Here is a 144,179-nt window from a genome sequence, read left to right as displayed (position 1 = left end):
GGTGTCCTTCCCCAAAAGGCTCGTACTTCAGTAGAATTTTGAAAAATGGAGGTCAAACCCCAAGGGGGACCATTACATGGAAGGCCGAAACGGTTGAAACTCCTTTTAGTCGCCTCTTACGACTGGCAGGAATACCTCGGGCCTATTCTTACCCTGGACCCGCAGGGGGGTATCTAAGGTCAAGAAAAGTGTCCGGGTCGGTACGAGGTCATTGTTGACCTTTTTCATGACCCTATGGACAGCCGTCATGCCCTGCTCAGTGAGGAAAGATTGAATCTCCTCGTCAGTCAATCTGTCAAGGGATCTAGTAAAGACCACACCACGAGACGAATTCAAAGTTCGGTGAGCCTCCACCCGGACAGGGAACATGTACAGGAGTGTGGCCCGAAGCAGTTTTTGTGCCTGAAAGGCAGTTTCTAGTAATAAGGTACCGTTACGCAATCTAGTACAAGATTTGACAGATCCGGCTATGGCATCTACGCCCTTCTGGATAACGAAAGGGTTGACAGAGGAAAAATCCTTTCTGTCCTCAGATCGTGAAACAACGAGGAACTGTGGGGCAGGCGGTAGTACTTTTGTCTCTGGTGACTGGTCAAGTTTCCGTTTTTTTGGGCAGAAGTCGAGAGAGATGGAGTGAAATCCATTGCGGAGGAATCCCCCATGATTGCCAGCATCTCCGCTGGCGCGCTCGTTCCTTGTGGGGACCCTCTCAGAGGGCACTCCCGCCTTAGGTGAATATTTACACCTCAGGTCACACCTTCCGAGAAACAGACAGAGAGACCAATCGGCATGGTCAGAAGGTATCAGCTCAGGCAATCACCCCTCCCTGGGCCTGGCCTTTACCAGGGGGTACGTGCGTGCCTTACATGTGTACCCAGGGCGGGGAATTACGCGTTACCCCGTCACCAGCTACGCGTGCGAATGCGTGGGTCGGCCTTCAGGCGCGCACAGGGAGGAAGGAAGAAGAGGAAAAAGAGAGAGAGGGAGAGAGAGGACAGACTGTCTCAAACGCCGAGGCGGAGACCAGAGAAGGCAAGGAGGAGAAGGCAATGAGAAGGCAAGGAGAAGAAGGCAAGAGAAAGAGTAAAGACAGTGAGTTGGAGAAGAGCAAAGAAAGGAACCAACCAAAGGAAGGAAGAAACGAGAAGTGAAAAAGCAAAATGACCGCAAATAGAGGTCGTGGAACCGTCCTTCTTCGGACGCAGGCGCTAACTACCCCCTTGAGGGGGAGGGACTCCTTTTAGTCGCCTATTACGACAGGCAGAAATACCTCGGGCCTATTCTAATCCCCGGACCCGCAGGGGGGACTGACGTATTGGAGCTTACTGGAACGAACAAAAGTTACTCTTTTGCGACAAAACCAGTCGAGCTGCAACATCTTTTGAGCGACGTTTAACCTTCTACATCAACTACAGCTCCGTCAGAGCATGAAACAGAAGAGTTATTCGATCTTCTGAGTGAAGACGATGAATAGCTCACATACTGGTATGTATATATTTTGTAACCTAATTTGATCTCTTGCTTTCTTTTGTCACAAACATAGCTGTATATTTCTAGTATATTTGACTACTGTGATTGAAACAATTTATATGTTGCGTCAATTATGATAACGTATTTTATATGTATGTTGTTGCAAGCGATACGTCATTTAATTAAGACAATATAGCAATTACGTTTGAGACAATTTTTATTAATATTTTTTTAACGGTTTCCAACAATCTGCAACCACACCTGTTGTGAGGCTTGCACTCTTATTAATATTTTTTTTCTTTCCACTCATTCAGTTCTCACAGTCATTTATATAATTTATGTAACAAATATTTCAAGTGAGTAAATAGGTTAGACTTAAGTCTATTACCACATTATTTTGAATGTGCTTATTCCATTAGCAGTTTTCATGAGAATTCTTAAATGAAATATGACTAACAGCAAACAATAGAGAGCACCTAAACCACTGGATCGATTTGAACCAAGTTTGGTACACACAACCCTTACTGTCGCGTTAAGGTGGCATTTCGAACGCAGCGACAGCAACGGTCGAGAGTCGAGAGGCAGGCGACGGACCAGGAGCCTATTCTTTATCTTTCGGACGCTTCGCGAATCGGATCGGTAGAAGAGTCGCACCGAGCGGCCTTGTTTTCGAAGGAGAGCACCCACGTTATTCTATGAATATTTCGGAAGCGATACCGCACGATTCTAGTGAACCGAGGTGCTGCTATTACTTCTTCAAGCGCCAACCAGTCAAAAGCAAGTATCCAAGGAGCCGTACATGCGCGCACAGCGCCACAAACGATAAGCCGCTAGCAGCTGACAGAGGCACACTATTCTTCGCGTTACCGAAAAGTATAATTAGTTTACGTAGTACGTCTCAAATTTATCTGACATGTTTCCTTACAGGCATCGTAACGATAGGGCATCAATCTGGAAATTATAAATGCCATATTACGTCATTTTATTATCATTCACGACGTCTTTTGGATTTTACGTTTCGGAAAATGAGTTAGAAACGGTGTGTAGTGCCACATTGTACAAATATATCCAAAAAATTGTTTAAGAGAGTGTCAAATAACAACATGCACAGAATGTTGTTGCAACTCGCCCCTAGAAATCCATATGATTAAGTAGCCTACTTGCCTTCATGATGCATCAACGATTTCTGTCTTTAAATTTAGAAAACGCCTTTTCGGGAGTGTTTATAGTACAGCTATTTAAGTTCGTCGTAGTTTATAACATGCATCTGATGAATCAATGTTTTATATATGATGGTATAGTTTAAAAATATTATGGCGGGGATCTTTCATGTGTGTACTGTTACGGATTCCATCGCAGATAAACACTTGTGATAACCAACATAATAAACATGATGGCTGCGAGTTTCATTTGCAGTAATTAAGTTTTGCTCTTAGGTTCCTGCCTAAACACGCGAACACGCGCGCGCACATGATGGCTGCGAGTTTCATTTGCAGTAATTAAGTTTTGCTCTTAGGTTCCTGCCTAAACACGCGAACACGCGCGCGCACATGATGGCTGCGAGTTTCATTTGCAGTAATTAAGTTTTGCTCTTAGGTTCCTGCCTAAACACGCGAACACGCGCGCGCACATGATGGCTGCGAGTTTCATTTGCAGTAATTAAGTTTTGCTCTTAGGTTCCTGCCTAAACACGCGAACACGCGCGCGCACATGATGGCTGCGAGTTTCATTTGCAGTAATTAAGTTTTGCTCTTAGGTTCCTGCCTAAACACGCGAACACGCGCGCGCACATGATGGCTGCGAGTTTCATTTGCAGTAATTAAGTTTTGCTCTTAGGTTCCTGCCTAAACACGCGAACACGCGCGCGCACATGATGGCTGCGAGTTTCATTTGCAGTAATTAAGTTTTGCTCTTAGGTTCCTGCCTAAACACGCGAACACGCGCGCGCACATGATGGCTGCGAGTTTCATTTGCAGTAATTAAGTTTTGCTCTTAGGTTCCTGCCTAAACACGCGAACACGCGCGCGCACATGATGGCTGCGAGTTTCATTTGCAGTAATTAAGTTTTGCTCTTAGGTTCCTGCCTAAACACGCGAACACGCGCGCGCACATGATGGCTGCGAGTTTCATTTGCAGTAATTAAGTTTTGCTCTTAGGTTCCTGCCTAAACACGCGAACACGCGCGCGCACATGATGGCTGCGAGTTTCATTTGCAGCACAAACGCACAAACGCACAAACGCACAAACGCACAAACGCACAAACGCACAAACGCACAAACGCACAAACGCACAAACGCACAAACGCACAAACGCACAAACGCACAAACGCACAAACGCACAAACGCACAAACGCACAAACGCACAAACGCACAAACGCACAAACGCACAAACGCACAAACGCACAAACGCACAAACGCACAAACGCACAAACGCACAAACGCACAAACGCACAAACGCACAAACGCACAAACGCACAAACGCACAAACGCACAAACGCACAAACGCACAAACGCACAAACGCACAAACGCACAAACGCACAAACGCACAAACGCACAAACGCACAAACGCACAAACGCACAAACGCACAAACGCACAAACGCACAAACGCACAAACGCACAAACGCACAAACGCACAAACGCACAAACGCACAAACGCACAAACGCACAAACGCATCTACGTATTCTGAAAAATTGGTAATTAGTTGTTACAAAAAAGTATGTCACTGTCAGTTGTTTCACGCACAGCAATTAAATCTGTAGCACTTTCATCTTTCTTGTCTTAAAGATACTGGAGTCACGAAATTGAAGATACTCATTACTGAGGAAGCGCGCTCTTTATCAACGAATATTGCAGAAAAAATACTTAAATTTCACGAATAACAAAGTCTCAAAATGTGTTACAAACAACGACGAAAATTTATTGGTACCCAGTGGGATATGAACCGACTACCTCCAGCACTTCAGTTTCCTGCCGTAATCACTATTTTGTTGCTACGACGACTCGCACGCAGCTAGCGCTTTATCCCGCTGTTTATATACAGAGGGACACAGGCTGCAGCAAGTTATTACGAGATGACGTTCGTTGCAGTAAGGCACGCAGCCGTTTGGCTCGGTGGCTGAGGGATGGCTACGTTTTTCGCTTTGCTCTCAGCGCAGCTGACGCTGCCTGCAGTGAGAACTGCATAGCGTAACAGTCAGTCGATAAGAAGATCGAAACCCTCTACGAATCTAAATAACCCATGTCAGTTATCCGATTTTGTTCAAATTTGGTACACTTCCTTTTGTTATTAACGGAATTATGCTGTCAAAATTTCAGTTTTTGATGTATTATAGTTCCGGAGATAAGAGAAGTACCTAAAAGTCATATACCGACGCTTGTTTTTTTTAAAACAGTCAGGAATAAATACAGATTGACTCATTATGATTTGAAGCCATTATAAATTTATCAGTGCGGAAGTCAATTAGAATTTTCTTTTCAAAACTGTAGTCACTGTGCATTACGTAATACAAAAATCAATCACATTATTATTTGATTAGATTTTGTTGTGCGAGTGCGTGAGAGAGTATGTGGGACATACGTTAAAACTTAAGTCATTTTTCATAAAACCTTGTATAAACAGACCGTGGGAAAGTTATGGTGCAACCATGATTCAGATGACGTATGTCGGTGTGAGCTTACTTTTGTATAAAACCAGCCAGAATGAAAGAGGCGGAATAAGTTAATTTGGAGTATAATTCGTACTTCGCTTATTTTGATAAAACAATATACTAGAAATTAAAGTTTTAATGACAATTACTATCGTATTATTGATTGAATAAGGCAAGTTTTGCCTCGAGAATGATTTAGAAGGAACATTCTTACTGGTCGTTTAGATCAACAGCTAATCAGAATTAAGCTGTTCCCGCGCGAATATAGCAGAGTGTTTGGTGTTCCTAAACTAATTAGTTGAGAGTTATGTGCGTGTGAAGTTTCTGGTCGTAGTAAGAATTCCGCGTGGCATGTTTCGTGTTCTGTACGAAATACTTTGGCGAGCACTTCTTTCGAAGAAGACCACTGAAACGACCGAATTTTTAACTCGCGAACAATTGTGGGTCGGTACCTGGTAGAACGTGAAAATTCATTAGGTCGGACTTGCAAAAATACTGGCTGCTTTTCGAGTGCAACTGTTGTACAGACAGTGAACTTCGAATGATAGAGCATTACCCTATTAAATACGGACTTGATAGCCATTTCTTCCGTTTCCATATGAATAAAAAGATTCAATCTAATTTTAAATGCTTTCTGCAAGTAGACTCCATCCGATTTTAAAAAATGAACTTTCAGGAACTGACTTTCAAATCGGCTGCTTTACACTGCTTAGCACGTATCTGCTACGACGGAGTGAAGGGACGTCGGCAAGAAGCCTATCAAGGTAGGTGGACTTTCGATAAGTGAAAGAGAGAATGCAGACGACCGAACCCGCCCCGCCATTGTTCTTAGACGTGTTAAACCAGTTTCGATGATAAACCATTTGCGGGGAAAAAGTAGGCAACGTTACGAGTAATTTCAGCTAACACCATGTAATGTACGTAAGCAGAGCCGACGTCTTTAATGACTTAAATTCTTAATTTCATATAAATATTTTGTGATAAGACTGACCTAAAAGTTTTTCTGTTATAATCATTGACAGTACCAACGATACAAACCATATTACTAACAAAGGAAAATAGTCTATTTTGAACTCACTTTCCCCTCAGATGGGTCCTGGTGATTTCTCACTAAAACAATCACAGAATCCGAAACAAATCACTCAGTAATTCTAAAGTAAATTCTAGCTGTAAACAAATCATACCAAACTGATCGAGTGGTCATACCAAAACCTAACCACCTCTCTGTGTAGTTGTCGGAAAATCGGCGGGAAGACCGATCGGTAACAGGTCTCAGAAGGTTACAGAGTAGCAACTTCGGATAAAGAACCGAAAATGACGTCACTACGGAGGCTAACATACTGCACTGATCGGTGTGAGCGATACTAAATAGTAATGTGCTAACAGCATGTTGCTGTAACCAGCGACAGTCTCTACAGCCTGTCATTCGAATTCTTAGTCTTGTCTGCGAAAAAATGTTGACCACTGAAATTGTGTTTACTTTTGGAAGAGGAGGAAGATTTAAAGAGAAGACTCCCATTTAACTCAATTTGCAACTAACGATGAAAGGAAGGTTTCTACACGTTAGAAAAACATTTGAGTGATGAAAAATTTAGATCTCATTGCAGATGAAACAATTTTGTTGAGACATTAATTTGTGAAGACTCTGAGCACTATGGGACTTAACATCTGTGGTAATCAGTCCCCTAGAACTTAGAACTACATAAACCTAACTAACCTAAGGACATCACACACATCGATGCCCGCGGCAGGATTCGAACCTGCTACCGTAGCGGTCACGCGGCTCCAGACTGAACCGCCTATAACCGCAAATTTGTGAAGAATTACAACAAAGAAACATCACAGACGAAAAATTCAACATTAAGGTATTGAACTTATTCTTTGTCGTATTTTAAATTTCTTTAACACATTAAGCTGTCCTTTAACAGGTTGTAGCGTCAAAGCAGTAGGCTCTTGAGGCAAGTATGCATACATAGTAACGGAATTGAAAATAGAAGGCTTCGAAATGATACGATTAGGAGTGGTCGCAGTGTGACCTTTGGAATTTGAATGGAATGAGCTAAATTACACTTTAGTACTGAACTGCTGAATAGAAGATACAGGAGTCTCAGCTAACATTGATAATCAGAACGTGTAATTTCTTGCTTCGCTTCAAGTTCGTAAATTTGTGGCAGCGAGCCCAAAACATCTCTGGAGTTATTGCAAAATGAATGTATTTTATTATCATGCTTTTGGGCTGTACTATTCAACAGTGTCTGTCGGCTGTCATCTCTCTTAAGTAATCGGCGATATCTTTTTTGTTTGGCGGCGTCATTTAGGACCCTCAGTACTTTTCGGTAGAAGGTCTGTAGGACTTCCATTCGAAACTTCTTCCTCATTCACCTCTGCCAGTAATACTCTCATCCCGCGATTGCTCAGCAGTATCCTCCACCTTCTCGCGTTATTAGTAAAACTGACTGCTATTACTGGTAATCAAGAGATCTCTGACATATACATTTATTTATAATTAGTTGTCACAATTAGCAAATATTAAAATATATATTACGACTGTGGGTATCTTTCGCCACGTTAGTGCCGCCGGCTGTGCTGACAAACGGTTTCAAGAGAGCTTAACTGTTTATATATTGTTTATTTAGAGTTTGGTGCAGCAGATCCTGTTCCTGATTTATTGTTGCGCTTTAATATAATTGAGTGTTGCGTCTCCACCTTTTTTACATGTGACATTTACGAGGGCTGTTCAATAAATAATTATAATTTTTTATGGTCAATTTCTCGCTCTAAAATTTAATCTTATGATATTCTGTTAGCTTAATGTGCAACAAACACAGCGTTAGTTTCGTTGTTGGACTCCTGGTTTCCGCCTGTGAGGCAGTATCGCCTACCGCGAGGAAAGATACGCGGCTTTGAAATTCTGATTTCATCTCAACAAATCTCCAGCTGAGGCCTATACAATGTTACAGGAGGCCTATGGAGAGAGTTCTTCCCTACAGCACAGATCGAAGGTGGTTTCAAATGTTTAAAGAGGGGAGACAATCTGAAACGAAGGTGGACCCGGTGCTCCAGTTACTGCTCTCACGGAAGGAAACACTGCTGCTGTCATTGTGAGAGGATCGACGAATTACCTTAAGATCACTTTCTGAAAACAACATTTCAATGGTGACAAAAATTACACATAATACGTGTTTGTGTGTGATGTGTTCCAAGACAAGACAAAGACATTCGCGTGCTGGTCTGTATGCAGTTGAAGTTGGTGTTAGGGAAAGATTCGGAGTTTCATTGAAATGTAATCACTGCTGATGAAACTTTGCTACATCCTTTTGAAACTGAGAGCAAACCACATAGCTCAGTGTGGAAATCGCCACCAACCCCTCAAAAAGCAAAAGTGGTTGCTTCTGCTGGGATAGTTATGGTCGTCTCATCTTTGATATTCATGGAACGGTTTATCAGCATGTTGTACCTGCACACAGATCAGTAACTGGACAATACTACAGGGAGATCCTGGAAACATTGCAAGTGCATATCAGACGCAAAAGACCACATTTCCGTGAAGCAGGCTGGATGCTGCAGCACTATAATGCGCGGCCACATATTGCTGCTGAATATCTTACAAAAAAATCAACGTGAATTGCATCCTTCACCCTCCCTATAGTCCGGATGTAGCCTCGTGTGACTTTCTATTCCCTAAAATGCAGAAACGCCATCGTGCAATGCATTATCAATCAGAAGCAGTGGTGAAGGCTGCGAAGGTGATTTTGAAGGACCTGTCAAAAATGGTTTCAGCATGTATTTGAAGAATGGCAGAAACGCTGGGACAGGTGCATGGGAGACTACTTTGAAAATAACCATCAGAATTATGAGGACGAGTGAAGGTATATTGTCAAAAATTAATGATCATGCTTTATTGAACAGCCCTCTTACATGTACAAAACATTGTCTATGTAAATGATAAACTTTTCTTTCCTTTTTTCAGATTCATGGCTATAGTAGAAAAATCTGTCACACTCTTATTGCGTATCAGACTGCTATAACTCACGGATCGTTAGGAAAAATCTGATGCCAGTAGCCTTACCCTTGCCAAATGAAAATACTTTTAAGCACATTGAACAAGATTTCTGGCAGAAATGGAACATACCAAACTGTGTGGTTAGTACTGATGGAATAACATCTGCGCATAAAACACCAAAAACAGCAACACTTTTTCAATTACAAAAGTTATTTTCCATTGTTGTACTTGCATTAGTGGACGCCAATTACAAATTCATTGTTGTAGATGTTGGTTCTTACGGCAAAGAAGGTGACAGCCATGTTTTTAAAATCCAGTTTGGGGGAAATGATTGCCACGAACAATTTTAATATCCCTGCATCTAAATGTCTTCCAAAGACACATTAATGCCGCATTTCATGATCGGCGTTTAATTATTTGAACTTAATAATTGGCTGATGAAGCCATACTCTAAGAGAATCGTCGAGCAGTAGAAACTGCCTTTGCGTTATTGTCTGAAGTGTTTAGAGTTACACAAACTGCAATTTTACCAGCATCTGATTAGGTGCTTCTAACAGCTTGTTGTCAACATAATACTCTATGAGGTCCTTAATTACCCATGTAAAGACAGACCCCAGAACTATGAACGAATTGGCACATAATGGAGATTTTTCAAACAGCGTCGGATTTGAGACGAGAGACAAGCTTAAAACATTTCAGTGTAGGGCGTAGTGTAATGGAAGATACTTCCATAAATCTTAATTGAATTTATATAGTTAATTTGAGTAACTTCTTCACGTAAACAACGTTATGTATATATTTTCATAATTACGAAAATACTTTTATATCTCATGCTTCTACATACTTAAATGAATGCGCGTAAACAACAGATAAAGTTGGTAGATAAATACGGTTTTTTATAGAGCTCTTATCTTTCCATATAAATTGACCAATTTTTGGTTTTCTTTGCGAGTAAAATCCATATTTACGCTCGGCGACATGCGACTCTACTGGTTGGAATAGCGGTGTCTACTGTTGTGCGCGACAGGTACGAACTTGGTTTGCGGCGTGACGCCTTTCGCGCCCTGTGTACGTGCTCCCATACGAAATAATATAAACCATTAGTGCCGCTGTAGACTGTCGCTCCGTTCGGAATGCTACCTTTAAGAACCACAGGAGATGCGACGTCGAACACTGAGGTGCGTAAGAAACTTCCGCATTGTGGATGATATTTGAATTTATTACTTCATTGCTACTAACTATAAGCAAAAAAAAAAAAAAGAAATTTGCAGACATACACATGCGCCGCTGAATGTACCTACACAAATATATCATTGTACGACACACAGTTCAATAGATTTCACGTCAGAATCTGAGGCGCATCATGCATGAAGCTTTAATATATTTATTCTTACTGTTAAGACTAAGTCTAGTCAACTTAATGAAATCTCAGACACCTAGCAGCGCTCTTTATAGCTTAACTGCGAAGCGAGAACTGCTATAGACGAAAACGATAGCCGTCTATAGAGCTGTCAATAGGCGTTGCCATGCCAATTATAAAATCTAATTATAGATGCGATGCAGCTGCGCCCAACTTACGGAAACTGTCCGGGATATTACACTCCAACTAGATCAATTTTTCGTTTTCGTTTCTAACAAAACTGGCAAAATGAATACCGGGGCGATGCCGGGTTTGTCAGCTTGTACCTAGAGTGTCATATCGTTATGAAGACTGGCACCCTAACTTCGTATTAACAGTGACTCTAAACGACGTCATTGACATCGAGGTCTAGGCTGTCAATTGTCAGTTTCAGATTTCGATTATGTTCTTGTGAGAGTCAGCACTTTCACACTAATTTTGTAGCCATAATTTTTGTGAACAAGATGACAAACTTCATTATTTTATTAAGCCTATGAACACTACCACAATGTGAAATTTTTCGAATATGGCAATCATACAATGTATTAGCAATGTGAATGCATAAGATAGTTCTGTGAATATTTGTTGTTTCTTAACCTATAGCATATTTTATAATTCACAATGCTGTCTTAGCATACAGTCTATTCAGAATAGAAAAATTGAACCTGGTCTTTTTTCAAATGATTTTGTAGTTTCCGAAGTCAAATATCTTGGCTCCGGTCTTTAAGTATTTTACCCGACGCATAATTCTATCTTGGCGCAGACATAGCAACGATAACAAGGGACGGTAACATCTATGTCGAACTACGCCGTAAGAAGTGTGCAGTCTGTAAGCACACACCACCACCTACAGTTACGTTGAGTGCGCTCTAGCACTTCGTTGAAAAAAGTACACGTGAATGTCTGCCGCTAGCGTTCATATATGTAAGATGTAGCAAAGTCTGCTACCGGCAAGTAACAACGTTGATATTTATCTAGCACATTCCCGGACAAATTGACGAATGTTTAATATTTCCGCCTAATACTCGAGAGGAAAGTTCTTACTCTGACAACAGACAAGTAATTCGTCTATTAAACTTACGCGCTGGGTATTTTAGTCATGTTGACGGTACACTACAAAACTTTTATTGTCACTGTGCCAAGTTTTCAGTGTCCACTGACTGTCAGACTTATCAGTATGAGTATTTTCTAGGTAAAAATTTAAAATAACTTCATTTAAATTGCGTTTCGTGCAGGTGATCCAGCTATCTAGCACTTCAAAAATTCTGCAATTCGAGTACTCACCGAGTTTCGACTTATCTGGCCTAACTTAATTGAGTCACACTGGCTGACTTTGAAGGGGTGTGTGTGGGGGGGGGGGGTGGAAGAGTGGGAGGACTACGGCAGAGCGTTGCCTAAATTTCACAATGTTACATTTGTTAATCATACACAGATTTTAAAAATATCTGTACAGTCTTAGGCTGCAAGTGCATTCATGGTGAATCCCTGCCGTCTACAACGGTATTTTGATAATCTTAAAAATCACCGTTTATTTTCTAGCTCACGAATGTCTAAAGCAAAATTCAGGGTTCGAGTCCCAGACCAGCACACAGTTTTAATCTTCCAGGAAGTTTCGTAACAGTGCTCATACAGATGCTGAGTGAAATACTAATTTCATTTACAATTTTCAAACTGTCAGTTGTAGTGTCCACCCCTCTCGCCCGGACCACAAAGTATGACTCAATTGCATTATGTGATGCCTGTGGAAATTAATCTTTCAATAGAGCCATAACAGATTCTTTTAGACGTGTTCCTTTCTGAAACACTAGAATATGCTATCTTAAGAAGCATATGTACAACGAAGTTTAATTTTCCGGAAATTTTGTAACACTGCATCTATACTGCAAGATGGCTAGGGCTGTAAAAAAACTTGAGTAATTGAGTGACATGTCTGAGATACCTGATGGCTTTCCCGATATATCCATAAAAAGTAAAATTTAAGATCGCTAGAATTCCTTGTGATAATTTTAATTACATTTTTAGTGAGTCCGGTTTCCCGTGTTGACAGCCCAACTGACTTACGTACTATTAAGGCAACTGAGTCAGCACTGGGAGAGCCATGGTCTTAGGCGGACTCGCGGTCAGGATTTAAGAAACCAATTACAGTTTTAGCGTTAACTAATCATTTCAGATACTGAATAAAATTTTCGAAAATTCGCTCTTACTCTAAAAACTGCTTTATTGAAATACTACAGTCTAATCCAGAAGCAAGAAGTATAAAAGGAAATACAATTAGTCACATAGCAAGGCAAAACACACACTATTAAATTTACACTCAAATATTTAACTGAGCAACCTAGTAAATTAAAAAAAAGAAAAAGCAATTTGAAACAACTTTCCTGGTATGAAATACATCTTTGAAAATACATTCAAAGATTAAATAACTAATAAAATTGATCACCGCAACCACAGTACCTAAAATGTAAGTAAAAGTACACATTACGTCATCTATTATAACTAATGATATCGATGAGTAAAATACATTGCAGAAGTTCAAACCACTCACATCCACGTCTCTGCATATTAATTCCATTAACTACAGGTTGTATGAACATATCGGATAAAGCTACACAAAACTGCAAGTTTTGCTTTGCAGAAAAACGAAAAAACATCTTCAGTAACAAAGTACAGTAACTTTGAGTTATGAGAAACTGAAGCCCTTCAAATGTTCTCTTAGTTGTATGCTGGTACACATTTTAACAGTGATTCTAAAAGATTACGAAACATTCGTAAATTTCGTCATTTTAAAGCTGTACTCTGGCTTGAGTTTAGAGTATCTACAGCCCAAAAAAACGGGAAACATACACGTAGGAAGTAGTTTTAAGGAGTGCGCACGCACACACGCAGTAAGACACTGTAATATAGACGTGGCTGACAAAGCAATTGTTTGACACCTCGTCGAATTCCGCAAATGTATTCAACACATCACCAAAATTGCACATTACACGATTGTTCCTTAGGCAGTGCCATTAGTCAATATTCTGGGAAGTGATTTGCTATCCATTTGCCTACTATAGTTAGATGGAAGTCGCTTAGATGCATTAGAATGGATTTCCACAGTATCACTCTTTAATCAGTCTTAATAGTATGGTCCGTAAAAGTAGATCAGGACGGACTGGACGAAATATGAAATTATTAAGAGAATCAGTACGTAACACACCGTTATCCAGAATATTGCGATAACTTCCAGCAGAGATGGGTCGTTAGGGCGCGCAGTAACGGCCAGCTCCGTCATGGCTCTGGCGCTGCTGGCGTTGCCCATGATGTTTACTTGCTGAGTACACGTCGGCTGTAGACGCTGACTGTCCCTGGCCCCGCCCCGACCTGTTTCGAACTCTCGCAAGTCTGAGAGGGCGCTGCACACCCGTGGTACTCCTCTCCACTGGCCAAAGATCTTGGCGGAGCAAAACAGAGTGCCCACATCACTTGAAGAGTCACCTCATTTACAGTAAAGCACCTACATAAGGCAAGCTTGTTCCCTCTAAATCCATGAGCTGCGTGTACTAAGCCTCGCGTTTAGCATTCGTTTACATTTCCCCACAAGGACTCTTTTTCCAACTCATCAAATTCCCAACTCTCCTCACTCACATTGGACACTTCCGTACAATCTGCACAATCGCAAACTCGACTCCAACAGTCCTACTGTCTCTCCTCTAATTTTAAATCCTGGTACGTCACCACGCCTGTACCGACAAATCCAACCAACCACAACCCACACACTCCCCCACATCGTCTCCTTTCAGCCGTCTCCCTTTCCCACGCAGTGAAATCTGCCTTGATATTTATCCTCCAAATGTGTCACCTCATCAGGTCCATCTTTTCCTTTTCCTTTCCATCTTTACCTGTCCATTTCACCGTTCATATTATGACTGTACCAACACCCCAAACTACTACTCTCTTCGTGTCTTCCTAATATCCATTCCAGCACCTTCTCAAAAGATACTACCCAACGGAACTTCGTACTTGCACCCACACCCTACTAAACACCCAACTATCCCGCCCCCATCCCCCGAACCACCCCCAGCGCCCCCTCCCCCTTTACCCCGCAAAAAATTCCAGTTCAAATTCTTTAAAGTCATCGTGCAGTGCTCCTTTTTTAAGATCACCACTTCCAAAACTTGTATTGAGTACATTGTGAATCATGTTCACTTATGTAAAAACATTCATATTAGTCACCATTCCACAAATATTAAATTCATTTGCAAAAATTTCATCTTTCAACTTATGGTTTTCGTCTTATGTTTGTATAAACCCCGTGGATGAGGGGTGGCTTGGATGTAACACTGACAGCCTTTGCCTCCATCCCGACCGCGTGGAGCGAGTGGGATGAAAGAACAACAAAAGAAAAAAATATAAGCTTGTCAGTCTCCTACCAGATCGGCGCAACAGACAAAGTATTGAAAGTACGAACCGGTCTAACATGGGGACTGCATCGTTCCACCATACTATACACCTAAAAGCCTTAATCCAACCAGTCCTGTCTTTAACATCGCCACCTAGATTTTCTCTCCACCAAACTTTCAGAACTCCAAATCCTCGAACGCCATATTCTCCGCCTTAAATTCGGTATAACCTACCGTTCCCCCAGTACGATGCTGTATTAATTTATTAATATCGTCTCCCTCCTTTCCAGCATTGCACACCTTCGGATATCCTACACTTCCCGTAAACTCGACACCAGCCAGCCTATCGTTTTATCCCTGATTATTAACCCTACTGCTCTGCCAGCCTTGTATCAACACGTTCCTCCAGTCTTATACCTACTCACTCTCCACTATATCCTGTCCCTTCGAAACGTTCACCGCCTCGTCGTCCTACCGTGCCATGAAAACCGTCAAGAGATCTACCGATCCATCCAGATTTAGTAGAATACTCTTCTCCCTCTCCACGTCAGTGTTTCCACACCCCCCCCCCCTCCGCCCCCGCATTACTCACCATCCCTTTCCAAACGCTTGGTTTGCGGTTATCCTCTTCAACTCTTCTATTCCATATTCTTTCCAAAACACTATTCCTCCAACAATTTTCATCGACTACTATTCCTCAGCCTTTAGTAAAGGAAAGTGCTTCATTTTTAAAAATACTATCATGAAATGGTAAACCGAATGTTTTGACGATTTTAAAAACTCAGACATATTTCATGTTTTCATATTTTTTACGAAGTATCTTTGTATTCTTATTTACTGCTCTTATTTAGAGAGCGGCAGAAAGAGTGGAATAACAATAAATAAAAAAATTAGTCTGTGAAGCACACAGTACAAGCATGCTCAGACCACCATTAGTTTGTGCTCCAACTACGTGCCGCTCGGAACAACGACGACTTGCTCCTTTGGCCGGCTTTGCCATTACGATGAATGGGGAAAAAGGAAAAAAAACGAATGAGGTAATGTATTGTTTGATGTAAAGACTAATGAATGAAACTAAAAATGTAGGACTGTCCTGTTTTTAGTTCTGTGTCGCGTTGTCTCGCGAAATATTCAACGAGACAACAAATGTTCCGTTTTTTTCGTAACCAGCAGTAACCTTATCTCTTTTTGTGCTTCATTTTGTATTTTTATTTATTTTTAAGTCTATTTAATGTCATAGACATAGGTTTTAACATTTTCTTGAGCCTTGCTTTGTCTTGAAGGCAAAGATGAAATAAGGAAGCATTATTTTGGTGACGGGATGAGGAAAGGTGTGAACAGAAGATTTCCTGTCATTATGCTGTGCCAGTGACTCACGCGTGTGCTTTGCGATTCTTATCGATTATTTGCTGCTGCAGAAATGACGGACGCATGCAACAAGTTTTCGTTAAGAACGTGACAAGGCTATCAATGTTCAATTCTATTTGTAGCTACGAATTAGCTGTCCGCTGTTAGATGACATAAATTTGCAGTAGATGCAGCCAAAACGATGTCTTCGGAGTGTCACGGACAAGTACGAGAAGTAGGCGACAGTGTCGACACTGGGTTTAGCAAGTTTGCTTTAGTGCTCCCATTGTCGGAGTGTGAAATTAACTTGTGCCCGTTGATATGGGGAAAAGAACGTGTCCTTTCTCGAAACTATGAAAGAAGAGGTTCCAAGAGTGCGATGGTACAAAAATGGCTCTGAGCACTATGGGACTTAACTTCTAAGGTCATCAGTCCCCTAGAACTTAGAACTACTTAAACCTAACTAACCTAAGGACATCACACACATCCATGCCCGAGGCAGGATTCGAACCTGCGACCGTAGTGGTCGCGCGGTTCCAGACTGTAGTGCCTAGAACCGCTCGGCCACCTCGGCCGGCTGCGATGGTACAGGGTGACAACTATTGAACTATCTGAAAAAATGTAAACTAGTTTCAATCTACGGCGTGCACACACTTTATTCAACATGTGAACATTACTACAGATATTCGGATTTACGTTAAGACATGTTCGATAAGCCTCCCATCATTGGCGATGATGTGGCGCAAACGAATGGCGCTGAAGTCTCGGAACATCGATGCTGTCGATGACCTACTGAATGTGTGTTCTCAGCTCAGCAATGGTTTTGGGGTTATTGCTGTACACCTTCTCTTTAATATAGCCCCACAAAAAGGAGCCGCATGTGTTCAATCCGCAGAATGGTGGCCAATCGAGATCCAAGCCAGTGGCCTCTGGGTACCATAGAGTCAGAATGTGGTCTCCAAAGTGCTCCTCCAGGACATCAAACACTCTCCTGCGTCGATGAGCTACGTCCTGCATGAACCACAGCTTTCTGAAATCAGGGTCACTTTGCCTAATAGTGATGAAATCATCTGCCAAAACGTGCACGTACCGTTCGGTAGTAATCATACCCAAGAAATACCGCAACGATTATTCTGTGACTGGACATTGCACACCACCGAGTCACCCGTTGTGGATGAAGAGACTTCTCGATCGCGGCATGCGGATTCTCAGTCCCCCAAATGCGTCAATTTTCCTTATTGACAAATGGATCCAAATGAAAGTGGGCTTCGTCGCTAAACCAAACCATACAGCGCATACTAATTCCCATCATGCCCCGCGGCCAACCGTTCAGAAGTTAGGAGATTTTATTTCATATAGTTCAATAATTGTCACCCTGTAAGAATGTACGTTGTGTCGTTCACTTTTTTCCATCAAACATGGAGAACGTGCCCATATAATGCAGACGTAAAGAAAAAGAAGCACCTGTCGGAAGTATCTGCGAGAACTTCTAGCAGCATAACTTCCTTTATAAGTACGAATAAACTACAAAGAGAGGGAGATTATGTTATCGCTGCGGAAGAAGGGCCGTTTGCGTTCCGTACCGCAAAACGCAAATCATTTTTTTCCGTTCAATGGACTGCACAGCACTTCTCATCAGAGACCTATTTGAGAAGAAATTCACATCTTCGAGGACAAAATGCGAGTCGACTTTAGAGAACGTTTTATCGCCATACGCAATGCATGAAGTTCAGTCAGAAATCAAAAGATGCTAAGAACGTCCCTGTGATGGTTGATGCATTAAATCACAAAAGCTTAAAGCTAGTACCGATTTAGCTAGGTGTTTCACTCCTACCAAAGGTGTCCAGTGCAAAGTGATCTGTCTTCAGAATACTGGTGGAGAAACGACAGAATTATTAACAATCTATATTCTGGATATTTTAAAAGAGCAAAAAAAAAGTTGACAAGATTGTCGCAGTTTCTGCAGATAACTGTAATGTCAAGTTTGGTAGGTACAAAACAACAATGTTTATCCCAAACTGAACAGTGTTCTCAAGATGAACATTAAGGCATCGGTCGTGCAGCTCGTGTGGTACACACTGAAGTTCAAACAAGTGCAAACATGCTTCACATTGACACAGAAACAATAGTAAAAAACTTTTTCAATATTTTCACAGTAACGCTGCGTGTGTGAGGAAACTGAAATTCTGTGATTTTGTTAATACTGAATGCAAGCGAGTTCTAAGTAGTAATAGTACCATTGTTGTCAGGAGTTATTGGTATGTATAAACCTTTGAAATCTTATTTTCTGTCTCAGGATAGGTGTCCTAAATTGCTGAAACAGTGTTTTGAGGACCCACAGTCACTTTTTTGGCTTCATATCAATTAAAGCCAGTTGAAAATGTTTTCAAATTCTATTCAAAAGTCGGAAAGAACCACGGCTTAGTTACAGAATGGGCTAAGAAATTAGAGCTGCTTAAAAAAAGATAAGTAACAGGAAATTTAGTAAATTTCAAATTTCATTTATTTCTTCGATTTTAATTAACTTGTAAAAGGACGGTATTTTCACTCAGTCAAAATACGAGACGATTACCAATTTATTTTATGACACTTTCGTGACTTATTTGAAAAGCAATCTTCTCCATTTCAACCTCTGAAATCATTTCATTGGATAACACTGAAAATTTTGTTTCTTGCGCTGAACGTTTAAATCGGCTGAAAATTCTTAAGACAGTAGGTTCAGGTGCAACATTTCAGATAGATGAAGATGTATTGTTTGCTGAGACAGGTTGCGTAAACAACATTGTACCCAAGAAACTTGAGGAATGGGGAAAAGCTAATTTGGAAACAGCTAAGAGATAGTGTGATGTATTTTACTCACTTAAAAGTACGAGTACTTCATGTAAAAATATAGTAACGCTTACGAGTTTTACTCGTGCTGTACCAGGCACAAATGCTGTTTTGGAAGGATATTTTCAGTTGTGAAATCCCTTTGGAAACTATTGAAGCATTGTAACAGTTAAGACTTATTATCAAGACCTTACCTACAAGGAGTTCCACAATCTGCTATTAACCAGCTCAAAGCTTTTGAAAGACATTAGGTCTTCTGATAAATACAAAGTTAGCAGCAGTGTTCCTGATTCAGTAGCTAAACGATCCATGGATTTTTTAAATGTCTACATTAATATTCATTTGTTAGAAATCATTTTATCAATTTCTCAATATTTTGAATTGTAATCAGTTCATGGAAATGCAATGAATTATCATATGACGCAGTACCATTACAAATATGTTTTGAAGTGTCTTGTTAAAATATATGCCTTTTTATATATATATACACTTTAATTTTTATTTATTTTAGTAAAGCGAGGCAGTCATACATGAAGAAAATTTTCTTGTTGTCTAGTGTACCGTTTTGTTCCGTTCTTTTACGCCAATTTTTCAAAAATGTTCCGCTTTTCACGTGGGAAATGTGGTCACTCTATCCTATATCCGCATACCCGAACGCTCTCCCAACGAAATTTCAACCATATCCTTCTCAAAGAATGAAATCTGCCGCAGTATTTACACACCTTACCAACCTAACCCACCTCATCAGGACTCCGCCCTATCTGCTGCCCTTCCCACCTTTCCTTACCTCTTTCCGCCTAGCCAATCCATGTTTTCCTAGCCTTCTAGTCCACATATTAAGTTCCCACCCACGGCACAATCCACTCCTCCTTTCTTATTTTCTCAACATTCACTCAGTAGTTTCTATACAGATACTATCCATTGAATCTCTATACTTATACTCCCACTGTTCTACCTTCCTAAAGGCTGAACGACCGACACTTTTACCAGCGCAGGTCCTTAAACTTTTAGTGAAAATGCAGTGCACCTTTTTTTAAATCATCGTTTTACAGCGTTTTTTAAGTGTGTTCTTATGGTTTGTATCCCACTTTAGATTTTTACGGTTTTAATTTTTATAAAACGGAAAAATGAAGTTGCTTTTATATGAAAATCTTCATAAATATCATTTGTAAATATTTCCTTCTTCAATTTATTTATTTATTTATGTATTTGTGTTATTTGTGTATAAACCCTTCGTCTGAAGAGCGAGTTGACTGGACCGCTGGCAGCCCTTCCCGCGCCCGTGTGGAACAAGGGGGATGATGCAACAAAGACTGTAAGCAATAGTGTGATTTCTAGCGAGCTGAGGTGGCTGTGACAGCCTCAAATATGCATCTGTAATCCCCTCATGAACCATGGACCTTGCCGTTGGTGTGGAGGCTTGCGTGCCCCAGCGATACAGATAGCAATATCTGTTGAGAGGCCAGACAAACGTGTGGTTCCTGAAGAGGGACAGAAGCCTTTTCAACTGTTGCAGGGGCAACAGTCTGGATGATTGATTGAACTGGCCTTTTAACATAACCAAAACGGCCTTGCTGTGCTGGTACTGCAAGCGGCTGAAAGCAAGGGGAAACTACAGCCGTAATTTTTCCCTAGGGCGTGCAGCTTTACTGTAAGGTTAAATGATGATGGCGTCATCTTGGGTAAAATATTCCGGAGATAAAATAGTCCCCCATTCGGATCTCCGGGCGGGGACTACTCAAGAGGACGTCGTTATCAGGACAAAGAAAACTGGCGTTCTACGTATCGGAGCGTGGAATGTCAGATCCCATAATGAGACAGGCGGGTTAGAAAATTTAAAAAGGGAAATGGACAGGTTAAAGTTAGATATAGTGAGAATTAGTGAAGTTCGGTGGCAGGAGGAACACGACGTCTGGTCAGCCGAATACAGTGCTGTAAATACAAAATCAAATAGGGGTACTGCAGGAGTAGGTTTAATAATGAATAAAAAAAATGGAGCACGGGTAAGCTACTACAAACAGCATAGTGAACGCGTTATTGTAGCAAAGATAGACACGAAGCCTACGCCTACCACAGTAGTACAACTAGTTCCGCAGATGACGGAGAGATTGATGAAATGTATGATAAGATAAAAGAAATTATGCATATAGTGAAGGGAGACGAAAATTTAATAGTCATGGGTGACTGGAATTCGACAGTAGGGAAAGGAAGAGAAGGAAAAGTGGTAGGTGAATATGGAATGGGGGTAACGAATGAAAGAGGAAGCCACCTGGTAGAATTTTGCACAGAGCATAACTTAATCATAGCTAACACTTGGTTCAAGAATCATGAAAGAAGGTTGCACACATGGAAGAGGCCTGGAGACACTGGAAGGTTTCAGATAGATTATATAATGGTAAGACATATATTTAGGAACCAGGTTTGGAATTGTAAGACATTTCCAGGGGCAGATGTGGACTCTGATCACAATCTATTGGTTATGAATTGTAAATTAAAACTGAAGAAACTGCAAAACGGTGGGAATTTAAGGAGATGGGAACTGGATAAACTGAAAGAACCAGAGGTTGTAGAGAGTTTCAGAGAGAGCATTAGGTTCAAATGGTTCAAATGTCTCTGAGCACTAAGGGACTTAACTTCTGAGGTCATCAGTCACCTATAACTTAGAACTACTGAAACCTAACTAAGGACATCACACACATCCATGCCCGAGGCAGGATTCGAACCTGCGACCTTAGCGGTCACGCGGTTCCAGACTGTAGCAGCCTAGAACGGCTCGGCCACTCCGGCCGGCAGAGAATTAGGAAACGATTGACAAGACTGGGGGAAAGAAATATAATAGAAGAAGAATGGGTAGCTTTCAGAGATGAAATATTGAAGGCAGCGGAGGATCAAATAGGAAAAAAGACGAGGGCTAGTAGCAATCCTTGGGTAACAGAAGAAATATTGAATTTAATTGATGAGAGGAGAAAATATAAAAAGGCAGTAAATGAAGAAGCGAAAAAGGAATACAAACGTCTCAAAAATGAGATCAACAGGAAGTGCAAAATGGCTAAGCAGGAATAGCTAGAGGACAAATGTAAGGATGTAGAGGCATATATCACTAGGTGTAAGATAGATACTGCCTGCAGGAAAATTAAACAGACCTTTGGAGAAAAGAAACCACTTGTAAGAATATCAAGAGCCCAGATGGAAAACCAGTTATAACCAAAGAAGGGAAAACAGAAAGGTGGAAGGAGTATATAGAGGATCTATACAAGGGCGATGTACTTGAGGACAGTATTGTGGAAATGGAAGAGGATGTCGATGAAGATGAAATGGTAGATATGATACTGCGTGAAGAGTTTGACAGAGCACTGCAAGACCTGAGTCGAAACAAGGCCCAGGAGTAGAGAACATTCCAGTAGAACTACCGATAGCCTTGGGAGAGCCAGCCCTGACAAAACTGGTGAGCAAGATGTATCAGACAGGCAAAATACCCGCAGACTTCAAGAAGAATATGATAATTCCAATCCCAAAGAAAGCAGGTGTTGACAGATGTGAAAATTACCGAACTATCAGTTTAATAAGCCACGGCTGCAAAATACTAACACGAATTCTTTACAGACGAATGGAAAAACTGGTAGAAGCTGACCTCGGAGAAGATCAGTTTGGATTCCGTAGAAATGATGGAACACGTGAGGCAATACTGACCCTACGATTTATCTTAGAAAATAGATTAAGGAAAGGCAAACCTACGTTTCTATCATTTGTAGACTTAGAGAAAGCTTCTGACAATGTTGACTGGAATACTCTATTTCAAATTCTGAAGGTGGCAGGGATAAAATACAGGGAGCGAAAGGCTATTTACAATTGTACAGAATCCACATGGCAGTTTTAAGAGTCGAGGGGCATCAATGGGAAGCAGTGGTTGGGAAGGGAGTTAGACAGGGTTGTAGCCTATCCCAGATGTTATTCAATCTGTATACTGAGCAAGCAGTGAAGAAAACAAACAAAAATTCTGAGTAGGAATTAAAATCCATGGAGAAGAAATAAAAACGCTGAAGTTTGCCAATGATATTGTAATTCTGTCAGAGACAGCAACGGACCTGGAAGAGCAGTTGAACGGAATGCGCAGTGCCTTGAAAGGAGGATACAAGATGAACATCAAGAAAAGCAAGACGAGGATAATGGAATGTAGTCGAATTAAGTCGGGTGATGCTGAGGTAATTAAATTAGGTAATGAGACACTTAAAGTAGTAAATCACTTTTGCTGTTTGGGGAGCAAATTACTGATGATGGTCGAAGTAGAGAGGATATGAAATGTAGACTGGCAATTGCAAGGAAAGCGTTTCTAAGGAAGAGAAATTTGTTAACATCGAGTATAGATTTAAGTGTCAGGAATTCTTTTCTGACGGTATTTGTATGGAGTGTAGCCATGTATGGAAGTGAAACATGGACGATAAATAGTTCGGACAAGAGGAGAACAGAAGCTTTCGAAATGTCGTGCTACAGAAGAATGCTGAAGATTAGGTGGGTAGATCAAGTAACTAATTAGGAGGTACTGAATAGAAATGAACAGAAGAGAAATTTGTGGCACAACTTCACTAGAAGAAGGGATCAGTTGGTAGGACATGTTCTGAGGCATGAAGGGATCACCAATTTAGTACTGGAGGGCAGCGTGGAGGGTAAAAATCGTAGAGGGAGGCCAAGAGATGAATACACTAAGCAGATTCAGAAGGATGTACGTTGCAGTAGGTACTGGGAGATGAAGAAGCTTGCACAGGATAGAGTAGCGTGGAGAGCTGCATCAAACCAGTCTCTGGACTGAAGAGCACAACAACAACAGACTGGAATATGCGAATGTAGACATATATACCTTATTTCTTACTGCCTAGATTAATGCTATGCATTTTTTCCGTACCTTTGATGGTTCACCCCTGGTCTGTGCGTACCGTCTTTGACTGCTAATCAAAACGTCCTGGATCTTGGATTCGAAACAAGACACTGCTTAAACTTTGAATAAAATTCGTCCTCCATGGCGACCGAAGACTCCCGGCATAGGAAGTCACTCTCTTTCTGCCAACGGCCTTGTAGTAGAGGGCGAAGGAGCGGACAAAGGTTCAGGGCACTTTCTTGATCTTGGGGTAGAAAATGCGCCTAAAAGGCGGAAGAATCATCAATCATCAATGGCATGAGGATGCACAAGGAAAAGGAAACCACTGCATTAAAGACAAATAATGTCTAACCACATAATATGTGGCCTGTAATTAAGAAAGTCATGATGATCTCTCCATTGGCAAAAGATTCCGAATTAGTCCCCCGTTCGGATCTTTGGGAAGGTACTGCCAAGGGGAAGGTGACCACGGGAGAAAGATCGAATAACTAACGGAAAGCTAACATTCTACTAGTCAGAGCATGGAATATCAGAAGTTTGAATGTAGTAGGAAAGCTAGAAAATCGGGAAAGGGAAATGCAGAGGTTCAATCTAGCTGTAGTGTTGCTCACTGAAGTGAAATGAACAGAAGGAATTCTGGTGGGACGAGCATAGAGTAATATCAAAGGCAGCGAAAAATGGAATAAAAGAGGTAGGATTCGTAATTGTAATAGTCACTGGGGACTGGAACGCAATTGTAGGGGCAGGAATAGAAGGGTTACCGGAGCATATGAGATTAGCGGTAGGAATGAGAGAGGAGAAAGACTAACTGAGCTCTGCAATAAATTTCAAATGGTAATAGCGAATACGCTGTCAAGAATCAAGTGAGGAAGTGGTATACTAACAATAAGGAAAGACCGGGAGATACGGGAAGGTTCCCGCTGGATCACATCATGGTCAGACAGAGATTCCGTTATCAGATATTAGATTTTAAGGTGAACCCAGGCGCAAATACAGACTCCGATCACAGTTCAGTAATGATTAGACTGAAGTTTCAGTGACTCGTCAGAAAGAATCAATTTTGAAGGAAGTGGGATATTGAAATAATGAGGAATGATGAGGCGCGTTTGAAGGTCGCTAAGAATATGGATACTGCGATAAATAACACCAGAGTAGGCAGGTCAGTTGAAGATGGGTGGACATCTCTAACAAAAACAATCACGTGTGTTGGAAAGACAAACATAGGTACAAGGAAGACAACTTCAATGAGGCCTTGGATAACAGATAAAATACCTCAATCGATCGACGAAAGAAGGAAGCTCAAAACTGTCCAGGGATTGTAAGATAAATATAATACACAGAAATATAGCAATATAAATGGCTTGGAAATGAAATGAATAACAAATGCATGACAGCCAAAGAGAAATTATCCTCGGAAGGGCTGATTCAGTATATAGGAAAACGAAAAAAACCTTCGATGAAATTAAAAGCAAAGGTGGTAAAATTATGAGTGCAATAGGAATTCCATTGTTAAACATAGAAAAGAGACTGATAGGTAATAAGAGTCAATTGAAGGCCTTATGAGGGGGTGGACAAGGCTGATGATATGTTAGAAGAAGAATCTGGGGTCGATGGGACTGCTCTTGTTCTATATCAGTTGTTGGTATGACTATTTATTGCACAGAACTGACTGTAGCATTTTTATTTTTCAAAATCTATCGAGAGTCCATTTGCAGGGTACCACTTAATACTTCTTCCTGTTAGGGTTTACTCGCAGAGTCTGAAAGACTGTAAGGAGGCGTCGAGATAGACGAGCTAAAGCTTGCACTGTGCGTGACAGTTAATGTCAAGTATACAGTCACAGTGCAGACGACAGCGAGTGATTCCGCCAACTGCCAACGTCATCCAGCTAGCCCGATCTTTTCAAACAATTGTAAAAATGTGATCGCGGTTTCATTGTCGTCTACCGCATCTGTCTTTAACATGGACGTCGCGCAAAGTTCATTCCAGATGAAGGGGATCTTCTTCGTTCGAAGGAAAAGACAAATGTAGTTGTTTGTTACTTCGCCACCAATCTCCATGGGGTTCGCGCCCCACGGTATGAGAACCACTGATTTAGAACGTTCTTCTGTGTTTGCAGGAGGCTCAAATCTAATACAGAGTGGCTGTGCTGCTGTTGTTTCAAACATGTTCATAAATAAAACAAGAAACGGATAAGTGAATCGAATTTTGTGTCAGTTATTGTGGATGAAGTATCTGAATTGTGTAATTACTCTCAAGTCTTCTAAATACTTTGCTAAGACACAGCTGTTGGTCAAATCCCATGAAATGTTTTTAATATAAATGAACATTCTACGATTTACGATGACTGGTCGTTTGAATGGATTGTAATCAAGAGCTATAAACACATTTTCCACTGCAGCATTTGTTCACTATTTTGCTCATAAACTGAATTCACCGTCAAGGCAAGCAGTGTCAATAATTGTAGATTTTCTTCCTCACTTTGAGTTGCCTTGCTACTGTTTTTTCTAGTGAACCAAAATAACCTGTGCTCTAGATGAGGAACTAAAAAAACGACTAATGGAGTTCTACAACTCATTTGGAGAAAGCCTTACATCGAAGTGAGGTGTTATCACATTTCAGGAGGATAACATAACCAGTTGGTAAGTGAGACGAAGCAGGTTATACTGTTGCTTGTTCGTTTGAAAACACTATGTAAAATTTCAGTTCAGTTTTGCTCTACATGCTTTTGCCGGTATTTTGCCTCATACCGTCTTATTTCATTTGATGCAAGTCACAGCTTACGATATTGGCTACTGTTGAACAAAAATTAATGGATTCCAAGAAATGTTGAAAACCAGGTGTGGCTAATTTTTAAGAAGATGGGAATAGTCACTCTTGCCCAACATATGGATATGAACTAGTAGCTAAATGCCTTAGGCATAATGCTGTGGCCAATCTGGTAACAAAATTTTTAAAAAATCTACTATGAAATTTAGGATGAAGTGATGGGCCAGTTTCACTAGATAGATTCAGTAACTTGTACTCTCTATTACTTTTGTAACTGTTAAATGTACATAATAATTTGTTTCTATATGAACAGTGTTATTCTGAACTTGCATTATAATCGCTGAAAGAGTGCTCATAATCAATTTTTTGGTGTTCTTCCATTTTGAATCATAGCAAATGGTTGTCAAATATTGTTCGAGAAATGCGTTATTGAACTGGTAATTTGTTGCAGTTTATTGTCCAATGAGCGCCAGAATGCTTACTGAAAAATTCTTTGAACTTCTTTTGACTTTTTCTGCATTAAGTTCCTTAGCTGTGAGAAGTTTTCCAGCCCTAAAAGGAATATAAAAAGCTATGTGTGCAGTTCACGAACTGAGGAACGGCTTACAAATTGGACTTACTATCAACTGAAAAGGATCTTCTGCGGCACCAAAGATCTGAGTTTTACAATCCGTTGATCAATAAATTCAGCAAAAAGAAGGATCCAGCTTCATTTCACAAAAAGTAATTTAATATTTAAAAATGACTTTTATTCAATTGCAAATATATGATATTAATAATTATTAAATGACATGTTTGCAATCTATCCACACTGCGGAGCAGCAAATGTACAAGAGATTTTATTCTTTTGTAATTGCTTACCTTAATGAAAACTTCAGTACTTCCCACTGATGGCGTCATCTTAGGTAAAATATTCCACAGGTGAAATAGCCTCCGTGCGAATCTCTGGATGGGCAACTACATATGAGAAAGTTGTCATCAGCATGTTACATCTCTGAATCGGGACGCTAGGATCGAGGCAATGGCATAAAAAACGGATTTATAGCTAGGTGAGTTCAGCGTTATCAGCACAAAATGAAATATCCTTCAATTTCAAAAATTTTGGCACAGCGGATAGGAGGGGCTGTTCTGAACAACATACTAACATTCCTGACTGGTGGAGTGTGAGCGTTCGGGTGGGGGAGGGAGGGTTTAATAGTCATTTTTTAAAGTTTTTTCTCGAACAGCTCGAAAACCGCGACTTCTAGCGAAAATTTTACTACTACAAAATTAAACTACATCAAATTTTCTACAATAAGGGCCGTATTCATTTCTTGTTCTAGGATTAATAGTTTCCCCTTTGCAGGGGACGGAAAAATCGCTATTATTAAAAGTATTATAAAATACAGAAGTAAAAACTTCAACAATTCAGATCGCTAACTATTACTTTATTTTCTGTGTCCGGTTTCGGCAATCTGATTATCATCGTCACATCTTACGCAAATACATCTCAATGAATCTGAGTGATTTGTACATTATAATTATCATGTCACGTTGTAAGAAGTCATTCCAGGAACATGAAGAACGAGATACACCGGCATGTCCGTGGAATGAATTACTATGATGTGACACGATATATTGTACAGATGACGGAGATTCATAAAGGCGTATTTGCATAAGATCCGATGATAGCAACTTAGACTACCGAAACCAGTCATAAAAAATAGTTAGAGTAGAGTGGGGTAAGATTGCGCGGCGGGTAAGGCTGCGCAAGGCGTGTATCTCAGCTTTAGTAATGCAGCAGTTGGCTACTCTGCAGGGCACGAAATAGGCTCTGTGGCTGACACTTTATTGCCATAGTTTGATTGTTGTCCTGATGTTAACGGCTGCGCATGCGGTAAGAACTGTTTTACGTTATTTTCATATAACATTGCATGTTCCGGAAATAAGCTATAACTCAGGCAATAATGGGATTATCAATTGCATGTTCCGGAAATAAGCTATAACTCAGGCAATAATGGGATTATCAATTTTAACTTTATTCCATTATGTACTACGATGCATTGTCAGTCTTGTGGTATATTAACACATCTATTTCCTATAAAGCGTTTCCATGTGCAGTCAAAAGCTGCAGTGTCGTAGTGTGGGGCACGTTTACGCGTTGCAGATCAGGCAAAGCTGTGCATTGCGTAATCTTATATCATGCGTTATAATTATCATCTTTTTCATAGACCTAGAAATATTTATGAACATTGAGGTGGTTATTATACATCGACAGTAGTTCTCCAAGAATCCTTTTTTATATTTTAGCGTCTACAAAAGGAAAACCGAACGGAAATCATGCACTCCAGAAATGCTGGAAGCTGCAAAAGAAGGCTTGAAAAATGGCAAGTCTAAACGACAAATAGCGAGGGAGCTTGGAATAAGTGAAGCTGCCCTCAGAAATCGCCTTAAAGAGGTACGAGGCCCTTGCAAGTATACTTTTGTCTCTATATTTTTTTATTTTGGAAACTTTTACCTACGTAGGGATTAGCTTAAAATTAATACTCCCACGCCCACTTTTTTCAGGGTTTTGGGGTAAACAAACGTGCAAGATTCTGAAGAACTTTTAATGATGAACAGGAACTGGAACTCGCCGAAGACTCCAGATCTTTGGACAAATGTTATTATGGTATGACTCTGAAAGATTTCAGAAGATTAGTTCACGACTACTCTGAGAGGGAAAGTTCACGAACTTTTCAGTGTCCAGGCTGTACTGGAAAATACAATAATCCACCAACAGAAGACTGGAGTCAATGTCTCAAGTGCGAGGAGTGATGGCATGAATCCTGCTTTTGTTATGAGGGTTCTGGACACTTCATTTGTGATCTCTGTTAAGAAGATTTTCGTCCGACAGGAATATTTTTGCATGTTTTTGATGACAGGCCGAGATTTGTTCATTAGGTCAAATATTATATCAACAGTAACTGTTATATGCTGAGAAACAAGGTATATTACGTTTATGTACGCTATAAATTAAATAAAAGACGAAGAACTAAATGACACATATGTTTTTCTCATTTGGTAATAATGTGCAAATTTACCCCACTAGAAACGCACTCTTACCCCACGGTCGGGTGCAGATTTACCCCACTAGAAACGCACTCTTACCCTACGGTCGGGTAAGGCTACGCATTTGCATTACTTTTTTTACTAAGTGCGAATTAGAGTTTAAATTGTTTCTATGACTTTCGGACTCTATCATATAACAGGCAAAATTCAGATGAAATGCCTGTTAAAATATAATTGTAATTTGTGGCGTTTCCTTCAGTATGTCGCTATTTAAACCTTAAGTGCGGAATCTTGCCCCAGTTTACTCTATAGTTAACAATCTGGGCTGTTTAAATATTTATTTCTGTGTTTCATATTATTCTCGATCGCCCCCATATATGGTTTGTTAAGCATATACACAGGGGTCCAAAATTATAGTTCCAGTTTCAAAATACTTTAGAAAGGAAACCACTGCTCAGAATGGCGTCAAATTTTAACGGAATATTATTGAAGCAGGGGGAAACGTCATAGAACAAAAAATTTAATTAAGATTTGACTATAGATACAATAGTACAAGCGCCAGAATACGCACGCGAACAGACGCGAGGCACAGAGCTGTTCCTTAGTTTGCATCTGAAACACCCAACATGACTGTCTCCGTGAAGGACCGCGCTACAGGTAAAGCTCTCTTGGAAACGGTGACCGTGCGCCAGTAATAGCTCCGGACAATCAATGATATGAAACAAGGCACTGGTCCGATGTCTGCTGAGAGTCTGGGGAAAATGATTACAAAATTCGAAAAGTCAAGTTTTTTTAAAGTGCTATGTTGCAGAGGGAGGAAAGCAGCTGATCCGACGCCTGTCCTAGGTATGGCCACAGAATAGCAGGAGGAGTCGAGCGGTGGTGTGCAAACTCGCAGTGCGCGCGGAGCTGCCCGAACGCTGGACATGACTGCGAGCATAGTGCATAAAATTCTAGGAAAAATCCTGCAGTAGTACTCATACAAAATCACCCATGTTCAGGAGTTGCTTCCTGCTGACCTGCCTGCAATACAAACGTCCGCTATGGAATGTATTGCTCGATGGAATTGGACAATGAACGGCCATGGAACATTGTGTGGACAGACGGGCTATGGAATGTATTGCTCGATGGAATTGGACAATGAACGGACATGGAACATTGTGTGGACAGACGAAGCCCATTTCCATCTCCAAGGACACGTCAGTACGCAGAATTGCAGGATTTGGGCAACGGAAAGTCCGCACGTACGTCAACCGGTACCACTTCATTCTTCTCCTCCTAAAATAATGCAGCATAACTGGTCTGCGTCGATGCTGCTGCGCGTGCGACTGTTCGACGACTGACGCCGTCTTACCAGAAATATCACTTATACAGCTTCCAGTTATCAGAGCAACGCTGTCCTTATCAGCTTCCGGTCGGGGAGCAATAGTAAAACTAGTAGCGTCGCACTAGAACGCCCAGTGGGCAATGCAAAGTACCTAGAACGCCGCAGATAGTACACTAGCATATCGAAGATACACTCCTGGAAATTGAAATAAGAACACCGTGAATTCATTGTCCCAGGAAGGGGAAACTTTATTGACACATTCCTGGGGTCAGATACATCACATGATCACACTGAAAGAACCATAGGCACATAGACACAGGCAACAGAGCATCACAATGTCGGCACTAGTACAGTGTATATCCACCTTTCGCAGCAATGCAGGCTGCTATTCTCCCATGGAGACGATCGTAGAGATGCTGGATGTAGTCCTGTGGAACGGCTTGCCATGCCATTTCCACCTGGCGCCTCAGTTGGACCAGCGTTCGTGCTGGACGTGCAGACCGCGTGAGACGACGCTTCATCCAGTCCCAAACATGCTCAATGGGGGACAGATCCGGAGATCTTGCTGGCCAGGGTAGTTGACTTACACCTTCTAGAGCACGTTGGGTGGCACGGGATACATGCGGACGTGCATTGTCCTGTTGGAACAGCAAGTTCCCTTGCCGGTCTAGGAATGGTAGAACGATGGGTTCGATGACGGTTTGGATGTACCGTGCACGATTCAGTGTCCCCTCGACGATCATCAGTGGTGTACGGCCAGTGTAGGAGATCGCTCCCCACACCATGATGCCGGGTGTTGGCCCTGTGTGCCTCGGTCGTATGCAGTCCTGATTGTGGCGCTCACCTGCACGGCGCCAAACACGCATACGACCATCATTGGCACCAAGGCAGAAGCGACTCTCATCGCTGAAGACGACACGTCTCCATTCGTCCCTCCATTCACGCCTGTCGCGACACCACTGGAGGCGGGCTGCACGATGTTGGGGCGTGAGCGGAAGACGGCCTAACGGTGTGCGGGACCGTAGCCCAGCTTCATGGACACGGTTGCGAATGGTCCTCGCCGATACCCCAGGAGCAACAGTGTCCCTAATTTGCTGGGAAGTGGCGGTGCGGTCCCCTACGGCACTGCGTAGGATTTTACGGTCTTGGCGTGCATCCGTGCGTCGCTGCGGTCCGGTCCCAAGTCGACGGGCACGTGCACCTTCCGCCGACCACTGGCGACAACATCGATGTACTGTGGAGACCTCACGCCCCACGTGTTGAGCAATTCGGCGGTACGTCCACCCGGCCTCCCGCATGCCCACTATACGCCCTCGCTCAAAGTCCGTCAACTGCACATACGGTTCACGTCCACGCTGTCGCGGCATGCTACCAGTGTTAAAGACTGCGATGGAGCTCCGTATGCCACGGCAAACTGGCTGACACTGACGGCGGCGGTGCACAAATGCTGCGCAGCTAGCGCCATTCGACGGCCAACACCGCGGTTCCTGGTGTGTCCGCTGTGCCGTGCGTGTGATCATTGCTTGTACAGCCCTCTCGCAGTGTCCGGAGCAAGTATGGTGGGTCTGACACACCGGTATCAATGTGTTCTTTTTTCCATTTCCAGGAGTGTATATATCGTAGCAACTGGCAGCAACGAGTTCCTCCACACATTGCACAGCCAGTGAAGCGGGTGCTGCAGAGGCATTTCGGAAATGCTAGGATTATCAACCGACATTTCCCTACAGCCTGACCGTCCAGATCACCAGATGTTAATCCGTGTGACTTCTGGTTGTGGGGTTATTTGACAGATATTGTGTGCTCTAATTACGAACGTAGGTGAACTGAAGGCAAGCCTAGCGCAGCGCATTCGAAACGTGAGCCCCGAGACATTCCGATCAGTTGTGGAACATGCAGTTCCTCGATTTTAACTTGTGGCAGAAAAAGAAAAAATGGTTCGGATGGCTCTAAGCACTAAGGTGCTTAACATCTGGGGTCATCAGTCCCCTAGAACGTAGAACTACTTAAACCTAACTAACCTAAGGACACCACACACATCCATGCCCGAGACAGGATTCGAACCTGCGGCCGTAGCAGCAGCGCGGTTCCGGACTGAAGCGCCTAGAACCACGTTTTTTTGTGATCTCATTTTGTTCTGTATTATTCGTTGAGTTTGTCCGATGACACCCGTTCAGGTTGTTCGTTGAACCGTTCACACATTTTTTTGTTTTTATTACACAGGGTAGCTAAACCCTCTGACCGAACACGCTGAGCTACCGTGCCGGCTAAACCACTCGTCCACAGCGGCCGGCGGCAGAAAACGGTGGACAGCGTATTGAACATATCTTGCAATAGTGTCACGAATATTGGAAACCTATGCCATTTTGTTTTTTGTGGCATTTTGGTCCCAGTATAATTAAAAAGCGATGTCATGCGATTTTTTGCTTCAGGACAATTAAAAACCGATTTTTTTCCATTCGATGTGGTATGACTTTGCCGTCGTGGATGGGCTTACCCAACTAACAGTGAAAGAAATGTTGAGCGCCGGACTTGGGCAGCCATGCACATTGAACTGTTCAGATGATGTAATGGATGTAATGTGCAACTCAAACCTTAGCCGTCGTATTGCGATTCATCTCTCGTATGTGGCCGATCCTATTTACGTTAAGACGCTTACAGGGCCTTCTGTTGGAAAAATTTTCGTTAATTTATTTTTTCCCATGACGTTTACGCCTGCGTCGATAATATGTTGTTGAAATTTGAGATGACTCTGAGCATTGGTTCTTTTCCTACAGCATTTTGAAACTGGAACTTAAATGGACACCCTTTTTTATTAGTAATATTGTTTTAATGGTATAAAATTAATGTTGATCTTTAAATGAAGTGAGTCAAAAACAAATATTTAATGAGTTCCACATCTAAGTGCGTTACAGTATTGCCTTCTAGATACATACGCCTACGCACAGAATCCATATTGGAAAGTCACGTCACTAGCAGTGGACCCTTTTTTATACAAAGTTTCTGTTCGAGTGTGTTGTGTGGAAAGAGTGTGCCACTTGAAATGGTATATTTCGTGGAACAGACGCCTTTAGTTCTTGCTTAAAGCATGGGATACAATTGGTGTATTTCCTGCTGCCAAGAAAATTATAAATCCTTAGAAGAAATTAGAGCGCTGAGAAATGGCTGCTCGCTTCAATACCCAGAAAGGATTTTGCGCCTATACATCATGAAGTAAATGATGATAAATTTGTAAAACGTTATTTGTTTCCACTGCGCCACGTTTGTCGGCTGTTTTTTAAAAGCGACTCTGAGTAAAGTTCGAAGGACATTTGTTTTTTAGTTCAGCACCAAAGCTGACAAGATAAGTACTTTGCTGGCTGTAGAATTTTCGTCTTTAACGTAACTGTGTTGACAAATGATAGTAATATTGATGATTGTGCTGGAAAGTATTGTGTGGATAGCAAGCTACTGTTACGAGAAGACAGGATTCCTGTTTAACTATAACTCTCTAACGACCGAGGGTAAAAGGAGGATGAGTTCTATCGATATTTCCTACTTGTCATCGCAACTGGCTTTCAGAGAATCATCTGACGAAACGTGAATGCGTCTGTAAGCAGCACAACTTCAGCACGTAAAGAATCAAAGTGCGAAATAAGCGAGCAGTATGAAAGTGAAAATAAAATTTCAAGTATACCTCAGTTAGTAGGGGGCTTAGAATCAACTTTTCTTTGTTCTGGACCGTCATCAGCAAGACAGATAGTTATAGATATACCTGGTATTGTCAGTCTGTGGAGAACTGCAATGTACGATAACTGAAGAAACTTCACAGGCCATTTTCGCTAGAAAAAAAGCATTTTATTGGGTACAGGTTTCGAAAGAGCTATGTTGTCAGATAGAATCTTTAAAATTTTTACAACGTATTGGTCATCAGTGTCCCAAGTCGCTTGACATTGCATGTGCACTTCCCACTACCCTGAATATCTCTACACATCGGCATCTCAAATACAAAGTACTTTGTACAAACATCAGCACAGCTACATTGTGCTGAATACAATTGTTGATGTTCACCCCCAGCTGCCAGCAGTGGGAAATGCATATGCTATGTGGAGCGACTAGCAACACTAATGGACAATATGTTGTAAAATTTGTAAAGTATAGGATCCGATGATGGCAGCATAGCTCTGTCGAAACCAGTCATCCAATAAAATTCTTTTCTTGCAATCCTGGCTTGTCAAGTTGTAGCACCATATCTCTAATACTCTACTGATTTATTTTGCTTTTGTTTTATTTAATGTTACATCGTTGAGCTTCTGTAAATGTGTTTAATTGAATCGATAACACAAAATTGTATACTGCTTTCTTTGTAAAAACTTTGATGTCATGGTTTGATTCTATGCAATGTAGTATATCTGTCATTTAAATTCTTTGTCTCAATTGGAGGGAGACAAAACTTACTGTACGCATTTGAAATTTGTTTAAATAATTTTGTTTAGAACTACCTATATGTGTGCAAATGATATGTTTTGTTTAAAATGATTGTTTGCTGTTCTGTTAACTGCCGATCCTCACTTAGGGTTCTTAGTCATCCTGTATGTAAAAGGTGTTGTGGTTCCCCTCGGGAACGGAACTGTGTAGCGCGCGCAAATTGTGGTTGGCCTAGGTAGAAAAGGTGGAACAAGAGTCAGTCGGGGACGAGCTACCAAACTGTGAACTACCATGTAAAAGTTGCATATTGTGCTGGTTCCGAGAGAGGCTTGTTCTGCCACTTCCCAATGCCTCTGATGGATGGATAAATAGCTGGAACGATTATGGGATTGGTATTCATCATCGCCACCAAGAAGGGACAGAGTCCAGCAATTCTGCCTGCAAATCCACCTACCAACATGCAGTTGCCACCACATTGTGCAATCACTGTAACGGAATGCTATAATAATGTACAGTGAAGGATCAGCTTATTGGATGTGTTAGTGTGCTCAAATATAAGGTAACTTATAACTGAATTTATGTACCTACCTTGATTTTGTCCCTATCACAGCACCTTTCACGTTCCTCTCCATTTAAACTATGATTACCGAGTGTCCTAGTTTGTGAAAAAATGAAAGCCTCAGAACATTAATTAATGTTGTTCGATCCTTGGTAAGAAGGGAGTGTTCAGATATACTGTGGGTTTAGTGAAATTGTGAGAGGTAGTAAATGTAGTCTTGTGAAAGCTTCCCAGGGATGGAAACAGTCTAATTTAAAGTTTTGTGGAGTTTCAAAGTCTCCTATTTAATAATTTACTTGAAAGTAGAAGATTGTGGTAATAAAGACAATTTGCAGTTTCTTTTAAAGATTAAAAGCTCTTAAAACTGAGGCTTATAAAGTGTTGCTTAGTTAATGATCATAGTGCTGCCTGTAGTAAATTTTAAAAGGTGAGTCAGCTTCTTGTAAATTTGTCAACATTGTGTCTCACTGAAGTAAAAGTCGTGAGCTGCATTTATGGAAAGTTGTATACTCATGCTTGCTAAGAAGTTTCTTCAGTCATAAAGACAGGCAGCGTAATTTTTGTTAACATGGACACACCAGGATCTGTACCTCATTGTGTTATTCTGTATTTATTCGTTGAAAAATGGAAGTTCCAGTTTTTTTTTATAAGGGAACATTAGTAAATAACGTGTCGAACATATATAAATTTCCTATGAGAGCAAATTATTTTTACGATACTGAGAGTATAAGGAAGTTGTTTAAAACCACGCATCTCCAGATTTTGAAGGTAAACAACACTTATTGGAGATAATTCAAGTTATTTTAATCTGCTTATTGAAGACTCTAATGACAAAGCCTTTTTTCAGTTTGTAAAGCCTCAAATACATTTTGTGAGTAGCAGACACAGGCGAAGATATAAACAAGAGGACTTGCTGTTTTCTCTCTTGTGCTAATTATTTCTCCAGTTGCCTACAGGTTCATGATGGAATCTAGAAATTTGTTAATGCCCCATTCAAGCACAATTACTTTTCATCTGCCTCTTCCAGTAATGCTGCTACAGAACTCTCCGCTGTATAGTTTTTGAGCTCATTCAATGAAGCAATCATTACTTTCCTTTTGGCTTCTTCTACATTCATTCTAAAAATTCTTTTCGCATATAAATATTTCCTGCAAAACATTTTCTTTGAGCTGAGACTTGTTGGTGCTTTGAAGTGGTCATTTAATTGCCGTACAATAAATTTTAATCTTTTCAGTCACTCGTATAGCACATTTTTCTTCCACAAGTACTACCTCCGTCATGACATGCTTCAGGACATTTTCTTGGTCTTCTGTGGATAAATCTACTCAAATTTCGCGTTACTGGTCTGGAAGAACCCTTGAAATTTATCAGTTGCTGCCATTTTCTCTGATTCAGGTCGCCATTCTACTGCATATACCGTTGTTTGAAAAGCGCTTAATGTTCCCTTATGTATAACTCTTTTTGTGAACATATAATCAGAATGACAGGAGGCAGCTGGCTGATTATTACTCTTGTTGTGTAACTAGTTAGGGTTCATTGCGTCAACTGCAGTTGCTGCAGACCTTGCTGTGATGAGAAGAGATTGGGGAGCAATAGTTGGATTTCCTGATTGATTTTCTTGTATTTCTGTTTTTTTAAGTTATTACCTATGTGCTTTTACATTAACAGCCAGAAGGAGGCACTGTAGGCTATACACATGAAGTAAATTAATAATAAATCATTGCAGGAGAAAAGTAGTTGATCAACATCATCATCTGGAATAAAAAGCAGGTTAATATCAGAAAATAGTGTAAACTGGATGTTAGATACCTGAGTCCAAAGGTTCTGTTAAATATAAGAGTGAGTAGTAAAGTACCCCCAATGTTTCTTTTGAATATCTGGGGATTTTTGATTTTCTGCCTGACGTCCTCCAGTGACGTGCTATACTTTTTTAGTACACTAACAACTTTTTTTCTATTTTCACTTCAGTTACGTCTGGAATGATTTAAAGGACAAGTGGACCTATAGCATTGTAAGAAAACTTCTTTTTTTTGGAGAGACATTTAGTTGTCACCTCTTGTATGTCCTTCCATTGTTCATGTAGTAAATTCTCTCTGAACGATGTAGTACTTATGATTTTGAATAATTGTACTTGCTCTCTTCTTTAACAAAACATGGCTGATGATAATGATCTATTGCTGCCCAGTGGCCATCATAGTCAAATAAATGTACTTCACATATGTTTCACAAAAAACAATTTGCTTTCGTGCAACAATGATTGATAATGTATTCTATGTTCCTTTTTAGTTGGGAGTATTACTAAGGGGTAGAATCAAAGTTGAATAACCAGTATTTTTAGAACAGTTAGTATTCGTTGTTTGGTAACATGAAGTCCATGAATGGCTGCAAATGGTCTCCAAGCAACCATTCATAGCTATTTCCAGCCAATGATTGGTTCAGTTGGACCAAAGGACTCATTCCAAAGCACCATTGTGGAGTCGTCACTAGTTTGCACAGTGGCTTTTTGACAACTCGGGTCCACGGCTTCGTGAGGTCTGCCCATATTCAGATCCTACCACCACCTCTTATCAACCAAAATCAGGGCTCATCTGACCAGGCCACGGTTTTCCATTCGTCTAGGGTCAGTCCGATGTAGTCATGGACCCACAGTGACTTGAAAAGAAGTTATAAAAATAACACCAACAAAAGTAAGAGTAATGGGATGGAGTCGAATTAAGATACGTGATGCTGAGAAAATTAGATTAGGAAATGAGCCACTGAATTTAATAAAACGTATGTTCCTGTTTGGGTAGCAAAATAACTGACCATTGGGAAAGTAGAAGGGATTCAAAATACAGCTTCGTAATAGCAAGGAAACGGTTTCTGTAAATGAGAAATATTTTAACATGTAATGCAAATTTAAGCGCCGGAAGTCTTTTTTGGAATTATTTGTTTTGTGAGTAGACCTGTATGGAAGTGAAATGCAGACTATAAAAGGCACAGACAGGAAGAGAATAGATGCTTTTGGAATGGGGTGCAAGAGATGGATGCTGAAGATTAAATGGTGAATTGTCACCGTGTCTGAAACAATAAGTGTTGCGAGTATGGGAGCTGTTACTCTGAAATTCTGAACTGCTGCTTCTTGATTAAGCGTTCACACAAAACGTGTATTTCCATCTTAACGTCGAGTTCTTCGCCGTTTCAGATGTTTCTGTGCTGTATTATGGGAGCTTTCTTCTAAACAAGCTAGAAAGCACTTCTTCTGAAATGCAGTTATTTTGCTCCTCCAGTTGCAACATGGCAGCACTACGGAAAAACAGTAGCAGCACCAAGAAGGAGATGTGCGACAAAACGAAAGTTGGTAGGCGTGTTTTTACTCCCGGAAGATGATGCCTCTTCAAATTTCGAGCCACTCGAATAAGAGTCGTGAGATTGGGCGTGGTGAGTTGATGTTAAGTCAAGATCGCTTTAAGGCGACAAACACAGCTTATCAACAACTCACTGAGTTTGGAGAAGGTCGTATAATACGGCTACAAGAAACTGGATGTTAGTTCTGTGGTACTGCAGACAGACGTGGCAGGAATTTAGCCACTTTACATGACTGCTGGCAGCGGTGGACCGAGCTTCGAACAGCAACGTGGCGCTGCCGTGACGGAAAACCATCGTGTTCGGCGTATGACTCTGGCGCAATGTACAGCTTCTGAAGCAGCAGTTTTAGCAGAAGTTGGTACCCCAGAGGGACAACGAACTGTTACAAATCGGTTACTTCAAGGGCAGCTCCAAGCCAGGCGCCCCATAGCGTCCATTCTACGGACCTCAAACCACCGCCATTTCTGACTTCAGTGGTGACAAGCGAGGGGCCATTGGAGATCAGGGTGGACTTTTTTGTTTGGGTTTTCTGATGAATGTTGGTTTTCCTTGGTGCGAGTGATGGCCGTGAGTTGCTTAGGAGGAGGCAGTTGAGAGCCTTCAACCTACCTGTATGCTTGTTAGACGTACTGGACCTACACATAGGGTCTGGGGTGCCATTTCGTACGACAGCAGGTGCGCTCTCGTGGTTATTCCACGCATTATGACTGCAAATCTGTACGTCAGTTTGGTGACTCGACCTGCTGTGTTGGCATTCACGAACAGCAGTCCAGAGGGGTGTTTTCCAACAGGATAACGCTCGCCCACGTGCCGCTGTTGTAATCCAGCATGTTTTACGTAGTGCCGATATGTTACCATAGGCTGCTCAATCACCAGATCTGTCTCCACCGAGCACATATGGGGCACCGTCGGTCGACAAGTCCAACGCCATCGACAGCTAGTATTAACCGTCCTTGTATTGGCCGACCAAGTTAAACAGTCAAAGGAAGTCCATCTCACTAACTGACATCCAGCATCTGTACAACAAAATGCTTGCACGCTTGCATTCAACATTCTGGTGGTTACACCGGTTGTTAATGTACCAGCGTTTTACACTTACAATGGCTTATCTTGCGCCTACATTAACTTGTGATCTTGCAATGTTAATCACTTAAATATATTACCTAGACATATGTATTGCCGAAATTTCATTACTCTACATTATCTATTTTTGGTGCTGCGATTTTGTTTCCATCAATGTACATGCGCTATGGCATTACAAGCATTCTGGATGACGTTAATGACAGTTGTGATAGAGCTGACGTCTAACGAATCGTCGTATGTCCTCTGCGACGTCAGCACCATTTTCAGCTGACGTGCCCCACTTCTCCGAGCCGCGACGTCGTGTCACGGAATAACTGTCACGCCAGCACATACCGCAACTCGTAGCAAAACGCACTATCACCATCGACCCGTCTTGAAGACGCGCCATGTCCATTCGTACCAATGTTCAGTTCATGCACAATCAATAACAAATTTTCAAACCGTTCGCGATTCTGTACTACTTAGTAAAAATACTTTCACTGCGGCGATCGTCATTCATCGTCTAGATAGACGTTGGGTAAAACATCGCTTCTTTACCAAATAGTAATATGTAACGCCACGATGGGTAAGTCAGGTAACTAATGAAGAGGTGGTGAATCGAATCGACGGGAAAATAAATTTGTGTCACAACTTGAATTAAAGAAGGGATTGGTTGATAAGACTCATACTGGGGTATCAAGGAATCGTTAGTTTTGTAATGGTGAGAAGGTGCCACGAAGGGGCGGGGGGCCAAAAAGATTTGTAGAGAGAGACCAAGGCTTAACTGCACTGGAGTAAGCAGGCTCAAATGAATGCAGTACTTATGTAGAGATGAAAAGACGTGCCCACGGCAGACTACCAAGGAGAGCTGTAACAAATTATTGATCTTTGGACTGACAACCATTACAACATGTTACTCTAATTCACAGCAACAATTATTCATTTTAGATTATTAACACGTTTTTATTAGGTCGCTTTGTTGTGTGTCTGTCCGGTACAAATTTTGCAACTGATTTTAAACTTTACACCAATAAAAAATAGATTAGCATCAAAAACCTTAGTCTTAGTTTTACTCTTATTTTCAACAGAAGACCAGTCTTTAACTTCGCTCACAGACACAGACCGCACTGGTTTACTGTACGTAACGAATTTAAGAGCATTCTTTCCGGTATACTTTCTCCACGGTACAGTAGCAGGACCAAACCCTTGCAAATTAAATTTACATATCTTATTACTAACACACAATATAACTTTTCCTAATAGTCCCAGTTCCTCAAAGAATTTCTTAGAAGCCTGACTGTAATTAGTTGTACACTAACGTTAATCCTAAACACATACGTTGTAATTTTATTAATAATAACACTACTGTTTTCACTAACAAAAAGTTAGTTCGTCTTTAATATCGTAATAATTAAAAGTAGACAAAAAATTCACAATGAGATACACCCTTCAAACTTTCTGCATAGACTTGGATGATAATGCATTAGTAACTCGCTTTCATGTCAGATATGGGGTGAAGCGTGCTTCGTGTACCATTTCTATTTCCCCCCTTTCTGCTACAGTGATGGTAAGTGCGATTGATGGTAAGTCTCAATGTGAGCTTGATTCTGTCTGATTTTCACCTTTACGGCCTTTTCGCGAGATATTCATAGAAGGAAGCAGTATGTTGGCTGTCTCAGGTAAAGAGAAACTAAAAGAAACCTGAAATTTACCACGTGTCTCTGCTGTAGTCTTAAAAAATGTTTGAAACTGATAAAAACTTCAATAGCAGAAAATAGTTATTTAGCATGTTTTTAAAACGGACTAAAAGATACAAACTATTTTCCCATTGCCCCTCTATATATTCCTATCCCCTTATAGATAGTCCTGAACATCTGAGCTCCTGAATTTTTAACAGTTGTGGCGGTACTTGCAGAATTTAAATGGAAAATCGTGGGCACGCAGTAGACAATAGTAGTGAGTGTAGAGAGTAGCTGTCGTTGAGAAAAATTACACAACACGTCATGTCATTTATAGCGTAATAAAATTATTAGACATGCGTGAACTATTCATGCATTAATTATCTATTGCATGCGCACCACATTTTTCGTTTTAAATTTTACAGGTATTGTCATAGCTATTAAAAATTGACCAGTACAAATTTTCAGGACTGTGTGTATGGGATTAGGAATCTGTATGGGTCTAGCAGAAATTATTTTATGCTTCTCAGTCCGTTTTGAAAGCATGTTATATTAACAAGTTATTTATTTAAATAATTATTTTCAAATACTGAAGTTATTCTTACTTTATTGCTGCTATTACAAGACTTTATGACATGAACAAGTATTTTATTTTTAATAGCTGCGAGAAGAAGGTAGATCTTGTCTCCCTACCACAGGAGTTGCTGACTGCCTGGCACGCATTGTACTGTTACCAGATTTTCTCTTCCCCTGCCAACATTGCTGTATTTCTAGCCCAGTAGTGCTACATAAAAACGCAAGATGAAGAAAAGGTAGCTCTCATGTATTCAGCTAAAATGGCGGGAAACTATTGGTAAAAAAAATATTCATCTGTAGGAAATGGTGGAAAAATGAATCAGCATTTCACGATTGCTATTATTCTGAAGCTAGCCCACTTATTCTACTTAAAAATTCAATATGACGGAAGTATCTCACTTTTTTCAGTTAAAATGGCGGGAAATTGATGATGGTGAAACTCAGGATGTCAGAAGTTGTGGGCACTTGAATCAGTGTTTAATACTCTTGATTATGATGGAGCTAGCCAACTTGTGCTAATTGAAAATCCTATGCTTTTTCATAACATTATTACCTTAGTAAACGCATGATTTAGCTCTACTCTTGGCCACAGAAAAAATTAAAATTTAACTTACGTTTTCAGAATCATATTCGTGAACATATATGTTTGGTCTATGGAAGAGTGTTAACACTTTGTAGATAAAAATCCAGTGTGGTGCAAGTAGCCCACATGTGTTAAATAAATGGCTGAATTTATGCTATGAAAATTTCAGTATATTAGAACTTTCACTCACCTCATTTAAAAACTATATTGCAGCAGTACTGGTGGTTTCGCCAGCAAGGTTTGAAAAAGCCCTGTGCAAGTTTCAGATTGTTCATCAGTCCCATCACAACTCCTCTACATGCTTATATATTCCAAATGTGTGCTGGAATTGTCATTCCTTCTCTGAACAAGTTAATGAAGAGGTATGTGAATTATAGCTCAGTCAGTTAATTGACTCAACTACACAACGACAACAACACTGGGTCAGCCAGCAGAGATAGATGTTATGTCCTGTATCAGGCATGGAAACTGGCGTACACGCTATTAGTAATGGTATAAATGCACAACTCATCTGTTGTTAAGAACTTTCAATTAATAATTCATCCCCTTGTAACAATGACAGGTCACCATGAGGCTATAATTCACACACTCTTCACTATGACACTTTTTAAAAAAAATTAGAACAGGAACATATAGTAACCAACATTTGTTTATTTATTTAATAAGAGATATTAACATTTGCTTTACGCAGAGTTTGTATTAACATTTAGTCTAGGACATATTTCCCAAAATTAAATATAAAATAGTTCCTTCATCCCACTGGTCAGACGAAGGTTTTGAAAAGGTTTCCTTTGATTGTAAGACAAGTGTCAGAACTGGAAATTACCGATTAGGACTCGCTCTGCCTCAGTACCTACTCGCCTAGTATGTGACTGAAGAGAGCCTGTCTCTTCAGTGGGCCAGAACTCACAAAGCTGGTTCTATTTTTAGAGGCAGAAAGTGAAACATCACCAATGGAGCACTTGTGGATCTATACTACGTGGCACAGCTGGAAGCCCAAGAAGATTTTTTGCGGTCATATTGCCACAAAATCATACATTAAAATATCATTAATTTAAAATATTTGTAGTTATTGACATCAGGTAACTGTCAGAAATAATTCGTTATCAGTCAAGATCACAGTTCACTGCAAACCATATGAAGCTTTTGACAGATCAATCATTTATCTTCAGAAGTGTAGTTAATTATATACCCAAGCCTGACTGGAGTCACACTGTCATCTGGATTTATTCCTACAAGCTCATTAAAAGGACTTCGTACATTCTGTTACGAAGACATGAATACCCTGATACCACAATCTTTCGCCTTGTTTAAAAACAGCCTCTTACCACTGTAATCAAATATTATAGGGAATGTTGATGTAAAAATGTTTCCTTTTGCGAACAGACATAGTCACATTACCAAATACAGTTGAATTTTCTTATAACGACATCGGTTACAACGACAACTCAGCTATAACGTCGTGATTTCTGTGGTTCAGCCATACCTCCCATCCTTGCTTAATACGACACATGTCTATAGTCTACCTCGTACATAACGTTCTGGTGTACAGCTGGAGGTATAATTGTTGAAACTGACAAATCCACTAGTGGAACCTGTGTTTCTTTACCATTAAACTGAGCCAAACTAATGTCCGTCCCAATAGGCCTTGGAAGGCCCAACGGCACCGACCGGCCGCCGTGTCATCCTCAGCCACAGGTGTCACTGGATGCGGATATGGAGGGGCATGTGGTCAGCACACCGCTCTCCAGGCCGTATGTCGGTTTACGAGACCGGAGCCGCTACTTGTCAATCAAGGAACTCCTCAGTTTGCCTCACAAGGGCTGAGTGCACGCCGCTTGCCAACAACGCTCGGCAGACTGGATGGTCACCCATGCAAGTGCTAGCCCGGCCCGGCAGCGCTTAACTTCGGTGATCTGACGGGCATCGGTGTTACCTTTGCGGCAAGGCCGTTGGCTTTACCTTTAAAGCAGACCATAATTAAGTCACAGCTGCGCTGACTAATGGTCACAGCATCATGCGGAATTAATATTTTGACAGTCAGTTTATTAAATGGAGTAATCGGTCCGGATTTTCAACAGGACAAACATGATATCTGAAACTACTATAAGATTCTTCTATCCACTTCTAACTATGAAGAGTGTTTTACATAGCAGTAACATAATGTAGATAACAGCAGAAGGAAGACAGCAAAGTAAAATAATTTGAGAAATTAAAAGAAGAAAGGTCAGATAGGTGCAGATCTATTGCAGAGAATTACTGGAAAATTGAAAATAATAAGAGTACATCGAAGTCAGGAATCTAGAAATCTACGTTGAATTACTTTCATAAGCGTCCTGTTTTTCATTTCTATTTGACTAGACATGTTGGTCTTTATTACATTTATTGTAGGTGAACTTAACTGTACCATTTATTTTCTTGTAAGGAACTTATAATTTTCTTTGAGTGATATTTTCATTTTTCATTCATCATTTCTGTTGTAGTTACTGTATCAGTTGATGGCAGTAAGGTCTGCAGCGATCAGTAATGGATACAACCGGTAAAAATAAGAACTGACTATACAATCTCTAAGGTAAACAATAAGAAAATACATTATTATACACTATATCACACTAATTTCACTGACCAGTACTGCACAGATGAGCGAAATATGAACATGGTAGCAAGTTCGAGCAGTGGCACAGTCATCTGCCGAATATAATGCAGCTTGAAGACATATTTCTAGGTATCCAGATGGCTTAATGAGTTCTGAGTGAGGCAGGGATTTTTATCACATACTGTGAGCCACGGCCGTAGACAAGTTCACTTAATGGACTGCAACAAGGAATACACTACAGGCAGCAAGCCACAGAATCTGGAAATCAACTTTGTCAGTTGTTGATTTATTGTGCAATAACATACAGTCATCCAATCATCTTCCTAGGTGGACATCAGAATACATCTTCCATAAGTCAGGCTGAGATAACTTTAAAAGTAGAATATTTTCGTTTTGTTGAGATTCACGATGATTTCCCACATTTCCAACAACTTCCTTCTGGAAAATTCAAATAAACGACACCAAACATGTATCTTTCCTTGTATTTTAGTACACGTTTTATGCAACAACCAGAAGAAATATGCAACGATGTTCCGTCCTGTGGATCCATTAATCACGTACAGAGCAAGTGCCTTACCAAACACTGCCAGGAACTGTGAGAATGGCATGATGCACAGTTTCTCTCTGTAGCATTTGAGAGTCACCTCTGAACTGCTGCCTTGTTGTAGGTAGCACACCTTCTGAATACTCCTGTTCACGAGTCATGATCACCATACACAGGTCATCTGGTAACTGATGACAGGCTGTTACTGAAGTAGATTTACGCAGGTGTCAACCGCCATGCGGAATGATTAAGTGGGCAGCACGCGTCAGGACAGAGCACTCCACTGTGGCAGGTAGTCTGCTATGCGAGAGGAAGGGTTCCGGTGGCGTACGCCGTGCTGAGTCGTGTCATACAGGATTACCCTGCCTCCAGCCAACATGGCGGCTAGTGTTCCAAACGTACCGTAGTTAATGATGGTATGCTCACAAGACGCCAGCAGACATAGATCATCCACTGCATCTTTCGACGATCTTAGGAACACAGCACTCACCGGCGATCTGTCCTGGAACATGGTAAGACATGACTATTGTTAATGACTACGGTTACCGGTAATCAAACAATCATTGCATTATTTAATGGGGTGGTTAATTGTACTGCCTCTTGCACTAGGACAGTTTAGACTACACTTTTAGAATGTAAGTGGTAGTACTAATCTAGTGTTACAATCCAATTTTCCTTTATACCAATGACGCAAAACATTATGTCCACTGGAATTAAATTTTCACTCTGCAGCGATGTGTGTGCTGATATGAAACTTCCTGGCAGATTAAAACTGTGTGCCGGACCGAGAATCGAATTCGGGGCCTTTGCCTTTCGTGAGCAAGTGCTCTACCATCTGAGCTACCCAGGCACGACTCACGACCCATACTCACAGCTTTAATTCCGCCATTACCTAGTCTCCTACGTTCCAAACTTCACAAAAGCTCTCCTGCAAACATTGCAGAAATTGCACTCGTGGAAGAAAGGAATGCAAAGGTACCTAGTTCGAGCCACGGTCCGGCACACAGTTTTAATCTGCGAGGAGTTTCATTACGTCCACTGCTTACCGTGACACTGAATACCGCATGGTGGCATTGCAGGCTCGTGGCGCGTTGAGGAAAGTACGCAGGGTGAATCACCTAAAACTTCCAGCGCAAATATTTAAAAATGAAAGTTCTATTGACGTGCAGTTTTCACAGAATGTATTCGTAGTCAAGGCTCATACTGTTAGCCAATAAACGGACTGTAATAATATATACGTAGGAAGTATTTTTTGGGCAGATATGCGCAATTTTAAATGGAGCAATACCTATTGACATGAATAAAGTAAAGTAGGGTAAATTAGTATGTCAGTGGTGTTAACCGCAGGATTCCAGTACAAGCCATTTACGAGAATTCGTATTTTGAACTGTTTCCATATTGACACTAGTTTGTGTCATTCAACTTGTATAGCTGCTAGGTACGATGTTGTTATGTTTGCTTACAGTGTGCTTGTGTGTTCCTTGCATGCATTGCAACGTGTAGTAAGTTAATGTGTGTCAGTCCAAGGAGTAGGTCGTGAGTGGACGATGGGATTTACAATGCGGAAAAAGCTAACATGTTCACGGTGAAGGGAGAGTAGAGGAAGAACGCAGTTCATTCCTGTGCGGTGTATGTGGCAAGACATCCCAATAGACGTCAACCATCTCGACAATTATTTATGAATCTCTTCAATCAGTTACGTGGAAATGGTAGTGTAACACGTAGAGAACGTAACAGAAGGAAACAAGTTGCGACAGAAGACAGGAAAGTTAATGTTCCTGCTGCTATTGCAGGTGATCCGCACGTTAGCTCCTGCGCAATCGCACGAGGAAGTGGCATGAATAAGGCAAGGGTCCTATGCGTTCTTCATTGACATAGGTTCCTTCCGTATCACATCTCTCTCCATCAAGTACGACATGGAAATGATTATGAGAATGGTGTTAACTCCTGTACATGGACATTAAGGCAGGATACTCCAGATGTACCACGTATCTTGTTTAGTGACGAAGCCAGATTTATCAATTACGGCCACGTAATCTGCCGAAACATGACAATTAGTTTGTTGACAATCTCCGTTGGCTTCGTCAGGTGGAATGCCAGCGTCCATTGAGAATAAACGTGTGGGGTGGGACAGCGAAGCATCAGTTCATAAGCCTGTTTTTCATAGTCGAAACATTGAATGACCACAAGTATTGCAGCCTTCTATCAGACCATCTTCCGTGTATACTAGAACATGTTGCTCTGCAGACTAGGAGGAACCTAACGTATCAACATGATGGCTGTCCAGCCCATAGTGCACGAGGTACTACTGCATTTCTTCAAGAATTGTTTCCAAACCGTTGGATTGGATGCAGAGGACCTATGCCTTGGCTGGCCCATTCCTTGGTTTTGGCGCCTATAGACTTTTTTTCTGTGAGGAACGCTGAAAGACGCTGTCTACAACGGCTTACCAACTACACCCGTTGATATGCAAGTACTTACTACTGCAGCCTACGGGGACATCTCCGTTGAAATGCTAGCATGTGTGCAGCAGTCGATCCATACCACACCGGAAGCGAGCACTGCCACTGTCAGTGGTCATTCTGAACACAAGCTGTGCCGGTCAGTTGTCTCGTTACTGGTCAGAATCCACATAACTAGTGTCTGCATTTGTGTTGTTCTTTAGTGTCTGCTACCACAGGTATTGTACAAGTGTCATGTGGGAACTTTTCAAAGAACGATATCTCGTAAGTGACTCGCACTAGAAGTCTGCAACAAACACCACTGACTTTCTAATTTAACCTGGTTTTAGTTTGTTGATGTCAATAGGCATTGTTCCATTAAAAAAATGTATGTTTGCACAAAAAACACATTTTCTAAGTATTATTACGGTCTGTTGTTTGGCTAAAACTCAAACCCCTGACTACGGATTTGTCCGAAAGAACAGACACCTAATGTGATCCAGCGGCTACACAAATACTTATTCAAAGGATTCTAATGACATTAGCCGCATATGGGCATTGAAATAAAGCAATGGTATCACGTGAAAATTTGTGTCAAACCGGGACTCGAACCCAGATCTCTTGCTTAACACGAGTGATTTGCTTTAACTGCTTCGGCCACCCGATCACTCGCCACAGCCGATCCAAATTCCGAGCCTGTTACACACTACTAGCGTAGCGTCACCTACCAATGGTCCCCTTACTCGCCATTTCGGATTCCTGCAAGAGATCGGGTTTGGTGTGCATCTGCACTGAAAGAATGGATCTTTGGTCATCGCACTGTATTGATATATACATATATGTAGTGTCTGCCTTTCTGGACGTGTCCGAACCAACTAAACCCCACTGAAGCTTCCATCTCTGCAGTGGTTGGAATCTGACTTTTTTGTATCATGAAGTAAAAGACGTAAAAATGTGGGGGCTCTGCTGTATTCATCTGAACAAACAAACCCTACTGAACCCCCTTGGGATGAACTTGAATGTTGGTCGTGTGGAAGTTAAAATCTACCTAAAACTTGTCAATGACTATTGATGAAGAAAGAAGAATGGAAGCATATTTAATATGCAGCAATTCTGTGACCCAACAACAGAAATGTGTGTATGTAGTGGGTCTGTTTGCTTGTGATATGATTCCAATCACAGCTGTAGGCGCCGGGAGTTCGTGGGAAGGGAAGGTGTATTGTTTCGACAGAAAGAGGTCTCTCTGGAAACTTCTCGTTAGCTGTTTCTCAGCAGATGACATGGCATACCTGTCTAAGCTTTAGGCTGTCCACATGGACACAGGAAATGTTGATATCTGGAGAAGCACTGAGGTAGTGCGGAACAAGTACACCAAATACGCCTCTAGAAAACAGCAAGGCGAAGGGAACCCGGCCAATGGTGAATGAACTTTCCCATGTCCAGAAGTACATGACGGTCAAACTCGAAAATTCCGATCGCAACTCGTTTGTCGGGCAATTTGTTTGGTCGAATTAGAAAATTGTACCAAAATGACATTGTGAAATCTATGACTTTGTAATGAAAATCCCCAATGCCTGAAGAACGAAGAACCGATGAGTATTAGACACGGAGAAAGAAGGTCAACGGCAGGAGACGACTTTAACACTGAGATCTGTTAGGTTGGAGCCTTGGAGAAGATTGCTGTGCGCATAGAGAGCTGTTCTGTTAGACTGCTAGAGGAGTCAAGATATATCACTAGCTGCTGCTGCTCATATATGATAGTTTTCACAATGTCTGCCTCTACCACCTTGTCTGTTGACGACATCCTGATGCTCCAAAAGTTACCGCGCAGAAGGAGGCAGTACGCCGCAGCTGAACTGATTTCCCGAGATCTTCACCTTTCTCTGCAGTAATCTTCGGCATTTTCGCAAGCCTTGTCCTAGTATAGAATTTGTAACCTCTTATAACATGTGTCTCTGGTGTTAACTAGACAAAATGCGCAGGAATAATCTTGCTCACTGAGCTGTGGTCAATATTTTTCTTCCTTATTTAATCATCTATTGTAAAGGTTTTCTCATGGCGTTTATGCTTCATTCCATTGGCTCTGTACATGTACTTGGAAACTATAATATTCCACAGCCTGATATGCCATTTTTCTAAACTGCATTTCTATCACCTCTATTTCAAAATCCTGTTTTAATTGGCTCATAGTATACAGTTAGGTCAATGAATTAAGTGACCGTCTTAAGTATAAATAATTCCATACATATTAATTATCCTGTTAATTTAGCCATCGATGTACACTTTATCGAAATGGAATATGTTTTTCTCAAAGGAAGACATAAGATTTTGGCGCCGAGCATGGAGCAAAGATATCAAGTGAATGAGAACTAGGTGGAACTCCAGCCCTAAAGATAAAACACGGGAGGATGTAAAATACAGACTGATAATAGCAAATAAGGCAAAGACAAATATGTTGAAATATAATATAAATTTAAACGTTAGTATATTTTTTTCTGAAGGTACTTCTCTGGAGTGTAGCCTTGTACAGAAATCGAACGTGGCTGATAAACAGTTCACTCACAAAGGGAATAGAAGATTTCGAAATGTGGTGCTTCAGAGGAGTTCTTAAAATTAGATCAGTCGATCGTAAAACTAAGGAACAAATACTGAGTCTGAGAATGGACGTTTGGAGCACATCATTGTGTGGCAGTGAATCTTGGAAGTGGTAAAAGCAGAAAAGAATAGAGTAGAAACATTTGTGATGTGTTTATGTAGAAGAATGTTGACAATTACGTTGGTTGATAAGATAAAAAATCAGGAGGTTTCCTGCACAATCGGCAAGGAGAGGAATATGTTGAAAACACCCACAAGAAGATGAGACAGGATGGTAGGACTCATCTAAAGAGATGTGGTTCAAAATGACTCTGAGCACTATGGGACTTAACATCTGAGGTTATCAGTCCCCTTGAACTTAGAACTACTTAAACCTAACTAACCTAAGGACATCACACACATCCATGCCCGATGCAGGATTCTAACCTGCGACCGTAGCGGTCGCGCTTCCAGACTGAAGCGCGTAGAACCGCTCGGCCACAACGGTCGGCAAGAGATTGGGAATAACTTCCAAGGTACTTGGCGAACAACATCAAACCAGTCAGAAGCGTGATGACTAAACAAACTGGAAACAAAACTAAAAATAAAAGCAGATGCTAAATTAGGAGAAAGGAAATGTGGGGAACAACTTCAATAAAGAAAGGAATCAGTTGACAAGGAACGTCCACAAGAATCAAAGAATCGTCAGCTTCATAGTGAAGACAAGTCTGGAGGGTGGAAACTGTAGAGGGAGACCGGAGCTTGATTACAACAAGCAAGATCAAGTGCACTTAGGTTGTAGTAATTCTGCAGAAATGGATTGCACAGGACAGGCTAACTTGGAAGTCTTCATCTGAACAGGCTTCAGGCTGAAGGCCACACAACATCATCATCATCACCATCATCATCATCATCATCATCACCACCACCACCAACAACAACAACAACACAACAATAGTAGCAAATGCAAATCTTGACTTATGCACTATTTAGTACATGGTTGGACTCTTTGAAAAAATTCGCAATTTGTATGAGGAAACTACTGAAACTATTGGCCATATTGGTTCAAATGGCTGTGAGCACTATGGGACTTAACATCTATGGTCATCAGTCCCCTAGAACTTAGAACTAGTTAAACTTAACTAACCTAAGGACATCACAAACATCCATGCCCGAGGCAGGATTCGAACCTGCGACCATAGCGGTCTTGCGGTTCCAGACTGCAGCGCCTTTAACCGTACGGCCACTTCGGCCGGCATTGGCCATATTGTCTGCAGAATATGGACGCCAGTGACAGTACCACACTTGTTGCGACTCACTGGAAACATCTTTCTTGTGTGTCTGTAGGGTGATCTGTACTCGTATGTGTACCACAGCGAGGAAGCGTAAGTCGGACAAAATGTTCAAATGTGTGTGAATTCCTAAGAGACCAAACTGCTGAGGTCAGCGGTTCCTAGACTTACACACTACTTAAACTAATTTATACTAAGAACAGCACACACACCCTTGCCCGAGGGAGGACTCGAATCCGGCGGGAGGGGCCGCGCAATGCGTGACATAGCGCCTTAGACCGCGAGGCCATCCGCGCGGCTAAGTCGGACAAATGCGCGTATTAGGCTGTGGTCACAGTGGCTCCGATATAGCTGGACTCCGTCGACGGCCGACATCGGCCGGAGTTGGCCGACCATTTCAAAATAGAACGCCACTACGCGCGAGGCCACACTGTAATCGATCTTATCTCCCAAACATACAGGCTACGGACGACAATCGGCGAAATTCAAAACAGTTGGTTTACTGCGGTCAAATCGATCGGCGTTCTCCCTCTCGAAACATGGAGCGTGAGAAACAGGTAAGTTTAGTACAAGAAAGAGTGAGTTTTGGCATCCTAAGGGTGAAAATAAAATAATCGGGATATAGTTTGGAACCTGTGGACTGAAGTCGCAGGTTTATTCGAAATCTCAAATAAGCAAAATCTTTATCGGAAATTTTAGGCATAGATTATAACCTCAAAAATTAATTTGTTGAAGTGAAAAGGATGCCGTACCTCATATGATTATAGCTACTGTACTGGATCTTTTTTGTGGTAGGTTGTTATTTGTTGTCTACAAATTTTTATTACTGCTTATTGGCGTTTTATGCCAGGAGCGTAGTGATTCTGTCAATATGAAGTGGTTTTCGAATGTGATATACGGCATGTATTTCCACTTGTAAGTGCTTTAGGTTGTCAGAGTACCTATGCTACATTTTATACTTGTCTTTCACTCGTGTGCTAAATGACAGTCATTGAAGGTTAACTGACCAAATCTGCGCAACTTCAAACAAATACAACGAAACTTACTTTTCAAGGTCACCACGAATTATCTCGAGTATGTAATAGAACGTTTCTCCCATCATCTCATATACTCGTAAAACTTTTCTTGTTACTACGATAACTGTGGACAGAGTATATAGTACTCGCCACGTTCTTTGCGAGACAAGAAAGTTCATTCATATGCATTCGACGACTCTTTAATAGCAGAAGCCGCTACGCAGCGCTCGTATGCAAGCACAGCGGCGTCGTGGTATCCATCCCGCACTAAGAGGTCAAAATCTAACCTATTTCATATATAGAATAGATTCTAACCTAACCTCCTTGACCCTGCCAAAAACTAACTGTGGAGATCGGACGCACTATGACCACGCTGTCGGCCGATGTTATCGGGCGATCTCTGGCGACGGTGTCCGACGACCGTTGTCGGTGCCACTGTGAACGCAGCCTGAAGCCGTCGGCACACGGACCGTGCATCCGAACGTTGGGCGTTGAGCGTGCCGAGTTTCTGACGTCATAGCGTGGAATAGCACGCTCGGGAGTCTTTCGGAACGTGCAGAGCAATATCTGGCATGTCAGATATTCTGAGCGTGCGTCTGAGCGTTGACCAATGAGATGGCACAACGCCACCTACGTCACAAGCACGCCGTCTGCCTTCAGTATTGAGTTGTGAGGCGCCATATTGGCATTTCAAGCCTATATGTATATATTCCGTTTCTGAGCACCAGCAAATTGAGAGTCACTGGAAAACACGTTGTTAACCGTGTGATTCGTTCCAATAAAATAATGAAAAACACCATATTCGTGGCAAAAGAATTATTGTAACTTGCGTATTATGAGAGTAGGCTATTTGAAGGCAGCGACACACTGAAGATCCACCCAAAACGTATTGTTCTTGGAACAATTTGTTATAATTAAATTTCAATTAGTAACATATCTAAGGTTTTCAGCAAGGCGTATCACAACACAATTAGGCAGTTGGGTTGTGATGTTGGTTTAGTCGCCGGCACGGTAGCTCAGCGTGTTCAGTCAGAGGGTTAATTGCCCTCTATAATAAAAAAAAAACTGTGTTAATGGATCAATGACGAACTAAAAAAGGTGTCTTGCGACGTCCGCCCCGAGCAGATGAAACGAACGAAAACGAACAAAATGGTATTAAATAAAAAAAAGGCGTAATGTGTAGAGTCACTGAGCAGTGAAGAAATTTATGGTGGGGCAGCGGTTCGCGTCTTGACCCTTCCAAATTTTTTTTCCTAACATTCGCGTTTTTTATTAGGTTCTGATACTTTATTATTAGTTTAATGTAAGCATATAGTATAATATTTGATGTTATGTTAATGTAAGTTCAATTAAATTATGATTATTTATTTATTTATTTATTTATTATTTTTTTAGGGGTTACTTTGTTGGATTGGCTTAAGCTATAGGACAGCTTGCGCTACTTGTATAAAGATATTTTGCTTCTTTTTCTTTTACGCCTCGTAATCCACATGTTGCAAAGATTCTGCTTCTGCGTAGGAACAGTGATCAAGTGAGACTGACCTTGGGGTTTTACTAAAATGTGGGAATGATGAAATAATGTTTATCTTATGCAGAGAATATTCCAAATTTGTAATGCACTGTTTGTAATGGAACTTTTATAAGCCTGTGTCCTTATTGATTGAACATGTTACTTTCCTTTTCGTGGACGCTGGAGGAAATGTGCGTTTTAATAGAGCTAGCGTGGGAATTTTAAGCGCGCCCGTTGAGTCAACAATGTGATTACGAACTAGAAGCATCCCTCAACTACCGCTGGAGTGCGTTGCGATCGCGTATACCCTGTTGGGGGCCCACGTACCGTATGCACAAGTCACATCGTTTCTGAGCGTTCAGCAGCACGTTGAACTTGGCACGCTCAACGTTAACGTTCGACAGCACAGTCCGTGTGCCGACGGCTTTAGGAAAGCTGCGCCGCGACCACTCACGTGGGCGTCCGCCCTGAGTGCGGGCAGCAGACGGCGCCGGCACCACCTGGGGTCGTCGCTGGTGACCAGGAAGGCGACGCCGGCGCACCTGGCAGGCAGCGCCCTCAGCATCTCGGCCGCCGCAGCTCGGTAGTACTCGACGCCCGCCTCCTCCCATCTGGGGTACAGTTTTCGCATGTACGGTCCGTAGTCTGTCCTCCGCACGTGGACACCGACAGTGCACACCTGTGAACACGTCCTGAAATAAAGTCTGCGCTACTGTGCCAGGGAGATTACGTCGACTACATCCCATAATCCTCGAGGTGCCAGACTACACCGGGCACCACAGCACACGCCGAATTAAGTTTTGTAAACTCGAGTGCGGCAAGATGCCTGACTGACAAGGAAGGAGACAATGGGAATTATCTGTCCCGCTTGATATTTGGAATGCAGACTATTTTATTTGTTACAGAATTCCTGTGCATTTGTAGGCATAGTTACCAAAAACACCAACCAGGCGTGTGTGCAAGTGGTGTATAAATAATGATTGTAGGAAAGTTAACGTTTTACGATCGTGGCCTGTACCAGCTGCAATGTTACTTACACTTTCTGTCTAACCTGACCATATTGACATTTAATCGTGATTTTACCTAAGGATAAAACTGAATCAGTGCCACAGACAAGTATAAAGATCGAGAGCAGTAGTCAAGCAACAAATAAACCGGAGATAAACACATATCAAAAGAAGTTTTCATCACCTCGGTTCCGAGAGTTTCGAAACCTGTACAGGAAATTGAAATAGAGATCAACATAAACATCATTTCTGCCCTTTTGATTGCTCATGAAGATCACGCATTGCATGTTTTGCCACCATACAGCGAGACCTTCAGAGGTGGTGGTCCAGATTGCTATACACAACCGTACCTCTAATGCCCAGTAGCACGTCCTATTGCACTGATGTATGCCTGTATTCGTCCTAGCATACTAGACACAAGTTCATCAAGGCACTTTTGGTCCAGATTTTGTCCCACTCCTCTACGGCGATTCGGCGTAGATCCCTCAGAGTAGTTGGTGGATCACGTCGTTCACAAACAGCCCTTTTCAATCTATCCAAGGCATGATCGATAGGGTTCATGTCCGGAGGACATGCTGGCCGGTAGTCGAGCGATGTCGTTATCCTGAAGGAAGTCATTCACAAGATGTGCACGATGATGGCGCGAATTGTCGTCCATCAAGTCGAATGCCTCACCAATATGCTGCCGATATGGTTGCACTACCGGTCAGAGGATGGCATTCACGTATAGTACAGCCGTTACGGCTCCTTCCATGACGGCCAGCGGCGTACGTCGGGCCCCACATAATGCCACCCAAAAACAGCAGGGAACCCCCACGTTGCTGTACTCGCTGGATAGTGTGTCTAAGGCGTTCGGCCTGATCGGGTTGGCTCCAAACACGTCTCCAACGATTGTCTGGTTGAAGGCATATGCGACACTCATAGATGAAGAGAACGTGATGCCAATTCTGAGCGGTCCATTCGGCATGTTGTTGGGCCCATCTGTACCGCGCTGCATGGTGTCGTGGTTGCAAAGATGGACCTCGCCATGGACGTCGGGAGTGAAGTTGCGCATCATGCAGCCTATTGCGCACAGTTTGAGTCGTAACATGACGTCCTGTGGCTGCACGAAAAGCATTATTAAACTTGGTGGCGTTGCTGTCAGGGTTCCTCCGAGTCATAAAATACGTAGGTAGCTGTCATCCACTGCAGTAGTAGCCCTTGGGCGGCCTGAGCAAGGCATGTTATCGACAGTTCCTGTCTCTATCTCCTCCATGTTCGAACAACATCGCTTTGGTTCACTCCGAGACCCGTGGACACTTCCCTTGTTGAGAGCCGTTCTTGGCAAAACGCAACAATGCGGACGCGATCGAATCGTGGTATTGACCGTCTAGGCATAGTTGAACTACGGACAACTGGTGGAATGACTGGAACTGATCGGCTGTCGGACACCCTCCGTCGAATAGGCGCTGCTCATACATGGTTGTTTACATCTTTGGGAGGGTTCAGTGACATCTCTGAACAGTCAAAGGGACCGTGTCTGTGACACAATGTCCACAGTCAACGTCTATCTTCAGGAGTTTTGGGAACCGGGGTGATGCAAAACTTTTTTTTATGTATGTATTTTTACCCAATCTCTATGTAAATGACCAGCCGCCAGTCTAAATAAGAGACAGTTAATTCTTATAACTGTCCTTAAATTAAAATTATTATACTTTGCTGTTAGTAAAGAATATTACAAGCAGGTATACATGTAAATGCATGATATATGGAAATTAAGAATAACCAATGGTGATATTGCGTTATTGACACTAAAAAAGAAATTTTCAGAGACATAAAAGATTCGTTCGTCGATCTGGAATAAATGCATAAGTTTAGAAGTGCAATGCTATTATCAAACCATATGTCCTACTCAGTTCAATGACACTTCTTAGTAGCTTGTACCATTTGCCGATGAGTTGCATACACTTTTGAGCAATAACCATTTTTTCACTCAGTGCTAATGATGTCGAGAACGAACAACAGTGATACAACGCCATTGCAATCTAGACCAGAAAAACATGACACAAAGATTTTGTTAAGCCATCAATCTTTATGACTGATTTGATGCGGCCCACAAACTCCTTTCCTGTGCCAACCTTTTCATCTCACAATAGCAACTGTTGCATATGTCTTCAATTATTTGTTGGATTTCTTCCAATCTCTGTCTTCCTCTACAGTATTTGCCCTCTACAGATCCCTCTAGTACTGTAGAAGTTAATCCTTGACGTTTAATACACGTCATCTCATACTGTCCATTCTTTTTGTCCGTGTTTTCCATATATTCCTTTACTCGCTGATTCTGCGGCGAGCCTCCTTATTTCTTATTTTTAACCTTCATATCTCGAATGCTTCGATTCTCGTCTGTTCCGGTTTTCCCTTAGTCCATGTTTCACTAGTTACAGTACTGTGTTGCAGACGTACTCGTACATTCTCAGAAATTTCTCTCCCAAATTAAGGCATATATTTGCTACTAGCTGATTTATCTTAGCCAGGAATACCCTTGTTTTCAATGATAGTCTGCCCCGTCCATCTTAGGTTACTTTGCTGGCTAAGAAGCAGAATTCCTTAACTTCATGTGCTTCGTGATCCTCACTTGTTATTTTAAGCTTCTCGCTGTTCTCATTTCTGCTACTTCTCATTACATTCGTCTTTCTCCGATTTACTCTCAATCCATTGTCTATACTCATTAGACTGTTCATTTCATTCAGCAGATCATGCAATTCTTCACTTTCACTCAGGATAGCAATGTTATCAGCGAATCTTCCTTTCACCCTGAATTTTAATCCCACTCTTGAACCTTTTTTTTTTATTTCCGTCATTGTTTTCTTCAATGTACAGTTTGAATAGTACTGACAAAAAACTACATTCCTGCCTTACACCCTTTTTAATCCGAGCACTTCGTTCTTAGCATTCCACTCGTATTCTTCCTCCTTGATTCTTGTGCATATTGTTTATTTCACACCTTACCCTACAGTTTAAACCTATTGTTCTCAGAATTTCGAACATTTTGCGCCATTTGACATTGTCGAACGACTATTCCAGGTCGACAGATCCTATGAAAGTGTCTTGATTTTTCTTCGGCCTTGCTTTCATTATCAACGGCGACAGCTTCGGAATTGTTGCCTCTCTGGTGCTTTACCTTTCTTAAACCCACACTGATCGTCATCTAACAAACTCTCAGTTTTCTTTTCCATTCTCCTGTCTATTATTCCTGTCAGCAACTTGGATCCATGAGCTCTTAAGCTGATTGTGCGGTAATTCTCGCACTTGTCGGCTCTTGCTGTCTTCGGAATTGTGTGGAAGATGTTTTCCGAATATTGTCAGTCTCATGCATACTACACAGCAACGTGAAAAGTCGTCCGTTGACACTTCCCCTACAGATTTTAGAAATTCCGATGCAATGTTATGAATCCCTTCTGCCTTATTTGATCTTAAGTCACCCAAAGCTCTTTTAAACTCAGACTCTAATGCTGGATCCCCTATCTCTTCCATGTCGACTCCTATTTCTTCTTCTGTCACGTTATCAGACAAGTCCTCCCCCTCAATGAGGTCTTATTTCATTTCCAAGTGACTTGTATTTCTGTATTCTTGAATTCCCCTGAACATTTTTGTACTTCCTTCTTTCGTCAATCAGCTGAAGTTTTTCTTCTGTTACCCAAGGTTTCTTCACAGTTACCTTCTTTGTACCTATGTTTTTCTTTTCAACTTCTGTGATTGCCCTTTTTAGAGATGTCCATTCATTTTCAACTGAACTGCGAACTGAGCTATTCATTACCACAGTATCTATAACCTCAGAGAACTTTAGGCGTATCTCTTCATTCCTTAGTATTTCCATGTCCCACTTCTTTGCCGTTTGATTCTTCCTGACTAGTCTCTTAAATGTCAGCCTATTTTTCATCATTGTGATCAGAGTGATGTCTGCTCCTGGGTACGCCTTACAATCCAATAACTCATTTCGGAACCTCTGCCTGACCATGATGTAATCTCTCTGGAATCTTCTCGTATCTCCCTATCTTTTCCAAGTATACTTCCTTTGCTTGTAATTCTTGAACAGAGTATTCGCCATTACTAGCTGATATTTATTTCAGAAGTCAATTAGTCTTTCTCCTGTCTGGTTCCTGCTACCAAGCCTATATTCTCTTGTAAGGCTTTCTTCTACTCCCTCCGCTACAGCCCCATGCTCCCTTTACACATTAAATTACCCATTCAATATCGTCACATACATTCTCTACTTCTTCATCCTCTGGTTTGCAACGTTGGTTACCCTTTCATTGGATATTCAATCTTTTTCTCATGGTCACCGTTTCCTTGTCAGTCCCCTCCCGGAGATCCGAATGGGGGAGTAGTCCGGAATCCGTTGGCAGTTACAGGTCACATGTTCTGTGGCTTCTCATTAAGTGACTTTAAAACAGTAGTTTCCTTTGTCTTCACGCCGTTGATCACTGCTGATTCTTCCGCCTTTTAGGGGCAGTTTCCCAACCCAAGGACAAAAGAGTGCCCTGAATCTCTGTCCGCTTCTCCGCTCTCTTTGACAAGGCCGTTGGCAGATCGAGGGTGTCTTCTTATGCTGGGAATCTTAGACCGCCATTGCTGATTATTTTTATTCAAAATTTAAGTTGTGGTGGTGTTCAAGCCTGGGGCCGATGACATTTTGATTACTAGTCAAAGACGCTACCACTAGACCGTAGTTACCTCCCCCCCCCCCCCCCCAACCACATACACACACATTTTCATATAGTGAACTTACAACAGCAGAATCTATAAGTTTGAATTTGTTAGTGATTCATTATTTTATTTATCAGAAGACTGAATTACATCATAGGAACTGTTGCCATTACTAAATTGTTTGAAATATGTGTCCCTCATCGGAAACATTAATATAATACGTTCTCACTGCATTTGAAGACCACATAAAGTGCTTCATATAGCTAATACGATTCGGTTAAAAACTGGTTTGTGAAAGTAATTAGTATATTAACAAACCTCACGAAATTTTATTAATGCCCACAGGTAAATTTAAGCACAAAAATGACAACAGCACATTTAACAGGCAAAAAATAGCCAAGTACAGCTGAGGACAGAACAAGTACAGCAATGGTAAGCGTCAATAAGAGACACTTGTCACTGTTTAACCGGAATACATAATTTAGATGTTATATTCTAAATAAAAATTCACTACAGACGTCGCTCTGACATTCCTGTGTTTCAGATGACGTGCTGTGTTAATACAGACTTCTGACTGATTTCTGTTGGCAGCCACAGGAGATATTAATGTAAAAGAAAGGTATCTTAGATATATAATCTAAGCAACAACACAATCTAATGTCAACGTATTCCTAACGTACATAAAATTTGTGTCTATATACACTCCTGGAAATGGAAAAAAGAACACATTGACACCGGTGTGTCAGACCCACCATACTTGCTGCGGACACTGCGAGAGGGCTGCACAAGCAAAGATCACACGCACGGCACAGCGGACACACCAGGAACCGCGGTGTTGGCCGTCGAATGGCGCTAGCTGCGCAGCATTTGTGCACCGCCGCCGTCAGTGTCAGCCAGTTTGCCGTGGCATACGGAGCTCCATCGCAGCCTTTAACACTGGTAGCATGCCGCGACAGCGTGGACGTGAACCGTATGTGCAGTTGACGGACTTTGAGCGAGGGCGTATAGTGGGCATGCGGGAGGCCGGGTGGACGTACCGCCGAATTGCTCAACACGTGGGGCGTGAGGTCTCCACAGTACATCGATGTTGTCGCCAGTGGTCGGCGGAAGGTGCACGTGCCCGTCGATCTGGGACCGGACCGCAGCGACGCACGGATGCACGCCAAGACCGTAGGATCCTACGCAGTGCCGTAGGGGACCGCACCGCCACTTCCCAGCAAATTAGGGACACTGTTGCTCCTGGGGTATCGGCGAGGACCATTCGCAACCGTCTCCATGAAGCTGGGCTACGGTCCCGCACACCGTTAGGCCGTCTTCCGCTCACGCCCCAACATCGTGCAGCCCGCCTCCAGTGGTGTCGCGACAGGCGTGAATGGAGGGACGAATGGAGACGTGTCGTCTTCAGCGATGAGAGTCGCTTCTGCCTTGGTGCCAGTGATGATCGTATGCGTGTTTGGCGCCGTGCAGGTGAGCGCCACAATCAGGACTGCATACGACCGAGGCACACAGGGCCAACACCCGGCATCATGGTGTGGGGAGCGATCTCCTACACTGGCCGTACACCACTGGTGATCGTCGAGGGGACACTGAATAGTGCACGGTACATCCAAACCGTCATCGAACCCATCGTTCTACCATTCCTAGACCGGCAAGGGAACTTGCTGTTCCAACAGGACAATGCACGTCCGCATGTATCCCGTGCCACCCAACGTGCTCTAGAAGGTGTAAGTCAACTACCCTGGCCAGCAAGATCTCCGGATCTGTCCCCCATTGAGCATGTTTGGGACTGGATGAAGCCTCGTCTCACGCGGTCTGCACGTCCAGCACGAACGCTGGTCCAATTGAGGCGCCAGGTGGAAATGGCATGGCAAGCCGTTCCACAGGACTACATCCAGCATCTCTACGATCGTCTCCATGGGAGAATAGCAGCCTGCATTGCTGCGAAAGGTGGATATACACTGTACTAGTGCCGACATTGTGCATGCTCTGTTGCCTGTGTCTATGTGCCTGTGGTTCTGTCAGTGTGATCATGTGATGTATCTGACCCCAGGAATGTGTCAATAAAGTTTCCCCTTCCTGGGACAATGAATTCACGGTGTTCTTATTTCAATTTCCAGGAGTGTATTTCAGAAACAATAAAAGGAAAAAACACTGAAGATGCTATAACTGTGGTGAAACATGTTAGAGGATTAAATAAAACAAATACAAAATATCAAAAAAGTTGTAAAAATATTTTTAAACGTTCTGTATACGGCATCAAAATCCATTCTTTTTAAAAATTCACTTCCTGATTCTGCATTTGGAATAGTACTGTACTTATGTCCATCTGCAGTATTTCAGTTGTTCTGATGTTTCTCCATAAGAGACTTTGAATTTTCGTTATCAACTTAAGATTATTCATATATGAATACAATTTTCCTTTGTGAATATTTTCTATCTGTCTTTTGTAAATTACTGATGATTAGGTAGGATACTTGTAGCACTTAATCATATGACGTTTTTCAGTTAAAAGTGGTGAGACCAATATCCATACATAAAATTGACCATTAATTTATTCCAATGATATCTCCTCTAGCTACCTAGAAACATATTTCGCTTCACAAATATGTTAGATGATTCACAGAATACTTCATCGCTGAGATGGGAAACAAAGAGCCACGAGGGTGTCGATGCTAAATGAAAACGCAAGAGATGGGTAATTTACTGTGGCGAATCCGAAACGGACTGGGTAGGCAGATACAGCTGACATCTGCATAAACCAATCGCTGTACAACGCAATGAGTCTGAAGGCTAGCGTCCAAAACATGGAAATAAGCTGTGATACTAAGGAGCAATACATTGACTTCAGTGGAATATCACACAAAGAAAAAATTAGGAAGTGTGATAAATCTGTATTGCCAGGGTCGAATAGAATGAACGTCCGCTGTTAGGTTGTCACATTTACTTTGGCTACTTGTAGTGGTATCTAGTATAGTATTTGGCAGAACAAACTGTCCAGTATAACAGATAATTTTAAAACTAGGGCAGCCACAGCTAAAATAGTTACACATGATTGATTGACAATTCATGTAATACAATAGGTGTTTAAACACAGGTTTTAAAACTATTAAAATATAGAACTCAATGATAAGTCCAATAGTCCGCTGAAGCTGTATTTATTGAAGTCGATTAGAGACTCCCGCACAGCCGGTCTCTCAACTCTTCTGGTGTTGCGAAATCGGTTGTGTGGGTCTCTAATCTACTTAAATAAATACAGATACAGCGTACTATTGGACTTTTCATTGAGTTTTATGTTTTAATAGTTTTAAAACCTGTGTTTAAACACCTATTGTATTACATGAATTTTCAATCAGCCATGACCAGTATAACCTTGTCCTTGTCTGAAATTTGTAACTGTGCGCCTAGCTCCAGCATCCGCTCCTTTGGCTCCGAACTGTCAACTGTCAGGTTTCTGGTTGCTTGGAGACATCACACTTAGAAAACGCTTGTTTCAGCCCAGCAATCTCTACAGCGAGCAGAACGCGTTATGTGCCTTGCCTTTGATCTAATAATGCTGATTTATTTCTCAGACACGTTGCCTTCTTTTATACCATCTGAGTGGAAGTAAGGGGAAGGCAGCCAGTCATCTCGCATTATACACTCAGAACTTAAGTGTACGACTGTGGAACCATGCACGTGAACAGCTGCTTACATCCTTGTACGCAACAAGACTTCGTAAGAAATTTCTGTTATGCCGGACCAAAAGCTACATGTCGACCAGTCAGAGTGAAATAGAAACAAGGAAGAATTTTTGCTGAACATTGGTGAAAAAAATTATTACTTCAGAGATGGACTTCAAGGTTTCTTGTAGACATAGTTAGCTGGTCTGGTAAACTATGTTTCGTCATTATGCAACTAAAGAGGTTATCGCACTTGCCTTCTCCCTCTCACATAGCGCTTGCTTTCAAACAGTTGTTTACTCTGCACGAGTGATGCAAACGACCTGCAGTGCCATAAGTTGCATGAGGTAGCTTTGTAGACCACTACTGTAGAAACAATCCACTCAACTATGTTTTTCAGAGATCTACAGTTTTATGATTTTGCATAGTATGTAGAAATCACAGTCTGACGTTATCTGCCATAATTTATAAAACAGCATTAGTACATGTCTGTACAAGGTGCGTAATGCTCGCCATAGCTGTACGTTACACGTGTATTCCGGATCGTTGCTAACGCTGAATACAGAGAGACCCGTAACTTGACGTAGGTCGTAATGCGTACGCGATGCGATGCGATGCGATGTAGGTCGTCTGCCCATGTCGAGCAAGGCACAGACTTACTCACTATACCCACAAACAAATACACTTACATATAAGCTAAGACTAGGTTACCATATTTTTATCCGGTAGTTGTTGTCCCCCAACTTAAATTCAAAATAAATCATATCCCCATATGTACAGGGTGACTACGTTAAACTTTCAAAACGCTGTAGAAGTAACACCACTGGTCAGAATGACGTCAAATTGCAACGGGATATTATCGGAGAGGAGGGGGGGGGGGGGGGGAAGACGTATGGACGTATGGTAGAAGAAAAAAATACTGTGAAAATTGATTAATAGATGGTGCTGTATGTGTCAGAATACGTAAATGAAAATACCTGCCATGAGCACGACCCACTGAAGTTGGCATAAACACGCCGGGTACACGGCTTTTCCGTCTGCGACGTTCGCCATGACTGTCTCAATCCAGCATCACGCTCTGCTTGTAAAGCTGTATCATAAGAATGGTGACTGTGCACACGTCGCTCTGCAGAAGTTCCTGACACTGAAGGATTTAAAAAAAGGCGTTGTCCGCTGACTGCCGTGGGTCTGGAGAAAATGATTCGGAAATTCTAAAAGACGGGTTCTTTTAGTGTGCGACCTGGTAGAGGGAAGAAACGAACTGATTCGACGTCAGTGGAAGCAGTGGCCGTAGCAATGCAGGAGGAGACGAGTGATGATGTGCAAACGTGTAGTCCCCAGAGAATTGCCCGAACACTGGACATACTCGGGAGCACGGTGCGTAAAATCCTACGAAACTTCCTACTTTGTTATCCATTCAAAATTACCCACATGCACGAGTCGCTTCCTGTTGACCTGCCAGCAAGAGAGAGACCTTTGCCTTAGAATTTCGTGCTCGCATGGAAATGGACAATGACGCCGTGGACGATTTTGTGGACAGACATAACCCACTTACATCTGACAAAATACACTCCTGGAAATGGAAAAAAGAACACATTGACACCGGTGTGTCAGACCCACCATACTTGCTCCGGACACTGCGAGAGGGCTGTACAAGCAATGATCACACGTACGGCACAGCGGACACACCAGGAACCGCGGTGTTGGCCGTCGAATGGCGCTAGCTGCGCAGCATTTGTGCACCGCCGCCGTCAGTGTCAGCCAGTTTGCCGTGGCATACGGAGCTCCATCGCAGTCTTTAACACTGGTAGCATGCCGCGACAGCGTGGACGTGAACCGTATGTGCAGTTGACGGACTTTGAGCGAGGGCGTATAGTGGGCACGCGGGAGGCCGGGTGGACGTACCGCCGAATTGCTCAACACGTGGGGCGTGAGGTCTCCACAGTACATCGATGTTGTCGCCAGTGGTCGGCGGAAGGTGCACGTGCCCGTCGACCTGGGACCGGACCGCAGCGACGCACGGATGCACGCCAAGACCGTAGGATCCTACGCAGTGCCGTAGGGGACCGCACCGCCACTTCCCAGCAAATTAGGGACACTGTTGCTCCTGGGGTATCGGCGAGGACCATTCGCAACCGTCTCCATGAAGCTGGGCTACGGTCCCGCACACCGTTAGGCCGTCTTCCGCTCACGCCCCAACATCGTGCAGCCCGCCTCCAGTGGTGTCGCGACAGGCGTGAATGGAGGGACGAATGGAGACGTGTCGTCTTCAGCGATGAGAGTCGCTTCTGCCTTGGTGCCAATGATGGTCGTATGCGTGTTTGGCGCCGTGCAGGTGAGCGCCACAATCAGGACTACATACGACCGAGGCAGACAGGGCCAACACCCGGCATCATGGTGTGGGGAGCGATCTCCTACACTGGCTGTACACCACTGGTGATCGTCAAGGGGACACTGAATAGTGCACGGTACATCCAAACCGTCATCGAACCCATCGTTCTACCATTCCTAGACCGGCAAGGGAACTTGCTGTTCCAACAGGACAATGCACGTCCGCATGTATCCCGTGCCACCCAACGTGCTCTAGAAGGTGTAAGTCAACTACCCTCGCCAGCAAGATCTCCGGATCTGTCTCCCATTGAGCATGTTTGGGACTGGATGAAGCGTCGTCTCACGCGGTCTGCACGTCCAGCACGAACGCTGGTCCAACTGAGGCGCCAGGTGGAAATGGCATGGCAAGCCGTTCCACAGGACTACATCCAGCATATCTACGATCGTCTCCATGGGAGAATAGCAGCATGCATTGCTGCGAAAGGTGGATATACACTGTACTAGTGCCGACATTTTGCATGCTCTGTTGCCTGTGTCTATGTGCCTGTGGTTCTGTCAGTGTGATCATGTGATGTATCTGACCCCAGGAATGTGTCAATAAAGTTTCCCCTTCCTGGGACAATGAATTCGCGGTGTTCTTATTTCAATTTCCAGGAGTGTATGTCAGTACATAGCATTGTCGAATGTGGGCAACGGAAAAATCAACATGCAAATCAGCCAGTACCACTTCATCCTGAATAGGTCACTGCGTGCTGTAGGTTTACGGCATCATTTATCAAAATGGTTCAAATGGCTCTGAGCACTATGAGACTTAACATCTGAGGTCATCAGTCACCTAGAACTTAGAACTATTTAAACCTAACTAACCTAAGGACATCACACACATCCATGGCCGAGGCTGGATTCGAACCTGCGATCGTAGCGGTCGCGCGGTTCCAGACTGAAGAGCCTAGAACCGCTCCGCCACACTGGCCAGCGCATCATTTATTATAGGCCATATTTTTTCGAGGAGACAGGTGCTTCCAGTCGTGTTACCTGTACCGTCATTGGTAAGCCTTATGAGTGTCTATTCTGCAACCACCTCCTTCCATCTCTCCAACAGCGTGGATGTGTCTGGACGGGATCAATTTTATGGAAGGTGGCGCACCTCCGCAGTTGCAAATCTAGTTAAGCAGCTGCTGAAGCGCCATTTCGGAAATGCTAGAATCATCAGCCATTTCCCCACAGCCCGGCCGTCGCGATCACCTGATCTTAATCCGTGTGACTTCTGGCTGTGGGGCTATCTGAAAGATGTTATGGTCAGTGTTCCGACTGCAAACTTGGCTGCATTGAAGGCACGCATTGCGCAACACATTTTGAACGTGACCCCGGAAAAACTTCGATCAGTTGTGGAACATGCTGCTTCTCGACTTCAAATAGTTGCAGAAAACGGTGGGCAGCATATTGAACATGTTTTGTGGCAGTCACACGGAGATTAATAATCCGATTTGATTTTGATTGACGCTTTTCATGCGGTTTTTGGCCTCAGGACAATTAAAAACCGATGGACTGATGCTGTTTATGCGGTTTTTGGCCTCAGGACAATTAAAAACCGATGTGAGTGATGCTTTCTATGAGGTTTTCGGCCTCAGAACAATTAAAATCCGATTTTTTCCATCCGATGAGATATGACCTTGCCGTGGTGGATGAGCTTACGTAACTAACAGTATCACACCTGTACACCCGTGCACACTGAAAAGTACAGTTTGTTTAACGTCAGACGTACACCTTAGGCATTGTTGTATGATTCAATTGTCATTTGTAGTCGACCACTATTAAATTATGATGCTTACAGCTCCATGTATTGCTACATTTTATAACTATTTATTTTTCTTCTGCCATACGTTTTCCCCCTTCTCCGATAACATTCCGTTGCAATTTGACATCATTCTAACCAGTGGTGTAATTTCTACAGCGGTTTGAAATTTTAACTATAATTATAATCACCCTGTATATATATAGTCACTTCAGATGTAACACCCCTCTTATTTCGTGAACGGTTCTAGGTACTGAAAAGAGGTTTTCGACAAATGACAGTACGCTAAAGGGCATGAGGTTTTGGTATGTGATAAAGTGCTTTAGCTGTAGTATCGACTGAGATATTGAAACAAGTATGGTTTCTAAATGGAATTACACACTTTTTAACAGCATCCGAAAGCGCTTGATAGCACGACTGCAGTAATATAATTCTTGTTGATGTTGTGGTTGAAACTCTTTACCAAAGAATCCGAGAAATGTAATAAAAGAGGAAAACAATGTGGCCAGAGTCAGAGCTATAGTGGTGTAAACACCGCTAAGGAGAACTTTCTTCCGAGACTCTGTAGTCATATGCAGCAAGACGCACCTTTGCTACTAAGACAAAAACCTTATTTCCTATACAACTGACGTACAGAGTGAGCTACGACTTTTGTATATGGAAGTGCGGCATCTGCTAGCTTCTGGCACATCACATGGAGCAAATGTTTTCCAAACATCAAGAATACATCGATTCACACGATTACCGTACAAGCCAACAACAAAATTAATACTTTTTAAATTCTTTACCAAAAAGAGTCAAATACCTAAATTCACCGCACAGTAGAATACAGCAGCGCCGCATACGACGCGTATTACAAAGTGGTATGCCATGTTGGCACGTAAAAATCATTAAAATTGAAACCGTACAATTCAGCAATAAAATTATTACCTTTTTCTCTACCAAAAATAGTGAACTATTTAAAACACTGAACAGTAAAACACAACAGCACCACATGCGGCGTGTATTACGAAGTTGTATGCCATGTACGCACGTAAAAATCATTAAATGTGAACAGCAACAACAGTATTATAAAACAAAACAATAGGAGAACTTTTTAAATCTTTACCAGAAACAGTCCAATACTTAAAATCACTAACCAGTAATACACAGCAGCGCCACGTATGGTGCGTATTACAAAGTTGTATGCAACGTTGGCACGTAAAATTCATTTAGGTGTGAAACCTTGCAAGTCAACAATAACATTTTTACTTTTTCAATCCATTACAAAAACTGTCAACTATTTAAAACCACTGAACAGTAAAATAAAACAATAGAACTTACGGCGCGTATTACACAGCTGTATACCATGTAGGCACGTGAAAACCTCTAAAAATGAACAGCAACGTTAGTATTAATAGAAAACAATAGATTATAAATCATCATCACTTCCGACCATTTACAGGTATAAACATTTTATCACACCAAACTTTATAAATTTCATGCAGATAAAACAACGTTTTCATAATATGTTCCACGTAAAAACAAACATTAAACTACAAGTTTTCTTTTTTTCGAGGAACCAAAAACGTACTTGTCATCCAAAGGAAAACATAGCATAACCATACCCATTGGCGTGTAGGGTAGAAGTATAGTTGTAGGTGGAGGGGTAGGGGGGGGGGGACAGATGAAACGGTTGAGGTGGGACATATTATGAAAAAGTTGTTTTATCTCCACGGAATTTGTAAAGTTCGGTGTGATAACATTTTTATGCTTGTAAATGGTCGGAAGTGACGAAGATCTTTGATCTCCTATTGTTTTCTATTAATACTAATGTTGCTATTCATTTAGAGATTTTTACGTGCCTACATGGCATACAGCTATGTAATACGTGCCATAGGTGGTGCTGTTTTATTTTACTGTTCAAGTGGTTTTAAATAGCTGACAGTTTTTGGTAACGGATGTAATGATTTTTACGCGCCAGCATGGCGTACAACTTTGTAATAAGCGTCATATGTGGCGCTGCTGTGTGTTAATGATTAGTGATTTAAGTGTCCGCCCCGGTAGCTGAGTGGTCAGCGCGACGGACTGTCAACCTAAGGGCCCTGGTTCGATTCCCGGCTGGGTCGGAGATTTTCTCCGCTCAGGGACTGGGTGTTGTGTTGTTCTAATCATCATCATTTCATCCCCATCGACGCGCAAGTTGCCGAAGTGGCGTCAAATCGAAAGACTTGCACCAGGCGGTCTACCTGACGGGAGGCCCTAGCCACACGACATTTCATTTCAGTGATTTAAGTATTTGAGTCTTTTTGGTAAAGATTTAAAAAGTTCTATTATTTTATTTGCTAATACTGTTTTTTGTTGTTCACATTTAACGATTTTTACTTGTCTACATAGCATACAACTTTGTAATACGCGCCATATGTGGTGCTGTTGTGTTTTACTGTTCAGTAGTTTTAAATAATTGACTGCTTTTGGTAGAGGATTTAAAAACGTAATAATTTCATTGTTAACTTGCACGGTTTCACATTTAATGATTTTTACGTTCCCAAATGACATACATTTTGTAGTACGTGCCGTATGTGGCGCTGCTGTGTATTACTCATCGGAGATTTTAAGTCTTTGACTCTTTCTGGCAAAGATTTTAAAAATTATTAATTGTATTGCGGGCATGTACGGTTATTGTATGAATTGTTGTATTCCAGATGGTTGGAGAACATTTAATAAATGAAATGGTCTCCTATATCCTGATAGGGAGCCCCTTCCCGAGGTTTCCTAAGGACAGCGGAAGGAGTAAACTGCCTGTTACCTGTATGCACGCTATATGTACATCGCACATTTTTGATATCTTCGGAAAAGCCATTTTCGACTTTGTTATGTAAGTTTAAAATGATATGTTCTGTATCTTTGGCATATGCCTAAGAACTTGGTAATAACTGTGTTACGCAGGAGGGTAAATTCGGTTTTCTGTCCTGTAGGTTGATTTGAAAACGGGTCTCGGCCCGAAACTAGTCATCGAATGAATAAAAAGTAAAATATTTGCAACTTGTAGTCGTTTTTCGTTCTATTAATTAACAGAAGTTGCTCACCCGAACTACTCCAGCACCCTGGAAGTTCGTTAATTTTAGTTTAGCCTGGCAGTTTTCTATTTAAACATTCCCTGTTGCCGCTTACTTGTCAAAGCCGAAACAGAAGCGTCGGCCATTCATACTTCATAATGACAAACAGCCCTATTCAAGGGAAAAAAGTATTAACTTTCCCACATTTAAAAGAAATAGCTAAACTAGCTTTGCCTCGGGACGCCTGAATGCTTCTTAAAGTAGACCACCAGCTGTCGGACATATGTGTCTATAAATTTTACTCGAAAATGTAATTAGACGGAGTACACTTTTAATAAACAAAACAGTTAGTCAAAATGGCTGACGACAAGTAACCCACAACATAAATACCTTTCTTAACGAAACGTAGTTTTACACTTTATTTAAGTACGTGATAAAATTGTTTATCATCGACTGCATAGCACGTTGGCAGTTGATGTTCGAGAGAGAGAGATGAACAGATGAAAGTACGTGTTGGATCATATGCCGTTGCATGCTGTGGCGATTCGATGGCGCATGTCGTCTGTCGTAGTTGGGATTCATGATAGACAGCATCTTTCAGTGCTTCCCACAGAAATAAATCAAGAGGAGTGAAATCATTGCCATTGTACTGCAGCAAATACTGAATGAAAACGTCAGGAAACTTTTCATTCAGTATTTGCGTTGCAACACGGAAAAAGTGGGCTGGGCAGCCGTCGTGTTGCAACGTAAATACACTATCGCTTATCTAATGGCACCTCTTCCAGAAGAACAGATATAATGCTCTTCAGAAAGCGTGCACACGTATTTCCACTTAACGTCCCTGGGATGAGGTAGGCCCACAAAGGAATTTCCTATGATGCCGCAACACATGCTTACCCTTCACGGTTGGCGCTGTTATACCTGACGGAACCAGCGAGCATTTTCAGCTAGCCCAGTAGTGCATGTTACGTAAATTTACATTAACGTGGTTCGTAATTGTTGCTTTGTTGGTATAGAGCAAATGCTGGCGAAACGTAGTGTCGTCTCCCAAGCGACGGAGGGAAAACCATCAAAATTTTAAATGACTTTCGAAATCACGTTCTCCGAAAGCCTGATGTAATGACACATGATAGGGGAGCGAATTCATGTCTATGCAAGATGCGGAATGACACTTTTCTGTCTGATGCCACATTCCTTGGCAATGCGACTCATGCCACCATTCGTCATTTAAAAGTAGCATGTCTGTCTTCTCCTCAGTGATGTATATGTCTGCGTCCAAGAAATGTTGAAGCAGGCATGACATGCAGACAAGTAAACAGTCGAAAGGCTTGATACAACGAAGTAGCCTACCACGAGCGTGTTCAAAACGCAATAGCCGATTCCGACAAACTTGCCTTTCAGTTTTAGAACATGTCTCGGATTGTTTAACAAACATTGACAAGAACGATAACACTGTACTCGTCTTTCCAAGTGCTTTCGGATGCCGTTAAACAAGTATATCATTCTATTTAAAAAAATCGTACTTGCTTCAATATCTTGATCGATACAAAAGTTAAGACTTTATCACACACCAAAGTACTTAGCGTTCCAGTATTTGCCGAAAATATTGTTTAAACATCTGGAATTGTTAACGAAATAAATAAACAAAAAAATGCAACGATGTTGATAAATGGTGAGATACTGTACGAAATGGAGCAAAAAAGGTCATATGAACGTATGACCAGAAATGCGTTCCACTTGAAGGTGGAAATGAAAGATCTTTAACAGTATAGGTTTCAGTGAATGACAGCACGCATGAGAAACGCCAGGTAAGAGGGAATTTTCTGACTGTTCTAGTATTTTAGCTTCACACTCAACAGACAATCGTCAATAATCCCTGGCCACACATTGAGACTGAACTGGTGCCGATGGTTTGCTTCTGTCATAGCGTGCGGATTGCCTGTAGCCCGCAGTTGTATGTTATGAAGGTTGACAATACCGCCTATTGTAAAATTGGGCTCAGGTGTGTATAGGACGGACAACATAAATCGCAGCTCTTTGGTGACCTGTGCGACGACCAGTGACAAAACATTAGCTACAGTGGTTAGGTCATAAGGTGTGCACACGTGATACGCATAGTGGCAGTTGCGGAGAAGGTTTCACACGGTCGTCTAGCTTACTCCATGCAGGCGGGCTACCTGCCTTGGGCTGACGACGGGATCATGTTGCATTCGTATTGCGTTCAACACCTTTTATCTCGACCTTCAAGTGGGTATACCTCCGGCCCTATTTCAGTATGAACATTTTTGTTCCTTACTCTCAGGCATCATTTGTCTCCATTTGGTAAAATCACCTTAAAAAAAAAGTGGCTCTGAGCACTATGGGACTTACCTTCTGAGGTCATCAGTCCCCTAGAACTTAGAACTACTTAAGCCTAACTAAGCTACGGACATCACACACATCCATGCCCAAGGCAGGATTCGAACCTGCGACCGTAGCGGTCGCGCGGTTCCAGGCTGTAGCGCCTAGGATCACTCGGCCACACCGGCCGGCAAAATCACCTTGAACAAACAGACTGAAGATTAATAAAACCAACAAACTGCAGCGACAGATTCCCAACTGGAAATGGAGGAAAAAAGGCCCCATGAACAAGTGTCCGAAAATGCATCGTTGCCACAGTAGATGACGCTGACGAATGAATGTTCCCCTGACTACATGCTGTGTCTGTAGCCCAAAGGTGACAATTACGCACACTGATGATGCCAGTTCTGATCATGGTTGCTTCTTCGGTAGAAAGGATTGATGACAGAAATCCTATAACTGTAATGGTCTGCTACAAAAACCATCAACAACATCCTTCCCGTAGAAGGAAATCCGCTGCTGATAATCCCTGCACTCGCTGCAGGTGATGGGGATAGTAGCGGTTGTCATGCAGGATACACATAGGCGTACTTTGGCTTACATCATGCTGGCCGGCCACTTGCCTGGAGGTTGTACTAGGGTTTGTCTCAATATCCTGTAGAACTCGGTCCTCCAAATCTAGTGTACGCACAGTCCGCCACCTCCATGCACGTTCGTCTGTCTGAAAGGATCAATGATCACACAAACGTCCAAAAAGAACTTCAAACGTTGTGTGATGTGGCTGGCGCCTGTGAGGGTACTTGTTCTGGTATAGCGGTGCTGCCTCTCGATCGTTTCCATCTGCTTGGCCGTACACAGACACGATCTCGGCTTGTTTCCGACATGAATATAGGACCATTCTGCTGCTTACAGTTCGCTTCGTCAATCACACAGCACGCAACATACAGTAACACAAGGCACGTATCAGAGGAACTATCATTCGTCAGTGTCATTTATCGAGGCGACGATACATTTTCGGACACACGTTCGTAGAACCTTTTTTCCTCCTGCATTTTGTCGGTTTTATTAATGTTTCGCCTATATATGAGGCGGGAAGAGAAAAGCGGATGGAGGAGGAAAAGACTCGCCCAGTGATGGTTGGGCACGGGACTGGCGCTCCCATGGAGCTGATCAACGCTGCTAACCTTCTCATAATGTACAATCAGCAGGCCTGATGGCGGAACGTTACTCGTGTTCGGGAAGTGGAGATTTCCGAGTCGTAAGAATAATACAAGCCTTCATGAGAAAACAAAAAAACTACAGCTCAAGGTGATCTCCAAGCAGATGGGACAGTTGGCAAAAATGTCTTTAGCTGGCAACCTGTGGGCGCTCTCCACACCCCAGTTGTACTTGTCTGCATGTAACGAAGCGATTACCTGACTATGATTACAGCCTGCCATCTCGGCTACTTGGGTTCTGGCGTTGTTCAGTTTCTCGTCTGCCACCATTTGGACATCTGGCCGGAAATGAAACTCTTTGCGAAGTTCATCCAGCCACGCCGCTGCTAGCTCTGGCACAAACAGATGTTTCCTACAAGAGAAAAGAAAGAAATATTTCACTACACAGGTGCTCGTAGTTAAACAATGTAGTATAGTTCATTTTTTCATAAAATAACTTTAAAATTTCTTGATAAGCTTCCATAGATGATATATACTATACAGAGTGATCTCGCATGAAGCAGAACGTATCATCTAGACTCTATAGAACAGTAAAGAAGAAAGATGAAATTTGGTTCAAATGGTTCAAATGGCTCTGAGCACTATGGGACGTAACATCTATGGTCATCAGTCCCCTAGAACTTAGAACTACTTAAACCTAACTAACCTAAGGACAGCACACTACACCCAGCCATCACGAGGCAGAGAAAATCCCTGACCCCGCCGGGAATCGAACCCTAAACCCGGGCGTGGGAAGCGAGAACGCTACCGCACGACCACGAGATGCGGGCAGATGAAATTTCATCGTCCGCTTGACAACAAGGTAATTGGAGACGGAGCACTATCTCGAATTTGGGAGGGAAAGGGATGGAAGTCGGCTACGTCCTTGCAAAAGAATCGTATTGGAATTTCCTTTAAGTGATTTACGGAAACAACGAAAAACCTAATTCTGGATGGCAGGGACCGGCGTCCTCCCCTCTACGACTTCAGTGACTCACCACTGCGCCGCCTCGCTCATTAGAATAGAGACCCCGCCGCGACAGCGCAGTGGCGTTGGGAATATAATACTACGGACGCGTAAAATATTCGATGTATCGTATCATCAAATAAAGTACACAGAAGACACGTGCAACGTTATTAGCCCTCAAGGTAATCTCCAGTGCTAACAATTCACTTTTGGATAAGTTTATAAAACTGATTTTAGTTAAGGTTTCTTTCGGAATTGATCGAAGCATTGATGTCACAGTCCTTTGATTGTGTACTACAAAAGTGATTATTGCATGTCCGACTATAAATCGAGTTACTACCATTACAAACAACACAGTTTTTGTGAAAAACAATGGTTCAAATGGCTCTGAGCACTATTGGACTTAACATCTGAGGTCATCAGTCTCCTAGAACTTAGAAATACTTAAACCTAACTAACCTAAGGTTATCGCACACATCCATGCCCGTGGCGGGATTCGAACCTGCGACCGTAGCGGTCGCATGGTTCCGGACAGAAGCGCCTAGAACCACTGGGCCACGGCGGCCAGCGAAAAGCAATGGATGATCCGTTTAGTTACATCTTCATGGTTTTTGACATTAATATTGTCCACGCTAACAGTAATCGATTTTGTCTCACTTGCTCGATGTTGTCTGCCGTCAGTAGTAATGATCCGAATGTGGAGGATCGTCGAAAGTTTCCCCTTCCTTCTCAAAATATCCTGGATTATTCGTTAGCACATTTTCTGCTCATGGTTTCTGAACCGTCGGTATTGTCATTTCTTTCCCCTTGATACAAACAACAAATTTAATGACGTCATCAGCAAGGCCTATCTGTGAAGACTTTTGCTAACTTTGGATGATTTCATAACGAGGTAACGACGCTCACTGCCTGTAACCGAAACGTGTGTAATTCAACCGCACTATTAATATTTATAACTGTTAAATATCAATTTTACTGTTTATTTGCGCAACGGTTCTAATTTTTTTTATGATGTAACCTGACTGCAAAAGGATGCTTCCCATCACATTTTTAGACGTTACGGTTTATAAAAAAACACATTGTACTTTGGGACACAGTGTTCACCGAAAGCCGACGCACACAGATCGATATCTGCATTCTAAGAGTTGTCATCCACCACACCAACGCAGTGGCGTCGTTAGGACTTTGGTACGCAGAGCAAATGCCATTTCCGACGTCGACAGCTTAAGTCAAGAACTTGCGCATTTGATGGCTGTTTTTAAGGAAAATAGATACTCCGTGAAGCAGATTCGTCGAGCTATGGAGTTTGGACCATCTCTCGAGGTGTGTGAAGAGGAACATAGATCGGTGGCCTTTCTTCCTTATGCTGGAGGCATATCGTTTAAGACTGGACGAATTTTAAGGAATTTTAACATTAAGAGTGTGATACGTCCGCCTTCTAAGATTGGTGCACTACTCGGCTCTGTCAAAGATGATTTGGGGCTTAGGAAACTCGGTGTATACAAAATTCCGTGTCAATGTGGTAAGGCTTACATTGGCCGTTCGATTCACACAGTTCATTACAAGTGTGTGGAACATTGCCGTCATACGAGGCTATAACATCCGGAAAAATCAGAAGTAGCAGAACACTGCTTAAATGAGGGACACGGTATGAAATTTATGAAACTGTGGTAGTTCCCAACATTTACGGTTTTTGGAACAGTTTCTATATAGAGGCGATTGAAATTTAATCAACAGAGTCAATGGGTTTCCTCTTAGCAAGAATTGGAATCCTTTATTATCTCGCATCAAAATTGAACGTTCTTCGGTGCGGCCCTGAGTGCGATATATCGTTGCCACCAGTGTTCTACTAAGGGCGGCGCCACCTCCCCGTCTTGGAGGGCAGCAACCGCGATGGGCGGCGCATGCCCCCTGTACTGAACGGTGGCCTATATAGGACGTCGATTTGCAGCCTGGCGTCAGTTCTCAGCGAGATTCATCAGCAGAAGCAGGATTCTCCTGAAGATGGCGACCAGTTTGATCTCCGAAATATCGAGTCAAGTTGATTTTAGGATTCGGCAGCAAACCCGAAGAGACTTGCAAAAGGAGATGATAGTGAAAATGTGTCCGATGTGCAATGATTATTCTTGAACACTGTATTCCATAGTTTTTATTTATTCCAAGAGTGTCATGATCTGTCTTCTACACTTGAAAAAGTGTCCTCCAGCCCAAGCGAATGATGCATTCTGTTTTACTTGCAGCAAGTTGGTGAGTCATGGTTGAGAGCGACGCGTCTTTCTTGTTGATGATTTGTGGAAAAATGATGGAATGGAAAAAGAAACACACAATCATTTGTTTTAAGTTGTTGACTATTATTTGCACTTTTTTGTTGGCACCAACTGTTAACATACAAGACTTATGCGGATTGCACAACACTGATTAATCATAGTCAACAATTTGTCAAAGAAAATCTGTTCCATAATTTTACTTGCTGTTGTGATTTGGCAAGACAGCCAAGCCACTATGAGATAGCCGAAAGGCACGCGTTTAAGCTCACGCAGGCTGGCGTGAGGTCTGGAACAGTTAAAGGAGTTGAGTCTAGTAAAAAAAAAAAAAAAAATACGTAGCTTCTGGAATACTTAACTTTAATCCATAATTGGTAAACATCGGTCTGACAGTACATGCATCACAAGATAAAAAGCAAATGATAATGGCGCCTTGCTAGGTCGTAGCAAATGACGTAGCTGAAGGCTATGCTAACTATCGTCTCGGCAAATTAGAGCGTAATTTGTCAGTGAATCATCGCTAGCAAAGTCGGCTGTACAACTGGGGCGAGTGCTAGGAAGTCTCTCTAGACCTGCCGTGTGGCGGCGCTCGGTCTGCCATCACTGATAGTGGCGACACGCGGGTCCGACGTATACTACCGGACCGCGGCCGATTTAAAGGCTATCACCTAGCAAGTGTGGTGTCTGGCGGTGACACCACACTTGCAATACTCGCGTCTTTCTTGCACCCTCGATGTTTTATCCCAAACGTTTATTTCATCAACATTTTGGCATGCACTCCCACGTCACTCGTCGTTGTTCCTTTCACTGCTGCTGTCCGTTTCGCTCTTAGACACTGGGTGTCTCGAAATTCTCGAGCCAAACTTCTAGTACTTGTACAGGGGAGCGAGTAGGATCCCATATCGGGAAACGTCGTCACGATGCTACAGCACGTCGAAATTACAGGCACCGACGCCTGTAAATGTGTGGTCATCATTCCCCTAGAACTTAAAACTACTTAAAACTACTTAAACCTAACTAACCTAAGGACATCACACACATCCATGCCCGAGACAGGATTCGAACCTGCGACCGTAGCAGTCGCGCGGTTCCGGACTGTAGCGCCTAGAACCACTCGGTCACACCTGCTGGCTATGCAGGGTGATTCCGTAATATAATTCACCTTTACTGTACTGGGACAAACAAGAGTGAGCGCACTGTATGAGTAGCTATCAAGATCCTTGGTCTGTGTTTAGTTTTATCTGTGGTTGACTTGCTAGTTCGTCAGCTGTGCAGCGCTGGGACATTCTTATTTGAGACGTAGTAGCGTGGAGTTGAGTTTTTCAGAGAAAAAGATCTGTTATTTGTAAATTTAGGAGAAGCTATCTGGAATACATTATTATAATACTTCCTTGTTCTTTATATTGATGGAGAAAATTTTGGAGGAATTTTAAAGGGATGTTTGCCATTTTTGTAATGAGAGAATTTTATAATTGTTGGAGTCTTCTTATATCCTGCTGTCTTTTTCTCAATAATCAGAGTCTGAGTTCTCATAAAGGATTTTCTTTAGAGTAAAACTCACCTCCATGATTCATAGTAAACTTTGAAGATTTTGTTGTGTGTGTATTGCAACTTACGTTACACGAATTGTTCCTAACAAAGAAATTTAGAGTAGATTAGTTATCTTCAGCTGCTCCATCTAATGATTTGTATTTGCTTTCGAGAACGTCAGTATTCCAGACACAAAAAACCGGCATGCTGAGGAAGAGGTAAGTCACTTTTATTTCAGGCAGATTTCACCTTTCTGTAATTCAAATTTTGCATTTCATGTAGTTTACAGTTTTATTTCACGTCACTGTTCACATGCGCAACACAGGGCCAACCAATAGTCAGTTTTGCTCAGCAATAGAATACGATATCTAAGTACACGTTTACATCTACATTTACATTTATACTCCGCAAGCCACCCAACGGTGTGTGGCGGAGGGCACTTTACGTGCCACTGTCATTACCTCCCTTTTCTGTTCCATTCGCGTATGGTTCGCGGGAAGAACGACTGTCTGAAAGCCTCCGTGCGCGCTCGAATCTCTCTAATTTTACATTCGTGATCTCCTCGGGAGGTATAAGTAGGGGGAAGATTCGATACCTCATCCAGAAACGCACCCTCTCGAAACCTGGACAGCAAGCTACACCGCGATGCAGAGCGCCTCTCTTGCAGAGTCTGCCACTTGAGTTTGCTAAACATCTCCGTAACGCTATCACGATTACCAAATAACCCTGTGACGAAACGCGCGGTTCTTCTTTGGCTCTTCTCTATCTCTTCCGTCAACCCGACCTGGTACGGATCCCACACTGATGAGCAATACTCAAGTATAGGTCGAACGAGTGTTTTGTAAGACACCTCCTTTGTTGACGGACTACATTTTCTAAGGACTCTCCCAATGAATCTCAACCTTGTGCCCGCCTTACCAACAATTAATTTTATATGATCATTCCACTTCAAATCGTTCCGCACGCATACTCCCAGATATTTTACAGAAGTGACTGCTACCAGTGTTTGTTCCGCTATCATATAATCATACAATAAAGGATCCTTCTTTCTATGCATTCGCAATACATTACATCTGCCTATGTTAAGGGTCAGTTTCCACTCCCTGCACCAAGTGCCTATCCGCTGCAGATCTTCCTGCATTTCGCTACAATTTTCTAATGCTGCAACTTCTCTCTATACTACAGCATCATCCCCGAAAAGCCGCATGGAACTTCCGACACTATCTACTAGGTCATTTATATATATTGTGAAAAGCAATGGTCCCATAACACTCCCCTGTGGCACGCCAGAGGCTACTTTAACGTCTGTAGACGTCTCTCCATTGATAACAACATGCTGTGTTCTGTTTGTTAAAAACTCTTCAATCCAGCAACACAGCTGGTCTGATATTCCGCAGGCTCTTACTTTATCAGGCGACAGTGCGGAACTGTATCGAACGCCTTCCGGAAGTCAAGGAAAATAGCATCTACCTGGGAGACTGTATCTAGTATTTTCTGGGTCTCATGAACAAATAAAGCGAGTTGGGTCTCACACGATCGCTGTTTCTGGAATCCATGTTGATTCCTACAGAGTAGGGTTTGCAAAAACGACATGATACGCGAGCAAAAAACATGTTCTAAAATACTACAACAGATCGACGTCAGAGATATAGGTCTATAGTTTTGCGCATCTGCTCGACGACCCTTCTTGAAGACTGGGACTACCTGTGCTCTTTTCCAATCATTTGGAACCTTCCGTTCCTCTAGAGACTTGCGGTACACGGCTGTTAGAAGGGGGACAAGTTCATGAGGAGAAAGTTTTTGAAATCAGTATACTCAGTTTTCTCACCCACCCACAAATTTTATAGAAAGCTTACCAGGTTACAAATTTTCTACGATGATGGACACGGATAAATGTATCAATCTGAAGTTAGGGTCCCTGGTTTGGAAATGAACGAGAGCTATGATCATTTGTTCATCTTTGCTAGAGTGAAACACACCTCCCTTATTGAACAAGTGCTCACAGCTATTCACGTATGCATTTTAGAGCCCATGTTTACTAGACATTGTTTCTTGCTTTTGTCCATACTACCATCTCTGATTGTTACATACCCCACAGTCTTAGCAACAACAGTAGAGGTACATTTATTCCACTGTCAGAGGTATCAAAACGATTTTCGCTTGTGACTTTCGATTCGTTCGTTTCGGAACCAGGGACCCTTACCTCAAATTGATACGTTTATCCGTCTCCATCATCCTAGAAAGCTGATAATATCATTACGGAATCACTCTGTATATAAATAGATTCACAGGCGCCAGCGCCTGAAACTTCGACGCTTTGTAGCATCATTGGTTGACGTTTCCGGACATGGGTTCCTAATCAAAATATTATGTACTCACTACCCTCTACAAGTCGTAGAAGTTTGTAACGGGAATTTCTGAACACTCTATATATAATGAATGTTAATTATCCGTTCATTAATGGAGATGTGAGCTAACATCTGAGTTCATGGAAGGTATGATTCACTTAAAACGTGTCTGCACCTAATCAGATGAAGAAGTTCGTTTTTCCAATTACACTGAAGGATAGATTGTGAGAAGAATACTTGCCAAGAAACAACTGCTAGGGGCGGACCATCAAGATCTGACCATTGATCGATGGAAACATGTCGCCCGGTCAGATGAATCACACCAGGTTGAGGGTTTTGTTCAATACACTGTCAACCAACTGAATGAAGCATGCAACGCATCATGGATGCAGGCAGGTAGCGGTAGTATTATGCTACATGAGGAGGTATGATAATCTCTGGGGCTTCTAATAGACCTGTTGTAATAATCGAAGACACCATAACAGCTGTGGATTATGCAAACATTTTTGCGGACCCCTGCAGATTCTCGTGCTTCACGTGTTCCCCGACGGCGATGTATAACAGTCCGTATCACAAGGCCAGACTCATGCTACAGTGGTCTGAAGGGTAAGATAGTGAACTCACGTTGATGTAGTATCTACGAAACTCTCCTGATCTGAACACGATGGAGTACGTCTAGGATGTTACCGTGCACAGTAAAATACGGTAATTTACGAAAGTTGTGTGACCTGCGCATAGACTCGTCTGATCTGAACACGATGAACAAGACTACAAAAATGTAGCAAGCACTTGTCGAATCCATGTCACGCATAATCTATGCCGTATTGCCTTCCAAAAGGGGGAGCGAGGAGCAACACGCTACTAAGGAGGTGATCGTAATATTTTGGCTCATCGGTGAAGGTTGGAAGAAGAAAGCATCTGGAAGAAATTTCTACGTCTGTTTGATCGGTCGTAATTAAGGAAAAAACATGCTTAACTGCGGTTTCGGCAGCTATAAATGTGCCACGACACTTCATTTAAAGATTATGGTGATGGTAGTGATACACAAGGTGTTAACCAAAGGGCAGTTGACCAGTAGGAACCATTTCAGAATGGAATATACGTCCCCCAGCAGGACTAGGTAGGGTTCACGATCTAAAATGGCTGACGGTCGTCCCCGCAAATGGCCGACATGGCTCTGGATGATTCGGGGACCGTGACGGCGCCGCTCCACTGTTGTTTGAGGCAAAATCTTTCGCTGGACAGCCACGCTTTTCCAGGCCTGGGTCGGACCATCGGGACCATGGAGGACCAGTGTATTGAACGTAAGCGTCATATACGCTTACAACAGCCGAGCAAATATTCTACAACGTAACACTGCCTTTGTACCGACTACCCTATGAAATGTAACAACGTGGATATCCTAGCCCGCGTTTGCAGCTGTTGGATTAATGTTAATAAGGAGGCAGTTAAGATTAAATCATCGAGTGTTCTTATTAGCAGAAGTAAAGGTTCACGCTTAAATCTCGTTCCCTCCTTAGCCAAACAACAGAGGGACAGGCTTGATGTTGTTTGCTTACTTTCTGATAATTAATATTCACTATCGACAACTTCTGATGTTGCGCATCTTTGCTTCTATGGTTACTCTACTTGAGTGTGTGTGTTGTCTTTCTGCATATGCCCTACATACGCACCAACCGACCCACAAAGTGGACTGTGATGGCTGGGTGTTGTGTGCTGTCCTTAGGTTAGTTAGGTTTAAGTAGTTCTAAGTTCTAGGGGACTTATGACCACAGCAGTTGAGTCCCATAGTGCTCAGAGCCATTTGAACCATTTTGAACAAACTGGACGTGTGTAGACGGTTTGTCCGACCGAGCGACCAACATTCCTCATCGAGATGTCGGGAGGGTAGGAGTACCCGACAGCTGACGCTTCGCCCCCCTTCCTCCACTCCATCCCCCTCGCAAAAATTCGTCTTTTGTCACTGCACATGGGATTAAATACTGTTATAATATACATGACAGGGTGCGAAGCTGACATAACTTTAAGGAGAGAGTTTCTGGAGAAATTTAGAGACTGCAGATGATTGTGGGACACGTCGTGCGAGGAGCACAGCAATATACATGCAAGAAATGAAGCACTTTTTTTTCATTTTCTACGAGTCTGTCATGGTTTCGTATGCCTTACACAGAGAATAAAAGTCCGTCCACCTTCTGTAGTTCTGTTTTTATATTTTATTTCCGATACTTAAAGGAAATAAAGTCTAAAAACGGAAATATCGACATGCAAAGGTCGTTACTTCATAAAATATACTTCTTTCATTGTTATAAATGGTGAGAAGTCCGTCCAGCCTATATCCAAGCCCTCTGCTATGAATAGAAGAACGTGGCTTATTTTTTTACAGGCCCAACAGTTGCCATGTGCTTCGTTTTTTACATATCTTCCGTTGTATTTGTTAGATGAAGTGCGCCACCACCATGTATAGTCTTTCTTCCTTGAGTTTAAAATGAGTTTCTTAAACTTTCAGATCATCTTTTATCCGACATAAATAAATAAATAAGTTTACATGAATTTCTTTTTATTTTGTATTACCACGAAGTATTTCCTCAGTCACTACAAACCGCGTTGCGGGTTTCAGGAATCATTTTAGAAAATAAATCGGTAAGGGGATTACAACTGCACTGAATCTGAGGTCGTCTTAACTTCTGCCAGTCGCTAGGAATCAATGTAGCAAACAGCCTCTCCCCTCAGCTTACAGCCTCTCTCATGACTATTCTTTTTCGTCAAGAATGGTTTCATGATATTCAACAGCTCCGGAATGCATGATCCATCCTACAATTAAATAATTACGAAAAATCATCGGATCCCTGCTGCTTAAGTAGCAGAATGTGGGAGAATTTCTTTCCTTGCATTAGTCACTTCTTTGCCCACGGCTTTCTCTTGGCTTTTGTTGGCCTTCTTACCTCTAAAACAGCCAAGGCAAATCGCCCTCTTTGTTCCTGTGTGAAACCGAGCGGGATCTCGTATACCATAACGGACCTAAGATAAACAAATCAGAACAGGGCGGCCTGTAATCACTGAGTACAGTCGGTCGGGAGGTGTGTAGGCTACCACGAAATTGTCGGTCGGTCGGTGTGCACCTGTCGAAAAACTGGCGGTTGGCGAAGACGCCATCCGGCTGCATTTGTGGACTGAATTTTGGAATGTATTTGCTTCTGTTACCGTATGCTTTCAGTTCGCTCTTAATTATGAAAACCCCTGTATAAATCAGCGAGCGGCATATCCGGCACTCGAGCCTTGATATTTGAGTAGGCACGAGTTAGCCGGCTGTGCTCACCGACGCGCCGCGTGCTCCGGCTGCCACAGGCGAGGCCAGGCGAGCGCAGCAGGGGACGAGTTAGCTGACGCTGACGTGGCGCTCTACCAGTTTTGTGACGTCACTTCCTGCTATTTTACGTCGAGGAGCCATTTCGTCACGTGAAACACAAATTAATAATGAGTTGTCTCTAATAGAACGATCTCCTCCACGCCAGCCAACATATCCGAAAACATCGATCATGTGAAACCCAACTCGCACTTGTCTTCCATGACGTACTTAAAGCTTTTTATCAAGGCAGGAAGGTACGTGCAGTATTTCTTGATTTCCGAAAAGAATTTGACTCAATGCCACACCTACGCTTATTGTCAAAAGTATCATCAAATGTCGAATCAAGTGTAATTTGTGACTGGATAGAGGACCTTTGGTGAGGAAGAACGCAGCATGTTATCTTTGGTGGAGAGTCATTGTCAGATGTAGAAGCAACTTCGGGTGTGCCCCAAGGAGGTGCTTTGGGACCCTTACTGTTCATGTTGTATATTAATGACATTGCAGGCAATATTAATATTAATTTTGCATATGATGCGGTTGTCTGATCCGCCAGGTTAGCCGAGCGCGCTATCGCGTGCTTCCTGGTCTCGGGTACGCGCTGGCCCCGGATCGAATCTGCCCGGCGGATTAACGACGAGGGCCGGTGTGCCGGCCAGCCTGGATCTGGTTTTTAGGCGGTTTTCCACATCCCCTAGGTGAATACAGGGCTGGTCCCCACGTCCCGCCTCAGTTACACGGCTCGCAGACATCTGAACCCTTTCGCACTATTCCATGGATTACACTAGTCGCAGCCAGTTGGGGTACACTCATTCCTCCCCAGGGGTACGGGTTGGAGCCAGGAAGGGCAAATGCCCACCCCTTCAACTAACATTGCCACATCCAATTAACCATGCCGACCACGCGTATTCGGGGGAAAAACGGCACAAGCAAAAGAAAGATATGATGCGGCTGTCTATAATGAAGTACTGTCTTACAGAAACTGCATAAATATTCAATCAGATCTTGATAAGATTTAAATTTGGTGTAAAGACTGGCAACTTGTTTTAAATGTTTAAAAATGTTGTGCACTTTCACAAAACGAAAGGAACGTAGTTCTTATGACCATGATATCAATGAGCCACTGTTGGAATCGGCCAACTCATATAAATAACTGAGTGTAGCACTTTGCAGGGATACGAAATGGAATGGTAGAATACTGGGGAAGTGGAATCAGACTATAAAGAAGAACGCTTACAAATCACTCGTGCGGCCGGTTCTAGAATATTACTCAAATGTCTGGCACCCATACCAAATAGGACTTACAGGAGATTCTTATTTAACACACACAGAGAAGTGCAGCGTATGTGGTCACAGGTTTGTTTGATCCGGGGAAAAGTCACAGAGATACTGAAGAAACTGAACCGCCCGACTCTTTAATATAAACGTCAGCTACTCCGAGAAAGTCTACTAACAAAGTTTTAAGAACAAGCTTCAAATGATGACTCTAGGAATATACTACAATCCCCTGTGTATTGCTTACATAGGGATCGTCAAGATAAAATTAGCACGCACAAAGCCATTTGATCATTCTTCCTGCGCTCCATAAGTGAATGGAATGGGAAAGAAGCTTTGCAGAATACAGATGTAGATGTAGTCGTAGAACTTTTGCGATATTTGGGCAACGTGCTACTTAATAGAACCAAGAACGTCCCCCAGAACGGCCCACGCGTCACAAGCAGAAAGTAAGACGATATACTGTATTTGTTGGTGGGTTCTATGGTATACTTTACACCCTATGAATATATGCTGTTTCTAATCATCAGCACATCGAATGTCTCGAGAACGAATCATTATTGGTATAACTGTTTGTAATAAAATGACGGGAAACGTCATATTGGTGGTAAAAGAATTCTCGTATTTAGTTGTTTTCGCGCTGTACTGGCCCCGGATCGAATTCACCCGGCGGATTAATGACAAGGGCCGGTGTGCCGACCAGTCTGGATGTGGTTTTTAGGTGGTTTTCCACATCCCCCTAGGTGAATACCGAGCTGGTCCCTAAGTTCAGCCTCAGTTACGCGAGTCGCAGACATTTGAAACACTTTCGCACTATTTCACAATCTACACTAGACGCAGACAGTTGGGTACACTGATCCCGTCTCGGGGGGGGGCGGCCGGGGGGGGGGGGGGGGGGAAAGGGTACGAGGTGGCGGCAGGAAGGCCATCCGGCCACCCCTAAAACTAACACTGCCAAATCCGTTGTAACCACGTCGACCCTGCGATCGCTGCGGGATTTAGGCGTAAGCTAAAGAAAGTTGTTTTCGCGCTGTAGCTCGCGTGTTATGGGAGTAAGCCGTTTTAAGGAAGGCAACCACGCATTGAAGATTCATGAAAACGTGTCATTCTTGTTATGATTTTTTATGAGTAAGACAGCTGCAGCACAACGCAGTTGCTTGAGGCGCTACGTTACGGAACCGAGGTCAAACCGGAGAAGCGTTCGTGTCCTGCTTTTTTTTCACTTTTGCTTTTTCTAAAAGGTTGTGGCTCTTTCTTATGAAATTAAAAGAAATAATATCTGTAATATCTGATGTTATGTAAATATAAGTGCACTCTCTGTCAAGAGTGAGTGTGTTCCATCTGATGAGCTTTTATGATCTGGCGTCCTTACTGAGTGGACATGCATCTTTCATTTTTGTCTTATTACATGCGTACATGTCCAAAGGAACATTGCATCGTAATTCAGAACAACATAGGCACCGCACTGTCGTAATGCTAGTTACGTTGTTCCGCCTGTGGGTACATAAAGAATAACTTCTGTATCCGTGAAGTAATAAGACAAAAATGGAAGATGCATGTCCACTCAGTAAGGACGCCAGATCATAAAAGCTCATCAGCTGGAACACACTCACTCTTGACAGAGAGTGCACTTATATTTACATAACATCAGATATTACAGATATTATTTCTTTTAATTTCATAAGAAAGAGCCACAACCTTTTAGAAAAAGCAAAAGTGAAAAAAAAGCAGGACACGAACGCTTCTCCGGTTTGACCTCGGTTCCGTAACGTAGCGCCTCAAGCAACTGCGTTATGCTGCAGCTGTCTTACAGGCACTACGGCGACTACAGCCGGGCAAGCGACTTTCAATTAAAATGTGTCGCCTATACAGAAATACACATAATTGATGTACGGATACAGGTTGCAGACACTTGGTTGACGACATGCGGAAGTTTGGGGTCTGGCAGTCAGTCGTGCTCAGATAGCCAAATGGTAACGCGACTGATCGCGATAAGCGGGGGGGATCCGGTTCGAGTCCCGGTCCGACACAAATTTTCACGGTCGTCATTCCATTGTACAGCTGATGGTTGCCCATATTCGCAATTGCGAATACATATCATGTATGTTTAGCATATGGTCAAGAGAGGAAGTGTGGCTTTTAACAAAATGGTTCAAATGGCTCTGAGCACTATGGGACTTAACTACTGTGGTCATCAGTCCCCTAGAACTTAGAAATACTTAAACCTAACTAACCTAAGGTCATCACACACATCCATGCCCGAGGCAGGATTCGAACCTGCGACCGTAGCAGTCGCGCGGTTCCGGACTGCGCGCCTAGAACCACTAGACCACCGCGGCCGGCGGCTCTTAACAGGGCTAACTTAGGAATTCTATGCGCGTCCATTTTCATGAACAAATCGTATGGTTTGCGAGCCAGAGATGTCGACAACGGCTGCTGGAGAACGCTAAGAACCCGTAATCACATTAACCAGATAGTTCCATGTGGCGATAGTGCTGTGTCTCGTGGCGCTGGATGTCCCGTCTGCATACAGGTCAGCGTTAGGTGCCTCGTCCCGTGTGCCGACGGCTTAAAGGGCAGCACAGGACGCACCCGCAGCCGCGGAAGTGACGCCAACGCACATAAAGAGCGTGACGCCTATCCCGCAACACAAAAACAGTTTCTGCATCCTGGTTGTGCTGTACATTGTGCTGCACGCACAATTTCAGGCTGACGCAAACGCAATGATATCTGTCACTAATCAACAAATGCACCGTCGTTTGCGAGTTGCATCCCTGCTGCTTGCTCAATATCAGAACAATCAGTAGATTACTATCACCGGACAGTTCAGTGTAGGCCAAGAAAATTAGATTAAAAAAAGAGGACGCCTTGGAACAATTTGGTGTCGCTCACGAAACTGTTTCTTATCACTCAGCCGGCCGGAGTGGCCGAGCGGTTCTAGGCGCTACAGTCTGGAACCGCGAGACCGCTTCGGTCACAGGTTCGAATCCTGCCTCGGGCATGGATGTGTGTGATGTCTTTAGGTTAGTTAGGTTGAAGTAGTTCTAAGTTCTAGGTGACTGATGACCTCAGAAGTTAAGTCCCATAGTGCTCAGAGCCATTTGAACAATTTTTTTCTTATTACTCAAGCATGCTGCCGTTATGATTAATCGAGTTTGCCCTGATTTCAGAGTATGTCTTCCATTTTGAAGAAATCTCGAAAATGTTGCACCATTTCAGTTATCCCCGATTTGTCAGAAACTAAGCTATCAGTTTAAAAGTGCACACGGACATAAAATACAGAACGTTAAATTATGAGTCGATTAAGTAATAATGCGTTTCAATGCGATATAGAAGTGCAGAAATACTGCATCAAAGTAGTCTTCCCAACTTCTATTGAAAACCACGTTTTCTCTCCGAAATACGTTCAATATCAAAGGAACGATCACACTTCAAGCAAAATTTTATAGCTCCAAAATAGCAGAGCGTCAAATTTGCTTTTCAGGAATTGGAAGGAAAAGAAAAAAAAAACATATATCGCTGACTGTACAGACATTTGAGGAACCGTCGCACTTGTCACAAACCGATCTCGCTGACTTCGATATGTCGAGCCGTTGGCCACTCAACCACTGCATTCTACAATTCTTCGAAGGCAGAACCCGACACACAGTCCATCACATTCTCTTGCACATCTGTTGCACCAAACTCATAGCATCAAACCTCACACATACAGGGTGCAGAAAAACAAGCTGATAATAAGGTTGGGGCAAAGAAGGGAACGTCGAAACCAGCAAACTTTTTCAAATGTCTATGTGTCTGAAATGCATCGTTGTGGAATTAATATCATAAAACGACATGTCATCCGCGACTAGGAGTGTGTCGATTTAAGCTAACTTGCACCAGCCAACACCTGTTATGCTAAAGAGAGAAGTTACTAATTAAAATAGCTGAAAATATCGGTTGCAGCTGAATACTCAAGGCTAGACAAACTTCAAATTCGTGTACATTCTTGATAAAATTAAAAGAAATTTTCTGTGATGTGTACTACGTAAAGCTGCACTATTAAATTAACGACACTAAAAGTACAATAATGCCTTTAATTCGTAAAGACAGCAAGCAGCAGCGTATCACATCCTAACATGTTCATTTACCGGACAAACTTTCCGAAGCAAGTCGCTCACTGGCTGTCGTTTTACGTTCTTGGCTCCACAACGATGCATTCCAGACCTTTAGTTACCTACAGCTGCATCTGTACTCCGCCAAGCCACCTTTCGCTGTGCAGTGAAGTATACATTGTTTACTAGTGTCACATCCCCCTCTTAGCCCGCATCTCGTGGTCGTGCGGTAGCGTTCTCGCTTCCCACGCCCGGGTTCCCGGGTTCGATTCCCGGCGGGGTCAAGGATTTTCTCTGCCTCGTGATGGCTGGGTGTTGTGTGATGTCCTTAGGTTAGTTAGGTTTAAGTAGTTCTAAGTTCTAGGGGACTGATGACCATAGATGTTAAGTCCCATAGTGCTCAGAGCCATTTACATCCCCCTCTTCCTGTTCCAGTAGTGTACGGTTCGCGGGAAGAACGGTTGCTGGTAAGCATCCGTATGGGCACGAATCTGTCTAATTTGCGCGAGATATATTTAGGAGGAAGCAATATAGTGGTTGACTCTTCGAGGAATGCTCTCAGAACTGTCTGAGCGTCTCCGTGACGCTTCGTGCTAACTGAATGGCTTAACTTGGTGGTGGAACAGGCAGGACAGTCCCTTGAAAGGATATCTTCTCGTTCCAAGAGCTTCTCCACAAGCACTGTTCGATGCGGTCACGCGTTGTCGTCCATAGTAATGAAGTCAGGGGCGTATACACCGCTGAAAAGACGCACATGGGGAAGGAGCAGAGTTTCACAGTAACGTTGACTGCGATTGTACCGTGTTCAAAGAACTGGTCGCCAGTATGCCCATGCAGCATTATGTCTCCCCACACACCATAACCCTGGACCACGAAAACGATCTCGTTTGAGAATGTTACTGGTTACCTTACGTGTCGCCACTTCTCGCCATTTGAGGGTATGTGCAGCGTTCACCTATTAAGTAAGGTCACCAGGGGACCACCATGAATAGCGGTGACTTCAGTGTAATTATTGTCTGACACTCCATTCCTTATCACATTCGTCAGGTATCAGCAAAAACACCCTGTGAGTGCGTTAGCGTCACTAGAATAAATTACTGGGGTGAGGAGTGAACCCTTATTCTACGACAGAGCATATCGGTGTTTAGCTGTACAAAATTTGTTTAATTTCTGTATCGTTGTCAATGAAGCACACTGGTTTACTTAGATTGTGACATGACAATTTCAGGACAATTGTCAAGATAACATATAACGTCCTGACTAGCAGAAATAACACTGAACATAACAATATAAAATTTAAATAGAAGGTTCTTTACAAGATTTTTCTTACATCTAGACAGTGAAGCACTGTCTGAGTTGGCCAATATTACGTCAAATCATCCGATTCCGGTTCTATGTTCAGTACTATTTAGGATGACAATCAAGTCTACTGAGGATGGTTAGTTTTTGTAACAAGATATGCAAAACTTATTCAAGGTTGCTCATGTTCACAGTGGACGCAAGCTGCTGATCCAATAATTTTACGCTTCTGCCAGCGGCATTTACCTGTAGCTGCGACGTGTTGTTGGCTGAAAATCCTATGAAAAGCTAATCAAAATCTTTACTGATTTTATCAGCTGAGACTGCCCTATGTTTCTCGTTAGGCGAGAAAACATGCACTCATCCATAGTCTGCAAAATATGGCGATATACACGAGCATAGATGGAGCAGAGTGTATACTACAACGCCCTCTCAGTTCTCGCAAGAACAATTAACTACGTGGCTGTTCCCTTTCTCCACTATCGGAGCACAACGAATCTTCACCTAATTCCTAGTGTTCACACAATATTCCTCTTTTGGCGTCATACAGATCGTGATGCGCCCTGTTCTACACTTCACGCTGGTTCAGAGGAGAGTCCCTGAAGTTTTCAGTATTCTGTCTTTCTTAGCAAAAACTGTCCCTCCCACCTGTGTCCTTTCGTACTTCGCATCATGGCATGGGAGCGTTCCTTTCATCTTGTGGAAACTACCCCCACCTACCTTTAAACTGCGCCGTGCTCTCGCCACTTCTCCTTCTTCCGAGTTTATTTCAGCCAATTGGACATTTTGTGCCCGCTACTGACGCCTAGAAGTTACACGCGTACATCACGAGAGCAGCATGGACCTTTCCAGTGGTCAGTCAATCCGACTCTCTTTTAAGGGCGTGTCCGGTCTTTTTGTATCCATCTGGAAATTTCCCAACGCAATTTTCTAAAGAATTTCTCCATCGCAGGCAGCGCTGGGACGTTACCTGCTCTCTTCGATATATCATCTGGTGCGTTCGTTGTCTCTCCTGTCAGAAGCCTTTTGTTGTATGCGGGCCGTGGATGTACAACTTGAGTCTGTCCCAAACTAAACCATTCCTTCCAGTAGCTTTTTTCACCTTTTGCTCGTTGACATGTAGGATTGTAGGATTTGGGTTCGAAGCGTTAATGCTGTCGAGACGAGTGCCATACCTTTCTGCATTACATACTGTACATTTTGATAGGCAAAACTGGTCACCTAAAGTATGTCAGGTGACGTATCCATCTGTTTGTTACGATATGTAAAATCTCATGTAAGGTGCGAAATTACATTCATTCAAGCTGACACCTTACAAGTGTTTAAATAAAACTGTCATTTCTGTTCGACTCAATGCAGTTTTTATGTTCAGTTATACTCTAGCAGCTCTTTGTCTGTATGGCCCAAGTTTCATCGAGCTATGTTACTTGGCAGTGACACATTATGCGAAAAATACTTTCATCCTTAAACGCATATCTTAAGAAAAATGGCTCTAAGCACTATGGGACTTAACATCTGAGGTCATCAGTACCCTAGACTTAAAACTACTTAAACCTAACTAACCTAAGGACATCACACACATCCATGCCTGAGGCAGGATTCGAACCTGCAATAGTAGCAGCCGCGTGGTTCCGGACTGAAGCGCCTAGAACAGCTCAGCCACAGCGGCCGGCCATATCTTAAGAGCTACAAGCAGTTCATCTCGAAGACTGTGAAACATATTTCTACTACTGAACAAATGCTCATAACGTTTACGATATACATTATAGAGCCCATGTTTACCAGAAAATTTTTTGTTGGTTTGGTCCCGACTACCTCCTCCCAAAATATGGAAAGCAAAGAGCTTGCAGTAGAATAGATTCGTTGCGCAGTACCGAAGATGTGATAGTGCTGACAGTTCTTAAGGTACCCATTTTAGAGCCCACGCTTACTAGATTTTTTGCTTTGAATAATCGTTCCTGTCATATCCCTGAAATTGACTGTTCCACCTGCGATGCCGTTTATATACAGGGTGTTAAGGATAAGGTGCAGACACTTTTATTGGTGACTGAGGGCAGGGTAGCGAACTAAATTTCGTCAGTATTCAGTTCATTTCCAGACAAATAATAAATTATAATTGTTGGTAGTACTAGTTTTTAGGTTAGTTAGTACCTCGAAGTACGTGTGGCAAGAGCAAGCCATTAAAGCTTATTTTCTCCTGGACAACAGGTCAGGTGTTCAAGTGTGGGCATGTGGACACAAAATGGTTAATCTATATTGACTGGCGTAGTCCACTTAGTGGTGCAGTTATGACCGCATATAAAACATCGGATAGAGAATTATGTAACCTGTTTGCAGGAAGACCGTTAGTCACCGAGAAAGAATCACTAACACGCTGAAATGGGTACATCTTAAGGTACCAACGATCTCAATATTTGCATTTATACCCCTAACACCCTGTATATAACTGTTCGATTTCTAGAAATAAATAAAAAAGTATTTTATTTCCTAAAATGTGTTTTGCACTTTTTTAACAAATATTAATTTATTGTGAATACTCGTTTTAATGCAATTAATAGTAGAAAACAAAAATGTTATTTTCAGCCATACATAATGTTTCATTATTTGCTAATTAATGTTTCCATTTCATAATAAATCATCATCATCTTCATCATTTAAGAGTTCCAGTTTTCCAGGTACTGGTAATGAGACTCTTCCACTTCGTCCTGTTCACGGAGAACATCATCCACTGTCCATACTCTGGTCACTAGATGAGCCTTAATCAAGTCCATCCATCGGGTTCGAGGTCTTCCTTGAGGCCTTTCTCCATCTACCTGTCTTTCCAAATTTATTTTGACTATTCTGGTTGGCTCCATTCTCATCACATTCCTGTTCCAGCGACGTCTAGATGCGCCTATTCTATCTGATAGGGATGTCTTTATTCCGGCTTCTTTCCTCACATACTCATCGCTTAACTTGTCTATCTTGGTCTTCTGGATGGTGGATCTAAGAAATTTCATCTCTGACACTTGCAGCCTTGATGATTCTCTTTTTGTGAGGGTACATGTTTCAATACTACAGGTCAAAATTGGTATGATCCATTTAATAATAGATATGAAATTAAAATAAAACAAAAAAAGTGGCATTTAGGAAGAAACGAACCTTTGACTTCACAATCACAACACTTATTACACAACTCACTGAGCTACGGGCGCCTCTGTTAGTTCTAAATGGGTTACACTTACGAGCTGCAGGAAATCTTCAAATCTTTTATAGAAGAATTCTAGTTCAGATATTTACACTAAGGTGACAAAGTCATGGGACAGCGATATGCTCATATACAAGATGGCGGCGGTCTCGCGTAAAAGAGTATGAAATGGCAGTGCATTGGTGAAGCTATCTTTTTTTTTGTACTCAGATGATTCATGTGAAATAGTTTCCGACGTGATTTTGGCCGAACAACTGGAATTAACAGAAAATTTTGGAAATTTGTGGCAAGTTCTATGGAACCATACTGCTGAGGTCATCGGTCCCTAGGCTTACATACTACTTAAACTAACTTACGTTAAGAACAACACCCACACCCGTGCCCGAGGGAGGACTCGAACCTCCGTTGGGAAGAGCTGTGCGGACCACAGCAAGGCGCCCTAGATCGCACGGCTACCCCGCGCGGCCGAATTAACAGACTTTGAACGCGGATTGGTAGTTGGAGCTAGGTGCATGGGACGTATCATTTCGGAAATCGTTAGGAAATCCTATATTCAGAGATCCACAGTGTCAAGGGTGTGCCGAGAATACCAAATCTCATGCATTGTCACGGAGAATGCACTGGCCGACGGCCTTCACTTAACGACTGAGAGCAGTGGCATTTGTTAGAGTTGTCAGTGCTAACAGAGAAGCATCACTGTCAGAAGAAACTACAGAAATCAATGAGTGAGGATGGTGCACCGAAGTTTGGCGTTAATGGTCTATAGCAGCAGACGACCGACGTGAGTGCCTTTGCTAACAGCGCGTTATTGCCTGCAGCGTCTCTCCTGACCCAATGACCATATCGGTTGGACCCCAGACGACAGGAAAACCGTGGACTGGTAGATGAGTCCCAATTTCAGATGGTAAGAGCTGATGGTAGGGTTCGAATGTGGCGCAGAACCCAACCACGGACCCTAGTTCTCAACAAGGTAATGTACAAGCTGGTCGTGGCTCCGTAATGGACTGAGTCCTCTGGTTCAACTGAACCGACCATTGACTGTAAATGATTATGTTAAACTAATTGGAGAGCATTTGGTACCATTCATGGGCTTCACGTTACCAAACAGCGGTGGAATTTTCATGGACAACAATGCGCCATATCACCAGGCCAAAGTTGTTCGCAACCGGTTCGAGGCAGTTCGAGCAAATGATTTGGCCACCCAGATCTCCCGACATGAATCCCATCGTTTTACAATCGAGAGGTCAGTTCACGCACAAAATGCTGCACCGGCGACAATTTCGCTATCACGGACGGTTAAATAGACAGCACGATTCAATATTTCTGCAGGGGTCTTCCTACGACTTGTTGGGTGCATACCACGTCGAGTTGCCACACTACGCCAGATAAAAGAAGCCCCAACACGATATTACAAGATATCCCATAGACGTTGTCACCACAGGGTATGTCAGGACACCGACCTTCAAATTCTGTAAGTGTAATTAAAATGGAAGAGTGTCAGTCCTTGTTATGTGAAGAGGTAAGAGTAGGAGGCGAGCTCGTGGAGGGCCGCTTCCGACCAGTAAGAAAAACGGTAATTTACAAGAATGATTGCCTATCGAAGTCGCAGGATCAAAACGATACACATCGAACGTGCGATAGTAAATCGATCGTGCGAGTCTCGTGGCGGGCGTTATGATGAATTATTTGTGATCGTCATTTTTATGTTTTCCGTCGTTCCTTTAGTTCGTGTACATTGCATTCCTGCCCTAATTATTTGTGACTTGATTGGGAATCCCAGACGGTGTGTTCCTGACGTTTCTTCCGCGGATTCTCTGACATGGAAAACTCTAATTCCATGTTTATCCAGCATTGAGAGTTGTTTAACTTTTTGCCGCAAATATGGAGTCCTGCCGGACGAGGGAAGGAGGGACTGTGTTGACTGTGGTGCTGCAAAGTCTGTAACACTTCGTAAGAGGATTGTCGATGTTGAGCCGGCTTGGGTGACCGAGCGGTTCTAGGCGCTACAGTCTGGAACCGCGCGACCGCTACGGTCGCAGGTTAGAATCCTGCCTCGGGCATGGTTGTGTGTGATGTCCTTAGGTTAGTTAGGTTTAAGTAGTTCTAAGTTCTAGGCGACTGATGACCTCAGCAGTTAAGTCCTATAGTGCTCAGAGCCATTTGACCTATTTTTTTCCGATACTGAAATACCGCTGCAATTTAATTGCGGAAAACGAAACAGTATCAGGAAAAACAAGTGGTTCGACTCTTCGAAGTTATCCATTCAGACGAGTGTAATTCTTGTATCGTGCTGGATTCGAGAGTACACGTTGCAAGCATCAGAAACTGAATTTTCTGCAAATACCGTGTGTGACTACTTCGGGTTTTGCCGAGAAGTCTGTTACATGGTAGTGACAAATGATAGTGTGCCAATTGGTGGGGCGAATAAAGTTGTAGAAGTAGACGAATCTCGTATAGCTAGACGATATAGCTAGACGAAAGACCTTCAAAAAGTGAAATTGGGTATTTGGGTATTTGGTGGAATAGAAAGAGAGTCCCGGAAGTGTTTCGTTGTCAGAGTATTGTCCCGAGACAAGGTCACTTTAGTGGGTCTCATAAAACACTTCATACTGCCTGGTACTAAAGTTACTACTGATGGGTTTCAGTCTCACAAGTCTCTGAAAGCTGAAGGGCTCGACCACGAATTCGTGAACCATTCTGTGGAGTTCGTTTCTTCGGATGACCCCAGTGGGTACACCCAGAATATTGAACGCCCTTGGAAACCTGTTAAGTCTTCCGTAAAAAGAGAAAGGCGTCCCAGACAAAGGGACGAACTGTACTTGTTCCAGTACCTATACTTCCACAACTTGCGATTGCAGGGGAAAGTGAACGCATGCGACACTCCGGCGATATTCTTGCGTGATATTGGCAGAGTTTACCCTGGCTATGGGAAAAAGGGAATTGTCCCTGTAGCATATAAATCAGATGGGCTGTCACATGACGACAACACCGACGCCGAGTAAGGTAAGTCGTCTCCTTTTAAATTACAAGCATTTTTGTAACGCTTTTCTTTTGTCGTTGCTGTAGTGACCACCTTTAAACACAACGCCCGCCACAAGACTCGCACGATCGATTTACTATCGCACGTTCGATATGTATCGTCTGGACGCCGCGATTTCGATAGGCAATCATTCTTGGAAATTACCAAAAAACTGGTGAACGAAACAAACAAAACAGCAATTAGTAAGGCTGTTTGCTCGGTACCTGAGAACGACGGGCAGGTGGTGCCTGCGCGCCCACTGCACCATCTGGACTGGCGGCGCCGGGGACGGCAGCTGGTACCACTCGTTGTGGAGCACCTGCTCCTCGCTGAGGTTGTGCCTCTGGCAGGGCGGCTTCCGCAGCAGCGCAGACAGCGGCGCGGCGGTGAGTCCGTCGAAGGCGGCGGACAGGCCGCGGCGCATCTCCTCGGCGACGGCGAGCCGCAGGCCGTGCTGCCTGGCGACGGCCCACGCGGTCGCGTACTCCACGGCCAGGTTGCCCAGGCGGCCCGCCGGCACCGCCACCGCCACGCCGGACAGGCAGCTCACCGGCGCCGGCAGCGCCTGTCGCCCCACCTCCGGCTGCGGCGGCTCCGCGATCGTGCGGGACGCCTCCTGAAGCGGGAAACGCTCCAAAGTAGCGTGCGTGCGGGATTTCGATTCCAGAATCTGAGGGTAGTCACGAAGTTTTATTTACCTCCTCCAAAAGATCGAGCTGTGACATGGAACTTCCTTAGTTAGTCTCGACACACTGTGGTACAGATTTTCCGTGAATGTGGGTTTCGGCTGGTGTTGTGCAAGCGTGGACACTTAAGCAACTGGAATTTCATTTCATTAACAATAAGAATGTAATACAATTACCAGAGAGCATGTGTAAGAGGAGGAGATTAGCGTTTAACGTCCCGTCGACAACGAGGTCATTAGAGACGGAGCACCAGCTCGTACTATGGAAGGATGGCGAAGGAGATCGGCCGAGCCCTTTCAGAGGAACCATCCCAGAATTTAACTGAAGCGACTTAGTAAAATCACGGAAAACCTAAAGCTGGATGGCCGGACACGGGTTTGAACCGTCGTCCTCCCGAATGCGAGTCCTGCGTGCTAACCACTGCGCCACCTCCCTCGGTCATGTGTAAGACAAAAGAAACCAGCACTTCGCGTTCAGTTTTCCCTAACGACACCTAACATAATAACATAAAAAGCAAAATCAACTCTTTCCTCAGCCGGCCGGATTGACCGAGCGCTTCTAGGCGCTTCAGTCTGAAACCGCGCGACCGCTACGGTCGCAGGTTCGAATCCTGCCTCGAGCATGGATGTGTGTGATGTCCTTAGGTTAGTTAGGTTTAAGTAGTTCTAAGTTCTAGGGGACTGATGACCTCAGATGTTAAGTCCCAAAGTGCTCAGAGCCAGGCAACTCTTTCCTCCTCCCAATAATAATAAAAACCTTAAAGAGATACAAATGAAGATACAATCAGAAAATCTTTACATATCCAATACAAATACTTCACAGAGATACAAATGAAGATACAATCAGAAAATCTTTACATATCCAATACAAATACTTCACAACACTTACTTTGCTAAAGGGGCATTCACAAAGGAACATTCCCAGATGCCAATAAACGATCTTGTTGAAATTTGTCGGGTGTGTAGAGGAAACAAAATAATGCAGTACGTATTTTTTGGCTTGTGCCAAATTTCACTTTTAAGAAGTAAATCACACCCCGAAATGTGACATGGCATATTATGTTTGAAGGGAATATCTTCGAAACGATGATATATAAAAAAAATGTTTCTCACATAAGAACTGATAAGTAATAAACTTTCTTGAAAACTGTATTATCGAAATCTGCAATATTTGAAATTTTACAAAGTACACCACCACCATTAATTAATTTTGAAAAATCAAAACTTCTGTTACAACGTAAATTAAGGAAGCATTCATGTGTAATGAAGATGGTTCCTGAAATACGATTTTTGGAAACTAAGCTGAACATAATGTGCTGTCAGAGTATTTTCAACATACCTAATTAAAATATCCAAAAATTTATTATTAGTGTAATTATTTATTTTACTTATATTTTTTTATGTGCATCTTCAAATGGTTCAAATGGCTCTGAGCACTATGGGACTTAACATCTGTGGACATCAGTCCCCTAGAACTTAGAACTACTTAAACCTAACTAACCTAAGGACATCACACACATCCACGCCCGAGGCAGGATTCGATCCTGCGACCGTAGCGGTCACGCGGTTCCAGACTGAAGCGCCTAGAACCGCACAGCCACTTATGTGCATCTTCACTGATAGCAGAGATTGAAGAGCCGCACTGGCGCCACCATTAGACGGGGACGGGAAACGGTTGTGTCGTGAATTGCAAATCCCCTACTAAATAGTCACCCTTCAGTGCAACTCATTTTCCCAACTGCAGATGACTTGGCAGAGGCCTTGGTTGTAGAACTCTGCACTTTTGCTGCTCAGGAAACAATCCACCTTGAAAATCACCTTGTCGTCATTCTGGATACGTCTACCATCTGAAGAAATAAGAAGAAGTAACTGGGTGAGGAGAAATAAGAGAGGGGGGAGGGAGGGAGGCAAAATTTGGTAGCCTAAAGAACTAGCATTTGTGTGTTTCCTGTGCAGAATGAGTTGGGGGGGGGGGGGTTGTCGTGGAGCGGAAACAACCATTTGGACAGCTTGCCACGGCACATCGTCTTGACATCCTTGTCAGGAGATTTCCGTAGTATGGAAGTAGCGAAGAGAATGTTCTGCATCAACCACTACCCTCAGAGCCTTGTTGCTAACTCATCTGTTTCACTGCCCGAAATCAGTGATCGTTACTTCTTTGACGGGATAAAACGCTGACGTCATATTCTGGAGGCGGCGATTCAAATGCTCACCCGGCCTTCCAGATTTAGGTTTTCCGTGGTGTCTCTAAAACACTCAAGTTAATTTTTGGGAGGTTTCCTTCCCCAGTCGTTTCTAACGACATCATCGTCAACAGGATGATAAAGCATAATATTTCTTCGTTTATTTCTTTGAGATTTACAACACTTCTTTGAAAAATTGGTATCTTTATTGTACGTATACTACGGTGATCTTTGTGATCACTAAATATATTACGTTTTCAAACTTTGTAATATGCAACTCGATGGAAATCAATTGAAATGTTTTGAGAAGCGCGGGAATCAGAAAAGTCGAAACATTTTGTAAACTCTACAGGTAATATGATAAAAGTTCATTTTCTTTTTGAATTTTACCCGGGAAGATCATTTCATTGCGATTATTTTTTTGCGATTTTAGAGTGGCTTTGAGTGAAAAACAGTGCCCTGAGCGATTGCTCATTCCATTTGCGATTCGTCTTCCACAACGACGCTATTTTGTTGGTTAAACGAATTCAGAGAGCAAATTAGTTGTAGATGATAGTCCGTCTACTCAGCAACAGTCGCTACTGAGATGACTTCGTTTCTAAGATCTATTAGCAACATTTTTGTAGTTGCTAATTACCACAACGTTCAATCCTGAAACGCAAAGTTTAAGTTTGAGTTCCTGGAAGAAATGATTGACGGTTCATTCGGTTAGAACAAAGTCGATATTCATCGGTTTAACTGAGGACGAAACATGCCTAAGTCTACTTGATTCGGAGACAAAATGCTAAACATGAGTCTGGATTTCCCTGAGAATGCTCATTGGGCAAAGATAATAGTATGAGATGTGATCAGTAGGTTAATTTACACTTGGTAGCTGCAAGCGTACACAGTGTTGGACGGTAACCTCAGATTGATATGCCGAAGCCCGCATTGCTAAGGTATTCAAAACAATTTTTTAAAAACGCTGAAGTCTGGCGGCCTTCGTATAATCTTGCGTCACTATGACAACACTGCTCGTAAGACGCACTGTTGTCGACACAAGCATAACTTAAGGTATCCTAATCCACCTTCTGCATCTAGCTTATTATTCCACAGGATCGCGTGTGATTTCCCTCTCTCCCGAGAAGACGACGAAACTAGGATTGTTTTGAGATCCGAGAAGTGGCTGTGTGTCTGTGAAGCATTTATGAACAATCTCCCTCATCACGTATTCACCAAAATGTCAGAGAAAATTTACGAGTCAATAAACGTTTTAAGGATGATTTCCTAAGATGTGAAGGTACAGATTCGAAAAGTAGTAATTTGCCTTGCTTTCTCAAAAACTTCGGATACTTTGCAGTCTTCTTCGTCTCAGACTGCTTCCCGGCAAGTTGCGGGTGAAACAGCGCAGCAAATCGGTTCCTAATGGCTCATATTGCTGACCATGTCTGCAGTCAGTCAATACAGTTGAAACCTCCCGACTGTTTTCTTTTTTTTGATTCTGTCTGAAATTTAGAGCAACTTTACCTCCAACTCTATAAAATCTACGTATTTTGTAAACTATGTATTTTTATGTGCCTATAAACTGTTGTGCACCTTAAACTCATATACTAACCGGTGACTAAAGAGAACCTAATTTGAACTGAACTGTAACTGGTCTGAATGCAACCTGGATTTATATTAAATGCACAACTGAAGTAAAATTATCATCTGGCCCTAATCAAAATTTCCACTTACCTCGCGTCTTGACAACATTGTTGCAGATTTCTCGAAAGCACAACAGCAAACAGCAAGCAGGCAGCGGCTAAGCAGATTTCAGTTTCTAAATGCATATTCAAACTGTTGCATGTGCGATGAGTGATGATAAACAGAGGGGTGGGGAGAGTAACTATTCCTATGAAGAGATATTCCAAGGCAACGATTTTAGAATGACGTATGTGTTCAAAAAAGACAGAGTAAAACTTCGTGTGATCTTCACTTATAGCATTGGTATGAACAATACTATGTTTAACAAAGTTAACAATGATTTAAAGAGGGTACAATGTTAACAGAGAATTTTTAAAAAAATCAAATAGCTTAATCAATTAATATGTTAATGCATGAGTCAGGGAAGTGGGGTGATGTTTCTCGCAGGCCTGAGTAAGTTAAGTAGATGGCAATAATCATTCCTAGCTGTGGTCCAGTGCTGCAGTCTTACCTCAAACTTCTTCTCTTCAAAAATAATAACATTATTCAAAATGTATATTCTCTTCGTTTTCTAATGTATTCATCTTACTCATCGTAGCTGTCCTATACAGTGTCCTTCATCTAACAGATACTATCACAAGTCAACATAGGACTACTGAATATGTCCGTCACCTACCACACTTCAGCTAGGAATGTATCCGACTGCGTAGTGGTAAAGACTGTGCCACGATAAGACCAAAGATTGTTTAACAGTAAAGTAACTTGCTCTCCCTCTGACGTGCACATCGATAACATACAAAAACCAAAATGACATGACCACCTTACTCAGTCAATCTGACACATTTAAAATGTATTTGTTTACGACTACAGTTTCGAACATGTTTTAGTCTGTGCGGTCGTCGCAAAAAAAAAACCTCTAGCTACTGTAACTATCTCACCACGGTGAACGAACTTGAATCGTCGATCTGTTTGGCAACTGCGCCCATCTCCACTGAAGCACAAGATGTGGTGACAAATTTCGTTTTTCATTTGCGCAATATCTGCACTGCGAGTGGTAGACATTTTGAGAAGTTCAATACTGATACGATCTGTACAGCGTACAGCGGCATTTGTTACTCGCTTTTGTAACTACTATTTCGAAACTTCTGTGCAAAATGTTTATAGCTTCCACAATAAATACACCGTCTGTTGCATTCTTCCATTCATCTTTATTATCATGTTATTTAATTTCAAACTCAGGCGACTCCTTTGTTGTAAACATTGTACATGCCTAAAGTTTGCGTAAGTAAATCTAGCTGAAGTCTTTCAAATGGACATCCATTCGCCACTTGAAGTTCATACTTTCTCACTAGGTCTATTGCTTCAACTCGATTGCTTCAAGAAACCCTGAGAGAATCCTACGTGTCTGTCAAGCGAAAGAACTACGCCGCACGGGCCGGCTGCGCGGTCTCGTCACGGTTGCCGCGGCTCCGCCGTCGGAGGTTCGAGTTCTCCCTCGGGCATTGGTGTGTGTGTTGTGCTTAGCGTAAGTTAGCATAAGTTAGATTAAGTAGTGTGGAAGTCTAGGGATCGATTACCTCAGCAGTTTGGTCCCACAGTCTTTACCGCAAAAAAAGAACTTGATGAATATGGACCACGGCCTCTACGGCTGTTATCATTTGCATTAAGCTAGAATAAAATTCTTAAAAGTACCAAGAATCACACAGAGAACACTAATTTAAGCTTGTCGATCGGTCCTCCTCGCCTTAGAACGTCTATCTCACGGTTATATTTTTCTGGTTTTTTTTATGCCAGAACGAATAGACGGTTCTTTTTTTTTATGCGGCTCGCCACAGATTCCTCTCCTGTGCCATCCTCTTCATCTCAGAGCAGCACTCGCAATCTACGTCCTCAATTGTTTGCTGGACGTATTCCAGTCTCTGTATTCCTCTATAGTTTTCATCGTCTACAGTTCTCTCCTGTACCATGCAAGTTATTCCGTCATGCCTTATCCTGTCCCTCATTCTTGTTAGTGTATTCCATGTATCCTCGGAGATTCTCCGGATACATTCCTAGCTGAAGTGTGGCAGGCGACGGACGTATTCAGTAGTGCTATGTTGACTTGTGATTGTATCTGTTAGATGAAGGATACTGTATAGGACAGCTACGATGAGTAAGATGAATACAATAGAAAACGAAGAGAATATAATCTTGAATAATGTTATTATTTTTGAAGAGAAGAAATTTGAAGTAATATATAATATATAATCTTGAATAATGTTATTGTGGTGTCACCGCCAGACACCACACTTGCTAGGTGGTAGCCTTTAAATCGGCCGCGGTCCGTTAGTATACGTCGGACCCGCGTGTCGCCACTATCAGTGATTGCAGACCGAGCGCCGCCAAACGGCAGGTCTAGAGAGACTTCCTAGCACTCGCTCCAGTTGTACGGCCGACTTTGCTAGCGATGGTTCACTGACAAAATACGCTCTCATTTGCCGAGACGATAGTTAGCATAGCCTTCAGCTACGTCATTTGCTACGACCTAGCAAGGCGCCAGTACCAGTTACTATTGATACTGTAATAATGTACCGTCAAGACCGACGTTCACCATTAATGGATTAAAGTTAAGTATTCCACCAGCTACGTCCGTTTTTTCTAAATTCTAATTTCCTTGTCCTGTTCCAGACCTCACGCCAGCCTGCTTGAGCTAAAACGCGTGCCTTTCGGCTTCCTCTTGTAACCCGGTGTTGGGTCTCCTAACAACCCACAACAGTTATTATTTTTGAAGAGAAGAAATTTGAAGTAAGACTGCAGCACTGCACAGCTAGGAATGATTATTGTCATCTTCGGAGAATCTCCGAGGAACTTCCACATTCCTTACCTAGTCCATCTAATTTTCAACTTCCTTCTGTAGTACCAGATGTCAAATGCTTCGATTCTCTTCTTTTCCGGTTCTCCCACAGTACATGTTTTCCTACCATACAATGCTGCGCTCCAAATGTACATTCTCACGTATTTCTCCCTTAATTAGGGCCTATGTTTGATACTAGTAGATTTCTCTTGGCCAGGAATGCCCTTTTTGCCAGTGCTAGTCTGCTTTTTATGTCCTCCTTGCTCCGTCCCTCGCCGGTTATTCTGGCACCTAGGTAGCATAATTCCTTAACGTCATCTACTTCATAATCACCATTCTTGGTTTAAGTTTCTCGCTATTCTACCTCTCATTACTTTCGTCTTTCTTTGATTTACTCTCAATCCATATGTTGTACTGATTAGACTGTTCATTCCATTCGATAGATCCTGCAATTCTTTTCCAGTTTCACGGAGGGTAGCAATGTCATTCATATCATTTCACCCTGAATTTTAATCCTGCGCTTGAATCTTTCTATGATTTCCTACATTGCTTCTTCGATGTACATATTGAATAGTAGGGGCGAAAGACTGTATCCCAGTCTTACACCCTTTTTAATCCGAAGCACTTTGTTCCTGATCTCCCACTCTTGTTGTTCGCTCATGGTTTTTGTACATATTGTATATTACCCGACTTTCCCTACAGCTTACCCCTACTTTTCACAGAATTTGAAACATCTTGCACCATTTTACGTTGTCGAACGCTTTTTCCAGGTCGACAGATCCTATGAACGTGTCTTGATTTTTCTTCAATTTTGCTTCCATTATCAACTGCAACGTCAGAACTGCCTCTTGGTGCCTTTACCTTTCCTAAAGCCAAACTGATCGTCATCTAACGGATCCTCAATTTTCTTTTCCATTCTTGTGTATATTATTCTTATCAGCAACTTGGATGCACGAGTTGTTAAGCTGGTTGTGCGATGATTCTCGCACTTGTCGGCTCTTGCACTCTTCATGATTATGTGGTGGATGATTTTTTCCCAAAGTCACGTGGTACATCACCAGACTCATACAGTCTACACACCAACATGAATAGTAGTTTTGTTGCCACTTCCCCCGATGATTTTAGAAATTCTGATGGAATGTTATCTATCACTTCTGCCTTATTCAATCTCAAGTCGTCCAAAGCTCGTAAATTCCGACTCTAATACTGCATCCGCTATCTCTTCTAAATCGACTCGTGCTTCTTCTTCCATTACATCATCAGAAAAGTCTTCCACCTTATAGAAGCCTTCAATGCACTCTTTCGAACTATTCGCTCTCCCCTGCGCATTTAACAATGGAATTCCCATTGCACTCTTAATGTTTCCACCCTTGCTTTTAATTTCACTGAAGGTTGTTTTGATTTTTCTATAAGCTGAGTCAGCCCTTCCGGCAATCATTTATTTTTCGATTTCTTCTCATTTTTCATGCAGTCATTTCGCCTTAGCTTCCCTGCACATCGTATTCATTTAATTCTTAAGTGACTTGTATTTCTGTATTCCTGAATTTGCCTGAACATCTTTGTACTTCCTTCTTTCGTCAATCAGCTGAAGTATTTCCTCTGTTTCTGATAGTTTCTTCGCAGCTATCTTCTTTGACATACGCTTTTCTTTCCAACTTCTGAGATTGCCTTTTTTAGTAAAGGAGGGAGAGATTATTGTTTAACGTTCCGTCGACAACGATGTCATTAGAGACGGATCACAAGCTCGGATTATTGTTTAACGTTCCGTCGACAATGATGTCATTAGAGACGGATCACAAGCTCGGATTAGGGAAGGATGGAGAAGGAAAGCGGCCGTACCTTTTCAGAGGAACCATCCCGGCATTTATCTTAAGCGATATAGGGATATCACGGGTTTGAACCGTCGTCCCCAGAATCCGAGTCCAGTGTGCTAATCATCGCGCAACCTCGCTCGGTCCCTTTTTAGAGATGTCTATTCCTCTTCAACTGAACAGCCTAGTGAGCTATTTCTTATAGCAATAACTATAGTCTCAGAGAACTTCATTCCTTAGTAGTTCCGTATCCCATTGATTCTTCCTGACTCGTCTCTTGAACTTCAGCCTTGCCAATGGAAAGATCATCACGACACTTTCCCACATGTCCCGTGGGTACACATTTTGTGTCTTCAACGCAGTGGTTTCCATTGCCTTCTGCATCCTCATGCCGTTGATAATTGCTGATTGTTTCGCCCAAGGGAAGTTTGTGTCCCACCCCAAGCACAAGAAAGTGCTCTGAATCTTTGTCCACTCCTCCGCCCTCTTTGACACGGCGTTGGCAGTACGAGGCCACCATTGCTGATGACAGTCAGGCCTATGCAAAATTTAAGCAGTGGCAGGGTTCGATCCTGGGGCTGAGGACGTTTTGATTACTAATTAATGATATTGCCCCTAGACCATGGACGCTAAGAACTAACAGCTTAAAATTAAGGTAGGAAAGGATGGAGGAAAGGCGGAAGGATAGAGTTTAACGAATCGTCGATGACGGCGCACTCGTACAGTTGGACGATGAAGCGGCAGGATTTACACTTTCGCTGTGTTGAAAGAATTACGACACGACAAAAAAAAGTCGTCGGATGTCATTGCAGCTTAGTACACGCCACCTGCGTGTATGAAAGGATTAGAGAAGCAAATCTCTGTGGCAAGTACACCGGCCACCAAAGCGCTTTCGTGTTTCCTAGTATTGTTACAAAGCCTACTAGAGTATACAAGGGCGTGAGCAGCGTCAGGTGAGTGATCACTATGAAGGACAGGGCGATGCTGCGTATTCGTGACAGTGAGTGTTACCACCACGTGACCGACTTTGAAAGGGGCATCACTATGGATCTCCATTTGTCCTGGTAGTCGAATAGTGCAATATTAAGAGCTGTAGGGCAATCAGATGTGACAGTGACCCGATGTTGGACTGCTTGGGATTGTGAGGAGAGGCATACTCGCCGTCAAAGTTCCAGTCGACCACGCCTGACCACCACAAAGGAGGATCACTGTATTGTGCACCAAACATGTCGCAACCCGTTCACACGTCCATCTGATATCCGAGAACAAGTAACGGACTCCCTGCAACGTTCGTGTGCCCTGGACTATTGGTCGAGACCTTTACTTCTTTTTCCCCCTAGCAACACCCAGACTAGGGAAATAACGTCCTGTGTGTATGCTGCCGTTGACGCCAGATCACAGGCGGGTACGTTTGGAGTGGACCCGTGACTGGGAAGCATGGACTGCTGACGAATGGCGTCGCACTTTGTTCAGCAATACATCGCGTTCCACGCTACCCCGGATGATCATCGTCGGCAAGAATGGAAACGACCTGGGGAGAGGTCCCATTCTTCCAATGTTTCGGAGAACCACAGCGGTGTTATTTCCGACGTCATCGTGTAGGGAGGCAAACGGTATGTCTTCAGGTCACGACTGGTAGTGATTGAAACAACTCTGACGGCACAACGGGATGTCAGAACATCCTACGTCCTCATATGTTACCTCTCAGGGAACAGTATCATAGTGCCATTTTTCAACAGGGCAATGCTCGCCTACACATGGCACGTATCTTTAGAACTGTCTGCGTGATGTTGAGATACTGCCGTAGGCAGCAAAATCTCCAAATCTGTCTCTACTGATTACGTGTAGAACAGACTGTATTGATTAGGTGTAGAACCAACTGGAATGTCGTCCCCATCCCGGTGCCAGTATCCATTGTATCCAGTTGAGTGCCATCTTGTCTCAGGAGAGGATACAACAACTTTATAAAGTAACTTCATACTGATGAGAAAGCCCACATGGTGAAGTTCTTTCTAAATTTGACTCAATGTCGTAATCACTGAAACGTATCCTCTGTACACGTGAAATTTCATTTCGTTTGGTCTTTCCCTTCTGGGTGCTTCACTTTTTCAGTCAGGCGGTGTATCCCGACGTTCAGCTTATGTGATATAGCAGCTGCAAGGATTTCGTAAGTGAAGGTAGTTGGAGAGAGATTCAATCTCATCTCCTTGGTACGAGTCAAGCGTCTTATCCACTATGGAAAGACGTAGGAAAGATTATAGTTGAAGGCCAAGTCGACTACGAGGTGTGTGGTTAAGGAATTCGGTGATGGACTTCTCAGCGGTATCATGCCGACTGCTGCCGTGAGTTAGTTAAGGGAACGACGAAAAGGCTTAACCATGTCCTCCCGAAAGCGGGTCCAGTGTGCTGACCATTGATCAACGTCTCTCGATCTTACCCTTTTTTTGTGGAGAGACAATTACGATTTGGATCTTGGGGGTCAGGTTTGAAGACATGACATATACACGGAGTGGTAGTCAAGACTTTCCGCAGACGACTGTTTCCGACACATTGCATCTACAACGTAACTCCCCCACAGACTTGCGAGTTGAACAGGCGCTCCTTCGTGTTGCCACAGATTACGCTCGAAATTGTGTTCGATAATAGGCACCGAATAAGGCGCAGGAGTATGGTTTCTCTTGCCTTTCCTGTGTGACCTTCTCCGTTTTCTCATTGAGAGGTCTATAGGCAGGCCAGTAGCTGATAAAGTGTTTTGGAAACAGACGTTCCACAGCTACTTTGTCTTTATTTATTTATCTTTCGTCCTTGCTGCTAGTTTCGCGGTCGTATCCTCATTTTCAGGCAATCCCAGCTTGATGGTTTGGAGGATGGCACAGGAATAATTACTTGAAAATGTTCAAGAGAAAGAGCTTTAGAAATTGAGTAAGTCAGTAACTCGTTGGTCCACCTCTGGCCCTTATGCAAGTGATTACTCGGCTTGACATTCCGTCCAATGGGCGCGCTAGACCGTCAAAATCCCGAGATAGTTGAAGGGCCCTGCCCATAAATCTCGAAACGTTTTCATTGCGGCGAGATTAGGCGACCTTGCTGGCCAAAGTAAGGTTTGACAAGCACGAAGGCAAGCAGTAGAAACTATTGTCGTATGCGGGCGGGTATTATCTTGCTGAAATGTAAACCCAGGATAGATAGCTACGAAGAGCAACGAAACGGGGACTTGAGAACGATTGGGGCGTTATGCGCAGGCTCCTCCAAACATGTCGGGATTTTGGCGGTTTAACGCGCCAGTTGGACACAATTTGGCTCGATGTCTCACGCGAGAACATCTAACATCTTGTCAATCAACGCCAAGCCGAATAATAAGGCCCAGAGCAACACCAAAACGTTCATTGACTTACTCAGTTTGTGAAGCTCTTTCTCTTGAATAAATCATCCAACTTTTCTGAAATTGTAACCATTTATTCGTCTGTGCATCTATATCATGTCTATTGATTTCCATCCAATTCGGATGATTCCTTTTTTTCCCTTAGGATGTATTAAAGTTTTCCAAGAAACATGACCAAGAATAGACAGCAAAAGAAACATCATTGCTGGGAATACTAACACTGCGGGCTCCGAGGGCCGAAGGAGCTTAAGGAGAGCCATACAGAGCCCAAGGAGAAGAGACAACAGCCGTTTCCTAGAAAGACAACCCCACCGCAGCGGAGATAGCCAGAAGAGGTGGTTGACAAGAAGAAATCGCTGCATTCACGCGGACGAAAATTCCATAGAAGTTAGGTCTGAAATAATTACAAGAAGCTTATCAGCGCTAGGATCGTATGAGACTGTGTGGAAAGAAGACACACGGAACTGCAGCACGTTAAAACCCGACAGCCAGGGAGACGGCGAAATGAGCGTTCGAATGTGAATCTGCTCGCATACGCTACAGGTCACTGCACAGCGCAAGGTGGAGGGTATTTCGAAACATTGTCAGACACTCCAGGCCCTGTTCCACTCAGGAGTGGACCGTTAGGAAAAGTGAGTCACTAAGCCGCGGGACGCGCCCTAAGCTCTCTTATCTTATTGTCTTGGCTCTTGGGCAGGATACGAGAATGTAAACGGCAGGACTGTTGCACAATGCACATCGAGTTCTGCCGCCAGGTTTCTCGAGAACAATGTCTTTCTTCTGGAGATCGCTCTAAATTTGCCCAACAGAGCTTCTTGTGAAGGATATTGTCTTTCTTTCGAAAAACCCTAAGTTTCCTGAGCATCTGCGTTAAATTTTCGAATAGACTGAACCGAACTTTGGCGATCCTAGCATTGCGCCTCTGAATTCTTTCGCCGTTTTCTCTAGGCTCACTTTCTAAGGGCCTTAAACAATTAATTAGTAGTCTTCAACTGTCGCACTAGCGTGTTATTTGCGATTTTCTGAATACTCGTACATACTTCCTACCTTCCCAGAATCTTCTCATTGTTTGCTGATTTGTAGTAATGATCCTATATATGTAAATGATGTTACAGGCGCCAAGAGGTTACCACTAATCTTTTAAGTGGATACAATACGGTCCTGTCTCTTGTTTATGACTATTCTGTTGCATTTATACATATCAAATGCAATTCTCTTTCCTTTAAAGCGAAAAAACGTCGGCACGTTGATTGTGTTTCCAACGTCTATGTGTCGAAAATGATTACCGAAAACCACCTTAGCTGTACGATTATTATTATACATTTATCGTGCTACAATCGTTTTCGTTCTTTGGACATCTTCAGGTTGCCGAACTGTAAGTTATAACATAAATTGCCTAAAATACAGAAATAAAAACTTCAGGAGCCAAAATCGCTAATTATTAACTTTATTTCTGATGACCGGTTTTGGTTATCTAAATTGCCCATCATCGGATCTTAAGCAAATACAATCAGTGTATCTCCTTCGTATGTACATTGCGTCACATCATAATAAGTCATTCCAGAAACATTTAGAACGTAATATATCGGCATTTCAAGTATAGGGTGACACAGAAAAACCGGAACATTTCCGAAATCTAATATAACTAGAAGCGATGGAGGAAAGAAATTGCATTCATAGCAATTGAAAGCTTACAACTTGGCCATTTACGAAAGATTGATGGCATTTATCATTTTTTAAAAATTACGTCCTTTAGATGGCGTCCTCCAGTACGAATACATTCGCGAAATCTCCTGTTGAGATTCCTCACTGACCGCTGTAACATCTCAGCTGGGATCCCGTGAATTCTGTGTTTTAACTCATCTGGGGTTCTTGGTCGAGTCGTGTAGACTTTGCTCTTGAAGAAGCCCCACAAGAAAAAAAATCACAAACGGATAAATATGGCGATCTAGGGGGCCAGGGAATGCTACCGAATCGTGAGATCACACTGTTGCCAAACAATTCTCGCCCATATGTATTCCATTGATTGCCGTGCAGTATGTGATGTCGCTCCGTCCTGTTGAAACCAAGCTTCTTGAACGTTTGGAAGTTGTTCATTGTAGGTGTGGAAAGTTCGTAACATCTCTACGTAACGATCGGCATTGAGATATTATGTTTCCCTGTTCATCTGCGAAAAAATACGGTCCGATAATCCCATGTGATGAAACACCACACCATACGGTCACTTTACTAGCGTGTAAATGGCGCTCATTAACGTCATTAGGATTTGTGTTTGCTCAGTAACGGTAGTTCTGTTTATTCACATAATCTGTGAGATGAAAATGTGCCTCATCTGACATCCACAACTTATTTAGAAATTCATCGTCATTGTTTGTTTTGTTTTCATTTCTTGACAAAATCCCTATCGTAACCGGTAATCGTTGTCCTTCAATTGTTGCACCATCTGTAGTTTGTACGGATGAAATTTTAAATCAAGACGATGAATTCTGCGAACACTCTCCCAGGACATGCCAACCACTGCTGCTTGCTTACCAATTGAACGGCGTGGGCTCCGTAAGACAGACTCGCTTACAAAATCAATGTTCGCTGGAGAACGCACACCTCTTGGTCGTCCTGTTGGTTTCTTCTTGAGGGCAGATCCAGTCTCTTCGAAGTCATTAATCCAACATTTTATCGCGTGTTTCAACGGAAAGGCATCATGACGTGCTAAATTATAAAAACGTCGGAACTCCCTCTGCGCCGCTACCAACTATCATTGTTTTTATAACGCATTTTTACGGCTAACGCACGCTGTTGTCCGTTCCACTGATCCATGACTACTGAAACGGCGGATTGTTTAGTCGATAACTGTCACGAACTGTGCTGCCATCTGCCCATGGCTGCCACTACTCATTTCAAACATTCCCGTTATTCTGTGTCACCCTGTATAAAAGAAGGTTTACATAAAATGTATCGATTACACAAGCTCATGTTCACACAACGGATGAATGAAAACTCTTGCCCATACAACAGGCGACTGAAGACTTCATTCATCTGCTGTATGAACAAGAGCTTGTGTAGTCGGTACAACATGCATGACATTTTATGTAAGCATTGTTTTATACCTAACATGCGTATGTATCACGTTCTTTATGATTCTGGAATCATTTATTATGACGTCACGCTATATACTGCAAAAACGAGGAAAATTCATTGAGGTGATGGCAAGTTAGATTGCCGAAACCTGTCACCGAAAGTAAAGTTCTTGTTAGGAATGCTAGCTCCTGAAGTTTTTACTCCTATATTTCATATTATTCTAGGTCGGCTCCATACATGAGTATTAAATAAATGGTCTGATTGTTGTATGTAATGTTAAAGACAATCAGATCATTTATGTCGGTAACCTGAAGATGTTTACAGAACGAAATCGGTTGTAACACAACAAATGTATAATAACACAGATGAGGTGGTTTTTATTTATCATTAACATTAGTGTCAGCTGTGGGGTCAACATTATCAAGATTATTTTCTACGTACCGTAACTACTGGTAGTATTGTGATATAAAAGAAGGCATGAAAAATCATTTCTTCTTCCTCTTCTTTCAGACACAGGGTAATTAGTATTACAATCAAAGAGTTTATTTCTGTCTCGTCTTGCACGCTGATCGTAAGGACGGTTGTTTTTCAGCGCAACTGTTATTTTTGTTTCATGACGTGTCATTTACAGCAAGAAGCACGATGGAGGGCAGAATGAGACAGTGATAATACTCCAGAGCGGCGGTACTTTCATGAAACTAATCACTATGCTTATTTATTAGAAATAATGCAGCAAACACAGTCGCTTCCGCCGCTTCTACAATGGCGGCGGAAATACAGCCGAGTCGCTTTGATATTTGCCGCGACCTACCAAACAAATAGCAGCGAAACGCTGAGAGGGATGGTACGTGTTGTCAAGTCTTGTGGTTGTTCGCATTTTGCATCGCCTGACCGGAAAGCAGTTGTATACCCAAAGGAATACTCGATAATGTCAACGAACTAGCGTCCGCTTGACCGCATTGTTGAAAAATTTTGAGTTGAGTCATTTTTTTTCCTTTTTGGATCCATCCTATATTTATTAAACCTACAGCTGTTCTACAGTCTCCACAGTGAGTGACGGAGGGTACTATCATTTCCCCTCTTTCCTGATCCATTCGCGAATGTTGCATGGGAGAGCCACTGCCAGCATGCATCCACGTGAGCTTCAGTTCGTCTTACCTTCCCGTCGTGGTCATGTCGTAAAATCTGTGTGGGAAAAGGTAATATATGACTTGGTTTCTCGAACGTTCGCACTCGGAATATAGCAGAAAACATATCAGTTGTGCTCAATGGCTCTCGTGCAGAATCTGCAACTGGAGATAGATGAGCATCTTATAACTCTACCTAACTTGCTAACAGAACCTATGAAGAGGCGCGCCGCATTTTCATTGGATTTTTTCTACTTCCTCTACTAATCCTACCTGACAAGGATCCTAGAGTGACGAGCAGTGCTCAGGAACCTGTCGAACGAGTGTTTAGTATCTCATTTGTTTCGTCGGGCATCAAATTTTCTTAAGATTGAATACTTGCCTGTTATCTGGTTTATCTACAAATAGTTTTATGTAATCATTCCACTTTAGGACGTGTCGGAAGATTACTTCTTTACTGTTTCCAGTGATGTGGCTGTTGTGTCAGTCTGAAGACTGGCTTGATGCAGTTATACACACGAGTTGACGCAGAGAAGCCACTGCATAACTACCGCAACTTACATCCATTTGAACCTTGTTAGTGTATTCGAACCTTGGTCCCCTCCACAATTCTTAGTCCTCTATACATTTGCTCAGGTTTTTTCTTTTTTTCCCGATTCGATTCAGTACATTTCCATTATTTTTGATCTACCCATCTAATCTTCACTTCATTTACTCATGTTTTTTTTTCTTTTTTCGCAATTCGATTCAGTCCCTTTCCATTATTTTTGATCTACACATCTAATCTTCAGATTACTACTGTAGCACCACGTATCACAAGCCTACATTCTCTTCTTCTCTGAACCACCTATCGCTCAAGTTTCACTTCCGTATAGGACTACAGTCCAGAGTAATACCTTCAGAAAAGACTTCTTGACACTTAAATTTATATTCAAGATTAACAAATTTCACCTTTTCAGAAAAGCCTTTCCTGTTATTTCTAGTCCACTTTTTATATCCCCTCTACCTCGGCCGTCATCAGTTACTTTGCTGCCTATATAACAAAACTCATCTACTTTTACTGTCTCGTTTCCTAATCTAATTCTCTCAGCATCGCCCGACTACATTCTATTGCCCATGTTTTATTTTTGTTGATGTTCATTTTGTAACCTCAAGACACTGCCCATTCTGTGGAGTTGCTCTTGCAAATCATTTGCCATCTCAAAATTACGTCGTCAGCAAACCTCAAAGTTTTTTTTTCTTCTTCTTGTACTTTAATGCGCTTTTGAAATTTCACCTTGGTTTACTGTAATGCTTGCTGAATGCATAGATTGAATAACATTGAGGACAGACTACAACCCGGCCTCATTCCCTTCTAAACTGAAGCTTCCCTACCACATTCTTCTGTTCTTATAACTGCACTCTGCTTTCTGTACAAGTTGTAAATGACCTCTCGCTTCCTGCATTTTATCCCTACCACATTTGGAGAGTAAAAGTTTTGTTTAAATACACAAATTCTATAAACGTAGCAAACAATCCGCACATAACCTTCAGGAAAGACTTCGAAACATTTAAATTTGTGTTTTTTTCGCTGTTGCCATTCTGCTTCGTCCGTCATCTGCTACTTTGCTGCCAAATATCTAAACTCGTCTGGGCTATACTACTTTTAGTGTTACCTCACCATCACCTGATTTTATTTTACTATCATCGTTTAAATTTTGTCGATCTTCATCTTACTAGAGGAAAAATGCTCCTATCGGAACATAAAAAAATGAGAATACGTTCCTGTTTATTTTAAGGTCTCTGGCTGAAAAATGGGATACCAGCTGCCTCATTTTACCTTCATCGGTACCTTTAAAATTTTCCCCAAAAATTTTGGCACGAGAACATATTCGCGCCTTTTTTTTTTTTTAACATGCAACTCAACTCAGACTATCAAAAGCTCCGCTAACTATAACTCACTCCCACCCGCTAGTCCATCGCTGTAAGTCGCTCATACTCATCCACTCCCAGTCGCCCTTTCTCATACGCTTATTCGGCCCAACTCATTGCCATTATCTCTTTGTGTCTCTCTCTCACTGTCTCCTGTGTCACAGCATTAGTCCCGTTCGTTCTGTCATACTACTACCGTTCCCTCTGTCACTGTCTCCCTCTTGCTTACTCTTAATGCTAATATCTCATTCCTTTCTTCCTATTGCTGCTGTCTCTTCTCACTTTCACTATCTCTCTTTTCCTCGTTGCCACTGTCATGTACTCTGTGTCTCTTATCACTGCCTCTCATCCACTTCCACTTTCTCTTTCTCTTTGTTCCTTCCCCCTCCCCCGCTGGCACAGTCTCCTTCACTCTTCCTAGCACAGTTTTGTCACTATCAGCTATATTCCACTGCCACTGTGTCCCTCTCTTTCTGTCACACTGCTATTTCTACAACACAGCTACTGTCTACTACCTTCCACTTTTTATTACTTTTCCATCTCTTTGCCACTGCTACTGTCTTCTTCTCTCTCAGCGTAAAAAGGCGCAAATATGTTCGCAAGCCAAAATTTGTGGAAAATTTTTTAGAGGTGCTGAGACACGTAGATTGACACTGCTGGTACACAGCTTTTCAGTCCGAGTCATTTAAATAAGCAGGAACATATTCGCATTTTTTGTTCTCCGTTAGGAGCATTTTTCTACTGGTTCTCTTCTTTTGGCTTCTGCGCCAGGGCATGTAACTCATACAAAAAGAAATAACGCAAAATTAATTTAACACCTTAGGTCAACCACGACGTGGAAAAAGATTTTGCGTGTTCTTCAGTACTAAAAGACAGGGTCTCCAATTGACAGTGGAGACACTTTACAGCATATTTCCCGTGCTACGTCACTGCAAAAAATTTGTTTTCGCCTCACAATGGACTTAACTTATTTTACGTGTACAAGTAGGGTAACTCTGAAGCTCTGTATCTCGGAAACGAATAAAGATATGAAGTAAAGTTTCAAACTTGGTCTAGATCGGGGTCTTAGAAACACATCATAAAAATTATATCAATTTGTGTGCATAGCCGTTTCGGAATCTGTGGCTGGGTTTTGGTATCCAAAATATAAATTTTTGGGGTGTTTCTCGATAACAGATGAAGAGTTTTGAAAACAGGGAAACGGCTCTTCTGGATAAATGCCTAGAGAATATACCTTTAGAATATGAAAATATTAAAATATTTAGTTTCACTTCATACCGGATTTTACGTTTAAAAGAAGGGTAACTTAACATCTGTATCTTGGAAACGGATAAAAATATCACGGAAATTTTCGTTCGAGGTCAGCCGTTTGCTGTGCATAGCCGTCGTGGAATCCTCGGCTGGGTTTTGGTCCGCTGGTGATGTCGAAAATATAGTAAAAAGCCTTTTTCGTGAGTTTATCCGAGGGACCGCCCATGAGCTAATGGTGCCGCCGTAATTCCCATCAAACCTACAGCTGACCACATCAAATGCAATAAGAACCAACCTATTTGCTCCATTTGCCTAAGCAGGAGGAAGCGTGTAATATTCATACTGTGACCCTGCACTGTAGGATAGTGACACTAAGACGACCCCTAACCAAAGGGCTATGCAAAACAGTTGATCCTATCTTTTTATTACCAATAGAGCCCGGCGTATGAGCACTGGAAAATCCCGTTTTTATGGGCGCCGTGTTGGAACGTATTAGATACGCATGCATGCCGATAACCTCTTTTTCAAGAGAATACTCATTCCATTCAGTTGTTCTTCCGATTCCTTTTTGTCCCTGACAGAATACCACTGTTATCGTCAAATCTCAAGAGTTTTTATTTCTTCTCCCAGAATTTTAAATCCCTTTCCAAATTTCTCCTTAGTTTTCTTTACTACTTCCGCAATGTACATATTGAAAAACTTTCGGGAAAGATTGCATCCCTGTCTCACACCCGCCTAAACTACTGCTTCCCTTTCAAGTCCTTCGACTTTTATAAGTGAAATCTGGATTCTATACAAGTTGTAGATAATCTTTACTTCCTGTATTTTATCCAATGTTGCATTCAGAATTACAAAGTGCGCTGTCAAGTCAACATTGTCAAAAGCTTTCCTAAACTACAAATGCCATAATGGACGTATGCTTCTAGGCGCTTCAGTCTGGAACCGCGCGACCACTACGGTCGCAGGTTCGAATCCTGCCTCGGGCATGGATGTGTGTGATGTCCTTAGGTTTAAGTAGTTCTAAGTTGTAGGGGACTGATGACCTCAGATGTTAGGTCCCATAGTGCTCAGAGCCATTTGGATTTGGACGTGTGCTTTTCTTTAAAGTGCCCTCTAAGATAAGTTGGAGGATTGGGACGCCTGTTCTGACATTTCTCCGAAGCCAAAACTGATCTTCCCAGAGGTCAGATATCCGTTCTTTTGTAAATAGCTGGTTCCTGCATTTTGTAACCATGACTATTAAACTGATGTTTTGGTAATATTCAAACCTGTCAGTGTACTTGTCTTTTTTGAAAAGAGAATGATTATACTCTTCTTTAACCCTGAGGGTATTTAAGCTGTCTCATTTCCAATGCTTTTTGCCAGTATTATAATCCAACAGTAACGGTTTTATCCAGCTACTTACACGCAGTACATTACACTTACAGGGCTTGGACAAAAATATGGCAACACGGTCAGAAATGCTTGCTTGAACATAAATACAGTTGCCAACCAGACTCGTGGGTTGTGCGCCGTATTGGACAGCGAACGGCATCTGTGCAATGACCTCAATACGTTTCAAGTGTCAGTCGTGGTCAGAACAATGTTCTGTTTAGTTGTGGGCACATTATGGCAGAGCTAAGCGAATTCGAATATGGCCAAATTCTTGGTGATCGTATGGTGAGTGTTTTCGCAAGAAAGGAAGCCGAAGTGTTTGGTGTTTCAAGAGGCACCGTATCGAAGAATTATGTCGCATACATGGAAAGCGGAAAATCATCATCCACTAAGTCACAACGCAGACAAAAGTGAGTGTTAAGTGACAGACGATAATCGAAGAGGATTGTGACGGAAAGAATGGGGATGACAGCTGAAACAGTCACTGCAGAACTGAAGGGAGCTCCATAGGCAGGGTATTTAGAAGACGAACTGGAATCCCAAACCAACTCGTCTGTGATACAAATGCCCATAATAGGAAAACGGGGTGCCGAAGCCATAAAACGTGGACTCTGGATCAATTTGATCATGTCTTGTTTCGTCCCAAGAGTGAAACATGGCAGGGGTTCGGTGATGATATGGGCAGCCACATCGTGATATTCGTAAACCTCATGGTTACTCTGCAAGGTTGCACAACTGCCAAGGACTGTGTGACCATTTTGGCTAATCACGTGCATACCATGAAACAGTTTGTCTCCCAATGGTGATACTGTGTTCCACAGAATCCCTGTTCACAAAACTCGCATCGTCCAGTGCTGGTTTTGCGAGGACGAGGATGAATTGCATCTCCCCTGGCCGTTACCAGACAGCGTTACTGAGCCTTTCTGGTCTACTTTGGAAAGGAAGGTAAATGACTGTTGTCCACTTTCATCGCCTTTACCTGGACTTGACACTATTTTGCAGGAATAATGGTGTAAGATTCACTAGTAAACCACACAGAATCTGTATTTAGTCATTACGAGACGAATGGTAGTTATTTTGAACACCAATAAGTTTCGTACACAGTATTAGGTGTGGTAACGTGATGAGTTTTTGGTGTTTACATATGTTTCTCCACCCCTTGTATTTACGTTAAGGCTCAACTGCTACTCGCGGTACCTGTCGTCGATCCACGGGTTTTCCTGCATTTCGATACAATCTTTTGGTGATCCAACTTCGTTGATACACAACAGCGCCGTCCGCGAACAGCCTCACGGAGCTTCCAGTTTTACCTAAAAGATATGCGATACACGGTGTAAAAAAGTGCGTATACAGATTTGTAGAGTTACTGAAGCAGATAAACAGAAACACTTTCGTTATGTGACACAATTGTCACAGGTGCACCGTTTCCTCGCGAGAGGTCCTCGAACTATTTCAGCTGGGCTTCTATTACGCTAACATTCAGGTGTTTCGACTGCTTCCTATGCAACACACATGTGTTAACGTACCGCTGCAATGCCCCTGCGACGGCCGGCAGATGTGACCGAGCGGTTCTAGGCGCTTCAGTCTGGAACCGTGCTGCTGCTACGGTCGCAGGTTCGAATCCTGCCTCGCGCATGGATGTGTGTGATGTCCTTAGGTTAGTTAGGTTTAAGTAGTTCTAAGTCTAGAGGACTGATGACCTCAGATGTTAAGTCCCATAGTGCTCAGAGCCATTTGAGCCTTAATCACCAACTTCATGAAACAGGATCCCTTTGACCAGACCGACGGGAACTGGTAGACCTTCCAGTGCGCGAACTGTTCAGTTTGACGAAGCTGTGTTACAGCGGAATGCAGACAACCCAAGCAACAGCACATGATCCATAGCTAAGGATCAACACCAATGTGTGTGACGTCCTGCAAGAGACGGGCAGGCATACATGCAAGTATGCAAATGTATAAGATCTGTCACCTGGTGACTTTCCGTAGTGCGTGACATTCTGCCAATGGTCACTACACCTTATGGTAAAAATCCCTAACTTCCAAACACGTGTCATCAATACCGACGAGGCTGTCTTCACAATGGACGGAATATTCAACAGCCACAATAGCAGTAACTGAAAGTTGGGAAATCCTAGGCCGGCCGCGGTGGCCGAGCAGTTCTAGGCGCTTCAGTCTGGAACCGAGCTGTTGCTACGGTCGCAGGTTCGAATCCTGCCTCAGGCATGGATGTGTGTGATGTCCTTAGGTTAGTTAGGTTTAAGTAGTTCTAAGTTCTACGGGACTGATGGCCTCAGAAGTTAAGTCCCATAGTGCTCAGAGCCATTTGAACCAGCCAACCATTTGAACCATTTTTTGGAAAATCCTTAAACACCTCATGTGTTCCACCATTAACAGACATTTACCATAAATTTGTGGGCTGGTATTGTTCACGACCATCAGACTGGGCTGTGTGTTGTACCCAACACGCTCGGTGGAGGAAATTAGCGCATCTTTCTCCGTGAAGTATTACCGAAAACGCTGGAGAATGTCCCGAGAAAAACAACGATTACGGTCCCAGCATGACATACTCCCGCAACGCTTTTCCGTTGATGACAGAGAACATTTGGACACTCTTTACCCCAATTATTGGTTTGGGAGGGAAGGGCCAACTCCGTGGTCATCACGTTCTCCGATGTCACTCTAAGGGATTTCTTTCTGTTCGGGGAGGGGTGGGGGAGGAAGGGGGAGATGATGGAAGTTTGGTGTACGAGAAATAGACACTCTAGACGAGCTGGTTGCCCGTTATACTGAAACACAGTTATTATTCGTGAACCACCTGCCTGCTTTGAGCGTGTTAGACAATCATTAGCTTGCTGATGTAAATGAATATAAATCGACAAAATTTACATCATCTCTAAAACAAGATTCATCACACTATAGTATCAATAGGAATACAGAACTTCGCATCTGTTGCAATGGCTGAGCGGATGGGCTGACGGTTTACGAACGTTAAGGACGAGCGTTTGAGTCTAACTGGAGTCAACTGTCTTTTTTATTTAAACCTGTGCAGGTAATATTTTAAACTTTATTTCGTTACAAATTGTGCAGTTGTGGGATTTTCTAGGTTCCACAATCTTTCAACAGATTCCATTTTGTAATAGTCTAATCTTTAAACAAACAGACAAATGGTCATACTAAAAATATTGAAAATGGGTGGATTTATTTGTAATTACCACCAACTGGTGTCTGTATAGTTTTCAGCAAAGAGAAACGTTATCTGCTGATTGGCATATTTTTTTTTAAGTTATGACGCCCGGTTTACACTAGCGAGTGGGAGTGCTTTCCAGTATCTGTTGTTTCCAGTTTAATATTCGACCATCACCCTAAAAATAAGGGATCGGTAGCTGGTTGGTAGCGTGTCAGGTTACTGTACTGATAGCCGTAGTACGTCTACATCTACATCTACATTTATACTCCGCAAGCCACCCAACGGTGTGTGGCGGAGGGCACTTTACGTGCCACGGTCATTACCTCCCTTTTCTGTTCCAGTCGCGTATGGTTCGCGGGAAGAACGACTGTCTGAAAGCCTCCGTACGCGCTCGAATCTCTCTAATTTTACATTCGTGATCTCCTCGGGAGGTATAAGTAGGGGGAAGCAATATATTCGATACCTCATCCAGAAACGCACCCTCTCGAAACCTGGCGAGCAAATTACACCGCGATGCAGAGCGCCTCTCTTGCAGAGTCTGCCACTTGAGTTTGCTAAACATCTCCGTAACGCTATCACGGTTACCAAATAACCCTGTGACGAAACGCGCCGCTCTTCTTTGGATCTTCTCTATCTCCTCCATCAACCCGATCTGGTACGGATCCCACACTGAGGAGCAATACTCAAGTATAGGTCGAACGAGCGTTTTGTAAGCCACCTCCTTTGTTGATGGACTACATTTTCTAAGGACTCTCCCAATGAATCACAACCTGGCACCCGCCTTACCAACAATTAATTTTATATGATCATTCCACTTCAAATCGTTCCGCACGCATACTCCCAGATATTTTACAGAAGTAACTGCTACCAGTGTTTGTTCCGCTATCATATAATCATACAATAAAGGATCCTTCTTTCTATGCATTCGCAATACATTACATTTGTCTATGTTAAGGGTCAGTTGCCACTCCCTGCACCAAGTGCCTATCCGCTGCAGATCTTCCTGCATTTCGCTACAATTTTCTAATCCTGCAACTTCTCTGTATACTACTACGTATCGGATAGACTCTCACCACAGCTTTTTTTTATAACGTCGAAAATGTTTCGTGCTTTAACTCCTTTTTGTTGTTAAATTATAGTTTCTTTTTTTACGTTTTTCAACATTCTTTTCAAAGGGGGCTCTGAGCACTATGGGACTTAACATCTGAGGTCATCAGTCCCCTAGAACTTAGAACTACTTAAACCTAACTAACCTAAGAACATCACACACATCCATGCCCGAGGCAGGATTCGAACCTGCGACCGTAGCGGTTGCGCGGAAGCGCCTAGAACCGCTCGGCCACACCGGCCGGCAACATTCTTTTCACTAAATGACTTATTACGGTTTGTGAATCTGACGTCTAAAAATAATCTTCATTGGAAGGTAATATTTATCTTGCCTCCCATAATGATAAAAACAATCATTCTTGGGGGGTGATATTCATCTGACCTCCCATAAAAAAACAAATAATATAGTAGCAAGTAGATTTGTACTTTGAAATTAATATTGTTGGCCTAATAACCATGTAGGCCTTCTACAGAAAAATGAAATAAAATGTCGAGTAGGCTACGTAGAGATTCAGTATTTTGTCCACACGTCATTGGCGTCAAGAAAAGCTTGGATCCTTCAAGGCATAGAATCTACAGGTCTATGGAAAAAGTCCTCATCCATGGCAGTTCTCTTCCGTGAAGAATGAACCAAATCCCATAGAGCTTTCACAACTACCGGAGACGGGTCTGGCCAATTGTCCCGCAGAATCTTCTTAAGTTGAGCCCAGACGTGCTCTATAGGATTGAGATCAGGTAACTATGGGGGCCACGGAAGGCACTGAATAATATGCTCTCTCCTTTGAAACCAGCTCTGAATTTTAATGCTAGTGTGTGATGCATGATTACCATTTTGGTAAGTGAGACGTCATTCAGGGTACCAAAGTCGAGCTCCAAAGAAGGTTATATTTTCAGGGAAACGTTCATAGCATGCTGAACTGAACTTACCATGTAAGACATCCTGCCCCAGCATTCCATTCTTATGCGTCCGCTTCTAGCGTGTGTGGCAACGAACACCATTGCCCATCTATGCGGTAAACAAGGCAGGACCTCTGCTCGTGTACTCAGTTGTGCACTCGGAGAAAATTACTTTCCTCCAATCGACATCTTCCCAAGAACTAAAAATTGGTAGTGTATCCACGGCTTGTTCGTCAGGCAACAGTTCTTTGATAAGATCATGACAGGGCCCCGATTCCATGGTCCTTTAATCTTGTGAGAGCAGTACTCGACGAACCCAGGAAATGTGAAGCTCTCTTTAGTTCCCCGATGGTTGACAAAGGGGAATTCTGGGCCGCCCTGACCAATTCTTCATCTTATCTCCGTGTAGAGACTCGAGGTTTTCCAGGTACTGGACATCTCGCTACCTATCCATTATCTCTAAATCATCTAATCCATTATGAGCATTGCTCACTGCGAGGTGAATGTCGTCTGGTAGCGATGCGGACACAGTGAGGAAAAAATATAAGCGGAGCACAGGCGAATGGAGATTCATTCCAGCGACGGTACAAATCGCAACTGCAGAAATCGACTGGCATAAGTGACTTTGACAAAAGGCAGGTTGCTATGAACTGGCGCCTGCGAATGTGCGTCTGCAAAGCTTGTTGGCTAGCGTGCTCCAGATTACCTGCACCCGTTCATGGTTGACGTCTTTCTCAACGGCGATGGCATCTCCTTGCAGAATAACCGTACGTGTCAGAAGTATAGAATCATGTTACAGTGGTTTGAGAAGCATGATTATGAACTCACGTTGATGTCTTCGCCTGATGTGAACCCGATATAGCACATCAGGGGGCCCTATCGGGCGCCAACTCCGTACCCGCAAACCACCGGTCAGTAATTTACGGTAACTGCGTAATCTGTGCGTAGACGTCTAGACGTCTGGCGCCACAACTATTGTATGAGTACTGCTTTTAGCCAATATCTGACCAAAATAACTTTTGCTTGATTTCTGGCCTTAATTTAAAATCATACTCCTTTAGAGCAAATTATCACTCCTAAATGTGTACCACCTGAAACCACATGACAAATTCAGCCGTGTATATTTGTGTCTTCTGTGTGTATCAAACATGTTACTGCACTGTCTGTAGCTACGACTTAAAGCATAGCCAGTTTGACGATAAGCTCCACGACAGATTGTTTTCCATTCGGTTGCATGTCATCAGATTCCATCAGTTCTCATCACCTTGTTACACCAGTATGATGCTACATGCATTCTTTAAGAGTGATACTTATCGGAACGTCCTGTACGGTTTGTAACCCCAAGGAATTCCATCTTGATGGTGTGAAACTTTGTGACTACCGTGGCGCGCCATTTTTCATTCGCTGGTCATGGTGCAAGTTAATTGTTTGTTTTGAACGTTTCTTGAATGTCGATGATGTCCATTTTGTGAAGTTCAGTACATACATTCCATAGAAGGTTGATCTCTGCACTTCCCAGACAATAATTTTTTTTGTCGCCCCCCTGGTGCACATGGTCAGTCATTAGCAGCCAATATTTTTCTTCTCATAACTGTTAACACAACACTTTCAAATGAGCCTTAGTAAAGATTGAACTTATGACCTCGCACTCAAGGGGTTTAATAACGTCTGTCGGCATAGACTAACCGTTCTGCGTCCACGCGACCATATTTCAACGCATGGCATGTTGCCCAGGGGAAAGTAGTAAGCATGCCACTCTTGCCACATACGCTATGTCGTCAAAAGTATCCGGACACCCCCAATAAAATAGTTTTTCACATTAGGTGCATTGTGCTGCCAACTACTGCCAGGTACTCCATATCAGCGACCTCAGTATTCATTAGACATCTTGAGAGAGCAGAATGGGGCGCACCGCGGAACTCACGGACCTCGAACATGGTCAGGTGATCGGTTGTCACTTGTTTCATTCGTCTGTACTCGAAATTTCCACACTCCTAAACATCCCTAGGTCCACTGTTTCCGTTATGATAGTGAAGTGGAAACGTGAAGGGACACGTACAGTGCAAAAGCGTACAGGTCGACCTCGTCTATTGACTGACAGAGACAGCCAACAGTTGAAGAGGGTCGTAATGTATAAAAGGCAGACATCTATCCAGACCATCACACAGGAATTCCAAACTGCATCAGGATCCACTGCAAGTACTATTACAGTTAGGCAGGAGGTGAGAAAACATGGATTTCGTGGTCGAGCGGCTGCTCATAAGCCACACATCACGCCGGTAAATGCCAAACGACGCCTCGCTTGGCGTAAGGAGCGTAAATATTGGACGATTGAACAGTGGAAAAACGTTGTGTGGAGTGACGATTCACGGTACACAATGTGGCGATCCGACTGCAGGGTGTCGGTATGGCGAATGTCCGGCGAACGTCATCTGCCAGCGTGTGTAGTGCCAACAGTGAAATTCGGAGGAGGTGGTGTTACGGTGTGGTCGTGTTTTTCATGGAGGGGACTTGCACCCTTTGTTGTTTTGCGTGGCACTATCAAAGCACAGGCCTACATTGATGTTTTAAGCACCTTCTTGCTGCCCACTGTTGAAGGGCAATTCGGCGATGGCGATTGCATCTCTCAACACGATCCAACACGTGTTCATTAAGGACGGCCTGTGGTGGAGTGGCTACACGACAATAACATCCCTGTAATAGACTGGCCTGCACAGACCCCTGGCCTGAATTCTATAGAACACCTTTGGGATGTTTTGGAACGCCGACTTCGTGCCGGGCCTTACCGACCGACATCGATACCTCTCCTCAGTGCAGCATTCTGTGAAGAATGGGCTGCATTTCCCCAAGATACCTTCCAGCACCTGATTGGAAGTATGCCTGCGAGAGTGAAAGTTGTCATCAAGGCTAAGGGTGGGCCAACATCATACTTAATTCCAGCATTACCGATGAAGGGCACCACGAACTTGTAAGTCATTTTCAGCGAGGTGTCCGGATACTTTTAATCACATAGTGTACCAACGAACCTAGAAACTAATTGTAGTATCTGTACTTATTAGTCTGCAAATGAAAAATACCGATGTTATGTTGTTCTGTACACTGTCCTCAGTCACCAACAGAAATATCTGCACTTATACCAGTTACACCCTCTATATCTGCTGAGGTCTTCTGCTCCCCTGTGGAGTCGATACCACAGTGGAATGCAGCTCTGTGTGGGGATCAGAAGTAACACTATAATATATTATTTCCTGGTCATGTCTAGATGCTGGTTCTATTTGCAGTACGGAACATTAAAAGAATTCGAAAGTGCGTTCGCGCACGTGAGTGTGTGTTTCGGGTTGACTCGTTTAGTTTTCTAGGATGTTGTTACCGTTTACCAAATGCACAGACACTCAATTGTCAGAGACTTCAAATAAGTGTGTATAGTCACGTAGCTAACTGTACTGTACTGTTTAGTTAACGAGAATGACTTGGCGAGATTTTCTTTGAAGCAAATAAATTATACCATTTTCCTAAGTGAATGTCGCGTTTCCGTGTGACTATTGACGTTAACTTGTATTCCTCTTTTCTTGGTGTGACTTCACCACCAGAGCTGCAAGGAACCAGGTCGAAGCGGTGTATTCAACTGTTAGCTCTCCAATCCACTGGTAGGATATGGGAATCTTCCTGCTACAAGGCTTTCAGTTATTGACTTTGAAATACTGAGAAGTTTAACCTCGTCCCAGAGTTAAAATCCAGACTGGATACTTTTATTCAAGTCCGCTAACAGTCTTTTCAATCTCCGGAGCAACGCGTCACGTAATTTGTCTCCCGCATCGCACATCGCCAAGAGTTCGTGGATTCTGGCCGACGCCGCGAGTTTGATTTTGCGCGACACCACGAAAGCTCCGAGGCACGGACGATAGGAGCATTTCAACGCTCTCCGGTTCATGTTTGGTAACTTCTGTTCTTTTGGATATGGCCGAGCGGTTCTAGGCGCTGCAGTCTGAAACCGCGCGACCGATGCGGTCGCAGGTTCGAAACCTGCCTCGGGCATGAATGTGTGTGTCCTTAAGTTATTTAGGTTTAAGTAGTTCTAAGTTCTAGGGGACTGACGACCTCAGATGTTAAGTCCAATAGTGCTCAGACAATTTGAGATATTTTTTGTTCTTTTAGATTTTTGTTTGTTCAATAGGTAAGTAGAATTTGGACGCGGAGACATGGAATACTCTAGGACACTGAATAGCAGATGGAAAACAGGATCAGAGAGTTTATGAAGTGAAGAATAAACGGTTTTCCGCAGAGGAAGATCAACAGCAGATGTAGTATTTGTTATGAAACACACAAGAATTTTATAGAGACTCCCACTTAGCATCTGTTGATTTGGAAAACTCCTTCGATAAACAGAAGAAAGACAATCTTGTCAGATATAGATGGAGATTTAGCAGTAACTTTCATCATTAACAGGGGAGTCAGAAAAGGTGTTGCAGTTCACTCGCGATTCTTTATATGCGTGCAAACTGCGTGTCATCATTTCACAGTGTTCCACGTACTGCAGAGGTCTCCAATTGTCCTCTGATCGGGCACACTGAAAACGTCTTATCTCCAATTTTAAAATGTATTTGACTCTGTGTCTCTTCCATTCAAGAGCACAATCTGGAGGAAGATAGCTTGGATGTCCTGGAAGGAGAGTGACTCTTCAGTCCGTTGGCTGCCTGCATGCTTCCCACAGAGGTGAGGATGGGAGAGGCTATGCTGCTATTCTCAGGTCTATTACAGCACAAAAAATAAGACGAATGGATTTTCATAAAGCAATGGCCATCCACAAGCTACTCTACGGGAGTGAGTCGTGGGTCATTTGCAAACGACAAGAAAGATCCTGATAGCCGAAATAAGATTTATTAGGGTTGTATCAGAGTAGGCAGACTGAGGAACAGCTACATTAAAAAGGAACTAAACATATTTAATGCAAGCAGAAAAACTGAAAACAAGAGGAGAAAATGGAGCAGACGTCTCGATCGAATGAACTCCATCAGATTACTTTACAAAGTCAGAAATTACTGGTAGTTCAGTTTGGATTCCGTAGAAATGTTGGAACACTTGAGGCAATAATGACCTTACGACTTATCTTAGAAGAAAGATTAAGGAAAGGCAAAGCTACGTTTCTAGCATTTGTAGACTTACAGAAAGCTTTTGACAATGTTGACTGGAATACTTTCTTTCAAATTCTAAAGGTGGCAGGCGTAAAATACAGGGAGCGAAAGGCTATTTACAATTTGTACAGAAACCAGATGGCAGTTATAAGAGTCGGGGGACATGAAAGGGAAGCAGTGGTTGGGAAAGGAGTGAGACAGGGTTGTAGCCTCTCCCCGATGTTGTTCAATCTGTATATTGGACAAGTAGTAAAGGAAACAAAAGAAAAATTCGGAGTAGGTATTAAAATCCTTGGAGAAGAAATAAAAATTTTGAGGTTCGCCGATGACATTGTAAGGAAAGGAAAGGACTTGGAAGAGCAGTTGAACGGAATTGACAGTGTCTTGAAAGGAAGATATAAGATGAACACCAACAAAAGCAAAACGAGGATAACGGAATGTAATCGAATAAGTCGGGTGATGCTGAGGGAATTAGATTAGGAAATGAGACACTTAAAGTAGTAAAAAGAGTTGCTATTTGGGGAGCAAAATAACTGATGATGGTCGAAGTAGAGAGGATATAAAATGTAGACTGTCAATGGCAAGGAAAGCGTTTCTGAAGAAGAGAAATTTGTTAACATCGAGTATAGATTTAAGTGTCAGAAAGTCGTTTCTGAAAGTATTTGTATGGAGTGTAGCCATGCATGGAAGTGAAACATGGACGCTAAATAGTTTGGACAAGAAGAGAATAGAAGCTTTTGAAATGTGGTGCTACAGAATAATGCTGGAGATTAGATGGGTAGATCACATAACTAATGAGGAGGTATTGAATAGAATTGGGGAGAAGAGGAGTTTGTGGCACAACTTGACAAGAAGAAGGGACCGGGTGGTAGGACATGTTCTGAGGCATTAAGGGATCACAAATTTAGTATTGGAGGGCAGCGTGGAGCGTAAAAATCGTAGAGGGAGACCAAGAGATGAATTCACTAAGCAGATTCAGAAGGATGTAGGCTGCAGTAGGTACTGGGAGATGAAGATGCTTGTACAGGACAGAGTAGCATGGAGAGCTGCATCAAACCAGTCTCAGGACTGAAGACCACAACAACAGGCTAAAGAAGTCTGGAGGCCAAGGAAGGGAAGACCAACGCAAGAAACACAGGCCTAATACTTGAAGAGCATAAGGAAAAGATACGCAGGTTGTTACGGCACTATCAGTACTATTTTTCCTTGAGAGATATGTGGCTGCTGCTTAGACTGTGTCGGAGCCCTCCCAAGGCGCCGCTGGCCGCCTGTACTCACCGCCTCCTGCGTGAAGACCGGGGCGCGGGGCGGCCGCTCCGTCACGGAGAGCAGCAGCAGCAGCGCCAGCGCCGAGCCGCACAGCGCCGACGCCGCCACCAGCCGGCACGCGCCGCCGGCCGACGCGCCCCCGGCTGCAGTCTTCATCCTGCGGCACAGCCCAAGAGGCGCCGGCTCAGTGGCCAGCGGAGAAAAAGATATCCAGCCGGCCTCACCAGCTGCATATCTTCCCATCATATGGAACAGTCAAATATGCGTGACAAGTTGCGACCTTCTTTACCAGTTCGTATCGGTTTTAGCCACATGCCGTTATACACTGAGCTGACGAGAAACAATCGATTGCAATGTGCACATATACAGATGGCGGTTGTATCGTATACACAAGGCAGTGCATTGGCGGAGCTGTCATTTGTTCTCAGGTGATCCCCGTGAAAACGTTACAGACGTGATTATGGCCGCATGACGAGAATTCACTGACTTTGAACGCGGAACGGTAGTTGGGGCTACACGCATGCGATATTCCGTTTCGTAAATCGTTAGGGAATTCAATATTCCGAGATACCATGTGTCAAGAGTGTGGCGAGAATACCAAATTTCAGATATTACCTTTCATCATAGGGAACGCAGTGGCCGATGACCTTCACTTACCGACCGAGAGCAGCGTGTTTGCGTAAGAGTCCTGACCGCTAACAGACAAGCAACAATACGTGAAATAAGCGCAGAAACAAATGTGGGGTGTATGACGAACGTATACGTTAGGACAGTGTGGCGAAATATGGCTTTAATGGCCTATGGCAGCAGACGACTAGCTAGTGCACGACATCGCCTGCAACGCCTCTCCTGGGCTCGTGACCATATCAATTTGACCCCAGACGACTGGAAAACCGTGGACTAGTCAGATGAGTCCCAAATTGAGCTGGTAAGAGCCGATGCTAGGTTCAAATGGCTCTAAGCACTATGGGACTTAACATCTGAGGTCATCAGACCCCTAGACTTACAACTACTTAAACCTAACTAACCTAAGGACATCGCACACATCCATTCCCGAGGCAGGATTCGAACCTGCGACCGTAGCAGCAGCGCGGTTCCGGACAGGAAGTGCCTAGAACCGCTCGGCCACAGCGGCCGGCCGATGCTAGGTTTCGAATGTGGCGCAGACCCCCACGGAGCCATGGACCCAAGTTGTCAACAAGGCACAATGCAGGCTGAGGCTCCATAATCGCGTGGACTGTGCACACGTTGGCTGGAGTCAGTGCTCTGGTCCAAGTGATCGGTCCATTGGCTGGAAATGGTTATGTTCGACTACTTCGAGACCATTTGCAGCCATTCACGGATTTCATGTTCCCAAACAATGATGCGGTATATCACTGAGCCACAATTGTTCGCGATTGGACATTCTGGACAGTTGGAGCGAATAATTTGGTTACCCAGATCGCCGATACAAGTCCCATCGAACATTTATGGAACAAAATCAAGAGGTCAGTTCGTGCACAAAATCCTGCACAGGCAACACTTTTGCAATTATGGACGGCTATCCAGGCAGTATGGCTCAATATTTCTGTAGGGGACTTCGAACGACTTCTTGAGTCCACGCCAAGTACAGCTTCTGCACCACGTCGGCTAAAAGGAAGTCCGACGCTATATTAGTAGGTATCCCTTGACTTTCGCCACTACACTGTATATCTCGCGAACTCCTTACAAGCAGCAGTAGCCATATGAACAGTCCACGAAAACACTTATACGGTACTTAGTAGCGTATTCCAGGACTGAAAATATGCAGATCTACTGCCTGACAATTACTCTTTTGATGTACACTGGTGGCCATTGAAATTGCAACAAGAGGAACGATACCAAAAAACTAAACTTTAGAGATCGCTTATGTACGCTATAGTAGGCAGAATACATTATTAAATTTGTAGCTTATTTGGAGATATACAGGCAGATTATAATTAAAGTTGGACGTTCAAAACGCTGTAGATATAACACCACCGGTCAGAATGGCATCAAATTGCAACGGAATATTATTGGAGAAGGGAGGAGAACACGGCAGAAGAAAAAAATAGTGTGAATATTGATCAACAGATGGCGCTGTATGTGTCAGATTACGTAAATGAAAACACCTGTCATGCGCATGACCCACTGAAGTTGGTGTAAACACGCCGGGTACACGGCTTTTCCCCCTTTCCCGTCTGCGACGTTCGCCATGACTGTCTCAATGCAGGATCGCGCTCTGCTTGTAAAGCTGTATTACAAGAATGATGACTGTACACACGTCGCTCTGTAGAAGTTCCTGACACGAAGGGTTTGAAAAAATGCGTTGGTTCGATGACTGGAGAAAATGATTCGTAAAGTCGAAAAAACGGGCTCTTTCGGTGTGCAACCTGGTAGAGGGAAGAAACGAATTGATTCAACGTTAGTGGAAGCAGTGGCCACAGCAATGCAGGAGGAGACGAGTGGTGGTGTACAAACGTGTATTGCACACAGATTTGCCCGAACGTTGGACATACCCGTGAGCACGGTGCGTAAAATCCTTCGAAATATCCTTCTTTGCATCCATTCAAAATTACTCATATGCACGACTTGCTTCGTGTTGACCTGCCAGCAAGAGAGATCTCTGCTTTAGAATTTCTTGCTCGCATGGAAGTGGACAGTGATCCGCCGCGGAAGATTTTGTGGACAGACGTAGCCCACTTTCATCTGACAGGATATGTCAATATACAGAATTGTCGAATATGGGCAACGGAAAATCCACACGCAAATCAATCAGTACCATTTCGTACTGAAAACCTCTCTGTATGGTGCGGGTTTACGGCATCATTTATCACAGGGCGATATTTTATCGAGGAGACAGGTGCTCCTGGTCCTGTTACCTGTACCGTCTGTGGCAAGCGCAATGAGTGTCTTTTGTGCAACCACGTCATTCCAGCTCTGCAACAGCGTGGATGTGTGGATGGGATCATTTTTATGCAAGACTGCGTACCTCCGCACGTTGGAAATCCAGTTTAACAGCTGCTGATGTGCCATTTCGGAAATGCTAGAATTATCAGCCGCCATTTCTCTACAGCCTGGCCGTCCCATCACCTGACGTTAATCCCTGTGACTTTGGCTGTGTGGCTATCTGAAAGATGTTGTGTTCAGTGTTCCGATTGCAAACTTAGCTGCACTGAAGGCACGCATTGTGCAACACATTCTGAACGTGACCCTAGAAACACGTCGATCAGTTGTGAAACATGCTGTTTCTCGATTTCAACTTGTTGCAGAAAACGGTGTACACCATATTGGACATGTATTGCGCCAGTCACGCAGAAATTAATTATCCAATTTGATTTTGATTAAAGCTTTATATGCGGTTGTCGGCCTCAGGATACTTAAAAACCAATGTGACTGGTGCTTTTTATGCGGGTTTTGGCCTCAGGACAATTAAAAACCGATGTGATTCATGCTTTTCATGCGGTTTTCGGTCCCTGGACAATTAAGATCCGATTTTTCCCATCCGATGGGATATGACCTTGCCGTGGTGGATGAGCTTTTGTTACTAACAGTATCACACCTGTACACCCATGCACACTGACTAGTAGAGTTAAACATCAAACTTACACCTTAGGCATTGTTGTATGATTCATTTGTCATTTGTAATCGACCACTATTAAATTAAGATTTTTACAGTGCCATCTATTGCTACGTTTCGTAACTATTTATTTTGCTTCTGCCATACGTTTTCCCCCTTCTCCGATAATATTCCGTTTCAATTTGACGTCATTCTGACAAGTGGTGCTATTTTTACAGCGGTTTGAAAATTTAACTTTAATTATAATCACCCTGTACATGGTTCGAAATTTAGTGCACAGAGCTGCCACCTCTGGTAGCAACAAGTCCTCAAACTCTCACTGCAATTGGGCAATACCTGTACGTCTTTCACTACTGCTTTGTCTCTGTGTCACAGTGTATCCGCCGTAGAGGGCAGTGAGTGATGACGTGCTAGTCTCTCAGCGACCCAAGATCTGATGTTTTCAATGCGTGAGAGATATGCTGCAAGTACTAATCAGGGAAACTCCGGCCGTATCGTCGTAGGGCGGCACAGCACAGGTTACTTGAGGCCTTGCGTTATTTTGTTAGATTATAACGTGAAGGAGGCTTCGAAGATATGGAACAACATCAGGCCTTAAGATGTCATACACATAATGCCTGATGTCCAATGACCGGCTGTGTGAATCATCGGCGATTGTGCTGTGTACCCAACGGCACACCGTAACTCAACGTCAGGTGCTGAGCATGTATGACGTTGACCAGTGGAATCTTGACTTGGTGACACGAAATTCTTTGTACTCGCAAATCAAACGCCGCATTGTTTGGTGTAATATAGGTGTGGCCTAAAAATGTTGACGTAATATTTGGCATGTTGCCTTTACACCATTAAAAATACATTGTGTACGCTGTTGTTGTGATCTTCAGTCAGAGGACTGGTTTGATGCAGGTTTCCATGCTACTCTATCCTGCGCAAGTCAAGCATCTCCACCTCTGAATAACTACTGCAGCTTACATCCTTCTGGATCTGATTATTGTATTCATCTCTTGGTCTTCCTCTACGACTTTTACCCCCCACACTGCCCTCCAATACTGAATTGGTGATCCTTTGTCGTCCCTTCTTCTTGTCAGCTTGTGTCACAAATTTCTTTTCTTCCCAATTCCATTCGGTACTTTCTCATTAGCTACATGATCTACCCATCTAATTTTCAGCATTTTTCTGTAGCACCACATTTCAAAAGCCTCTGTTCTCTTCTTTTCTGTTTTTCGTCCATGTTTCACTTCCATACATAGCTACACTTTAGACAAACACTTTCAGAAAAGGCTTCCTGAACACTTAAGCCTATATTCGATTTGAACAAATTTTTCTTCTTCAGAAACGCTTTTCTTGCCTTTTGTATCCTCTCTACTTCCACCATAAACAGCAATTTCGCTGCTCAAAAATCAAGACTCATCAACTACTTTAAGTTCCTCACATCCTAATATAATTCCCTCAACGTCACCTGATTTAATTCGACTACATATCATTATCTTTATCTTGCTTTTGTTGATGTTCATCTTATATCCTCCTTTCAAGACGGTGTCCGTAACTTCCACCACACTTCCAAGTCCCCGGCCGTGGTGTCCGAGTGGTTCTAGGCGCTTCAGTCCGGAACCGCGCGACTGCTACGGTCGCAGATTCGAATCCTGCCTTGGGCATAGATGTGTGTGATGTTCTTAGGTTAGTTGGGTTTAAGTAGTTCTAAGTTCTAGGGGACTGATGATCTCAGATTTTAAGTCCCATAGTGCTCAGAGCCATTTGAACTTCCAAGTCCTTTGCTCTCTCCGACAGACGCTAAGTACCTTCACCATTACCTAAGCTAACACGATCAACGCTAAATGTTCTACATGCGTCCCAAAGTGCACACGACAGGCAGATGCAGAACGCCACTGTTGGTTAGTGTATCAAATGATGCAGTCTCTCTTGCCATTGTGCAATGTCCGACCATTCGCCTTCTTACGTGTACACCACAATGAACTGCGCTGCGCGCGAGACAAATTACGATGCGTGCTGCACTACTTACGAGGCAGGAAACGTTTATCGGCAGATCTGAATTAATTATCCTTTTAGCTGCACTTATGAAACAGTCTTAATAAGGGTCAGCAGCCTGGTACTTGTCGTTACTCCAGTGATAAATTCCCTGTCGCAATCTAAATGCATTCAGATATATTCCGAGGTTTGATCGCTGGCCTGAAAAATGTACCAGCTAAAAGGCAATACACCTCCTCCAGCTGATTCTTAGCGACTTCCACAGACATAGCCCCAAATACAAAACAGGGTGACAGACCAGAATTACATGACAAAGAATCGCACCAAAATCAAAATATATCAAGGTCCTCTTCGCACTTCATCGAATAGGTGATTTCACTTGTTTCCTCTGTGTATTGTTCCTCTGGGTTTGTAGTAAAGACTTTGTTGTGGAAGTCTATTTTCATGCACTCTATATGCCACATGTTTCTCTCTAGATATGTTTTCTTCTGCATTGAATCAATTTGTGATTAATTTCTGATGTCCTCATTTTTGAAGCGATCTTCTCTGGTACATCCTTTTTTGTTCCATCAAAGTGGGTAGTTATTCACATGAGTACTAAAAGAAATCCGCTAAATTTCGATTACGCGATAAGTCACACAAATCTGAAGGCTGTAAATTCAACTAAATACTTAGGGTTTACTATTACAAATGCCCTAAATTGGAACGATGACGTAGATAATGTTGTAGGTAGAGCCAACCAAAGACTGCGATTCACTGGCAGATCACTTAGAAGGTGCAACAGGGCTACTAAAGAGACAGCTTACACCACGCTTGTCGGGCCTATTCTAGAGTATTGCTGTGCGGTGTGGGATCCGCATCAGGTGGGACTGACGGATGACATCGAAAAAGTATTATCGCGAAATAGAGAAGATAGTGTCACAGACATGATATGTGAATTGGAGTGGCAATCATTAAAACAAAGGCGTTTTTCGTTGCGACGGGGTCTCCTCATGAAATTTCAATTCACCAGTTTTCTCCTCCGATTACGAAAACATACTGTTGGCACGCACCTACATAGGGAGAAATGATCATCACGATAAAATAAGAGAAATCAGGGCTCGCACAGAAAAATTTAAGTGATCGTTGTTCCCGCGCGCCGTTCGAGAGTGGAACGGTAGAGACAGAGCTTGGAGGTGGTTCATTGAACCCTCTGTCAGGCACTTTATTGTGAATAGCAGAGTAATCACGTAGATGTAGATGTAGAACTGCGTTAAATTTTAGGATCTTATTACCGGTTTCACTGTCGGAAAGTCCTCCTTCGCACAGGCGAGACAATGAAAATGGAGTATCTGTTGTAATATTGCTTATTGTTAAATAATTTTAGATCTTATAGAAAATTTCCCTTCGACTGCCACAAACTTTGTTTCATTAGTGGAGATGTTAATGCTGTATTTGCAAGCCAGGAAATTAAAGTGACAAACGGCTCTTTTAAGATTATCTACATTTTCTTAAATTGTTATTTGATTAACCGCATACAGTAAAGTATAGAACATTTCTCCCTGTTGATCTTCATGCCATAGGTGATATTTTGTCCCCTAGTCCTGAAGAGGTCGTTCTTGTACATGTTGAATAGATCTGGAGACAGACCACATCCTTGTCTAGCTGTGTTACTGTTAATTGTTTAGACAAGTTACCTCCATCTTCGATTATAGTTTGTGCCTCTTTGAAGAGATCGTTTACAGAGTTAATTAGATGCGCCGAGAATCGTCTCGATTCCATTATCTGCCATAGTAGGAGTAGTTAACCGACTGTATGAATAGTTTTCTGGTCATCTACAAACGGTGTGCTTGTCTAAGTTAACTTCATTTCTTTTCTCTCTCAGTTGTTTTAGATGAAAATACCATCAGTACTGGATTGTCCTTTTGTGAATCCTTTTTGTTCTTATTGTAAAACTATCGGAGATACAAGCAATGTTCTGGAACATGCTCCCATGCTGACCGCAAGTGGGTAAGAAGTTCTTGTGGTAGTGCATTTCATTCATCCACTAGCGAGGTTGACAGCTGCTGGGTGTGCACTGGTACGTGTGGACATGCTGGAATACGTCTCCCCAACACACCTCACAGTGCTCGGTGGGACTTAAGTCGGAGGAACGGGCAGGTCAGTCCATTTGCCAGTATCTTCTCGTTCCAAGAGCTGCTCCACCTGCGCTGTTCGATGCGTTTATGCATTGTCGTCTATCAAAGTGAAATCGTGGCTGAATCTACCCCTCAAAAGACGTCCATCGGTAAAAGTACAGTGTCACAATAACGTTGACTCGTGATTTGGAGGTCAGTATGCGCAAGCAACCTGATGCCTCCCCCACACCGTAACTCCTGGACAAGCAAAACAATCATGTTCGTCAATGCTGGATGCACACTTATGTGACGAATGGTTGGAACACACAATGCACGCAGGAACATGCAACCACATCAAACTGCGCAGGTGGAGGAGCTGTAGAAAAGACGAATAGACTGGCCTGCCTTTTCCCCAACGTTAATTCCCACTGAGAAGTGTTGGATGCGTTGGGAAGACGTTTTGCAGCACGTCCACGTGCGCCAGTGACCATCCAGGGCCAACATGGGAGTACGTTGCAGAGCATGCTTTGGCGTCCGTGGTGATTAGATACCCTATGGTAATGTCCACCGTAATTTCTTTTTGTGTAATTTCTTTTTGTCTCACTATGTGTTTCTTTCAGTAACCTTGTCTACTACATTGTAGCAGTTCTTTTTATCTATGGTACAAGTTTCATCGAGCTCTGTTATTTGGCAGCGAAAGTTACTTTCGTCCTTAAGTTGTACATACCAGTGTATTATGCTCGTAAGGACCAAACTGTCACAGGAGTACAAACCTACTACCGAAATCTCCTGATGAGATAAAAGAAGGCTGTGAAGACAGAGCGTCACAGGAAGCTGTCCAAGGGGCTGTTTTTGCTCCACGTAAAGTTTCAGCCCATTTTCCACAGGACGCGGTCACACGCGCTGTATCTTTGCGCTATGAAGTTTTGCCTCCAGCTACTACCCCTACACCGTATTCTGCTGTCACAGCACTCAGTGACTTCTTGTTCTATCCTCAGATGAAGAAATTAGTGCGAGGTGTTTTTCGATGTGGAATGTTTCCTGAACGATCAAAATCTAGACTCCTACAACCCAATTCCCTGCCAAGTCATTCATCATTGGGTAAAATGTGCCATGTTAAAGGATAAAAACGTGGTGAAGAATCAACCCCATCATCACGTTTCACGGCCAATGTTGGATTTCTTGAAAGTAATAAAACTTTATGGCTACCTATTATACGGTCCACAATATACACTACGGGCCATTAAAATTGCTACATCACGAAGATGACGTGCTACAGGCGCGAAATTTAACCGACAGGAAGAAGATGCTGTGATATGCAAATGATTAGCTTTTCAGAGCATTCACACAAGGTTAGCGCCGGTGGCGACACCTACAACGTGTTGACATGATGAAAGTTTCCAACCGATTTCTCATACACAAACAGCAGTTGACCGGCTGTGCCTGGTGAAACGTTGTTGTAATGCCTTGTGAGAGGAGGAGAAAAGCGTACCATCACGTTTCCGACTTTGATAAACGTCTTATTGCAGCCCATCGCGATTGCGGTTTATCGTATCGTGACATTGCTGCTCGCGTTGATCGAGATCCAATTACTGTTAGCAGAATATGGAATCCGTGGGTTCCGGAGGGTAATACGGAATGCCGTGCTGGATCCCAACGGCCTCGTATCACTACCAGTCGAGATGACAGGTATCTTATCCGCATAGCTGTAACGGATCGTGCAGCCACGTCTCGATCCCTGAGTCAACAAATGGGGACATTTGCAAGACAACAACCATCTGCACGAACAGTTCGACGACGTTTGCAGCAGCATGGACTATCAGCTCGGAGACCATGGCTGCGGTTGCCCTTGACGCTGCATCACGGACAGGAGAGGCTGCGATGGTGTACGAACCTGGGTGCACGAATGGCAAAAAGTCATTTTTTAGGATGAATCCAGGTTCTGTTTGCAGCATCACGATGGTCGCATCCGTGTTTGGCGACATCGCGGTGAACGCACATAGGAAGCGTGTATAGATGGATGCAGACCAGTGTTAGACACCTCGCCACTTTTCTTTCATTTTTACATAGGTGAAGTAACAAACGAAGTAAAAACAAATTCCGTACAAGAGAAAAAATGCAAGGGGAACAAGTAGCACTACTAAAGCTCGCAAATGAGCTTTTCAGCAGGAAGTGTTGTAAATCCTACGTAGAGTGGAATTAGGGTTCGGTATAAACAAAGGTAAGATGAAAGCTTATGAAAACAGTAACCAAGAGAAGGCAACTTGCTGAAGATCAGAGCTATCGAAGATGCATTAACAGAAGTACTTAAATAAATCTATGTTGGAAGCGTAGCTGAAACAAGGAACATACCAGAAGTATTTTTTTCACAATATGAGCGACGTTCCCTATTGATTTACAATTTATTTATTCCCGTCGTTCATGGTGCGCCCTCTGACGCATCTTTACAGTTATAAGTATGTAACATTTTGGTCTACCTGTGGGTGGCAGGGCAATCACTAGAAGTGCAATCCCGGCATAGTACATCCCATTACCGTAACTGCTGCCATTAGGTGAGCAAACACCATGGAGTGTTATCGTCAAGGACAGTGCTGCACGACGTGGTTTCTTTGGAAGGAGGGTGTGAATACCGTGAATATTCACAAGCGATTGGTGATGGTGTCTCGAAACTGTGCACCTCATGAAAATCCGCGTAAAGCCGGGTGGATGATTGGAAAAGTGGCTGCACATCAACGGCGAACAGAACCAGTTCTGGAAGAAAAATGATTGTGATAACATCAGTCAACATTTCAAGATTTGGAAAGCATATTCAGTAGAATAGGTGCTCAACGATCACGAAAATGGGGGCAGTCACAATGTCAGAAGCATTCTGCACCGCATACTACACGAACACCTTAAGCTTGGGAGGGTGTCCACACCACAGACACAACAGCGCAAGAACGTGTGCAGTGTTCTCCTTCAACGCCACAGCTTGGATCCAGAAGCTTTCATGTTCAAACTCATTACTGGCGACGAGGTTTGGCCCCACTACTATCGCCATAGACCAAAGCCCAATCAATAGAGTGGAAACACACAGGCAGCTCCCTCCAAACAAGTTCTATACAGCGCCTTCAGTGGAAAAAGACATGGCCACGGTCTTTTGGGACAGGGATGGAGTCCTCCGCCGGAATCGCGGACCAGTATTAATAGCACGGCGTATGTGAAGGTTTGTTGGAGACTGCGCCATGCAATTCAATAGAAACGGTCAGAAATGGACGAAAGTAGTGCTCTTGCAACACAACAACGCTCGTCTCCGTACAAGTCGGACGACCACGGCTGCCATCGCTGACATGGGGCTGCAGGTAATGCCACAGCCTCACCTACCGTATTCTCCTGGCTTCTCCCCTTCTGATTACCACGTATTCGGGGCTAAGAAGAAATCTCTGCGCGGACATTAATTTCGCAGACGTCCAGGAACTGCGAGTAGCTGTACGGCTGTGGGTGCAACAGACTCGAAAAAAGTGGTTCGATGAAGGCCTGTAGAAGTTATGACATCGGTGACGCAAGTGTGTGCAGCTTAATGGAGACTGTTGAGAAAGTGCTCGTATCTGCCGTTTTGGCATAGGTGAGGAAAACTTTCTTCAACTAAAGAGTTTTTATGGTATGATGTTTTAAAATGTTATTGCCAACATTATGTGTACGGAACATTAAGGTTAGTTGTTGCAATTTAAATGGCAAATTTAATGATTATATTTCCTCCTCTTTCCACATTGCGTAGTAAAAACGTAGAAATTCACTCTTCTTCCCTGGGGATCCCGCTGCCTTATAGGTGAAAATATTCACGAGACATAGCCATCTCTAGCAATAGGTCATCCCCTTGTGTTCTAGAAGCGCACATCGCGCACCCGTTACTCAGAAGTCACACTCGCGCGCGTAACCACTGGAATACATATGACGCTTCAGAAAAGACTGTGGGCTGTCCTACTTGGGCAGCAGACCTCGTAGAAGCCACACGCATTGCTGTATGGCGTAGCACTGGGGGTGCGTCGACGGCACGGTAGTGTGGGACTCCGTGTACGTGCTTCCCATACGCTTTCTCGTGTCAGTGATGACACTTTATGTCACTGGCCAGTTTTTAGGAAAGGACGGCTTTTGTCACAATGAGTATATAAAATGATCAACAGCAATACCCATGTGTAGTCTCTGACTCTGTAACGTGTATGTTGTTGCGTGCCTGAGCGACCAACTCAAATTAATCGATGCAGTGAATGAAACGAATGGATCGATGTGCATGAAATCAATAAATATTCAGTGACACCAAATGATATCACTAAAAACCATTCAGATATGCTGTACGTGCAATGCAATGAAGATGTTATGACAGCTGGAAGTCGGTGCCAGACCGGAAAGAACGACCCGAGAAGTCGCCTGGACTGCACTACCTAACAGAAAACATATCATCGACAGGTATGTAAATTATTAAAGCTATAATTCTCTGTGACAGGTGGAACGCCCACCAGAGTATGTATAACTTCTATACATTACAATTAGACGGCCATGATTATTTGTAAAATGTAAACTTCCACGGCTGAAAATGTCACAGTTAATAAAATGTTCCGGGCTATTATGTCGTAGTCGAATGGATTATAATTAAAACCCAACGTCTCGTTCCAATCTACGGAGAACGTTTTAAGAGGGAGTGTAGCTTCCTTGAGTGTCCGATTCACATCCTGGCTCGCTACTGACTGCAGCAAAATTCCGCGGTGTGACGTCACATATTTTGACTACCAGAGCGCAACTGACCGTTGTCGGCTGCCGCCGTCCGGTGTTGCTGTCACCCCATGGTGGCAGACTGGTACACATCTTCTTCAGCACCGGACTCTAGATGTCATTCAGTTTCACGCCCTCCTCCTCCTTCCCGAAAAAAGTAAGAATTTACAGGATTCCGTGTATTTCTGGGGAGGTATACGTAGGTACTGCAAAAAGAACACTCAAAAAACGACTAGAAGAGT

General features: G+C 42.9%; 1 protein-coding gene across 2 annotated transcripts; it reads right to left on the bottom strand.

Annotated features, from left to right (window-relative positions):
- Nucleotides 1-43,922: 43,922 nt before the first annotated feature.
- LOC126457558 (galactoside 2-alpha-L-fucosyltransferase SEC1-like) lies at nt 43,923-99,080 on the bottom strand. 2 transcript variants are annotated; one of them, XM_050093970.1, is made up of 4 exons: nt 98,865-99,080; nt 75,534-75,687; nt 55,717-55,941; nt 43,923-46,931 (listed from the first exon to the last, which is right to left on the bottom strand). In XM_050093970.1, the coding sequence occupies exons 1-4, from the start codon at nt 99,062-99,064 to the stop codon at nt 46,695-46,697; spliced, it is 816 nt and encodes a 271-aa protein (XP_049949927.1). In that variant the 5' UTR covers nt 99,065-99,080; the 3' UTR covers nt 43,923-46,694. The 2 variants fall into 2 exon arrangements, with proteins under 2 accessions (XP_049949927.1, XP_049949928.1); XM_050093971.1 differs by having other exon boundaries at nt 46,731-46,926.
- Nucleotides 99,081-144,179: the final 45,099 nt, after the last annotated feature.

Source organism: Schistocerca serialis, chromosome 2 (genome assembly GCF_023864345.2).
Source record: "Schistocerca serialis cubense isolate TAMUIC-IGC-003099 chromosome 2, iqSchSeri2.2, whole genome shotgun sequence".
Taxonomy (NCBI): domain Eukaryota; kingdom Metazoa; phylum Arthropoda; class Insecta; order Orthoptera; family Acrididae; genus Schistocerca; species Schistocerca serialis.
The sequence above is the reverse complement of the archived record's forward strand: the minus strand, read 5'-3'. Positions and strand labels throughout refer to the sequence as shown.

Excerpts from the sequence above, each read along its gene's own strand:
- LOC126457558 (XM_050093970.1), bottom strand. The coding sequence starts at position 99,064 with ATGCGCCGCGGCCTGTCCGCCGCCTTCGACGGACTCACCGCCGCGCCG. Across the intron at positions 75,688-98,864 it reads CACCTGCCCGTCGTTCTCAG|GAAACATCTGTTTGTGCCAG; the intron begins GTACCGAGCAAA and ends TTTCTCTTGTAG. Across the intron at positions 46,932-55,716 it reads CACTCAGGGCGGACGCCCAC|GACAGATCGCCGGTGAGTGC; the intron begins GTGAGTGGTCGC and ends ACCATGTTCCAG.